The sequence below is a fragment of the Pinus tabuliformis genome, chromosome X (genome assembly GCF_031772625.1).
Source record: "Pinus tabuliformis cultivar Carrire ecotype Pingquan chromosome X, CPIR1, whole genome shotgun sequence".
Lineage (NCBI taxonomy): Eukaryota > Viridiplantae > Streptophyta > Pinopsida > Pinales > Pinaceae > Pinus > Pinus tabuliformis.
In genome coordinates, this window is record NC_142308.1 from 604,476,559 (window position 1) to 604,620,737 (window position 144,179).

The 144,179-nt window shown below is 37.9% G+C and overlaps 2 pseudogenes; one reads left to right on the top strand and one right to left on the bottom strand.

Annotated features, from left to right (window-relative positions):
* The first annotated feature begins 25,050 nt into the window (after window positions 1–25,050).
* On the top strand, window positions 25,051–106,756 carry LOC149141486 (transketolase, chloroplastic-like; annotated as a pseudogene).
* LOC149141487 (structural maintenance of chromosomes protein 1 pseudogene) lies at window positions 68,120–69,460 on the bottom strand (annotated as a pseudogene).
* Window positions 106,757–144,179: the final 37,423 nt, after the last annotated feature.

Here is a 144,179-nt window from a genome sequence, read left to right on the forward strand (position 1 = left end):
TTTTCTTGAAATACATATCAAGTGTCGTTGTTCAATGGCTCTCCAGTTATTACATCGAGGCCTCTTCTTCCTAACATCATCTGCAACTATTTTTACAAATTATTCTAAAGTAAATTGAATTATGCTTCATAAGGCCAGGGAAGTTAACGCAACATCATTGTGCTGGAAAAGTTACCAGTCAAGAAACTTGTCATGAGTTTCCCTGATCTTCCCTAAATCAACAGCCTTTTTAAGCCTTTCTAACCTTGTATCTTCTCAGGAAATTTTCCTACAAAATCCTACCTAGATTCAAATTTTGGGTTTACCAATGTGTTTTTCTCGTCAATGGATTTCTATTGACTATTGATTCATCAAATTTTGTTATCAGGGCTAAAATTTATGCCCTCAACAAGCTCAACTTATTAAGCCCAAACTTTTCCATTTTGTCATCTTTAAATTATCTTAGGGACTTCCACATAATTTTTTCCTCAAATCAAAATTCTAGGTTGGCAGTTGTGCTATGCTTGAAATTACCTTTCTTTTGACTATTCACTTGCCTGATTCTGACTTCTAGGATAAAAGGTATGGCCTTAAGAAGTTTGGATTGTTTTCCAATTTCCTCTTGTCTATTAGGGATTAAAAATTTAATTAGTTTTTCTTTTGTTTGGCTTATATAGTTCTCCACATTCTTTAAACTTCCCATGGAAGTTCATTACCCCAAATGCTTCCCCATTCTCTGACATGGCACCATACACATACTGGATTCCAAGGGCCAACATTTTTTTCCTTATTTGACCACTTATCCACCAGTGGCATTACTGGTCACATCATTGATGACATCACCTTCCATTCTGACAAGTTAGCTATCATGTGCCATAACGTGGCCCAGCCACCTTACTAGTCTGCCTACACTTGGCCACATCTCCCTACCGACATACACACATGGTGTATTATGTATAAATAATATATTCTTATTTTGTTATAACCAACCCAACCTTATATATATATATATATATATATATATATATATATATATATATATATATATAATTCTTTTGTCATATATAATGGGCCATGCCCTATTATAACGTGGGTCCTTATGCATTGTTACCTCCATCGGGGTGAGATACACACCCACATATACACACTTTTTTTGTCATTTATTTTGCAATTGGCACCTCTGGTGTGGGTCCCTTAATCCAATAGTCATGGTGGTTCAGCAAAAATCAATAGCTTAAGTTAAATGCAAACCCCCCTGGCCTTATTGACCTCACGAGGGAGTGGGTCTTCTATCATCATTCCTTGTGTGATTCCACACCCCTAGATTGAATGATTTTGGTCTTGTTGCATAATCTGACGGTGCATAAAAGTAGCGCGGGGTACCCTCATGACATCACCCATGAAAGGGGGGGTTCTACCATCAGGGTTCTGTCCCTCCTGGCATAGCTTTGCCATGCCTTCATGGTCTAATTATATCGTGCACTTTTGGCTTAAGGCCCTACAAAGGGTTCCACTCTATGGTATCTCTATGTAGACTCCAATCATAGAATTCCAAGAAACCAAAGCTATCTCTTGCATTATCTTGAACATCCACCTTGCATCATCCATGTTGTCGCAATCATTGTGTCCAGTGATCGTATTATTATAGGGTATTAACTCATAGTTTACATTCCATCAAACAAGGGTTGTGCAATGAGTTGATTTGCAAGGAACGTGTCCCACTCATTTTTGATGATTATGATATGATCATATATGCCTTCCTTCTGCCAAAAATTTCACTTGGATACACCATTGCAGAAGCCTATTGAGTCTCACATCTACATGGCCTCATATTTCTCTATAAACTAATCCATATCGCATAAGACTATGATACTCACCAACATTCCTATACAAGCTATATATTAAACATCAAAAAATAATTTTTAAACCAACCACAAAATCATTATTCCACCCAGACTATCATGAATTCATAAAGCCTAGGTTTATTAAGTACGATATGTCAATTTCAAAAAACAGTGGCAGGGGAAATTGCTTCATCAAATCTAATTTCAAAAGGCATTCAATTCTCATGATATACTAACAATTCAATGTTGAATCACTTATACTCTTGGAACTCGTAGTAAATAGTTTCAATGAATCAATTCTCACTATAGATCTTTACAATCTCTTTAACCAGATTGCACTTCACGGGATTGGTTTCCTCTCCACACTTTATTTAACTTGGTGGAATTTCGGATGAAGTCGTGGAGGTTATACAAGACCCAAATAACCTATTCAAGGCGTTAAATGCTGCCATAATTCAATCTATCACTAAAAGTTAGCAACTACTCCACTCATAACTTAATTAGGTTGCTACCACAAAGCCGTGATCTATACAGTGGATTGTCAAATTAACAAAGAACAGATTGTTTTGATAAGATAGTATCTGAGATACATTAATTCAATCATCTATCGATATTGTGGTATCCCTCAGCTTAATGAGATTATTGTAATTAAATGTGCATTGGTCTATTTTAAACTAAGTATGCTACATTGATAGACATTTAATTATCAACAACTTAGCTAACAATAATTGTTTGTAAAGTCGTAATTATGTTTTTATTTTGTAAATAAAAAACTAGGAAATTAATGGGTAAGTAATGATGGTTGAAAGAGGAAAAAGGTTGCAATTTATTTTCGAAATAATTATTCTATCCGTCAACATGTCCTAGGCATATAATTTGGGTGATTAGATTTAATTAAGAAATGATGACATTGGCCAATTAAATGTCTCCTAGAAGACAAGGAGTTGTCCTCATAAGTGGGAGACAAGAGCTCATTAATGAGCAGATAACTACCCTCTGCCTGTTGGTGAGGTGGAGGCAGTTAGTAACCACCCAAAGTGTGGTAGATGGATATTGTCTAAGAATTCTCTTGCTTTTTTCTCAATTATTTGGAGAATGGAATTGGAGAGACTAAAAAGAAGTAAGGAAGAATAGACAGAAAGTAATTGCAGACCTGCTTTGCTTGAGGGGACAGGCATTGTTTGTCATGTCAAGGCTAGGAGGAGCCAAGTAATTAACCATATATTTCATAAAATTGTTATCAAGTCGGTGTTTTCTAACTTTGTTCTCATTTTATATTAGACACGAGAATCTATCTCTAATTTGTTGTAGTTTTATAGTTTATTCTATGCTTTTTAAAATATTATTTTGACTATAACATTATATGAAAGAATAAAAATATATATCTTTTACAGAAGACGTAGATACAAGATTGACAACAAAATTTTGTTGAGTATTGTCATTTAGTGAATAATAGATAAGGAAATAGTAATAAATTATAGCATGCAGAAGAATATATGTTTTTGATAGATTTTTCGGCGAAAATCACATGAGAAAACATGATTTTCGCCGAAAAATCTATCATAAACTTGTTATGGATCACAGAAGCCTCAACTCTACAATATATGTTTTTGTTAGACTTAGACATAGAATGTTTCTTTTGTGTTTTACTTTTGCATGTGAATAATATCAAGCGAAAGGTAAACTAAGGAACGAAGATTTGTTATTTCCTACAAATGCACAATTTGTTTTCAAAACAAATTATTAGTACTAGTAGCTACAAAGTAGACCATATTTTTGTTTTCTTTATTTTGGATAATTTCACTTTTATGTATGGAATGAAGGGAATCTATTGCACAAAAATCTTGTAGATTCTGTGTAATATTTCAGAGATTAAGGAAAAGTATTTTTGAAGTTTTATGCTCGCAACATTAATGAACAGAAAAATAAATAAAATAAAAAATTTAAGATATTACATTGGAGTTAGAAGGAACAGTCTTTGTGTACCAGTCATGAAAAAGAAAAGAATTAACTTTTATTGAAACAATTTAACATTTTACAATAGGCATGAGGGCTTTTAATTTCATTTTCCAAAATCTAGGAATTATGAAATTCCTCTATAACAAGAAGGGAACCCTTGAGATAAAATTGAGAAGGGTCTTGGTAAGTGGTTCTCTGGGAATTAGTAAGGAAATGGATCTGTGTTACAGGAAAATTTTGTGAAACTTTTGTGTAGATTGAAGAAGACAGATTTAAGTTCAATAAACCAAAATAATTGGAAACATCGAAGGAAAATTTGCTAACTCTTAGCATCTTGAAATAATCTCCGGAGGAACAACAAAATGAAATATTTATTTTTCAATGAAAATAGATGATAATTAGGTAGATATATTGTTTAATAGTCGTAAAGGAATACAGAGGACTCTGATGAAAGAAACCTGCTACAAATGTGGGTTATATGAAGGACAAATAAGAACCAGAAAAGAATATACAAATATGTTAATATTACAGAGAGAAATTGCAGGAATACAAAGATTATAACTACAAAGGCAAGAAGCATAAGTGTGTTATGTAAAGCATAAAAAATAAGTAGATTCATTATAAATTCAAATTATTTTTATTAAAGTAACTATCGAGGGGTTGTGCAAATTAATAACAATCTGTAACTATGGATAAGGCTATGTTAGTGGTATCAATATAAATGCAAAAAGAGTGGATACTCTACAGGAACACAATAGGTAAACACAAATAAAAACTAAGTTCAAAATTTTATGAATTAACTGATAGGAGATGAGGTATATAAAAATATATAGTATATATTAGTTTTCTTTGAGAAAATAGACATAACATGCATAATCCAGGGTGATGATTTAATATTTTAGAAAGAAAGGCTCACAACCTTAAAAGTTTATTTGTACTTGTGAATAGAATAAAAAAAATTCCATGCAAGGCATTAGCAAATCTTATAAGTGGAATTTTGATCAAGCTCCCCAATAAGCATCATTGTAGCAGAATAAACTGAACCAGGAAGTTCACTAACCTGTAAGAAGGTCAATGAGTAGAATTCGAGTTTCACATAGTCGATCATGTAAGCTTTTAGACAAAGACTGTAATATTGCATGTAAAAACAAATTACAGTAATGAGTACAAAATAAAAGAGAGATAAAATGGAAAGAAAAATGAGAGTATCATATACATTTAGATAAATGATTACCTTATAAGAGTTAAGAGGAAGAAACACCAAAGAGTTCATTCATGGTGAAGAGTTCATTCCCGGTGACACAAAAGCAAAGAGTTGTGTCACACTTTGTCAAATACAATCAAAATACACTAGAACTACGTAAATGTAGATATGAAACTAATAAAAGAAATTTGTTGAGGGATAGTTGTAACCCTATAGGTTCACTCTACTCATTAGGTAAAGATCCTGATCACACTTAAGATTTTTTTTTATTTTTTTTAATTATTAAATAACCAGTATTGGTTAATTTTAAATTAAGAGATAAAAATTGCATTATTAATTTATCTATTCCAAAAAACCTAACGGGAAAATAAGGGCAACAAATTACTTTGGTCGCTCTCAATATGCAAACCGAGAAAAATATTTTCAACTAGACACTATGTAAAGCATAAATATAACATAATAGAACCATTTTATAAATACAAAAAAATACAAGACCAAATATTATAGATAAAATAAGGGGACATAGTGCTCAATTAAATACAAATGAGATTGATTCCAAAAATTCTGTGGAAAAATCCTTTGAAAGAGTAGAAAATTCAACTATAGGAAAGAAAACCCTAATTCATTTACGATGGTCAAAATGACAAACCAGAATAAAACTAGAAGATAAATCTCAAAACTGGGTTCTCGACTTATTTCCAATAACTGAAAGGTAAATCCAAATACATTCATAAAAAGGGTCCGACTGTAAATGAAACAATGAAGAACGAAATCCCCTTAACAAGTAAGGAAGAAACCCTATGGTATGTAAAGAATGAAAACCCTCTAAAGAAATTCTAATAAAACTCATTTAAAAGATTCAGGTAACGACATAGAAATTTTTTTCAGGTATTGTATAGACAATTGATTTAAATAAATGGTTACCTATTGATAAACATGTAATTTCATAATGGAAGTAAATGCATCTCCTCCAGAAACCATGAAGAGGAAAGGGTTTCCCGTTCTGATGTTAAGGAAGGCTTCCTCCAACTGGTAACAACAAAATAAAACCCTAATATTAACAATAAATTTACTTATAACAAGAAAACAAGAAAGTAGTACTTTGCAACTACAAAAATTGAAAGTCATAAACTCTATAATAAATCATTTAAATAACTCACCCCATGTAAGAGTGTTTCCATACTTCTAGCTTAAACCATTTTAACTCAACAAGAAATAGGGTCGATAGCTCTTGAATGACACATGGTATGGATCATACTAACAAACGGTGTATGTCAAACACCTGTTAGAAATATACTATGTGAACTTTAACTGTGTTGTGGAGAATTGCTAGTGAAACCCTAGCCGCAGAGCGGAATAATCGGGTAAAATCATATGGAAAATGATTATGACATTATCGAAAAAAAAACAAGGTCATTAAACTATGGGAAAAACCGTAAAACCATATCGACAATTAATTCAACAGCATATGATCTCCATCGTTGATTGAAGTTAGGTGATAGGTGTAATACATGGCATAGGGATAGGAGTTCCTGCTCTGTAATAGAATACTCCAGAAGTGGTGACATTTATATATACATGTAATACGAATGTACAATGTTATAAAGTACCCAATTAATACCACATGTGAAGCGTTAAGATAAAATACATTACACAGTTCTAATTTCTCATGAATTCAAAGTAATAAACCGAGGAACTCCTCAAAGGAGACCATGAACTGATGATAAGTAAGTCACATATTTACTAGGTATGCTATAATATGGTTGTATGCAATAAATAATTACAAATAAGTAATGGTTCCCACGATATATTTAAACAAAGGTGTAGGATGGATTAAGTTCCATACCTTTTGGTGTTGAACTATGAAATATGTTATGTCGATGTCACACTAATGTCCCACATGTAATAAATAAATATGACCTTGTGATATTATGTATGTACCAAGGTGTAAAAGTTCATAAGATGTGTGAGATCAACACCAATCGTGGGAATTAGTACATGTAGGTAAATGTAAAATGGTTGAAAATAAAAAACAGTGGAGATATTCTTTTTCAGCACGAAAAAAGCTCTATAGTTATATTATGATTGTCCAAAAAACATCATGAAAAATACAGCAATGAGAATCATGGGGGATTTTGATTTGGAAAGAAAGCATAAGACCTCCAGGACATAGGATATGTGCCTTCCAGGTAGATCAGCTACATGGCAGCCATAAGGAAAAATATGTATATTGGGGATATCTTGATATAGAAAAAACTGATAAACAGTCCCATGAGCCTGAGAATGAGTGATCATAAGCCAATAAAAGAGACAAAGGATGGGGAGAAAAATTCCTATCAGTGAAGTACTCATAAAATAGTGAAAGAAGAACCCTGCATAGAAAAGTCTTGGATCTGGTGGGAGGAGTTGTCAACTGAAATCAACAGCCTCCATATTCCTTGCGGCGCTGACAGTCCCTGTTTTGACAATGCATCAGCTCTCTGATTTTTTCCTCTGTCGATGTGGGAGATTGTGTAGTCCTTCCTGTTAAGCCACAAAGCCTCAAGCCTGTCCAACCAGCCAGCTAGGTGAATATTTTTAATGCGATTTTTGGACAAAACATGGTCAATGGTGACTTTGGAATCTCCAAAAATGTGAAGGTTTTTGAGACCCAGGAAATCAGAGAAAATGATGAGACCAGCCAGAGCCATGATTTCCGCTTTGTTATTGGTTCCAGGTCCACCATTCCAATGAATATCAAAAGCTTGACCTTCCATTGGAATAATAAAAAAGCCACAGGCGCAAATGTCCAGCTGAGCGGCGCCGTCAAAAAAAGCATAAGGATATTCGAATTTATCTATGGGCCGCTGATTCACTCCATGTTTGATTTTGGGGAGGCGGGGCTGATCAAGCGCTTCATAAAGTTGAAGGATAGATTCGAAGACCAGTTTAATCAGGCTCCTTTTGGAATCAAAGATTAACTGATTGCGCCATTTCCAGATGGTCCATATGGTGATCAATGGGATCGGCCGCTTCTTGTTACACATGTTGCTCCATATATAGAATGCCTCGATGATAGTAGGCGGGTTGGCATAAGTGAATCCAAAATGTGCAGATACTTGTTGCCAAATCAGTAGGGATTGGGGACATTGTAGAAATATGTGGACATTGTTTTCAGAATTCGATCTACAGAGGGGGAAAATAGCAGGTCCAAACCACTGACGCCTCTGGAGATTCTCCCAAGTGAGATTTCGGTTATGAAAAACCAGCCATGCAAAAATGTTGATTTTAATAGGGCAACTAGATTTCCAGAAAATAGGCGGAAAGATATGTTCAGAGGTATCAGCTTCTGTAAGTAAAATTTGGGAATATATGTGTCTACCAGATACAACCGAAGATCCGTTGAGTCCTTTCCAAGTGATGCCATCCCTATTCCTGGAATGATAGATACCACGCATTTGTAATGAAAGGGTGATGTCTTTCCATTGGGCCGCAAGAACACCGTTCAGCTGTAACTCATTTGCAGTTTTCCATATTGGGATGGCGCCGTCCCATTTTTTGATAACACTGGCCCAGAAATAATACCCCCTGCAGTGCAGATATCTTAGGAGATGTTGGGAGAAGTAGATCGGTTCCCCTAAACCTGCAAAATCATCATGACCCATAATGATGTTGGATCCCGTTTGGAAATTCCATATCAAATTTTTTCTGAAGAATTGCTCAAGTTTTTTAAACCCTCTCCAAATGATTGAGCCATTGGCGGACCCAATGGAGCGCTGCCTGAACCAATAAGTTATGTCGCGGTCATCCATGTATTTTGCCCTGATAGATTTGCTCCAGCTGGACTCCCCCATTACCGCCTTCCACATAGTTTTGCATAGAAGCGCTCTTCTGAAGGAGTGTAAATCTAAAATGCCCCAACCTCCCATGAATCTTGGTTGGGTCAGCATCGACAGCTTGCAGAGATGGAATTTATTCTTCTCTTTCTGACCACCCCATATGAAAATGGCGATCATCCTGTTTAGTTTGTTAATAATGGCGGGGGGGATATAGAAGAGAAGGGCCCAGTAAACCATGATTTGAACCAGAACCGATTGGGTGAGGACGGCACGACCCCCAATTGATAAACATCTAAACTCCCAAGAGGAAATTTTGTTGTAGAAACGATCCAGTAACCATGTCCAATCAGCCACTCTGTAGCATGCAGGTTTCAAATAGAAGCCAAGGTATTTGAAACCCTTCATAATAGGAAAAGCCTTAATATGGAAAAGTTCTAAAATATAAGTGATGGTATCAGCATTTTCATCAGCGACATGGAAAGAAGATTTCAGATCGTTGATCAGCATTCCGGTGGCACTTTGAAACCTCTCCAGAATATCAAAAATACACAGCCACGTAGATCTGCACAAAATCGCTGATAGAAGAATATCATCGACAAAAAGAGAGTGAGACATGTAATTATGCTTACTAATGGGGAGAGGCTTAATTCTCGCTTGTTGAACCGCTATCTTGATGTGTAAGCTCAGGGATTCCATGACAAGTATGAAGATCAGTGGAGACAGGGAGCAGCCCTGGCGTAAGCCCCTTGCAGCTCTGAAATAAGGAGTAGGAACCCCGTTTATGAGGACCGCGAAATTTATATCCACCACACAAGCCATTATCCATCGAGAACACCTGTCATCTAGGCCGATCCTAGTCAGAAGGCATCTGATAAAGCTCCAGCTCACACAGTCGTAAGCCTTTTTCAAGTCGATTTTCAGAAGTGCCGCATTAATTTTCCTGCTGTGCATAGAATGTATACATTCCTGGGTGAGGGCCACCGCTTCAGTAATGCTTCTGTCTTTGAGGAACCCGTGTTGTTCTGAAGATAAGTGGAGAGAGAGAGTGTTCCTGATTCGAGTGGCTATAATCTTAGATATAATCTTATATAGCACGTTGCATAAGGATATGGGACGATAATCTAGGAATGTAGATGAGAGCTTTTTCTTAGGAATAAGGGCGATATAAGTAGAGGAAATCTTCTGACTGATGAATCCTTGTGTTTTGGAGACCTCGACCATCTTGAGGATATCTTCCTTGAATAATTCGAAGAAATGGATAAAGATATCAATGGTCCACCCATCCGGCCCGGGGCACTTATCTTTCTGGAAAGTTTTCATCGTAGCCAATAATTCCTCTTCTGAAACTTCAGCAATGAGCGCATTGTTTAGGCCTTCATCAAACATAGTGGGGTAAGGGTCAATACCCCAAAAAATATCCTCAAAGCTGCAAACGGAGCCCTCGTTGTATGCCCTTTTGAAATATTTTACAGCCTCCCTAGAGATGTCCTCCTGTGTGGTATGAGAATTTCCATACTCATCCTTAATTTCCCAAATGGCATTTGATTCCCTTCTCTTATTTGCAAATCTGTGAAAGAACTTGGTGTTCTTATCACCTTCCCTGAGCCATAATGCGCAGCTTTTGAGCCTCCACGATGCTTCTTCTTCTTTCAGGATTTTTTGTTTTCTCTTTTCTAAATTCCAAATGCGGTTCCTTGTGGAGGATGGCATGTGAGAATTTTTAAGAAGAGCAGATAACTTTTCCAGTTCCTTGCAAATGGTTTTTAACTCCTTTTTGTTGGCGGCCGCCTTCTCCTTTTGCCATTTATTGACCTCCCTTCGAAGGGTATGCAGGCGCTCAATGAAAAGCCAAGTGGGAACACTATCCAGCTTGGGGAATTGCTTCCAGGTTTCCTTAATAAAAATATTGAAAGATTCATCAGCAAGCCAAGTTTGATTGAACTTGAAGGGATAGCCGAATCTGCGTCCAGAATTTTTCCATTGGATTGTAATGGGCCGATGATTGGAAATAAAGGTTGGAATGATGTTCATAGAAGGAGGCCCGAATTTATCAATTAGGTGCTCATGAAATATGAATCTGTCTATTATTTGCACTAGATAGGAGCTATTCGATCTTCCATTGTCCCAGGTTGGGCCCATAACAGCAGGTAAGGCGTCAATGAAATCATACTGGATAATGGATTCTCGGATGTGATTACCTATAGGATCATATTTCCTGCCATTGCCCCAAATTTCGTCATTACAAAAAGTGCAGTTGAAGTCGCCACCAATAATCAAAGAGTCAATATCAAGAAGTTCTGAAGATAGAAGGTCGTTCCAGAATGGGAAACGATTTTTATAAGGAGCATAAAGATTTAAAATGTGGAAAGGGTCGGTGGAGCCCCAGAAATGAGCCAAAATAAGAATGCCTGCAAAGCAATGAAAAGCAGCAGCAGTGATCCATTTGGGGTCCCACAAAACCGCAAGTCCACCAGACATGCCATCAGCATTTGTAGCGACCATGTGCCATGACGGGAGCATCTTCCTGAAGTATGAAATGGTTTGAGAGCATTCGTGCATGGTTTCCTGAATGAGAACCATCCTAGATTTTGAGGAGACAAAAAGGTGTTTAAGGGCCATAAATTTATGTTCAGCACCAAGGCCCCAGATGTTCATGGATAGGATGTCAATCATTTGGGAGCTTCATGAGGCCGGCAAGCTCTAAGAGGCCTATTATCAGAAAAAACATCATCAATGATTTCAGTAACAGGAATGTCGATAAGGGAAAGATCCTTGATAGGCGAGGCCCTTCTACCCTTTCTACCCCGAAAATGTCGGTTGCCTCGTTTCTCTTTTCGGCGAACAGTTATGTTTCCAACAGATGTAGGGCTGATGTGGGGAGAAGGGGAACGAGAAGGGCGATGAACAATTAAAGGTTGAAGACCAAGAGACGCTCTTTGGAGGAGAAGATCGATGTCCTGGTCAAGTGAGTTGTGAGGAGAGATGTGGGGAGATGTAGGCGGGGAGATGGGGGTAATAGGCGACTTACCTTTATAACAAAATTGGGATTAGTATTAAATGGTATAATCTTCCTTTGTGGACGAAGGTTTTATAAACAGTTAAATATATACATAGTAATTAGATGATAACTCCAAATATTAGTAATAATTTCGCTTTAATCATAATACAAATTGTTAAGCCTATTATAGTAGAGACAAGGGGAAAAGGGTTTTGATACCAATGATAATCATTAAACTTTAATATTAAAATATATAGTGGGTTTTGATACCAATGATAATCATTAAACTTTTATATTAAAATATATAGTAACAATTAAGGAACATATATTTTATGCTATATATATAGTTATTAAAAAAAATTGGGTTATATGAGGGTCTTTTCAAGTGGTATCAGAGTTGTAGTTATAACATTGGGCCTATCTTGGGTCCTAAAACTAAAATCGTTGTAGTTGTCATGAATAGACTGCATTAAATAATTAAATAGTTGAAAGATGGCGGAAGAAAATTCAATGGAAAAATTTTTGTGGGGTCTCTAAGGGGTTATGCAGAACATGATATTGAATTGGGAATAGTTGGAGGCAGAACCAATAATGCAGAAAGACAAGATTCTTAACTCATGCAAGTAATACAGAATATAAAAAATGATCTAGATGATATTAAGGAAAATCAGGAAAGGTTGGTCAAAGCTAGAGAGGATCAAGAAGAAATCAATGGATACCTATTAAGGGAATTCAAGAATGATAAAGTCGATCAAATGACTCATAGAAAAATATCTAGGAGTAAAATTGTTAGCACGACAAGCTAAAGTAACTCAAAAACTTCTATTGATAGTAAAACCAGTGAGTCTAGTGATCAAGAAGAACAGAAATCAAGTAGAAGTATTTCTTCATCCAGAAAAAGGAGATCATATTCTCAATTGCAAGGAGAGTTTAAGAAAATCATACATCGCAATTTCGATGGTGAATCTGAAGAAGGAGCACAAGAATGGCTTCTCAATATGTCAAAATATTTTGAAGTTTACAATTATCCAAGTAATGTTAAAGAAAAGTTGGTCACCTATTACTTGACGAGTAAGGAATTTTTATGGTGGGAGTGAAATAAAGTTGTTAAGAGAATCAAAAACAAGAATTTAAATTGGAAATTGTTCAAGAAAGAATTCAAAAAGAAATACTTTACAGGGAGATATTTTGATGAGAAGGCTAGGGAGTTTCATGGGTTGAAGCTGGGAAAACTTACCATGGATGAGTTTGTTAACAAAATCATGAGTTTATTAAGGTATGTTCCTGACTTGAAGGAGGAGAAAACAAAAATTAAGAGATTTGTTAGTTGTCTACCTTTCTCTTATAGAGAAAGAATTGAATTTGATCAGCCAAAAACAATGGATGAAACCATTAGAAAGTCAAGTTGTGTTTTAATCAAAGTAAGGAAGAACATGACCAACATTTGAAGATGGTCCTTCAAACTCTAAGAGACAATGAATTGTATGCCAAGTTTAGCAAATGTTCATTTTACCAGCAACAAATTCATTATCTAGGAAATGTAATATTAGAAGAATGAATTCTTGTAGATCGAGAGAAAATAAAAGAAATTATGGAGTGGTCAACACCCAAGAATGTGGAAGAGGTCAAATACTTTATGGGAATCATATGCTATTACAGAATATTTATAGAAGGTTCTCTAAACTTTCTTACCCAATCACTAATCTACAGGAGAAGGGAATCAAATTTGAGTGGAGTCAAAAGTGTCAAGCTAGTTTTGATAAACTAAAACAACTTTTGACTGTAGCTCCAATTTTAAAATTAGTTGATCCCAATATGGAATTTATGGTATGTACAGATGCGAGTAAGGAAGGTTTAGGAAGACTTTGGATGCAAGATGAACATGTTATTTGCTATGAATCCAAAAAACTGAAAGAACATGAAAAAAATTATGCTACACATGATCTAGAATTAGCAGCAATCATTTATGCATTTAAAATGTGGAGCCATTATTTAATAGGGATAATATTTCAACTAAGGACAGATAATGTTAGTCTTAAGTATCTATTTGATCAACCTAATTTAAATTCTAAACAAGAAAGATGGTTAGTATTTATTAGTGATTATGATTTTGGGATTTTGACATATTAAAGGGGAGGAAAATAAAATAGTTGACTCCTTGAATAGAAAATTGAATCATATTTGTGCTACATCAGTAAATGGTTGGTCAACATATTTGATAGAAAGAGTCAAAACAATTGAAAAATATGATTTAAAATTTCTGAAAATTAAAGAAAAAGTGCAAAAAACCAATAAACTAGAAGAAGAGGAAGTTGATTTTTCAGTTAACAACCAAGATTTATTGTTGTTTAAAGGTAGAATTTACATACCTAATGACATAAATCTGAAAAATTTTGTTTTAGATGAACTACATAAAAGACCAACAATTGGTCATCCTGGTTATAAAAAGTTGATCACTGTATTAAGAAAAGAATTTTATTGGCCAAATATGAAAAATGAGACAGTTGAATATGTAGCAAGATGTCTTGAATGCCAGCAAGTTAAGGCATCTCATCAACACCCTGTTAGTTTGTTGCAACCACTACCCATTCCAGAGTGGAAATGGGAGACCATTTTAATGGATTTCATTATTGGGTTTCCAAAAATAAGGAAACAACATGATTCCATTATGGTTGTGGTTGACAAGCTTAGCAAAGAAACACATTTTATTCTAGTCAAATATACTTTTAAGGCCATAAATATTGCAGAAATATTTATGAGAGAAATGTGTAGACTTCACGGGATACTTAAGGTGGTGATTTCAGATAGGGATGCAAAGTTCACCTCCAAGTTTTAGAAAGGGTTATTTGAAAATATGGGAACTAAGTTAAGATTTAGTACATCTTATCATCCTCAATATGATGGTAAAAAATAAAGGACCAATAAAGTTTTAGAGGACATGCCAAGAATATATGTAAATGACAAACAAACTAAATTGGAGAACTATTTTCATTTAGCAAAAATTTCCTATAACAATGGGTATCATACCTCTTTAAAAATAAGTCCTTTTGAAGTCATATATGGAAGAAGATGCAAAGTACCATTAAGTTGGGATCATCCTAAAGACAGATTGATATTAGGGTCATACATGTTAAAGAAATGGAAGAAAGATTCAAGCAAGTCAAACAAAATTTGAAAACAACTCAAGATCGCCAGAAAATCTATGTAAACCTGAAAATAACTTAGAAGGAATTCAATGTGGAAGACCATATGTACTTGAAGGTCATACCTAAGAAGAGTACACTCAGACTTGGATTTGTGCTAAGTTATCTCCTAAATATTATGGACCTTTTGAAGTGTTAGCCAGAGTTGGACCTGTTTCTTATCAACTAGGCCTACCAGCCAATATTAAAATTCATAATTTATTTCATGTTTCATTATTGAAATAGTACGGACATGATCCTTCTCATGTGATTGATTGGAATGTTGTACAAGTGAAACCAAAGGGAGCGTTCTAGCAGAACCACTGCACATTCTAGACCGGAGGGTGCTTACACTTTGGAATAGATATGTGGTGCAATTGAAGGTTCAATAAATAATTTCACTCCAGAGGAAGCAACCTAGGAGTTAGAGGATGCTTTCAAAGAAGATTATCCTTCTATGTTATAAAATTATAAAATGATTTCCAAGAAGAAAGTATTGATTGGGACACTGGGACGGTGTCAAATTTAAGCGGGGGAGGATGTGATATCCCTCAGCTTAATGTCTTTATTGTAATTTAATGTGAATAGGTATATTTTAAACTAAGTATGTTGAATTGATAGACATTTAAATATAAACAACCTAGTTGATAATAATTGTTTGTAAAGTTGTAATTATGTTTTTATTTTGTAAATAAAAATAAAAACAAAAGATAGGAAATTAATGGTTAAGTACAAATCGTTGAAAGAGGAAAAAGGTTGAAATTTATATTGGAAATAATTATTCTATCCATAAAAAATTCTTAGGCATCCAATCTAGGTGATTAGAATTAATTCAGAAAATGATGATATTGGTCGATTAAATGTCTCTTAGAAGATAGGGAGTTATCCTCTGAAATGAGAGACAAGAGCTCATTAATGAGCAGATAACTACCTACTACCTGTTGGTGAGGTGGAGGTAGTTAGTAAGCACCCAAAGAGTGGTAGATGGATATTATCTAAGAATTCTCTTGCTTTTGTCTCAATTATTCTGAGAGTAGAATTAGAGATACTTAAGAGAAGCAATGAAGAATAGGCAGAAAGTAATTGCAAGCCTGGTTTTCTCGGGGGGACAAGCATTGTTTTTCATGTCAAGGCTAAAAGGAGCCAAGTAATTAGCCATATATTTCCCAGAATTGTTGTCAAATCGGTGTTTTCTAACTCTAGTCTCATTTTATGTTAGAAACAAGAATATGTCTCTAATTTGTTGTAGTTTAATAGTTTATTCTATGATTTTGAAAAGATTATTTTGACTATAACAATGTATGAATGAATAAAAATGTATGTCTTTTACAGAAGATGTAGAGACAAGATTGACAACGAAATTTTGTTTAGTATTATCATTTAGCAAATAATAGATAAGTAAATAGAAATAAATTATAGCATGCAAAAGAATGTATTTTGTTGTTAGACTTAGACATAGAATGTTACTTTTGTGTTTTACTTTTGCATGTGAATAAAATCAGGCGAAAGAGAAACTAAGGAACAAAGAAATATTATTTCCTACAAATGCACAATTTGCTTTCAGAACATAGTATTAATACCAAGCTACAAAGTAGACTATATTTTTCTTTTCTTCATTTTGGATAATTTTATTTTTATGTATGGAATGAAGGGAATCTATTGCAGAAAAATCTTGTAGTTTTTGTGCAATATTTCAGAGATTAAAGAAAATGATTTTTGAAGTCTTATGCTCACAATATTAATGAATAGAAAAACAAATAAATGGAAGAATTTAAGATATTACATTGGAGTTAGAAGGAACAGTCTTTGTGTATCAGTCATGAAAAATAAAATAATTAACTTTTATTGAAACAATTTAACATTTTACAGTGGGCATGTGGGCCTATAAGTTCACTTTTTCCAAAATCTAGGAATTATGAAATTCCTCTATTACAACTAGAGAATCCTTGGGATAGAATCAAGAAGGGTCTCAGTAATGGGTTCTCCAGGAATCGGTCAAGAAATGGGTGTGTACTCTGGCGAAATATTGCAAAAATTCTATGTAGATTGAAGAAGACATTGAGTTAGATAAACCAAAAAAATTGGAAACATTGAATGAAAAACTTCCAACTCTTAACATCTAGAAGTAATCTCGTGAGGAACACCAAAACGAAATATTTACTTTTCAATGAAAAATAGATAATAATTATGGTAGAGATATTGTTTAATAGTGGTAAAGGAATACAAAGGACTCTTACGAAAGAAGCATGTTACAAATGTGGGTTACATAAAAGAAAAATAAGAACCATAAAAGAATATACATATATGTTAATATTACAGAGAGAAATTGCAGGATTACAAAGATTATAACTACAAAGGCAAGACGCATGTGTGTTATATGTAAAGCATAAAAAATAAGTGGATTCATTATAAATTCGAATTATTTTAATTAAAGTAACTATCAACTGGTTGTGCAAGTGAATAACAATTTGTAACTATGGATAGGGATACGTTAGTGGTATCAATATAAATGAAAAAATAGTGGATACTCTGCAGGAACACGATAGGTAAACAAAAATAAAAACTAAGTTCATAATTTTATGAATTAACAGATATGAGATGAGGTATATAAAAATATATAAAATGTATTAGTTTTCTTTGAACAAGTAAACATAACATGCATAATCCCCAAGGGTAATAATTTAACATTTTAGAAAGAAAGGCTCACAGCCTTAAAAGTTTCTTTGTACTTCGGAATAGAATTAAAAAATTGCCATGCAAGGCATTAAGAAAACTTATAAAAATGATTTTGGTAAAGCTCCCCAATAAGCATCTTGTCTCAGAATAAATCGAAAGAGGAAGTTCTCGTACTTGTAAGAAGGTCAATGAGTAGAAGTCGAGCTTCACATAGTCAAGCCTATAAGCTTTTAGACAAAGATTGTAATATTACCTGTAAAAACAAATTACAATAATGAGTACAAAAAAAAGAGAGATAAAATGGATAGAAAAATGAAAGTATGGTGTACATTTAGATAAATGATTGCTTGATAAGAGTTAAGAGTAAGAAACACTAGAGAGTTCATTCCTTATGACACAAAAGCAAATAGTTGTGTCATATTGTGTCAAATACAATCAAAATACACCAAAACTATGTAAATCTACATACAAAACTAATAAAAGAAATTTGCTGAGGGATAGTTGTAACTCTACAAGTTCTATCTACTCATTAAGTAAAGAACATGATCACACTTAAGAAATTATTTTTTTGAAGATTATTAAATAACCGGTATTGGTCATTTGTAAATTAAGAGATAAAAATTGAATCATTACTTTATCTATTCCAAAACCCTAACTGGAAAATAAGGGCAACAAAGTATTATGGTCACTCTCAGTATGTCGGCCAAGGAAAAGACTTTCAACTATATAATGTGTAAAGCATAAATATAACATAATAGAACCATCCTGTAAATACAAATAAATACAAGACCGAGCATGCCAAATAAAATAAGGAGACATAGCTCTCAATTAAATAAAAATGAGACCAATTCTAGAAGTTATGTGGAAAAACCCTTTTGAAGAGTAACAAATTCGACTACGAGAAAGAAAACCCTGATTTCATTTACAATGGTCTGAATGACAAACCAGAGTAAAAATTAGAAAAGAAATCTCATAACTGGGTTCTCAGCTTATTTCCAATAACTGAAAGGTAAATCTGAATACATTCATAAAAAGGGTTTGAATGTAAACTAACAATGAAGAACGAAATCCCCTTAACAAGTAAGGAAGAAAACATAGGGTTTATAAAGAATGAAAACCCTCCAAAGAAATTCTAATAAAACTCATTTAAAATATTTGGGTAACAATAGAGAAAAAATTTCAGGGATCCTATGGACAATCGATTTAATTAAATGTTTACCTCATTAGGGGAATTTTGAGGTCTAAAATGGGTCTCCTAAGAAAAATGTACAACCAAAATAAACTTTATAAGAACCAATAGGATTCAAGATGATGATGTCAACCATGGGGGGTGATTCACCATTTTTGGAGTAAAAAAGTAAAAAGAATAAAAAATAATAAAACTAGTTTTTCAACTTGTATTTTAAACTTATCTCCCTAAGGTTTTACTCAAATTTCGAGCAGGAGTACTCGTTGGATGAAAGAATTAATTCCTCATCCAAGGAGTACCCATGTTGCATACTTTCAATGGACCATGCTACAAGAAAAATGAGAAATACATGAAAAAACGTGATTGTAATGTAACAAATTCGACTATGAGAAAGAAAACCCTAATTTCATTTACGATGGTCTGAATGACAAACCAGAGTAAAAATTAGAAAAGAAATCTCATAACTGGGTTCTTAGCTTATTTCCAATAACTGAAAGGTAAATCTGAATACATTCATAAAAAGGCTTTGAATGTAAACAAACAATGAAGAACAAAATCCCCTTAACAAGTAAGGAAGAAAACCTAGGGTTTATAAAGAACAAAAACCCTCCAAAGAAATTCTAATAAAACTCATTTAAAATATTTGGGTAACAACAGAGAAAAAATTTCAGGAATCCTATGGACAATCGATTTAACTAAATGTTTACCTCATTAGGGGAATTTTGAGGTCTAAAATGGGCCTCCTAAGAAAAATGTACAACCAAAATAAACTTTATAAGAACCAATAGGATTCAAGATGATGATGTCAACCATGGGGGGTGATTCACCATTTTTGGAGTAAAAAAATAAAAAGAATAAAAAATAATAAAACTACTTTTTCAACTTGTATTTTAAACTTATCTCCCTAAGGTTTTACTCAAATTTTGAGCAGGAGTACTCATTGGATGAAAAAATTAATTCCTCATCCAAGGAGTACCCATGTTGCATACTTTTAATGGACCCTGCTACACGAAAAATGAGAAATACATGAAAAAACGTGATTGTAATCACGTTTTTCATGTATTTCTCATTTTTTGTGTAGCAGGGTCCATCGAAAGTATGAAACATGAGTACTCTTTGGATGAGGAATCAAATTATTCATCCAATGAGTGTTTATGCTCGAAATTTGAGTAAACTCATAGGGAGATAAGTTGAAAATACGAGTTGAAAAAAATAGTTTTTTTCTTTTTTCCTTCTAAAATTTGATGATGTAATCTAATATTATTTTATTATTTCCACTATTATTTTATAATTTCCTTAGGAAGCTCATTTTAGACCTCAAAACTCCTCTAATATTGATAAACATGTAATTTCATAATGGAAGTAAATGCATCTCCTCGAGAAATCGTGAATGGGAAAGGGTTTTCGCTTTCGATGTTAAGGAAGGCTTCTTGTAACCTGTATAAATAAAAGAAAACCTTGATATTAACAAGAATGTTACTCATAACAAGCACGTAGTACTTTGCAACTACAAAAATTGAAAGGCAAAAACTCTGTAATAAATCATTTAAATAGCTCACCTCCTATAAGAGCACTGACATACTACTAGCAGAAACCATTTTAACTCGACAAGAAATAGGGTTGATAGCTCTTGAATGACACATGGTATGGAGCATACTGATAGATGGTGTATGTCAAACACTTGTTAGAAATATACTTTGTGAATTGTAACTGTGTCGTAGAGAATTTCTAGTGGAACCCTAGCCGCATAGTGGCATAATTGAGTAAAATCATATGCAAAATTATTATGACATTATCAAAAAACAACAAGGTCATTAAACTATGGGCAAACCCATAAAACCATATTGACCGTTAATTCAACATCATACGATCTCCACCGTTGATTAAAGTTAAGTGATATGTGTAATACGTGACATATGGATAGGAGTTCCCGATCTACAATAGAATACTCTAGAAGTGGTGACATTTATATATACATGTACTACGAATGTACAGTGTTATAAAATACCCAATTAATACCACATGTGATGCATTAAGATAAACTACATTACACATAGTTCTAATTTCTCACGAATTCAAAGTAATAAGCCGAGGAACTTCTCAAAGGAAACCATGAACTGGTGATATGTAAGTCATATGTTTACTAGGTGCGTTATAACATGGTTGTATGCAATGGATAATTACAAATAAGTAATGGTGCCCATGATATATGTAAACAAAAGTGTAGGATGGATTAATTTCCATACCTTTTGGTACTGAACTATGAAATATGTTATAATTATGTCAAACTAATGTCCCACATGAAATAAATAAATATGACCTTATGATATTATGTATGTACCAAGTATTAAAACCTCATAAGATGTGTGAGATCAACATCAGTCGTGGGAATTAGTACATATAGGTAAATGTAAAATGATTGAGAATGAAACAAATATGTTATACTTATGTCAAACTAATGTCCCACATGTAATAAATAAATATGACCTTATGATATTATGTATGTACCAAGTTTTAAAACCTCATAAGATGTGTGAGATCAACATCAGTCGTGGGAATTAGTACATATAGGTAAATGTAAAATGGTTGAGAATGAAACAATGGAGATATTCTTATATATAACGAAATTGGGATTAGTATTAAATGGTATAATATTCCTTCATGGACAAAGGTTGTATAAATAGTTAAAGATATACATAGTCATGAGATGAGAAATCCAAACATCAGTAATAATTTCACTTTAATCATAATAAAAATTGTTAAGCCTAATAAATTCTGGAAATAAGTTTTGTAGACTCATAAATGCTCCTTATCCTCTACTTTGTCTTATTTTACAATATTTGGACGCTTCCATGGTCGCATCCATCTTCCAATTTCCTTTGTACAATTGTTCCAAGGTGAAGCTCCAAAAATACTAGTTAGCAATTCTGAGCCAACATGCAGTTGAGCAACGACTTCTACTAAAGAAATTTTGCTAGACTATTGCATTATTTTTGTTGATCTGACTAATCCATCAAGATTGGATTGTATAGAATTTGAAGATTTAGAGACTTGTCAGGAGAAAGAGGCACTTCATCCCTCATTGATGGTTCTGTTATTACCTCGTGATCATGACAAGATCCCCGAATTGGATCGTGTTAGGGTTTCCTCACAAGATTCTTTTCCTAGCACTGTTTCACTAAATGAATGCTCATCCTTGAAGGATTTTCGAGGTTTTCGAGTTACTCATTTTGAATATTGAAATAGAATTGTTGATTGGTTGGAAGAGTCCTTTTCTGATAAACTCTTCCACCAGTAAGCATCCTCTCATCTCTCTTGTGCTTGATACAATGGTAAATATGAATTAATGCACATATTTGAGAGGCCTTCGGGGTTTTCAAGCTTATCATTTTGTATATCAAGATATAATTGCAGTCTAGTTAGAGAAATCTTTTCTGGAAAACTTGTATGCCAACAGGAAGAACCTTCTTATTTGTGTGCATGTTATAAAGGTAAGTATCTTTGCTTTTGCGCAATGCTTCATACTAGTTCTAATCACTAATATATGTGTTTTCAGTTTGGGAGCAACTTGAATGGCTCTACTAGAATTTTGATTTCACATGAGCCCAATCTCTTCTCTTAAATTAGATTAGGGTTAGGTTTAGTTTCAGTTTTTGTTGGCTAGAGTAGTTATGCATGTTAATATACTTTCATAGCTATTCTAATTTCTTGCATTTATTTTCTTTTGCATCTTGTTAGTTATATTGCATTTATTTTCTTCTACATCTTGTTAGTTATCTTGCATTGCTCTTTTATCCTTTAGTTAGTTTCATTACTTTGAACATTATTTGTCTGCATTGCATGGTCCACTCACCCTTTTCATTTAGCTTTGTTTATTTGCATTGGTTCATGTTGTTCCAAGCTTGTACATAAATAAAAACCCTAAATAGCTTCTTTAACCACCTTTCCCTGATGTTGGAACCCCAACCAATGGTTGTGATGATCACTCCAATAGGCAACCACTTGTAGAACACAACATTGAACTACGTCCTGAATATATTTTTCATGAGCCTAACTTTTCAATGAGGAAAATACGAATAGGTACTCATGGGAACCTTAATCAGTTCATATGAATTACATCTATAACCTAAACTCTATTTTTGGTTTGGTCTTAAATATTTGATTTTGTGCTTTTACCGTCCATCTGTCAGTTGGAGATGTGGTGTGGAGACATGATGAGAGGGAAAACTAAAGTAAAAAAAATCTTTAGTTTATGTTAAAAAAGAAACAACCTTTCTTACTTTTAAAATAAGTCAGGATCCCTCATCCACCATGGCACAATGAACGCCCTAATAAATAATGTCAAGTGTATGTAAAGAAAAAATCAAATAAAAGGGTAGAGGCATGAGAAAAGACTTCTTGCACAAAGAGGTGACATAAGGAACTTCGTCAAGGCTATGGCACTTGCTGGCAACGAAGCAATGTTTGTGATTTTTTTAGTGACTCGGATGGGGCTATGGATACACACTGGAAGTAGAGCAACACCAGAAACTCACTCTAAGTTATGAATATAATAAAATCTTTGTCATGTTATCTACATCATTATCAAAGAATTGAGGAACTATTAGTTTGGTGTCTAAGGATTAACATGATGTAGATATGAGATAAATAGATGGCACATTTATAAATGGTCAAGCATCTCAAAGTGGTACCCACAATATATATTCAATACTTCCTCGTACCACTTTTAAGACTATATATTCTAAAGGAATGAAGACAAAGATGTTGGATTCTACCATTGGTTCACCAATTGTTGTAGCTACTACAAAACCCCCCAAATTTTTTGTCCTATACACTCAAAATTTTGGGTCCCCTTGCCTTCTGATGCAAGAGCATCCAGACTTAGCCAGCAATGTGAAAGTTTGTTCACATGTTGTGGCTAAACAAGTTGAAATTCATTGACCTGATTGGTAAAAAGCCAGTTTTTACTGAGAGGGTTGGATATCTCAAGAAATTAGTTATAATTCATTATTGTAATAAGTTAGAGACTGTCTTATTTTAGATTCAGAGATAGAGATTGTTAACATAGAGCTAGGAGTTAGAGATTTGTTGTTAGATCTATTAAAAATAGAGATTTTGTTGTTAGATATGGTTAGAGTGTTTATCGATGGATAAAAAGAGGATGATGAGTAGAGCGAGGAGGAGATAGTGAGTGAATTGTATTTTTGAGACAGAGGTCTTTTTCTGTGTAATCAGGGCCAAGGCCGAGACTCTGTAACACTGTTTAATTGATGAAATATTTATGATGTCTGTGTAAATTCTTTATCAGACCCGCGACAATCATATTGTGCACGCTTTTGCATCTGTTTGTTTGTATTTCGATGGAGAATCTATGAATACCTGTTTCCTTTGAATCAATAAATGCATTTCCATTTGTTTTATCATTGAAAACCCAGCGACGAAGGAAAAATTAGTGTTGTTTAATTCCGTAAGCGGAAAATCCATTTACACTAAGTTTTCATGAAAAAACACTAAGTGGATCCATATATTGGACTTGAAAATTCATAGCAGGAGTTTTGGGTCTTATCGGGTCTGACATATATATCGCATCACATAGTTGGATCGGCATATATCAAAGGCCTGATCCCCAAACCTTGCGACTTCTGATTGCGACATATCGCATCGGGGTTTTGAAGTGGAGGCGGTATATTGTAAAGTGGGCATATTGCAATCGCCGATAGCGATTAGCGATATCGCATCGGACCTCTGCCGAGGGATAGCACCAATAGTTGTGGACCTTTGGGAACCCGATCGCCAATATTGCAATTCAACTTGATCCGTCCGATTGGCCAGATCTGGATTTGCGGCATAAATATAGAATTTCTTCAAAAAGGGGAAAAAGCTTTGTTTTGACATTTTGGAGAGTATTTTTGTCCCGAAAGGGAAAAACATTGTTTTAAGCTTTTTCAAAGGCTTTTGGGTTCCGAAAGGAAAAGGCATAGTTTTCAAAGTAAAGGGGTGTTCGGCGAGGTGATTGTTGGGTCATATTGATCCATTTGTGGGTTTATTATTTCACCATTGTTTCCGCCTGCGTCATTTTTGGTATCTGAGCCGAAGAAAGGGTTGTTTGCAGCGAAGATGCCACCAAGGAGAGGCATTGGTTGAGGAAGAATTGAGTCAAATGTAATTTTACTGGAAGAGGTACGGAATCTGCGTACGAGAATGGAGACAATTGAGATTGCCCAGAGAAGAGCACCTGATGAAGGAACTGAGAGTTCTTCAGAAGAATCTCCTGCAGAGGAGGTAGTAGACGAAGACAATGAAACTGCCAAAATCATTAAGATGTTGGCGAAAGTGGGAGGAAAACCTAAGGTGGAAATCCCTATGTATGACGGGAGTCTAAACGCAGAAGAGCTAATGGATTGGGTCAGATCCTTAGACCAATACTTTGACTATGAAGAGGTTGATGAGAGGAAGAAGGTGAAGTTTGCAGTTACCAGATTGAGGGGTCATGCAGCCATCTAGTGGGATGAGTTACAGACATCAAGAACGAAGAAAGGGAAGTCCAAGATCAAGCTATGGGACAAAATGGTAAGTAAAATGAAAGCCAAGTTTTTGCCTAAAGACTATCATTTGAATCTTTTTAAGCAATTGCAAAATTTAAGGCAAAAAGGAATGTCTGTTAAAGAATACACATAAGAGTTTTATAGATTGAGTATTAGAGCAGGGCATGTAGAGGATGATGTGGAAATATAGCTAGATATATCAATGGCTTAAGGTATGATATACAAGATGAGATAAGCTTGTTAAATCTGAAAACTGTTGAAGATGCCTATCAAGCAAGTTTGAAGGCAGAAGAGAAGATATTGAGGAAACAGAGTCAAAGGAATAGAGGAAAAATCTCAGCAAGAGGTAGGGGAACTACCAGACCAAGGGGACCATAGCATCAGCATGAAGTAGGAAGCTCAAGTAGCAGACCACCACAGAGGGGAGAATCTAGTAGAGGAAGATTTGTGCCTAGAGGAAGAGGGCGAGGAAGAGATGTTCGGTATTATACATGTGGAGAATGGGGACATATGTCATGGGACCATCCTCATAATAAATCAGCAAGTCATAAGAGTGCAAATGTGGCTGAGGCAAAGCTAGAACCACCTCAACTTATGGAAAAAGAAGAACCCCCTAAAGAATTTAAATCATTGTTATTGAGAAGGACTTTGCTTAGGGCAGAGCCAAAGATTGGAGAACCAACACAAAGGAAGAATTTGTTTAGAACTACCTGCAAATCCAAAGGTAAGTGTTGCAAAGTAATAATTGATAGTGGAAGCACTGACAATCTTGTTTCTACAGAAATGGTGGACAAGCTCGGACTAGCAAAGACCATGCACCCTACTCCTTACAAAGTATCCTAGTTATAGAAGGGACATCAGATTATTGTGACTGAGCAATGCAAGGTGGAGATACAAATTGGTACGTATAAGGATGTGATAATGTAATGCCCATGGATGTATGCCATGTATTGCTGGGAAGATCGTGGCAATTTGATCGAAAAGCTATTCATGATGGAAGGAGAAACACTTATACTCTGGAGAAAGATGGAACTAAACACACATTGCTGCCATTGAAGGACGATGCTGACAAAGGAACACCTGGAAGTAGTGTTATGTTGATAAGTGGAAAAGAGTTGTTGTAGGAAGTAGTGAAGAATGAGGAGTTGCATTTTGCTATTGTGGGAAGACCAAAGGTAATTTTGACTTCCACAAACTTGAATGATTTGCCTGAAGAAGTTAAAATGCTGTTAGATGATTTTGCTGATATTATTGTGGATGAGTTTCTGAATGCATTACCACCGATTAGGAGTATTAGTCATCACATTGACTTAATACCAGGAGAAAGCTTGCCAAATAAAGTAGCATATAGACTAACTCCTCAAGAGAATGCAGAAGTTGGAAGGAAAGTGCAGGAGCTGATGGATAAGGGGCTGATCAGAGAAAGTCTTAGTCCATGTGCTGTACCAACAGTACTCAGTCCAAAGAAAGGAGGAGAATGGCGTATGTGCACAGATTCCAGAGCTATCAACAAGATCACAATCAGGTACAGATTTCCTTTGCCACGCATGGATGATTTAATGGACTGTCTAAGTGGATCAAAATACTTTACTAAAATAGATTTGAAAAGTGGATATCATCAAATAAGAATCTGAGAAGGTGATGAATGGAAAACTGCATTCAAGACAAATAGTGGGTTGTATGAGTGGTTAGTGATGCCTTTTGGACTCACTAATGCACCTAGCACATTCATGAGGTTAATGAATGAAGTCTTGAAGGAGTATGTAGGTAAATTTGTTATTGTTTATCTTGATGATATTCTGGTTTTTAGTAAAAGTAAAGAGGAGCATTTAGAGCATCTTAAGTTGGTCCTAAGAACTCTGCAGAAAGAGAAACTACTAATAAATTTGAAGAAATGTAGTTTCATGAAGGAAGAGCTAGTTTACTTGGGATTTGTAGTTTCCAAAGAAGGCTTGAAGATGGATCCAGAGAAAGTCCAAGCAATTTGGAACTGGCCTACTCCCAGAAGCATATTTGAGGTAAGAAGCTTCCATGGACTTGCAAGTTTTTACAGGAAGTTTATCAAAGGTTTTAGTCAAATTTGTGCACCAATCCTTGAGACAATCAAGGAGATCAATCAGCCATTTCAGTGGATAGAAGTAGCAGACAGAAACTTTAATTTGCTGAAGAAGAAAATCATAGAGGAGCCAATTTTAGCTTTGCCTAATTTTGAGAAAGTCTTTCAAGTAGAAACAGATGCTAGTGGAGTTGCAGTTGGCGCAGTTCTGAGTCAAGAGCAAAGGCCGATAGCATATTTCAGTGAGAAATTGAATGATGTGAAGAAGAAATATTCATCTTATGATAAAGAGTTTTATGCTATTGTGCAGGCTTTGAAAAAGTGGAGACATTATTTGCTGCCAAAAGAATTCATATTATATTCAAACAATCATGCCTTACAGTTTATCAATAACCAGCCGAAGTTGAAGCAGAAACATGCAAGTGGGTAGAATTTCTGCAAAGTTTTACTTTTGTAATAAAGCACAAGAGTGGTAAGTCAAATAAAGTAGCAGATGCATTGAGCAGGGTAAGTTTTATTATGAAAGAATTCAAAGTGGGTGTTGTAGGATTTGAGGAAATGATTGAAATGTACAAGGATGATGAAGATTTCAGAGATATCTACACAACGGTTCAGAATCCAATGGGTCATAACAGAAGTCAGTGGTTGGACTACCTCATTCAAGGAGGCCTATAATTTAAAAGAAATGAGTTGTGTATTCCCAAATGTTCCATGAGGGAAAACATAATAAAGGAGAAACATAGTGGAGGATTATCTAGTCATTTTGGACAAGATAAAACCTTCACTTAGGTGAATTCTTTTTGTTATTGGCCAAAAATGCAAACTGATGTTAAGAAGTTTGTTGAGAAATGCAGGATATGTCAGCATGCCAAAGGAAGGAGTCAGAATACAGGACTGTATCAGCCATTGCCAATACCAGACCGACCGTGGGATGCAGTTAGCATGGATTTTGTTATGGGATTACCAAAAACCCAGAGAGGAAATGATTCCATTTATGTTGTAATAGATAGATTTTCTAAAATGGCACATTTCATTGCATGTAGGAAAACTAGTGATGCAACACACATAGCTAATTTATTCTTTTCAGAGATTGTAAGATTGCATGGGTTACCTGTAAGTATTGTATCTAATCGAGATACCAAGTTTGTAGGGCATTTCTGGAGGACTCTTTGGAAGAAACTGGGAGCTAACCTCAGTTTTAGTTCAGCATACCATCCTCAAACAGATGGACAGACTGAAGTAGTGAACAGGAGCTTGGGAAATATATTGAGAAGTTTAGTATATCAGAATCTGAAACAGTGGGATTTAGCACTAGCTCAAGCTGAGTTTGCTTACAATGATACTCCAAACCGAAGCACTGGAATGAGTCCATTTTAGATTGTCTTTGGAATGCATCCAAGAGGTGTGTATGAGCTCAAGAATTTGGGAAAACAGGAAACCAGGAGTGCAAAAGCTAAAGAATTTGCAGAATAGATGTAGAGATTACAGGAAGAAGTCAAAGGCAAATTGCAGGAAAGCAACAACAAATACAAACAGAGGGTAGATCTGAAAAGAAGAGAGAAAGAATTCCAAGTGGGAGACTTAGTGATGGTGCATTTGAGGAAAGAGAGATTTCCTACTAAAACTTACAACAAACTGAAAATGAAAAAGATAGGACCTTGTAAAATTGTAAGAAAATTTTCAGCTAATGCATATGAGATTGAGTTGCCAGAAGGGATTGGAATATCCCCCATTTTTAATGTTGCAGATTTGTATCCATACAAAGAGGCAGAGACAGAGTTGTAGGAGGAAGCTACAGGGGATGAAGTTCAAACTGTGAATTGGGAAGAACAAATTCCAAAGACAACAAAGAAGGAAGTGGAAGCTATTTTGGAGAAGAGAGTATCCAAAAGAACCAGAGGACAGACTTATTTCCAGTATCTAGTCAAATGGAAAGGACAGCCAGTGGAGGATGCTAGCTGGTTGACAGCAGCAGAACTACAGAAGTATGGAGTAAGTCCTGAAAGTTTGAAGGAGGATTCTTTTCTTCCCCGGGAGTCTGATGCAGGAGCATCTAGACTTAGCCAGCAATGTGAAATTTTGTTCACATGTTGTGGCTAAACAAGTTGAAATTCATTGACCTGATTGGTAAAAAGCCAGTTTTTACTGAGAGGGTTGGATCTCTCAAGAAATTAGTTATAATTCATTATTGTAATAAGTTAGAGACTGTCTTATTTTAGATTCAGAGATAGAGATTGTTAGCATAGAGCTAGGAGTTAGAGATTTGTTGTTAGATCTATTAAAAATAGAGATTTTGTTGTTAGATATGGTTAGAGTGTTTATCAATGGATAAAAAGAGGATGATGAGTAGAGCGAGGAGGAGATAGTGAGTGGATTGTATTTTTGAGACAGAGGTCTTTTTCTGTGTAATCGGGCCCAAGGCCAAGACTCTTTAACACTGTTTAATTGATGAAATATTTATGATGTCTGTGTAAATTCTTTATCAGACACACGACAATCATATTGTGCATGCTTTCACATCTGTTTGTTTGTATTTCTATGGAGAATCTATGAATACCTGTTTCCTTTGAATCAATAAATGCATTTCCATTTGTTTTATCATTGAAAACCCAACGACAAAGGCAAAATTAGTGTTGTTTAATTCCGCAAGTGGAAAATCCATTTACACTAAGTTTTCATGAAAAAACACTAAGCGGATCCATATAGCGGACTTGAAAATTCATACGCAGGAGTTTTGGGTCTTATCGGGTCCGACATATATATCGCATCGCATAGTTGGATCGGCGCATATCAAAGGCATGATCCCCAAACCTTGCGACTTCCGATTGCGACATATCGCATCGGGGTTTTGAAGTGGAGGCGGTATATTGTAAAGTGGGCATATTGCAATCGCCGATAGCGATTAGCGATATCGCATCGGACCTCCGTCGAGGGATAGCACCGATAGTTGTGGACCATTGGGACCCCGATCGCCGATATTGCGATTCAATCTGAGCCGTCCGATCGGCCAGATCTGGATTTTCGGCATAATATATAGAATTGCTTTAAAAAGGGGAAAAAGCTTTGTTTTGAAATTTCGGAGAGTATTTTGGTCCCGAAAGGGAAAAAGCATTGTTTTAAGCTTTTTCAAAGGCTTTTGGGTTTCAAAAGGAAAAGGCATAGTTTTCAAAGTAAAGGGGTGTTCGGCGGGGTTATTGTTGGGTAATATTAATCCATTTGAGGGTTTATTATTGCACCATTGTTTCCACCTACATCACCTTCTCAAGTTTCATGTGTGTTTTTTTGCATTATTTAGATGTGATCCTTAGAACAGTTTAATCATATTGAATCCTAGAACAAATCATTGTCATGGCCTCTTCAAGCAATAACCCCACCATTATAGCCAAATTGATGTAAGAAGGACATTATTAAATATGTCAATTATGGATCTTTTCAAAACATGCATGTTCAAGCTCCTATTTAACTAATGGTGTTCTAGTTACTTGGCTGGAAGATTACTTAAATGGAATATTTAATCGTTGTGCTCCCAACAAACTGGATGGAATTGATGCCAAATAATGGCCCTGTAGCAAATTTTCATAAAGCTAACTTGAATAAAAACTCATTCACCAAATCCACATCTACATGATAAAGATTATACTGAAGATGACAACCACAGTATAATTGATGGAGTTACTAGTCTTGCAAATTTTGAAGATATTTCTGGTCCTTTCAAGGTTGGGATATAGTTACAATGGATAACATACATGGAAGCATGGAATCCTTTCATAGAGCACTTGTTTCTACTTTCAAAGAAATTGAGATGCATACAAGGAAAGAACAACCAAAGCTTGTCATGGAATATTTGATGATCAAGATGTGGAGCAAATGAAGAGGAAATTGAAATGGGAAGACAAAGAAGCATTCCATATTATTTAAATGGCCTACCAAGAACTGCAAAAAGAAAAATATGGAGAAAGAGTAGAAGAAAAATATAAACAGAAATCCTTAAAGAATGAAGTATAAGTAGAGAGCCTTAATTAATTACACATCTCCCTCTTATTACTATTATAAGGAAGGAATTGAATCTTTGTACTTTCAATTACTTCTTCTCTTTGCACATTGAAATGTTTTATTGTGGTTCATATATATATATACATATGTGTTTATGTTGTTTCTAAAGTTGATATTAAACTAAATTAGTTGACATGGATATTAAAATGGTTTATTTATGTACCCAATTCAAATATGAAAATATAAATAATATCAAGTTTATTTGTATATTTTTGTAATCACTTCAAAAGAATTTTAAAATTTGATATAAAATTATCTCATTTCATATGGACATGGAAATATTTTAGTTAACTAAGATTGAGAGTGAAATATTTTTACCATATCTCCTTTGTATTGGGTTGTAATATCAACAACTAATATGGCAAGCACAATTAGAGTGGGGCTACATGTTGGCATTGTTGTCATTGATGGAAAATAAACAACAGGAGCAGCAAAGGAGTGGTGACAGGTAATATGGAATTTTGATTTGTAAATTGTGTGTACATGGAATTTTGTTGGAGATTGATTTACATATGATTGATTGTTTTATTTTATGGCTTGGTCACATTTGATGAGGAGTTGTTATGTTTGTAAGAAATAAGGCATATGCTTATGTTATTTTTGAAATGATAATATATGCACAAATGAATAAGACCAACAAAGGTATGCAAAGGAGAAAACATAATACTTGGTTGCATAAGCTCATGTTATGATATTCATGAGAAATGTATTGTACTTGTTGAGAAATGTTAATGCATTATACTTGCAAGACATTGTTGTCGTGGATGGTAAAGGAACAGCAGGAGTAGCATGGCATGTCTATTATGCTTTGATGCCTTGGGTATGTTTGTTGAAGAGGTGCATGGCAAGGAAATGTGATGCATTGAGTTAGGCTATGTTGATTATTATTAAACTACTTGCATATGCTTATATTGTTATTCAACTATTGACAGTAGAACAAAGGAGCAGAAAATATCATGGCACAGTTGGTGCATGTATAGTTGTGTAAAGAGGAACATTGAGTTATGCTCGCATATATGTTGTGTTGATGATTGATTCCTACATATGTTTTGTGTAAGGCTGATTTGAAGACTGGTTTGTTTTAGGAGATTGTTGTGATGCTAGGAAAAGGCAAAGGCATGAGCACTCTTGTGATGCAAGGCAAAGGCAAGACTCCATGACAACAAAGGAAATACTCAAGGTTGTTGAGTAAATGGCATGAAGTAGTGATACAAGATGTTTCATAACAGATATATGGCTTTGGAGAGTGACACATTTCTTTCATATGTTGTGTTCATATTGCTTTCATTGGAGAGTGAATGTTTTACATGTGGTATGATGCTATAATGTGTTACTTGCTTGCATATGTTGGCATTATGTTGGTGTATATAGTCATTACACGTGGCTGAAAATAATATTGGGTGGAGCATTTATCTTCGTTTTTAATATTCCAGATATGAAGAGGTATGAAACGATTTGGTGGAATGCAAAGAGGTGAAAGTGTTCATTTCATATTCAATTTTGGAATGCTAAAATCCATCAAATCTTGATTATAAAAATTATGTGAGGTTGGAGAGAAAAAATAAGTTAGAGAGTTGATTGAGGTGTTCTTCATTAATTACTTGGCACATATATAGAGTTGATGTGAAATAGATTTAAAGAGTAGAAGAAACAAAGACAGAGATGGAGGTATGTTGTTTTATAGACCAGGTAACCAACACATTGTTGTTTCTTGTTTGTATCGAGGGATTGTAGTTTCCTTTCAAGTTGTATATTGATAAATAATAGGTTGGAGCATATTGAGGTAGGAGCCTCCTATGGGTTGTAGCCTGCAGAAAACTTATGGGAGTTGGAACTTCCTTGCATGTTGTAGCTTGCAGAAAATTTGAGGTAGAAACCTCCTGTAGGTTAGAGCCTCAGAAAATCAGATGTAATAAGGGAGTAGGATCTTGCCTTTACAACACAACAATCACAAAGTTGTGGTTTTTTCCCTTTATGGTTTTCTACTTATATCTGGTGTCCATATGTGTTGCTATTATGTTATGATGTGATGTTTTAGTTTACTTATTACCTGTTTTTCGCATATTAAATTTTTTCGTCATTATGTGTTAATTTGTTCATTAAAAAGTTCAGTTAATGAGTATAAAGAAAATAATTTTAATGTCCATGAATGTACTAAATTGATTCACCCCCCTCCCCTATAAGTGTGGTAAAGTTTTCATCAATTGGTATCAGAGCCAACTTCCTTCTATGTAAGTCTAATAGCTTGAAGGTGGACTTGGTTAAGTCATGGACTAGCAAAGTATTTATGTGCTAAGTGCAACAGACTTTAATAAATGGAGAGATAAGGTAAAATATGAACTGGCAGCTTATGGACCTAGTGTATGGAAGTGTTGACGGTGTTGGACCCACCAACATGTCAAGGGGATCTCTCTGGTAAGAAGTCCCAATTATACCTCAGACCTTCGTTTGGTGAAAGAGTCCCAGCAATGGGTCGTAAGGTAATGCCTTGACCGTGTTGTCGCACAGAGGCAAGTAAGATAACTCTATCAGTAGCAAGGGTGTGACTGATGCATTGATTCAAAGAAGGTGTATGAGAGGTTCTAACACATAAAGGGGAGATGAGGATGAAGGTGAGTTCCAGGTTGAGAGGGATCAGTCCCAACTCGGCTAGGAACACACAACATAAAAGGACATGCACAACTTCTGGCAGAGCAGTCCACTCAGATGCGGCAGTTACAACATACATGGTAAGCTAACATGTACAGCACTCACGGATCAGTCCGAGACGAGTGCAACGGTTGTTACAGCAAGGTTCATGTGGAAGATTTGTTTGGTGTCCGGTAGAGTAGTCGACACAGACGGGACAGCATTAACAACATATACAACACATTAACAACAAGATTCATATAATTGCATACAAATTAGTTCATACACAAATACGTAAGTTAAACAACATATATCATTAAGGCAACCGGAGCAGTCCAACTACAATAACAACATATGCATGAAAATGTGATGGCTCTTATTATATAAAGAAGTGTAAGTCACAATCATACAATACATCCATGTAAACCTGCTAGCCCCAACAGTGGAACATTATAACCACATCCGCCTACTCCTCCAAAGAGATGAACTAGCTTTGTGTAGTGGAGAAGCCAAGGCGCGTTACAATATTATCCAAGCTTTATCCAAGATAGTCTTATCAGAAGCTTGGCTGACCAAAAGCCTCTACAATGAGTTATGAGGGACTATTTATAGAAAAGGGTGGGGTGACCCTTGACATTCCCCTCTGTGACAATTCAACTACCCTCATGACTCTTCACCTACTTTATGACTCTTAAATCCAACCATTGACACTTGACTTACACTTGACATGACTCAACATTACAATGCACATCTACTCATCTGAGACAACATGGCTTCAGCAAGCCTTACAAGACATCACTGACACTCGGTCTGCTGTGATGATACCAACTCTTTGACATGATTGTGATGGTGAAGGTGGTGAGCTGATGCCAAGCTTGGTCATTGTTGGGTGCAAGAATTGCGTTTGAGCAAACACCTCAACACTTAATTGTCAACCCGAGGGTTTCGTAAACTTAGAGACAAAGCACAGGAAATGCCAGAAATGGTATGAACTTTTCCTATCTCTAATCCTACTTCTTAAAGGAAATTCTTTGCAGAATCAGACAGAGAACAATCGGAAAGGCAATTGACACCAAAGCAACTCTAGTGTTGGAATGTAAAGGAAAATTTGCAAGTAAATCAAGTAAAGAAATTCCACACAACGGAAACAATCTTAAAATGATGGAAATAAATGCTATGTTCATATTCAGATGGATGGCTAATAGTCTAACAAGTGGGCCCTTGTAGAATTTTGTCCTCCTTCTGATCTTCCTTCCACACGAACAACTTGTCCTCGCACCATTGCAATCTGCTTGCACTAGTGCAGGTACAGTATCTATGTGCAAAAGTATATGTGACCTTCCTTACTGAAGAAGTATGTATTAATGAAGGTGCTCTAAGCCTCAGGGCTTAGAGCACTCTGTTTCTATGACAAGAGACTAGCTTTTGCACTGAGGCAGAGCTTCCTTCACCCAGTTTCCAAATTACTTTCGAAAAGACTGAAAGATGTGCTGAAAGAGAATTGCAACTGTAATTGGAATCTTGAAGTAAATTATCTGTGAAAAATGAAATGCTTCAATTCATTAAACCATGCAAAGGAAATAAACTTCATGAAACAAAAGCACTTCAAAAGAATCAAACAGTAGTCTAAGTGTTTTGCATGTGTTAACTAACTTTAATAATCCATTCAAAATTCTTATGTTCTTTGCAAGTATAATATGTTTATGGTAATTTTATGCAACTACTTCCAGATCCTCTAAATATGTACTTTTAATACTGAAGACAGTTACTAAGTTAATGATTCATTCACTTGCGAAATAACTGGAAATAATATGCAGGTAAGTGATTCATTGTTCGTTGCAAACGAATGATTAAACCAAAGTGCAGGCAACTGCATGCACTGGTGCAAGAAAGAGTTCCTTGCACGATCCGATCGAAAACGAGTTAAAACAAAGATTGAGAGTAAAGGAAATGCAAGAAAGATATTTCATAAACAAAGTAAACACAACTAACTCTCAAACCACGGATCCGTTTCACACGTTAGCTACAAAAGATATTTTAAATCAGAACTTGAAAAATAATGATTAAAACTATAACATCACACAGTTGCAAAAGAAATATCCACACCGTCTTTCTGAATAACGAAAGCAAGAGGGGTAAACGAGCTGGGTTGGCTGGGCCCTAGCCAACCAGCTCGTTCCCCTTCTAAGGAATGAAAAATCTCAGCACTTCAAATATACATCAAAGATAAATTAGACATTGTGTATGCAAATCATGGCAGTTCTCTTGTATTACTCGATTCGGAAAATATACATAACAGAGCAGTCCAGCCCCAGAGCTGAGGCAATAACCAGATTACATAAAACAAAATTACAATCGATGGTTCACTAGCTTCCTCCTACCTATGATCTATATCTTATATATCCTTTCGGCTCTAGCTGTTTTCACTAATTACAGACATTTCTTGTTCAGGCCTTTCGGCCGAACAGACTTAGAAACCGAAATTACAAACTTGGCCAGCAGTTATAATACACATGAATTTCGCTTGGCCGTAACCTAACTTTGGAAAATATTCCCTAATTGCGCGCCACCTGTTATCCTGCTTCAATTCATCAATAGCTAGACTCAGAGTCAAGGATCGAGACCCGTCCTCGTGGAAGATTTGGCTTCTTGGAAATCTCGGACAGTCTTCGTGGCGGTGCAAGAATCTACCTGCACTAGTCACACTCATTCATAATTAATACTAAGTTCCATGATTACTCTAGGAAATTAATATGAGTTACAAGAGGTATGTAAATAGGCATGAAATCCATATAAAATGATTAATAAAGTGTTGTAATAAATCTTAATATAAAATATGAGCATGTGCAGGAATGGGTAACTATCTTGTACTAGTGCAGGAAAGAAGGGTCTTTTATTGAGATAAAACAGAGGTTGATTTTGATGGAAATGGGGTAGAAAATAGGGAAATTTAGGATACCAACATCCTCCCATCCCTAAGTTGTTGTGTGTCCTCACACAACGTTTTACCTCTGCAAAAAACCTTCAAAAATGAATGGCCATCTCCTTAGTCCTAAACTTCAATGTTTATTCTTGCCTTTACTATCTTTGGCTTCTTGTCTCGGGCTTTTTGTAGCTGCTTAGTCACCTTCTTGAGGCGTCTATAGCATTTGGAAGCCCGATACTTCCATACCTTTACTTGTTGCTTCTGCCTCTTTACTTCTGCAAGTAACTCCACCTCGCTCTGTTTCTGCCAACTCTGCTCTTTCATGACCTAGTTCAAAGCTTCCAGGTCATGGACTTGTTGCTCCAGATCTACTATTCTACTATTGAGGAAGAGAGTGGAGGGTGTTGTGCTAAGATCTTCGGGTGTGAACGTCTTTTCTTCCACAGACTCGAAACAAGTCCCATCATCATCAAGGTCAAGGTTGTCGAAAGTCTGCCTTATGATGTCGCCGAGGGTTTCTATACTCAGGGTTTTCTCGTCACTGAGGGTTTTGATGCCCTCACCAATCTCCATGCCAAGGGTTTCAGTGCCTTGTGCACTCAATTCTTTAGGGCTCTTAACACCTTGTTCTTCCAGTTTCTCAGGGGGTTCAGCACCCTGTCTTTCCAAATCAGTAGGGGTTTCGGTTCCCCGTTCTTCTACAACTGCAGGGGTTTCAGTACCCTATCCTTCCAGCACTGCAGGGTCTTCAATACCCTGAACTTCTAACACCGCAGGGTCTTCAATACCTTGACCTTCTAAAACGCGGGGTCTTCAATACCCTGTCCTTCTAAAACCGTAGGGTCTTCAATACCCCGCTCCTCGAAATCATTAAGGGTCTCTACGTCTGGTTCGCTGAAATTATCAAGACCCTCTGCATGTTGTTCCTCTTCGTCCTCCTCTGCTTGGACTTCACCAGTATGTGGTATCGACATCGTCTTTCTGCTCCTTAGCCTGCTGACAAATGTTGACAACAGGACGTCGTCTTCTGCATTCTCCTCATCTTCCATAGTGTGTGCCACTGCGTCTGCAAGCACCGAGAGATTATGAACTGTGGGGGAAACTTGGGGTGATTCATCAATTACGATTGGAGAACTCGACTGGTTCATCCCTTGGGTGACAGTCTTCCTCCTCACCGAGGTTCTGGTCTTCCTCTTCTTTGCCGCGGGTGGAGTGTTCTCAACGGCCCTCTTCTCTACTTGCACTGGTGAACTTTTACCTTGTCGCTTGGTAGGAGACAATGTCTTCGCCTTTCTCTTCTTACTTGAACTCATGCTAGCAGACTCTTCTGCACCCCTCACTCAGAATTCTTTCATAAACGCTCCCCACGTTATCCCCTTTTCTTCTAACTTCTTCTTGACCAGAATCGTAATAAGCCCATGATGGCAGAGCTTGTTTGCAACTTGGCTTGCACTTCCACTCTACACGTTGTTCACCATATTTTCAAGGCTCCTGAGCAAGAAGTAATCGAAGGTGATATACAAACGCCAAGGTATAGCGTCCTTCCCCAGTTACAAACTTCTGCAATATAAACAGTAGGTCTTGCCACTTCCTGACCATGGCAGTCTGTGGAAGTCCCTTTCTCCAATCGACCTTAATTTTCTTGTCAACCACGAACCGGTGCCAACGCTTCTTTGCGAGCCACTCCTTTTTAAACCAGTGCTCCCCTGTAAGTGGCAAGCCTGTGGCTTGTGCAATGAACTCCTCTGTAATTTTGAATTTTAAGGACCCGACCCTGACTTAGCCTTCTTTGAATGTCCTTGCGAACTCTAATACCACTGCCATGTTGAACCCGTCAAACTTCTGTAGGAATGGCAGGAACCCAGATTCTTGCAACAGTGCAAGATTGTTCCTGTACTTGGCGGTTTGCTCAATTTCCTGCAAATACAGCGGTTCAATCCTCATAGGTGCCATTTTGAACCACCTTCCACTCTCTGATCACACCCTCGAAGAAATTTCTAAGTGATTCCAACATTCGCCGAGAGTTTTATGCCGGAGGTTCATCGCCCTCCGTCTTTTTAGACCCCATCACCTAGATATGATGGAACAGCCCCCCCATATCAGGTTTTGATTCGTGTCAGCCCACTATGGGTGAATCGTAATGATTAAATGCAATGGCGGTATAGGCGGCGGTGGCACAACGACTACAATTATCGGACTACGGGTAAGCTAATAATGTCAGGCAATGTGGAATTATTTCAAGGAGGGTGAATGCAAGTTATCGGACAGTAGTACCATCCCACAATTAGCATCATAATTCAATCAGACATACTTAAGCACTTATTAAAAATATTAGATTACAAACCTTACACATCTTGCACTTTAAAGATTTGTTCCTAGATTAGTAAATAATGAAACAAAGCATCAATTAAAACATGGAATGAGATAACATATTAACACATGTGCAGGAAAGTACAGGCCCATAAATATCCCTGATAAACCACTCCAGGACTGTGTAAATTGCTTTCACAGTCAACTGTGTTTCTGCACCAAACCTACTTGCACTGCGTTGTGCTTGCACCAGAGACTTTTACCAAACAGAGAATCTGATAGGACATACTTCTGTAGCTGGACTTAAAAAAATTTGCCTCATTATACAAGAAAAAATTATTCACCATCCTTTGGTGTTTCTCGAACATGCCTTCTGGATTGACTGCATCAAATTCTGCAATCAATTTATGAGGAAATAAAGAAGTGGGAAAGGGGTAAAAATTTTAGAATGGGAAGGAATATTACAACAGGGATTTCAGAAACAATATCACCAAGAGGGATAAACGAAACGGGATGTGGGAAAAAATTCAAGGGAAAAGAGGGATTTTACGAAATCGGGTAAGGGTAGTTTCTCGGAAGAAAGAGGAAGGTAATTCATTGGGGAATTTAGAAAAGAAACTAGTGGGAAATTTCGAAATGGGAAATAGAAGAAAGACAACATTTTTACCTTGAAATATGCCTGCACTGGTGCAGGAAAAAAATAACTGCAGCGGGAAGTAAGCGTTTACTTGGATAAAAATGTCCATGCTAGTTACCCCAAACTTGGGTAAGTGCTCGGTTTCGTGAACCTGCTTCTTCTTGGTGGCAGCCAGCATATCTAAAAATCAAGTAACATTCCCTTTTTATTAAAATTTTGATCTTCCTTCCAGCATGCTGGTTTTCAGGTTGATCCTTCTGCAATCATGTCAGTCAACTGATTTTCATAATTATAGGAAATTTTTTCTTTTTATACTTTTTATTTTTGTCATTTTTTTTCTTTTTATTTTTCTTTCATTTTTCTTTTTTAATAAGGACAAGAAGGAATCAATTCTTCAACAGGTTGGTGTTACCACCTACCAACTCCTTTTCAAATGGTTGTTGGACTTGCTGCATAAAATCTCCTTTAGTAAGGGGTTGAAAATATACCTTCAATCTATGCCCGTTTACCAGGAACACAGAATTCCATCCATCAATAGTTTTGATTTCTACCGCTCCATTTTTGAACACTTTGACCACCTAATAGGGTCCCATCCAGCGTGTATTGAATTTTCCTTTAAAATGTTTGAATCTCGAATCGTAAAGGAGTACTTAATCACCTTGTTGGAGCTGCTTCTTCTTAATGGACTTTTCATGCTTCTCCTTGCGTTGTTGTTGAACTAAGATGTTTTTTTGAACAGCATCCCTTCGGATTTCATCTAACTCATTTAATTGTAGAAGGCATTGCTGCTGTGCTTCAGAGAGATCTAGTCCCAATTGGACTACAGTCATGAAAGTCTTGATATGAAATTTTATCGGCAAGAGGACTTGTTTCCCGTACACCAGCTCATATGGTGTGTGTCCTGTGTTGTTTCTCCAAGTGGTTCGATAGGCCCATAATTCTTCCAGTAATTTGTTAGCCCAATCCTTTCTGTGCATGTTTACCGTCTTTGTGAGGATGGACTCAATCACCTTATTCGTGGACTCCACCTGACCATTTTCTTGCAGGTGATACGGTGTAGATTTCCTATGTCGTATTTTGTACTGCTCCATCACACCCTGTACCAAATTAGAAATAAACTGTGATCCATTGTCAGAAACAATTTCTCTAGGAACACCAAATCTAGTAAAGATTTCAGTAAAAAGAAAATCAACAACAACTCTTTCAGTAGCAAAAGAAACAGCTTTAGCTTCTACCCATTTTGTAACAAAATTTGTACAAACCAAAATATGCTTTTTATTTGATGATGCAGGATTTATTGGTCCTACGAAATCAATGGCCCATTTTTCAAAAGGCTCAATCATAACCTGAGGACATAAAGGAATTTCATTGGTTTGATTAGGCTGGCCAAGTCGCTGACAGCTATCACACTGCTTGACATATCGTTTGGCATCCTTAAACAAGGGAGGCCAAAAATATCCAACTAGTAACACTTTGTATGCAGTCCGCTTATCGGCGAAGTGACCCCCAAAAGGTTCATGATGGGAATATTTTAAGATATCAAACACCTCTTCTTATCTTACACATCTACGGATAATGAGATCTGCTCCGGTGTAAAAGAGGTCTCCTTGGATCCAGGAATATGTAGCACTTTTCTGAATGATATTCCACTTTTCACGAGCGGATAAGTGAGGTGGTAATTTTCCGGTGACTAAATAGTTAGCTATGTCAACAAACCATGGAGATTTTGTTGACACAGCAAAAAGATGTTCGTCAGGAAAATCATCATCAACAGGAATTGCTTCACCAGGATTATTTAATCTTGAAAGATAATCTGCTACTACATTTGATTTTCCTAGTCTATCAACAATAGTAATATTAAATTCCTGTAATAATAGCAACCACCTAGTCACTCTACCGCTAGTTAATGGTTTATTCATCAAATATCTTATAGCGAAATGGTCAATATGTACAAAAACTTCATATCCTGTAATATAATGTCTGAATTTATTAATGGAAAAAATTACAGCTAAAAACTCTTTCTTAGTAACCGTATAATTGAGTTCAGCGAGTGACAAGTTTTTACTAATGAAATAAATAGCATAAGATTGTTTGTCTTCTTCTTGTCCTAAAGCTATGCATATAGCAGTATCTGAGGCATCAGAGGAAATATGAAATGGCAGGGACCAGTTTGGTCCTCTCAATACTGGTGCCTAAACTAATTTTTCCTTCAATGTCTCAAAAGACTGTTGGCAAGCTTTGGACCAAGAAAACTCACTATCTTTAGCCAAAAGTCGGAAAGGGGGGTAGCTATCCTTGATAAATTCTCAACGAATCTCCTATAGTAGCCCGCATGTCCTAGAAAACCTCTCACTTCCCTTTGAGTTTTGGGTATAGAAAGACTCCAAATGACTTCTATTTTTTCAGGGTCAACCTAGATACCTTTGTCGGAAAAAAGATGGCCAAGAACCACTCCCACCTTGCACATTAATCTGCATTTCTTGTCACTCAAGGTGAGATGATCTTCTTGGCAGCAAAGAAGCACTTTTTCTAGATTCTTGAGGGCTTCCTGAAATGAATCACCAAACACAAAGAAATCATCCATATAGATTTCTACGCATTCAAGGTCAGCAAAAATAGCCAAGACTTCCCTTTGAAAGGTAGTCGGGGCATTACATAGCCCAAAGGGAAGCACTCGATAAGAAAATGTACCCCATGGACATGTAAAAGTGGTTTTGTCTTGATCCTCAGGTGCTATCTGTATCTGGTTATATCCGCTAAAGTTGTCTAGAAAAGAAAAGTACTTCTTACCAGCAAGGGTATCGAGTACCTAATCGATGAAAGGGAGGAGAAAGTAATCTTTGAGAGTCGCTTTATTCAATTCTCTATATTGAATACAAATGCGCCATCTCCCATATTTCTTTGGGAATAATACTAATGGAGAGACCCACTCGCTGTCAGAAATGGGATAGATAAAACTAACATCTAAGAGTTTTTGTAATTCTTCTTTTACAATGTCTCTTAAAGCTGGGTTCATTTGCCTTTGGGGTTGTCAAACAGGTCGGGCTCCATCTTGAATATAGATATGGTGTGTACAAGTTTCAGGAGGGATGCCTTTCATATCTTCATAACCCCATGCAAAGGCATCAAGATGGTTTTGCAACAAATTCACAAGCTGCTCTCGCTGAGAAGGATCCAAGTCCGAACTGATATACAAGGATTTACCTGGACTAATCTCAACAAGAGTAGTATCAGGCTCAAGAGTACACAAGGGTGTCACTAGAGATGGTGATGATGGAGGTAGAGAGTCATATCCTTCCTGAAAATCTAGACTAAAAATCTGACTTAATGACTCGAAATTAGGCATGGTGTCTAGATTGTTTAGGAATTCTTGAATCTCACCCTCCTGTGAGGACTCAACATTCTGATGTATCAAGGAAACAGGATGAGTCTCCTCATCACTACTGTAGTCTAACCATAAAGTGTCTCAGAGCTCCTGAATGGATCTAGCAGGTGGATATAAGGTGAATTTCTTTCTGGAATCTCCATGGGAAATATACATATCACCATAACGACATCCGATATAAGCATCGGTTGTAGCAAGCCATGGTCGCCCCAAGATCAGGGGATGCCCTCCCACGGGATTCTTTGGCTAAATAACAATGAAATTTGAGGGATATTCCCAAGAATCTAGGGAAACGACCACATCATCCAATACTCCTTCCGGCTTGATTTTAGTTCTATCTGTCAATTCAAGCACAGTGGGAGTAGGACGAATATGGACCAATCCAATTTTATCCATAGTTTGCTTGGTCATAACATTAATGGCTACCCCTAGATCTATAAGTACATTGGAGACAAGGACATCACCTATTTGAATAGAGACAACAGGGTTTCCGAGGTCGGTATACTTTTCCATGTGCATACATCCTGTCATTAACTCTACTGCTCTACCAACAAATTGAATGGTTTGAGGTTCCAATCTTCTCCTTCCTGGATTCTTGAGACAGAGTTCCCTAATGATTTTTGTACAAATGAGGATCTCTTTGATAGCTTGGAGCAAAGGTACCCTTATGAAAAGGTTCCTAAGCTCAGAGGCCAGGCTAGACTCAGGAATGGGGTCTTTCTTCTCCACAACTAACCTCTCTGGATAGGGAGGTCGATTGGAGGAAGATGACAAGGGCTCAGAATGTACAGGGATAGGCTGAATGGTGTCATCTTTTTCAGAATGGTTAGGAGTTTCCTCCTCTCCTTTCTCATTGATAATAACCATGGGCTGCTTTTGATTTTCTGAGGTTACTACCTTCCCTAATCTCAATTGGAGATCATTGACTCCAACTAGCATAGTCTAAAATCTGGATGAAGAAAGTGGGGTCATAGAATGGATCATTTGTACCGCTTTATTATTGGGGTTGGGTAAAGGTTGAGCAGGCAGCTGAGAAGGTCGAAACGGTGGAGGTAACAGTAATGGTGGCATAGGTTGACTCAGCTGAGGTAATGATGGTTGAGGCATTGGGTAAGGTGCATATGTAGGAGGGTATGATTGCATAGGTGCATGATAGGAATTATGTGAATGATGTGAATGGTTTGGCCCTCTCCATCCTTGTTGCCAAGATTGGGATGGTTGTCCATATTGATATTGATTCCCATGTTGCCAATGCTGAGAGTGACCAGTGTTAGGATAGGAATATGAGTGTGCATTATAACCAAAAAAATGTGGTGGAGATTCAGGAACCATACCTGCACTTACCTGAGGCCAATTTCTTCATTCTCCCATAGCATGCAATGATTTAGCTTCAGGTTGTCCCCCTTCAAGTACAACTTTCATCCCAGGTATGGAGGGACATTTATCTGTAGCATGGTTATCTGCACAAATTGCACATTTATTAGTTTCTTTAATATCTAGAGGACATTCTCTTAAAGGATGCTTTCTTCTACATTTAGGACAGAAAATAGACAATATATCTTGCTCTTCTACAAGTTTCTGCTAAAAATTCAAAGAGTCTATTTGTTTACTAACATTATTCATTATTTCAATTTTCATATTGTCCATTTTGTTTTCTAATCCAATAATCATAGCATCAATAGATTCAGTTTTTTTGTTTTTATTCTGAATTCCTTTACTGGATCTATATTGGTTCCTCGAGAATTTCTTGCACAAGTCACAGATCTGATCAAAAGTCTTTTGAGCAATATCCCCTTGTCCTAATAGATTTAAATTATTTCTAGCATCATTAATGAGCCCACGTAAGAACAAGGTTCTAATGGTACTTGGATCAAATTTGTGCTTTGACCTTTGAAGGATATACAGGAATCTCTCCAAGTAGTCCTCTAAAGTCTCATCATCATTTTGCACAATAGTAAAGATTTCATCTTGAATATCTCTAGTTTTACAATATTCCTGATATTTTGACAAGAACACTCTCTTCATTTGCTCCCAAGAAGATATAGTGTTTCCTCCTAGTCCCATGAACCAACGAAGTGCTGCGTCCTTGAGAGTTGCAAGAAACAACTTTAACTTCTGGGCATCAGATGAATAATCATAACTTCTTGATCTGAAAATCACTTATGTATGATCTCAGTTAATTAATGTAGGTATTACAAACTTATGTGCTGGTGTGCTATGTTATTTTAAGCAACGTATCGATAAGATTGAGAAATACACAGGCATTGGAAAATAGTAAGAGAAACACAGCAAGCAATTGCAAAAACAAAACAAATTAATAAGGAGTTCACCCAATCCTCATGGGCTACGTCTCCTGGTCCAACTTTCAGTGGTGGCCTTTTTTATTGTGTCTTTAAGCAGAGTTTTTACAATGAGGAGCTCATTTTGAGTCTCCTATAACAGATGATGCTTAGTAGGGTGGCACTTGGATTCCCCAAGCCACTAGAGTACACAGACTCCCCCTTACCAAGTCTCGACCTCAACTGGTCTTAATGGGATGAGTTCAATTTGGTACTTAGTTCCCGATAGATATCCTCACAGGGATTGCTTGAACCCCTCAAGCCTTCTCGATTCTGTCTGCTCGATGCTGCCTTAGCTCTGCCGGTCAGCTCGACTTCTCTATTCTCTACTTCTTGCTCTTCTATCTCACTGTATCCTCTCCATTCTCTGTCTATTCATGGCTTAAAGCCAATCCGTCCCTTGATTGTTCGCTTCCTCTTCCGGCTCTTCGGATCGCCTGCCTCTGTCCGCTTGGAATTCCTTGCTTTTATGTCATTGCCACTGTGTAACGTTTCACAGGAGGTGGCCACTTGTCTCCTTACGAATTGAGCGCCAACTCTTCCTCGAATGGCTGTTATTTCGGTTACTCTGCGAAATGATTCATCCGCCAGCTCAGCAGTCATGTCGGACCCCAAATTTCATATGCCTCAGCCTATTCTTCTGCCAAATCCGGTCTCCCATCGGGTGCAATCTCTGTCGTTTGATCTGGGGCCTCCAGATCCTACGGTCATCGCTTTTATCGCACGGTTGACTTGCTCGACCGTTAGCCCGCGATGAGAGCGGTTTTCTCTCTCATCCGCTGGACACGCGTCATTCAATGTATGGCATCGCTCAGTCCTCTAACAAACCCGCTTACCGCCCGAAATGCCTCTGATATTCCGCTGGTTTTGGAGTGCGGGACCCACCTGTCGATTTTAGCGCTTTTCCCACGGTTTTACCTGTTTTTCACATGACCAGGTGCTGGGGCTTTTCCTTCTCTGAGGTTTTTATCCTGCGATTAAGAAACGGCCTCTGTTTTCTGATCTGGACTCCCCAATTGCTAGTTTGTGCCACTACGCGGTCTCCATGGGCCAACGGTCAGCGCGCTTTGACCGAGGGTCCTCGTTGTTCCGTGCTGGCTACAACTGCCATTGTCCAGAGGTCCTTCCTGATAGCTCATTATTCACAAGATTTTGGAGTCTGACATAGTTTGAAACAATCATAGAAACTCTGATAATTTTCAAGGATCCAATTCGGATCACGGCCTTCCCACTGAAAAAGCTTTTGGACCACCAAAAGTTGGTTTTCAAGCATTGACTAAGTGAGGATACAACTTTCTCACCTGTCCAATCTCTATCCATTTTGCACTGCTTGGCTTTGAACCCCTGAGCCCAATTCTGAGGTACTCAACATCTCCCCTGCACGTCGTTCTCACCTTCCTGTCCAGAACTGTGTCTTCCTGCAATTCATTAAGATATTCAGGTAGCAGGTCATCAATAGAAGGCAATTGACTCTGCTCTTCAGGATCCTCAATTAGTGAAGGTTCAAACAATCTCAAGCTATCTGCATTTACGACTGAGTAGATGTGCATGTAAGCTAGTAGATCAAGGCGAAAATAATTCTCACCAATTTTCTCAAGTATCTTGAAAGGTCCATACCTGATAGGCTTTAGATTTTTACCTTCACCTTGCATCCTGTCCTTGCTGATATACAGCCAGACTTGATCACCAACTTGGAAACTATGCTCCATCTGATGCTTGTCATGCCTTGCCTTGTATTTGGCCTGGCTCTTTTCCAGCTGTTCCTGTACTGCTTGGTGGATCTCTTGGATTTGTTCAATGAACCTAGTTGCCCTATCCACATCGCTGTGTCCCTCAACTGTTGTGTCCTTACCAAAGACAAAATCCAAGGGTGACCTGGGTGTAAAACCAAAACAGGTCTCAAAAGGAGATCTCTGTGTAGAAGAATGTTTGGCTCGGTTGTAAGCATGTTGCACATAACACAAATGTTCATCCCAAAGCTTAGGATGTTTGCTGCAATATCCTCTGAGTAACTGGATTACTGTCCTGTTGACTACTTCTGTCTGGCCATCCTTTTGTGGATGGAAAGCTGTGCTTTTCTTCAGTTTGGTGTCCATCAGTTCCCACAGACTTGACCAAAACTTTCCCACAAATCAGGTGTCTCGATCAGATATAATGGAAGTGGGTAATCCAAAATGAACCCATACATGTTGAAAGAACAGTTTTGCAGTTTGTTCAGTTGTAATCTATTTATTACAAGGTATCTGAACCTATCCACAACAACATACAGATAATCATGACCTTTCCTAGATTTGGGTAGTCCTCCAACAAAGTCCATGGAAACACTTTCCCAAGGATGAGAAGGAACTGGTAATGGAGTGTACAAGCCTAGTTTTCTATTGTTGGGCTTGCTTTTAGCACACATAGTACACCCTCTTACATATCTAGAGACTGTCTCCTTCATTTTTTGCCAATAACAAAACCTTTGCAGCTGTGCAACTGTTTTACTTACCCCAAAGTGACCTGATATTAGATAAGTGTGTGCTTCTCGAATTATCTTTACTCTTTCAGTTTGTGGAATGCATAGCTTCCCATAATGATATAAGAGTCGGTCCTTAATATGATAATCCAATTCTTCTACTCGTTTGCCTTGAATTAAAGTTGCATATACATCTTTAAAGTCTATATCTTGAGCATATTATTCAATGTAGCTCTCATGTAACACAGAATTATGCTTAAGTATAGTAGATGCATTTATAATGGGTCTAGATAACATATCTGCAACTTTATTGTGTATGCCCTTTTTATATCTGATGACTAAATGAAACTGTTGTATAAAACCCATCCATCTATAGTGTCTTGATTGCTGCAACTTAGTTTGGGAGTGTAGATATTGAAGTGGTTGATGATTAGTGTGTATTACTGTCTATTTGCCCATTAAGTAATGTTTCCACTTTTTCACACTCTGTACTAATGCATAAAATTGTTTATCATATGTAGGATAGTTAACTACTGCAGAATTAAATGTCTCAGAATGATAACATATGGGTTTACCGTGCTGTATCAACACTGCTCCCATGGCATAGTCACTGGCATCCATTTGGATCTCAAAGGGTCTTTGAAGATCAGGCAGTGCTAGTACTGGTGTTGTACTAATCTTTTCTTTCAAGGTGTCAAAGGCTTTCTGCTGTTTGCCTCCCCACTGAAACACCTTTTTCAATCCTGTTAAAGCATGTAAGGGAGCTGCAATTAAGGAAAAGTTAGAAATGAACTTTCTCCAATATTGTGCTGCTCCTAAGAAGCTCCTAACTTCTGTAGCAGATTTGGGTTTAGGCCAGTTTACAATGACTGCCACCTTAGAGGGATCTATCTTCAATTCACCACCCCCTACTATATGTCCCAAATAATTCAAAGATGTTTTGCCAAATTCACATTTTGAGAGTTTAACATAAAGTTTTTCTCTTTTCAAAACATCTAGTGTCTACTTAACATGCTTTAAATGTTCTTCCCATGTTTTGCTAAATATCAGAATGTCATCCAGATATACAATAACAAAATCATCAAGAAAAGGTCTGAGTACATCATTCATTATTCTCATGAAAGTAGCAGGAGCATTAGTTAAGCCAAAAGGCATAACCAGCCACTCATACAATCCCTGCTTTGTTTTGAAAGCAGTCTTCCATGCATCTTGTTCTGCAACTCCGGCCTGATGCTATCCAATATGCAAGTCTAACTTGGAAAAATAAACAACTTCTTTCAATTGATCTAATAGATCATCTATGCGAGGAAGGGGATAACGATTTTTTATTGTTATCTTATTCAGTGCTCGGTAATCAATGCACATTCTCCACGAGCCATCTTTCTTTCTCACCAAAACGATTGGTGACCCACATGGTGATGTGCTAGGTCTGATGAACCCCTTCTCGAGCAACTCCTACACCTGCTTCTTGATTTCTGCATTCTCTAAAGCGGACAACCTGTACATTCCAATGTTAGGCAATGGAGCATCTTGCTGCAAATTAATTTCATGCACTATTTCCTTTTTGGGTGGCAGACCTTTAGGTTCTTGAAACAAGATATCATACTCTGAAACAACTTTTTCTAAATCAGCTTGTTGTTTAGCATCACAGCCCTCAAATACATTGGTTTTATCAAGTTTCTTTTCCTTTACAACCATCAGTAAAAATTGTTTGCATGAATTTATCATTCGTTTCATCTGCCCTAAGTTTATGAGAGTGTAATTATTCTTGAGCTTATGAGCTCTTACAAAGTATTTGATTCCATCTTTAACGAGTAGATACTTGTTCTCAGCTCTATAGAAAATAGTTTTTTTGTCATACAAGTAAGGACTTCCTAAAACAATTCCACATATATCCAAAGGAATTATGTCTAACTCAACCTCATCTACAAATGCTGACCCAAAAGAAAACTTGAGTTTGCATTGTCTAGTCACTTGTAGTTGTGCTTTATCATTTAACCATCCTAATGGGTATGGTTTCTTGTGAGGTGTAGTCAGTAATCCCAACTTCTTTACAATTGCTTCAGAAATTAAATTTACTTGTGAGCCACTATCAAACAAAGTATCAATCTTTTGATGTTTGGAAATAACTCGAATATGGAAAAGCTCATGTCTTTTTCTCTCATTTTCTTCATCAATAGTAGATTGTGCATAATTACTAGTAGATGCTTCAGAATTCTTACCTTTTATACCTATGGCTGCAATGGTTGTTTCATCTCCTGAGTCCGACCCCAAATCTTTCTGAATAGCTGCAGCAGTCTTCTTCTTCTTGCCCTTGAACTTCTTAGGTCTCAGCTCCGGATGCAGAATCCAACAGTGCTCATCATCATGCCCATCCTTCTTATAGTGAGTGCATGAAGACTTGCTTTTCTGTGCAGTATTGGCCTTCCTTGCTTTCCATTTCTATTTTCTTTTCTCCTTATTCTTGCTTGCAGTGGGTTGGGATGATCCCCCAACTTCTGGGTTTCCATTCTTTCCTCTAGCTTCTAGATGCGTAGCTTGAACAGATACCTCATCTATACTAGTGGGATTAAACATGAGGATAGTGTGCCTCATGTAGCTATGTAGACCATTGATGTACTTCAACAGAGTCTCAGGTGAGTCTAATGAGATTCCTAGAATCAAAGCTCTCTTCCTAAATTCTTGGGTGTAACCTTGTACACTTTTCCCTTTCAACTGATGAAGAGTTTGCCAGCTCATCATGGCTTGCTGCATGTAGGCCAGTGGATAGAACTGCTTTTTGATTGCAGAAACAAATTCACTCCAGACAGAAAGAGTCTTACCATGTCTCTTCATGTCAGCTTGGGTCCTGCCTTCCCACCAAACCAAGGCAGTGCCTCCAAGGCGTAGGCTGGCCAGCTGAATCTTGCTCTTATCTGAATCGATACTCTGCACTCTGCAATAAACATCAATTTGTCTGATCCAATTGTCCAACTTTTCTGCATTCAACTCTCCATCATATATTGGTAAATCAAATTTAACATCTAGTTTAATCAAAGATGTCTTCTTTTTATGTTCAGGGCTATTAGGAGGTGTGAGAAAGCTTTCTTCTTTCCCCTTGCCTTTTGAGTGGTCATGGAGGAGAGACTCTTCTTCTCCTTTATCTTGTTTGGAGCCTGATGAATCTTCATCTTTATGTTTTCTAAAATCCTTATACATTTCCTCTACCATGGACCTTATGGCCAGGAAACTATCTATAAATTGAGGGTCTGGCCCCACAGAACCTTCCTCTGACATTGTCTTCTGAGGATAGACTCTTCCAATCTCAGGATTAGTTTCGACCAACTCTCCTTCTCCTAATTTGAGCTTTGATCTAGTTAGCATTCAACAGCTAAATCTAGCACAAGCTTGTCTAACCTTAACAACCTATAGCTCTGATACCACTTGATCTGAAAATCACTTATGTATGATCTCAATTAATTAATGTAGGTATTACAGACTCATGTGCTGGTGTGCCTATGTTATTTTAAGCAACAGATCGATAAGATTGTGAAATACACAGGCATTGGAAAACAGTAAGAGAAACACAGCAAGCAAATGCAAAAACACAAAAAATTAATAAGGAGTTCACCCAATCCTCCTGGGCTATGTCTCCTGGTCCAACTTTCAGTGGTGGCCTTTTTTATTGTGTCTTTAAGCAGAGTTTTTATAATGAGGAGCTCAATTTGAGTCTCCTATAACAGATGATGCTTAGTAGGGTGGCACTTGGATTCCCCAAGCCACTAGAGTACACAGACTCCCCCTTACCAAGTCTCAACCTCAACTGGTCTTAATGGGATGAGTCCAATTTGGTACTCAGTTCCCGACAGATATCCTCACAGGGATTGCTTGAACCTCTCAAGCCTTCTCGGTTCTATCTGCTCGATGTTGCCTTAGTTCTACCGATCAGCTCGACTTCTCTGTTCTCTGCTTCTTGCTCTTCTATCTCACTGTCTCCTCTCTGTTCTCTGTCTGTTCATGGCTTAAAGCCAATCTGTCCCTTGATTGTTCGCTTCCTCTTCTGGCTCTTCAGATCGCCTGCCTCTGTCCGCTTGGAATTCCCTGCTTCTGTGTCATCGCCACTGTGTAATGTTTCACAGGAGGTGGCCACTTGTCTCCTTACGAACTGAGCACCAGCTCTTCCTCGAACGACTATTATTTTGGTTACTCTGCGAAATGATTCATCCGCCAGCTCAGCGGTCATGTCAGACCCCAAATTTCATATGCCTCAGCCTATTCTTCCGCCAAATCCAGTCTCCCATCAGGTGCAATCTCCGCCATTTGATCTGGGGCCTCTAGATCCTACGGTCATCACTTTTATCGCGCGGTTGACTTGCTCGACTGTTAGCCCGTGATGAGAGCAGTTTTCTCTCTCATCCGCTGGACACACGTCATTCAATGTATGGCATCGCTCGATCCTCTGACAAACTCACTTACCGCCCGAAATGCCTCCGATATTCTGCCGGTTTTGGAGTGCGGGACTTGCCTATCGGTTTTAGCGCTTTTCCCATGGTTTTACCTATTTTTCACATGACCAGGTGCCAGGGCTTTTCCTTCTCTGAGGTTTTTATTTCTGATCTGGACTCCCCAATTGCTAGTTTGTGCCACTGTGCGGTCTCCATGGGCCAACGGTCAGCGCGCTTTGACCGAGGGTCCTCATTGTTCCATGCTAGCTACAACTGCCATTGTCCAGAGGTCCTTCCTCATAGCTCGTTATTCACAAGATTTTGGAGTCTGACATAGTTTGAAACAATCATAGAAACTCTAATAATTTTCAAGCATCCAATTCGGATCACTTCTACAAAAAATATCAAACTCAAATAAGAAAGAGTCTGGGTCTTCATGTACCTTACCATAAAAATGAGGAAGAGTTGATGGTGAAATGTTTTTCATTTGTACTTGTGTATCAGGATCCACAATCGGGAATCCGAAAGTGGATTGTTCCTCATTTACCTAATTTTCACCACTTCCTTCTGCATGGTCTTCCATATCTGCCATTGTTGTTCTTCCACCTGAACCACTCTCAATAGGCTGAGAAGGCTGACTATGGATTCCAACAGTCCCCTTCTTCCCCTTTATGGGTTGTGTCACACCTGAACCACTGCTACCAGGGCCTAGGTGGACTGTTCCTGCGTGATGAGTCTGAGTTTGTTTGGACTTTTTGCCTGCAAAAGAAGGCCCAATATGAGTTTTGGTTTCAGATTTGTTAGTGTTTCTTTGGCCCCTAGTGGGCTTTGGACCCCTACCTCTTTTAGGCATTCATTTCAAAAAATGACAAAACGAAATTCAAATAAAAACTGCAAGTTTCAAAAAATAAATCGGCACCTATAAATTCCTTCAAACAATAGAAGCACATTGCAAGAAAAAATAATAGTAGACTTACCCCTATTGCAAAAAAATGGAAAATTATTACCAATTCAAATCGCCTCCCCGACAACGGCGCCAAAATGTTGGGTGCAGGAATTGTGCTTGAGCAAACTCCTCAACACTTAATTGTCAACCTGAGGGTTTCGTAAACTTAGAGACGAAGCACAGGCAATGCCAGAAATGGTATGAAATTTTCCTATCTCTAATCCTACTTCTTAAAGGAAATGCTTTGCAGAATCAAGAAGAGAACAATCGGAAAGGCAATTGACACCAAAGCAACTCTAGTGCTGGAATGTAAAGGACAATTTGCACGTAAATCGAGTAAAGAAATTCCACACAACGGAAACAATATTAAATGCTGGAAATAAATGCTATGTTCATCTCCAGATGGATGGCTAACAGTCTGACAAGTGGGCCCTTGTAGAATTTTGTCCTCCTTCTGATCTTCCTTCTAGACGAACAACATGTCCTTTCACTGTTGCAATCTGCTTGCACTAGTGCAGGTACAATATCTCTGTGCAAAAGTATATGTGACCTTCCTTACTAAAGACTTATGTCTTAGTGAAGGTGCTCTAAGCCTAAGGGCTTAGAGCACTCTGTTTCTGTGACAAGAGACCAGCTCTTGCACTGAGGCAGAGCTTCCTTCACCCAGTTTCCAAATTACTTTCGAAAAGAATGAAAGATGTGTTGAAAAAATGGAATCCTGAAGTAAATTATCTGTGAAAAAGGAAATGCTTCAAGTCATTAAACCCTACAAAGGAAATTAACTTCATGAAATAAAAGCACTTCAAAAGAATCAAACAGTAGTCTAAGTGTTTTGCATGTGTTAACTAACTTTAATAATCCATTCAAAATGCTTATGTTCTTTGCAAGTATAATATGTTTATGGTAATTTTATGCAACTGCTTCCAGATCCTCTAAAGATGTACTTTTAATACTGAAGACAATTACTAAGTTAATGATTCATTCACTTGCAAAATAACTGGAAATAATATGCAGGTAAGTGATTCACTGTTCGCTACAAACGAATGATTAAACCAAAGTGCAGGTGTAGAAATTCTCACTGTAGATTAACCTGATAATGCAATACAACTAAAGAAAAATACTTAATCTACTTCTACAATCAAACTTGCGGAAGCTTAATAGATTTGAGAAAGATCAAGCAGAACACATATAACCAAAAGCAGAATCAATGCACATGAAACACAAAAGAATACTCAGGGGAAAGCCTCAGCTAAAAACCCCACTATCTGTATTATCATACAAGTGGAAATATCTCAGGATTACACACAGCTTTAGCTCTCACAGCTAGCCAGCACTCAATACAATCCTCACAGATGCTCACAGGCAAAATAGACTTCTCATTAAGTCCTCCACACTACCCTCCAAGCTCCTATTTCCTAGCACAGTTTTTCCTGGGTGATCCTATTGTTACCATGTGTAACACTGATCACTCACACTGATCTTACACCCTGTAAAACTACGCAAATCTCAAGGAATGAATTCCTTCTGCATGCAAGAGTTTTCCTTATAGGAAAATTCTAGCAACTGATAGTACACTATCCCTGTCTTCAATCTCAACTGGGTCTTTCTTTGAATAGACATGCATGAGTTATTTATGAGAGAATCTTCAGTTATCTGGAGTACACTAGTTTGATGCATGCATGCATTAACTGACTGAACTCACAATTAGTTCCTCAAATAGTTTGGAACTAATCTAACTAGACTTAACTCAGTAAACTAAGCTAACTAATTACAACTCAACCTTATCTCCTTAATTAAGGGGAAATTTCCTTAATTTAAGGGATAACTGTTGCATGACTTCACAAAGACTTCTAGCTTGAATTTCTCCAACTAATTAACTCAAGATGAATTAATTAATTATTTTCCAAGCAACTGGTGAGACTAAATTCGAATTTTAATTCTCAATTTTAATTCAAGGACAAATGAAAATTGGAATATTCTTGTTGCCACATTTCAACAACAAGCAACTACATGCACTGGTGCAGGAAAGAGTTCCTTGCACAATCTGATCGAAAACAAGTTAAAACATAGATTGAGAGTAAAGGAAATGCAAGAAAGATATTTCATAAACAAAGTAAACACAGCTAACTCTCAAACCACGGATCCATTTCACATGTTAGCTACAAAAGATATTTTAAATTAGAACTTGAAAAATAATGATTAAAACTATAACATCACACAGTTGCAAAAGAAATATCCACACCGTCTTTCTGAATAACGAAAGCGAGAGGGGTAAACGAGTTGGGTTGGCTGGGCCCTAGCCAACCAGCATATTCCCCTTCTAAGGAACGAAAGAGCTCAGCACTTCAAATATACATCAAAGATAAATTAGACGTTTTGTATGCAAATCATGGCAGTTCTCTTGTATTACTCGATTCGGAAAATATACATAACAGAGCAGTCCAGCCCCAGAGCTGAGGCGATAACCAGATTACATAAAACAAAATTACAATCGATGGTTCGCTAGCTTCCTCCTACCTATGATCTATATCTTATATATCCTTTTGGCTCTAGCCGTTTTCACTAATTACAGACATTTCTTGTTCAGGCCTTTCGGCCGAACAGACTTAGAAACCGAAATTACAAACTTGGCCAGCAGTTATAATACACATGAATTTCGCTTGGCCGTAACCTAACTTTGGAAAATATTACCAAATTGCGCGCCACCTATTATCCTACTTTCGTTCATCAGCAACTACACTCGGAGTCAAGGATCAAGACCCGTCCTCGTGGAAGATTTGGCTTTTCAGAAATCTCGGACAATCTTCGTGGTGATGTAGGAATCTATCTGCACTAGTCACACTTATTCATAATTAATACTAAGTTCCATGATTACTCTAGGAAATTAATATGAGTTACAAGAGGTATGTAAATAGGCATGAAATCCATATAAAATTATTAATAAAGTGTTGTAATAAATCTTAATATAAAATATGAGCATGTGCAGGAATGGGTAACTATCGTGTACTAGTGCAGGAAAGAATGGTATTTTATTGAGGTAAAACAGAGGTTGATTTTGATGGAAACGGGGTAGAAAATAGGGCAATTTAGGATACCAACAGTCATCCGTGATGGTGTACATGCACCTCATGGTGACATCTTGACGAAGTGAACTCTTGCCTCTGTTGCAACCGGTGCATTGGTTTGGCCCCTTCATCCAACTCGTTTGCTAACATGCGCATGGTCTTCTTAGGTACGGTTGAACCGGCAACACACTAATGCATAGTGTATGTGATGATCTTCAAGTGTGTGCTGGTGGTCATGCGCATCAACTTACCGAAGTACATGTTTAGCCCCAGTTGGACTTGCTTCTTATCTTCGCCTTGGTGAGTGTGTTGAATGGGTTGGATTGCATGCGTGCACTCAACGACATGCATGTTGTTGAATCCCTTGCATGCGATCAACAACATTTCTCACCATGTCTGCTCTATGTCAGCTGCTGGGATGGATCCTTAACTTGTATGGGTGCAGTTTCATCTATGAGTGCATGTTACACCCACTGTTGTTCTTGTTCCTGTTGTAACTCATTCGTCTATCTGTGCAGCTTCATGTTCTTCCTGATTTGCTGCTTCAACACATGCGACTCCTTGTTTGTTCCATCTTCAGCCTTCACGCAATCTTCATGTCGCACCGTCACTTCATAGCCGAAGTCTCCAATGTTTCTTTCATCATTAATGGACCTGCTTGAGCTTGCAACCTTGTTCCGCCTTCGTGTTGTCAACAACCCTCCTCTTGCATTCGTTGCATTTGGTATGTTGTCTTTAGTTGTTTTTCATGATGCTACTCATTGTGATGTTGTTGTTGTCATATATTGATGTCCTTGTCTACGAACAACTTGATGTCTTCGTGGGTAGGCAAGTCCATGGACACTTGATCGACTGCATCCCCAAGTGTGCTCTGAACAGTGTCTTCGTCTCTGCTCTCCTGGAAACCATTGTACCTGTACTGCTGAGAGGCAGATGAACACCTGGGATACCTGGAGACATGGAAACACTCATGGAAATCAATCTGTCAGTCGAAAACCAAAATGAACATGAGAACTGACTTGCAACATACTTGGGTGCATGATCATGAAGGTTGCACAATTTCAGCCGGGAGGTCGGGAGACTAACTGCCAAGACTACACAAGGCACATTCTGGGTTGTTGGGAGACTGGTTGACTGTTGGAACTGCACAATACACAATCTAATCAGGATGCTGACTATTGGGATTGCGCAATGCGTAATTCCAACTGGGAAGGACTGCTGGCCTAGGGACAGATTTGCGCAATTTCTTGGGCCAAGCATCCACTATCCTCCAGAAATGCGCAGAATAGTCTTGGAGGCCAGTGTTGGGTAGGAATGCACAAATATAGAGAGGAAGGTGAGCCTTCCTTCCCTAGATTGCATAATGCAGCCTCAGTGAAGGCAGAGTCCGGGCCAATTTTGGCTCGACTCGCCGATGGGCAACTGAAAGAAACTAAGGCAGTAAATGCATGGCGACACTAAGTGATAGCATAAGCTATTGATAGTGCGTGCAAAACATCAATGAAAGATTCAACGAACAGATCAACATGCATGTGGGTGAGGCAGTTTGTCGGTTGGGCGAACGTCCATGCAAAATAGTTTCATGCATGCGACAGCAGTGAGATAGCAACGAAAACTGAAACAGAGCTAGGACAAGCTAGTATATATGTAAACGAAAACAAGCCTCCAAAGAAATCAAGGAAACAGTGCTCCCATAAGCGAAACCCAAAAAGCGACATAAATGCAGCACAAGGCATGGAATTGATATTGCCCCAAAACAGTTGAGCTGAATGTGACGACTGCTCCTAGATGTGATGTGGGATGTCATAGCTACAAGGTTGATGTGAGGAATGAGCTCTGCAGCATCCGATTGATGTGTTTTGGTAACATCAAGGTTGTGACGCGCATGCCATGAATCTAGGGGAAGTGACACTTGGTGGGAGGTTTCGAAATTGCTCCTTGCATGTAACCTCCAACTACTAAACATAGATCCCTAAAATAAGGGATGCCTTTACATGCTTCCTTGAGAGAATCAGCCCATGCATGAAATTCTGTTTTTCTCAGTCCCGGAGGGAACCGATCAACTCAGCTGCACATGCAAGACAGTGCTCAATTGCTGGAGAAAAAATGTGCATTTCTGGCTGGGAGATGGGTTGGCTTCCTAGGAGATTTGTGCAATTTCTGGGCAGAGCAACTGACTGCTACCCAGATTTGCGGAAATTTTGGGTTGAGCAGCCTTGCTGGGGAAATTTTTGCAAATCCTGCTGGGATTTTTGGCAGGCAGGATTGCGCAATCCTGGAGCCCAGCAGGCTACCAGAGAGGATTGCACAATTTCTGGAGGGAAAGCTGGTTTCCCTCTAGAAATGCGCAATTTTCAAGGGGAAGCTGCTCAGCCTGCAGCTGGACCAAGTCCAGGTGAACAACCTTTGAGGGGGATGGATCAAGTTGTGACCGACAGGTGGTCTTTTTGCAAGAAAGACACTGACACTTGTGAACTTGACGAAGCAAGGCAAGTTGCTGTGAAGCTTCGAAGGGAGGCTCCAAAACAAGGCTAAGGAAAAATTTAGGAGGGTGGTTGTAAACACTACAACACTTGGCGACACAATGGTAGAAATCCAACTCTCTGAATGGACCTTGTTCGCGAAAAGCAAGTCTAAAACTTTCAGAAGTATTGTTCATTTTTCAGTTCATCTTGGTTTCACACTAACTTGATTGTAAGATGTAGCATCTGCCAAACCCTTGGTTGATTGACACACATTCCAAGCCAAGGCAACACAGTTGTTTCGATTAGGGTTGAGGAGTATATAGGTGCACAAGTAGTATAGTCGTCAGAGTCTTAGTTTCATCTTTGGTGTTGCTCCACTGCCAACAGGCCTGGACAGTACCCCGATGGAGTCACATAGGAACAAAAGCATGGCTCCGTTGCCAGTGAGCCTGGTCAGTACCCCAGTGGAGTTACTTGCATCACCTCCCTGCACAAGAAGCCTTTCTCTTCTTTCACCTTATTCATTTTTCATTTTGAATTTTTGACTTTTCATTTTTTCATTTTCATTGTGCATAACACTTATTCATTTCAGAGGCGGAAGAGGGATCCCAACTTATTGAGAGCATAAGAGGTTGTTCCAGTAGAGAAGTATTTTATTGTATCTCTGGCGTGCTTGTTAAGGTTTTCCCCCTTACCTTACTCTACTTGACTGAGCTAACAAGGGTTAACCCAAAAACAATCGACTAGAGAGGTGACACTAGTTAGCATGCAAGTGTTGTGTTTACACTAAGTTTCACTTCAAACAATACATATTTTCCTTTGACGTATCATGGACTAAAAGTAACAACCTCATCATATAGAGGCAAGATGACAGATAACCAAGTAGTGATAGTTGTACAAGCCCTCTTGTATTTTACCCAGCTCGCTTCAAGAGTCATACATGGTTTCATGCAAAACTAAACTATGAACGAAATAAGAAAACAAACTAACAATCAAAAAAGAAAAGCAAGACCAGAAGCAACAATGAAATCGAAGCAAGTAAACAAACAAGCAAACAAATCACGTAAGAAAACAAGCATGCAAGCAAAAAACTGAAAGCAAACACTACTCCTACACCTACACTAATGGTACATGGGCCTTGTTATCACAAAATCAAGCACTGATGGCTGCTAATCAGTCAGACTCTGTGTAACTATTTCAAACCAGACTTTTGACTAAGGCTTAGCCTCCTTAGCCTGAGAGGGCTCTCTCAAAGGGTTATTGATTTTAAATATTGATGAGATGGCTAACTCTTGCAAAGTAAATTTAACATATAAATTGGCTGGACAGACATTACAAAGACTACCATTGGGCTCATGGAGTTAATCATCACTTCAGCAAACTACAAAACTACTCATTCATAGAAGTCAGGGCATGTAATGTTTAAGCACTCAAAATACCTCTCATAGAAACCTCAACTTATAAATACACACAGGAAGTCAGAGCAACAATATGAATTCTGAGTGATTGTGTATTTATACAGCTGTAAAACATAAAAGATAAAACAAAACCACATATATCTTAAGCACTTGAAACACCATGTGAATCCTGAGAAGAAAAAGCAGTCATCTGTATTACTGAAATAAGTGTTTTACACAAGCCAAGATAAACTCTGTTTTACTCAAAAACATCCAACCCCCTTGTTTATTTCTGTTTCAGCTATTTATAAAGTTCTTCTACCTGACTCCGATTCATCTGAGGGGAACTCGAAGTCTTTTTCTAATGACACCTATTCACCTTTAAACTAACTAATAAAAGCCACTTACTACTAACTGACAGCTCTAGAAACCTAAAACAAATAAGATTCTAATTCTACATCATGCTGGACATAGCATTTATTACAATCAAGATTCATTCTCTGCCAAGTGGATTACTACAGCGGTAGCTTTGATGGCTTTAATTACAATGAACTTCATTCTTTGACATCTGCTCTCTTTCTGGCGGTGGCTGTGATGAACCTTTAATGCTCCATGTTTGTCTTCAATGACATATCTTTCTGTTACCCTGAAACATAGGCCCCTGTTTGTCGGTCTTTGATGTGCTGCTCCATATTCGAATCCAACGAAGCATGCCTTTTATCTTTGATTACTCGAAATAGAACAGGCTGCCACGTCTTCGATGTGCTGGCCATTTTTCCATGTGTGAAGACAACACCTTTCAGAAAGATTCGCTGATTTGTCAATCATAATTGATTGGCTCAACTGAAACATGCAGCTACAGCAGTTTCGTAGCGCGCTACGAAACTGCTGTGTAATCACAAAACACAGCTTTAACATCAAAGTCAGACTGTCTTGAGCCTCATTTATCTTGACATGGTTTTGGCTCATCTATTTTAAACTTTGCATAAATAGACTTGTTGATCCTCGCACTGCTTGACAGATTTTTCACCTGCATAAAAGATTGCATCTACAGTTGCTGGAAGACTACACCTCTTAGTCACCTCATTTCTGAGACTTTTTATCATCACTTGGTTATAAATCTTACCAAGGACTGCAAATCGATTGCGAGCAACAAAAACAGCAGATCCTCCAAGAAATACCTCTGGAATAGCTATATCAACACTTTCAGGCTGTTGACTCATTTCCACAATTCCACCTGCATTATCAGCTATTGGCCCAAACACATCCATTGTCAAAACATATGCTGCAGTACTCCCTCACTGCTAAGAATATAACAGCAAGCTCCTGAGATTTAGGTGATAAGCCTGCACAGTCCCGTTCCTTGAAGAGCTTGTAGATCAAAATGAAAACGATCTCACATTTTACCATACTGCCGCAGCACTAGTGTCAGGCATTCATGTTAGATCTTCTGCCATGCTTGCATGACGAACAAGTAGCTAGTGAGTATGGCCAAAAACAGATGTGGAATAAGACTTGCACAGACCACCAAAGTGCCGGAAACAAACACCAGATAATAATGTAATCCGCTCTCTGTAGCAATAGCATCCACAGCAGAGAGATTCCATGCTTCCCACATTTCCCAAAAGATAGAATCGTTCCAATGCAGATAACAGACCAGCCTCAAGTAGCAAGAACTGCTTATGTTCTAAAGTAAGTACCACAAGTGTCCCAAAACTTTGCAGTTTAAATATAGCACGCCACATTGCATGAATTGAAAAAACCTCAAATACCAAAAATACTCCGATGCCGTTGCAGAAATTGTCTGTTATAAAGCGTTTTCAAAACCTTGATCAGTCTTTAATGTGCTATACCCATGGCGAGGCCCTGAAGCACCAAGTTTCTTCCTACACAAGGCATTCCACACGTTAATTGTTTTCTACATCCCTTCGATGCGCAGAAGATTCATTTTTTTTTTAAATTCTGTCTCCCACCAGGAAGCAGTGACTCTCTTCCTTGTAAAATACTCCTCGAGATCAACAATTTGCCAGAAAGACGGATCCTGGAAAGCCCTAAACCGGTTCTTGCATACTAGAGAGGCACCATTCCATCTTTCCTCCAAATCCAACCTTGAAAATATATCGTTTTGTCATTTGTGGAAGAAATAAGAACTCTGGAAGCACGATCTATCAGTTTTGGAACCATTTTGTCTGCGAATGATGATCAATTGCATGGCTATATTCAAAAGGCGCTTAAGCTCTCCTCAATGTAGCTTTGCATCATTAGCTGCTAACAAGACTTGCTCAATAGAAGCGCTCATGTTCCTTGTCCAATATGAAATGTGGCATTAGAATGCTGATGGCCTGATTCGATCAAATTTCGTCTGTTGGGTCACCCTCCAACCACGACAATCATGGGTCCTATGGAATTTCTATCCGAAGCCGAAACATAATCACCATGAATCCAAACGTTGACAAATGCATGCATTGGGGGCTTCACGGATGTTCAACGACATCCTCAGTTTAAAATGCCGCGTGTTCAATACCCTGCACTGATTTTGCAAATTCGCTGATTGCTTCACAAGATCCAGTTCTGGACAAATAGCAGGATAACCCTGGAAATTGGCTTTGTGAATTGCAAAGAATCCTTCAATCGAAAACTGCACTCGTTTGTTAATTTCTCCCTCATGAAGAATACCCCTAAATCGCTCAAAAATTCCATAGCGACCTTGAAGTGATGGGTCTTGAAACATGGACCCGCATTCCTCTACAAATCCAACAGCAACCTCAACACTATCGTCTGTAGGATTCTCCAGCAAAACAGTAAGAAGTTCCAAAGCAATGATCTCATGTGAAACTTGTTGGTTCACTAGGTGAGCTATGAATTTTGTCGCTGCTAGTAACAGAGGCTTGTCAAAAGGAGATTACCAACTTTTGGAAACTTTGTATTCACCACAGCAACCAAGGCAGCAAAAACATCAGTAAATCCAGGTGATGCCATCTGGGATTTCATACATGACCTACAAAATAGACCTCTTCCCCGGATAAGGTTCTCTGCAAAGAGCTCTGGAATAATGTTTTCAATGTTTGATGCGTTCACTTTGTTTACAACGCTGATTACCATAGAAGGCTTCTTCCAAAGAAAGAATGCTCCAGATAAACCTAATGAAACACCACCCGCTGGGATACTAAAAACCTTATAAGCTGACAACTGTTGATGCAAACCCGATGGATTTTGATAAACATGATAGCTGTGAAAGGGCCGCTATGGAATAGGACAAATCCCCAATTTCGTAGCGCGCTACGAAACCACCTAAACATGTAGCGCTGCGAAACCGCTAAAAGGATTCATGTGCTTATTTGCAGACATTTAGCATTGAAATTTTGTCAGTGATAACAGTGGCTCCACTTGGGATAGTGTGCCCTTGTGGTACACTAAGAACATGCAGATCCAGTGCCTTATCCATTTGTGACAAACAGAAATTTGCTTGACAAGCATGACTGTAGGAGAAAGAAAGCTACATCTACTGAAAAATGCTCAGTTGACCTTGAGCTTATTTGTATTTACCTACCTACCTACCCTAACAATTTCAACTTCTTTCTGCTCAATCAATATGAAATTTCCAATGTAGCCAATCCTCTGTTTTATCTGATATTTGATTTCTTTGACTGCATCGGAATTCAGAACCAATATGATAGTGTGATGACCGTTGCCACTGAAATTGTCTCTGATCTTTATAAGTAAACTGAAGCACTGGAGAGTAAAACTCTTCCATGTAATCAGCTATAGGATCCCAGAATACATGATCAGCTTGATGTTTCTTGTAACTTTCTGGTTGTGCAAACTGATCTTCAACAACAGTGTTTAGTTCCTCAATCGTGAAAGAGAAAGGAACCAGCATTGTCTCCTTGTGTTCTGCCATAGAAAAATTCTGAAAATAATGATCATGATTATGAAAACTATATGCCTGAATTTGACCTTCTACACCTTCAATTTCTTTCTCAATGTCCTCAGCAACTTCATCCAAAAATCTCATCTTATCCTCTGCCTTACAGTCAAAGGATTTTAGATATGAGGACAAGGACAAAGGAAAATTTTCATTTGTTTCTCCATTACTATGATCATTATTCCATTGTTTGAAACCTTGAACTGAAGGAGAGTTTGCCACCACCTTTGACCTATCTATCCATTCCTCCAAAAACATAAGCCATAAGTCTTGAAATGACCTAACGGATTTGATAGGAAAACTTTCAATCCATTGTTTACATTTCCCTTGAAGTGAATCATAAAATAACATAATGCAAACATCCTCATGTTTAATTCTAAGAAGCTGTGAAAATTCACAAAAATATGATATATGCTTCAAAGTTAAACTCAAATCTTCTCCGTTGAATTTTGGACCATTCCTTAGAAAATATGCATCCTTGGGAAAACGATTTGGGAAACCATGAATTCCTGAAAAATCTATGCATGCATACCTTGAAATAAGAATGGTAGCATCTGGGTCCTTCATAACTCTAGTGGAATCACCATGAATGTATGAATTTTGAATTCTTTAACAATGGAGTCGCCAAGGTAGATTTGCAGCCTCAAAAACCTTCTGAGCTCCTGCTACCTTCAGAAGTTCAGTCTCCTATTTTCGGGAATGAGTAATCTTCAGGCTCCCGGCAGACGCACCAAAATGTTATCACAAAATCAAGCACTGAAGGCTGCTAATCAGTCAGACTCTGTGTAACTATTTCAAACCAGACTTTTGACTAAGGCTTAGCCTCCTTAGCCTGAGAGGGCTCTCTCAAAGGGTTATTGATTTTAAATATTGATGAGATGGCTAACTCTTGCAAAGTAAATTTAACATATAAATTGGCTGGACAGACCTTACAAATATTTCCATTGGGCTCATGGAGTTAATCATCATTTCAGCAAACTATAAAACCACTCATTCATAGAAGTCAGGGCATGTAATGTTTAAACACTCAAGACACCTCTCAAATAAACCTCAACTTACAAATACACACAGGAAATCAGAGCAGCAGAGTGAATTCTGAGTGATTGTGTATCTATCAAGCTGTAAAACATAAAGGATAAAACAAAACCACATATATCTTGAGCATCTGAAACAATGTATGAATCCTGAGAAGAAAAAGCAGTCATTTGTATTACTGAAAACAAGTTCTTACATAAGCCAAAATAAACTCTGCTTCTCAAAAACATCCAACCCTCATTACATCAAAGTTTGATCTATATATAGAGATACACCCTTAACTAACTTGAGCTTCCTCCTCCAGCATGATGGGAGCTCGATGACTGCTACTAATTACCCCTATCTATCATTTAACTAACTTCATTAAATGCATTAAGTGTTGAGTTGTAATTACAAAGAGTCCTAACTAAACTAAAACTCTGATTTTATTCTCCTCGTAGCATGATTCTTTCTTGATCCTTGACACCTATCTCCTTTCAGTTGGGCCGAGATAGCTGAGAGAAGGATCCAATGAACAAGCTAGCTTTGGATACTGAAAGCGCTGATGGTTCATTAATCATAAGGATAAAACCCCTGTTTTTCCGGTCCTTGTCTCCCACCATTCTTCAAAAATTAAGCAGCATGTTCCCAGCTCTTTAATACCCCAAAAATGACGAGCATCACCATATTCCCAAATGTGCTGGAAGCTTTGTTGATTGAACAGGTGTATAAGCCAAAACTCTTCGTATGTATCTCCTTTCAAAACCCTAACAACCGGTAATAAAGTACCTTTATCAAAGCTTTAACTTAAGACAAAATATTTCACCTTTACAAAAAGGCACACTTGTCATTATCTGAATGGCTATGCTAGCCTCATGTGGTCTCCTTAATGTTCCTTAGGTATTTCCTTTGATAATTTTCTGATCCTACCATCAAACTGTTTGTCTTCATCATAAAACAACACCTACAGCAGTTTCGTAGCGCGCTACGAAACTGCTGTGTAATTTCAAAGACACAGCTTCAACCTAAAATCTGACTGTCTTCAAGTAACAAGGAAGAAGAGATGTATGCCAATTATTGGCAATGCAGACAAAATCCTCCCCATAAGGTCCACTAAAGCGTTCACTGCTTGAGAGATTAAGAATCCTTGGAGCTTCAATAGCTGCCTGACATAAGAGGCTAAAACGAAGTTCATTGTCTTGGGTTTTTATCCTTGAACAAGAGATAATTGCCTCAGAAGGTTTATGATCTTCTGCTTCAACACTATCACCAACAAAGTCCCTGGTTTTATCTCGGTGAAAATAACCACTCTTGTGCATATAGGATGACCCTTGCAGTATTTGATAGCAAAATTTGATAATTTCTGTTTCTGAAAAAGGAGTAGATCTCTCTTTCATTTTTTATAGCTACTATCTTATGTGTCTGCTGATTCAAAGCCTTCCATACACTTTCGTAAGTGCCATCCCCCAACTCTTTTATGACCTTGTAACGTTCCATGGCTTTGTCTAGATAATCAAATAGGAGATCAACAAGCTGGTAAAACACTGCTTGAAAATTTACAGCGAACAATCTGCAGATAATTCTTTAAACCCATGACCTGGTACCATCCACTGAGATAAAAGGAAGCACAACCACAAAAGTCCACCCTAGTAAAACAAGAATAACAACAACTCTGGAGTTCTAGGAGGAAAAAGTAGATCGGCATCATTGAGTGCAGCCTTTATAAGCTGCAGCACCTCGACAATTATCCACTAAAAACCAGTTTATCTGGCAATTCTTCCACTGCAATTTCCAATGCAGTGGCATGCAATTTAACCTGAAGAGGAGTCTGGGTTGTAATGTGATTAAATCCCCACTCCATCTAAGACAATTGATAGTGGATATTCACTGGCTTCCACTATTGCATTGACTGTATTCTGTTGTCCATTGTCAGTGTCAACACTTCTTGTTACCTGTCCATCTGCAATTATCAAAGGAACATGGTATTGCCCACCACTCTGTTTCACAATACGAATTGCTGCTTCAATAATTGGGGCAAAAGATGTTGGCCCAGCCAGTCAGAGATGTGGGACTATCTCCCGGTAGCGTTTCAACGCTTCTTCAAATCCATTGATCAATTTGAGAGGTGCCCTAAGCTGCAAAACAGTTTCTCGAATATCACCAAGTTTGCTGAAATCTCCTTTAGTTGCAAGGCTGTTCAGAGCTGTTATTTTATTGGCAACATCCTTGTTGATGTCTTGTGATAGGACATTCTCAAACACTCCAAATGGTAGAGCAACTGACATTGGAACTTTGACCCATGAAGGTACCTTTCCTCTCAAATATGCAATATTAAAAGATTTAGATCCCACCAGTTCACCATTAAATTCATCAGCTGACACTGCATATGTTCCAGCAAAATGCTTCTTCTTTAAAATGATTCTTGGGGTCTGCTCATTTGAAGATGACAATATTGCACAACCTCCCAGCACATCAGTCCCATCGATTTCAGAATAAGTCAAACCCAATGAAGAAGGCTGTATCAGCAATGCCTTCCCTTCTTTTGCTCGGAAATCATTGAGAATCTTCTGGTCAAAACGTGTAACAAAACATACCTTGCAGGTTCCTGCTCGCACTGAAACATGGGATAGAACATCTGGCATATCAGCTATCAAAACAGCAACCATACCATCTGGAATTTCTTTCTGTGTCTTGTCGTTATTCCAAATTTGAGTAATCTAAATGAAGCCTCAAACCCTTCAATCCAGCTAACCTAGCATAATTCACAGCTGCCACGAGATCACTATCCGTTGCAAGTAAAACTTTATCACCTTCATCATCCTCATACAGAATATAGGAGCTTTCCAACCAATAGTTTTATCAAGCACTAACATAGAGTTCCTTAAAGCTCAAACATCTACCAACATACTATTCTCATATGATGAAGACCACAATCTTGAACGATCACTTTCGCTATTGTAGCTTCGCTTGGAATGATGTTTCTTGTCATTTTTATTTCTTCCACTTCCAGCTCTCTTTCATTTCTCTCTATATCCTTCTCAATGTTAAAAATTTGCCACAGAAGATACTCGGTTTTCAAAGATTTCAGTTGTTCCTGCAAACGGAGATGTTTCTCTGCTTCCTTTCAGTAACTACAGTTCTTTTCCTCTGATATGTGAAAATTGATTTCTCCTCAGCTCTTTCCTTCTGATCTTCGAGATCTTCATAGTCTTTCTTAAATTCTTCAGAGCCAGATATGTGCTCAAAAAGTGCAGTAAGCTCTTTTGGATTCTTTGAAGCAATAGATTCAACATCACCCTGGAAGACAAGAAAATTGCGAGCCTTAACGAGAATTCCAAGGGACTTCATCTTGTTGTTATATTCGTCTCATGTGACCGTCTTATTATTAATTCTGTAGTCGCTGCCGCCAGAGCCGACGACTGTGCGCGTGAAATGAAGCTCCTCGCCGCTGGCGTTCAAGTAAACAAGCTTAACGAAGGCCTTCCTTCCCTTCTGCTCTTTCTCTTTGTCGTCGTAGGCGTAAATGAGATCCCTCAGCTGCGCTCCTCTGAGCTGCATGGAGCGAACCCCTAGAACGAAACTGATGGCGTCCATGAGGTTGGACTTTCCAGCCCCGTTTGGTCCAATCATGGCCGTAAAGTTCTTGAATGGCCCTATCAGCTGGTGCCCCTTACAAGACCTAAAATTCTCCAGTTCCAGCCGGTGTATTCGTCCGCTCGACACAACTGAAGGCATCTTTTTTGGCTGGGAAGTGACGGGAGAGCAAGGGTTTTTCTTCAAGCCTCGCGTTCTCTGTAAATAAGCTCCTCTATAAGATCTTCAAGGATACCTCAAATTCCTCTCATATGACCACATATGTATCTCTTGCCAGATATTTAGTCTTGATTGTAGTCCTTCTTAGGCCCTTCAAAGCAGTCTTCGTAAGATTTATTTCTGTAAAGATTGAGCTGGGCTTCACTCTTTTGGCTCTACCGTGGCTTCTCCTACAATCCTCGAAGTCTTGTTGGGAGAAAGGGCGCTGATTCCAAAGAATTCGCGGGCTCCTTACACAAGTCTCTAGGGAAAAGATCTTTACATCTAGTTGCGCCATGATGAACCAACTTTAGTGCTTCCTTCAGCAATGAACCGAGCAATCTCGTTCCTCCATTGAATAACAGCTACCATGGGACAAACAACAAGGGTGCTTTTAACCTGAGGTAGTACCTGGCAATCACTAAAACTGTCACCTTCAGATTCAGAACTGATGACAAGCATACACGCAGGAACTTGAGAGCATGCCTCCTGTAAAGTGCATCCACCCTAGAGCTATTTTGCATGACAGCTGCTGTGGATTCGAACAAATTCCCAATTTTGTAGCGCAGCCTGAAACATGTTGCGCTGCGAAACTACGAAAAGGATTTATGCGCTGCAAAAACACTTAAAAATTATTACATGAGCTACGAAATAACCTAAAGAGCTTTGTGAGCGGTTTTGAAATTTTGGCATTAGAATTTTCAGTGATAACAGGCCTAATCACGTGAAGTGATACTTCCAATGCAGCCAATGGCACATTGGTAGACCCATTGGTGAAGGCTTGGTCCATGAGAAACCCAGTTGTGTGAACCAGCAAGCAAGAAAGATATAACAATGAAGACAACCACACTTTGTGATTCAAAGTGCCCATGGGACATAAGTGAGTGCATGTGCATGACGGGTAGTCTGCGGACTTATCATGGTGTTGTGTGACACTACGTGCAACTTTGAAGCATAAGCACACTCTTGACTGTGACATGAAATCAAATGAAAGAAACAAAGATAGCTTGTGTCGTACACGAGTGCTTGCAATGTAAGACTCCTCCAATGCATGAGCAATGGGATCATGTAGTTCGAGTGGAGGAAGTAAAATCTGAGTGTTAGATTGATCTTGAGTGCATACAGATGAGTGATGAGGAGCCTTGAGTGTTTGAACAATTTCCTAATCAGAAGCGAAACCAACCTCAGGACAGTGAGGGCCTGACATAACCATCAGCTCGGGCTAAAGTGCCTTGACGGTCTGTGGGGTTTTGACTTCATTGACAGATGGATCTTCATAGACCAGTGGCTTAGATGGATTAACAACAAGTGAATCAACATTGTGATCGGATGATGAGGTGAAGAGATCATGACAACCAAGATCAGAAAATTCAAGATGTTGGTCGACATCCTCATGGTTTGATGAATCACACAAAGGGGTAGATGAGGAGGAAGGATGTTCACCCTCTGCGTTTCTGGAAAAAGCAGATGAAAGATCAAGTGGATTTCCAATGAATGATTGGTCCTCTCCATTGTTGGATGATGGGCTAACATACGGTGTGTCCTACGAAAGATCAACAATGGGTGCATCCATGGATGAAGACACACATGCGAAATCATGGATGGCAGGTTCACCAACGATGTTAGGAAAGAACAGAGGGGGCTCAAACGGAAGGGAGTCATCCTTCACCGAGTGTTGATGCTCAAGCTCCCACTCATACTCTTCATGAATGACAGCGCATGTTGGTTGTGCAACACCAACTCCGTTAGTGGGTTGTTCCTAATTCACAACAAGTGAAGAGTCTGGATGGACGAACACAAGACAACATCATCTGAAGAAACACCTGGGTGCGAAGACAGGGGTCGTAGAAAAGAATGCATATGAGGACTCAGAGGACTCACAACAAATATGCGTGAAATTTGAGTGAAGTGATGTTGGGAGGGTGTGAAGGATGAACAGGTGTGTGAACATGATCCTCAACATCACTGAGCAGTGGTGGAGCTGTTGAATAAGAGGAAGGCAGAGAGTCAGTTGAGAGAGTGCCCACTTCCACATGAGATTGCATAGCTCTATCAACGAAGAATGTTGAGCGAGGCTTGATCTCAAAAATTCTCTTGGGACACGCAGATTTATTAAGGCAGTACTCGAACCGGTCCCAAAGATAAGCAAATTTCATCTGGCTCCTCGGAGCTTGAAACTACAAGTCATAGAAGCGCTGCCAAAAATCAATAACAGATTCATGCGGAGCCCTCTATTGTTGTAACAGTTTCTGGTCAAGATGGTCTGGATCAAAATGATAGAACGTGTCTTCAATAAGATCACAAAAGTGCTCAAATGAGTGCACGGTGTCAGCCGATAGGTTGAGCACCCAACGAAATGGAGATTCGCGAAGTGTGTATGCAAGCAGCAAACCAGCCTATTCGTTAGAAAACTCATCTTCCTCATGAATCATGGAAATAAAGTTATGTAAGTGCTCAGGCTAGGCCACTTCGCCTTCACCATCATACGTGTGAGTGGACAAGAGATTGAAAAGCTTCCCCGAGATGGAGACATCTTCACGATTCGAAAAACACCTCGGGGGAAGAAGAGTGCAAGACTCCATGAAAGATATGCAAAGGTTCAAAACTAGATGAGAGGACACAGCTTGTCATCAAGCCCTCCTTCTAGCACTAAAAATGTTGACGGTGTCGGACCCGCTAACATGTCAAGGGGATCTCCCCGGTAAGAAGTCCCAATTATGCCTTAGACCGTTTGGTGTAAGAGTCCCAGTAGTGGGTCGTAAGTTAATGCCTTGACTGCGATGTCGTACAGAGGAAAGTAAGATAACTCCATCAGTAGCAAGGGTATGACCGATGCAGTGAATCAAAGAAGGTGTATGAGAGGTTCTAACACATAAAGGGGAGATGAGGGTGAAGGTGAGTTCCAAGTTGAAAGGGATCAGTCCCAACTCGACTAGGAACACACAACACAAAAGGACATGCACAACTTCCGGCGGAGCAGTCCACTCGGATGCGGCAGTCACAACATACAAGGTAAGATAACACGTACAACACTCACAGATCAATCCAAGACGAGTGCAACGATTGTTACAACAAGGTTCATGTGAAAGATCTGTCTAGTGTCTGGCAGAGCAGTTGACATGGACGGGACAACATTAACAACATATACAACACATTAACAACAAGATTCATATAATTGCATACAAATCAGTTCATACACAAATACGTAAGTTAAACAACATATATCATTAAGGCAACCGGAACAATCCAACTACAATAGCAACATATGCACGAAAATGTGTTGGCTCTTATTATATAAATAAGTGTAAGTAACAATCATATAATACATCCATGTAAACCTGCTAGCCACAACAGTAGAACATTACAACCACATCCGCCTGATCCTCCAAAGAGATGAACTAGCTCCATGCAGTGGAGAAGCCAAGGCGCGTTACAATACTATCCAAGATTTATCCAAGATAGTCTTATCAGAAACTTGGCTGACCAAAAGCCTCTACAATGAGTTATGAGGGATTATTTATAGCAAAGGGTGGGGTGACCCTTGACATCCCCCTTTGTGACAGTTCAACTACCCTCATGACTCTTCACCTACTCTATGACCGTTACATCCAACCATTGACACTTGACTTACACTTGACATGACTCAACATTACAATGCACATGTACTCGTGTGAGACAACATGGCTTGAGCAAGCCTTGCAAGACATCACTGACACTCGGTCCGTTGTGATGAGACCAACTCTTTGACATGCTTGTGATGGTGAAGGTGGTGAGTTGATGCCAATATTGATCGTTCGTGATGGTGTGCATGCACCTCATGGTGACATCTTGTTGAAGCGACCTCTTGCCTCTGTTGCAACCATGCATTGGGTCAACCCCTTCATCCAACTCGTTTGCTAACATGCCCATGGTCTTCTTGGGAATGTTTGAACCAGAAACACACTGATGCATAGTGTCCGTGATGATCTTCAAGTGTGTGCTGGTGGTCATGCACATCACCTTGCCAAAGTACATGTTCAGCCCCAGTTGGACTTGCTTCTTGTCTTCGCCTTGGTGAGTGTGTTGGATGGGTTGGATTTCATGCATGCACTCAACAACATGTATGTTGTTGAATCCATTTGATTTGAAAATGGGGCACTTAGGCTTCTTGTTTAACTTACAAGAACTTCTCCCACTTCCAAAGCTTATATATTCCCAAGTCACAAATGATTAACCAATGCGGAAGTAAAATATGCTTGAAAAATAGGTGTATGCTTATGGTTATTTTAACTGTTATGTGCTTTAAAATATGTTGTTTGTGTTGATATGTAAATACATGTAACAGTGAAAATAGTGCAGCAAATAACAAACACATAAGACAACAACTTAATATGGAGTTCACCCAAAACTCTTGGGCTACATCTCCTTGAGCTCTAGTCAACTCAACTAGGCTCTCTGGGATTATGGCAAAGTCCTTTTACAAGCTCTTGGCTCAACTCCACTGTTTTACATAGAAACAATGGGTTTAGACACCATTTTATCCCTGGCTCTTGAAGCTCTCGGATATCTGGCTCTCAGCTCTGGCTCTAGCTCTCGGCTCTTGCTCTGGCTCTTGGCTCTGGCTCTGGCTCTTCGGCTCTGGCTTCTTTGGCTCTCTGAAACCTTCAACTCTCTGGCTTTTCACTTGAACTTCAAGTGACCCCAAAGGCTCCCTCAGCTGCTCTACGCAGTAGCTTTTTGCTCTCTCTCTACTCTCTGCCTTCAGCTTGCAACTGCTCTGCTTCCCCCCTTTCTTTTTATGTCATTATGTGGCTTTTTAAGCCAATCGGCACTGTCTCTTCGTTTCCTCTTCTGGGCTCTCTGGCTCTCGACCTCTGTCAGCTCAAATCCCCCTCTGAGAGTTAGCAATCATTGCTAAACGCCTTCAGGGTTGGTGGCCACCTGTTCTACAACGGAAGGGACCATTGGGCCTTTGAAATCCCAAAAATGGTCGTTCTCTGTTTACACAGAGAATACACAGAAACCCTGTAAAAATCTGCCCAAGCGCAGCCTATCGGACTTCAAAAATCATTAATTCTTCCTTGTATCCTTTCGGATCCGTCTTTGGGCACCATCGTTGATCAACGACTATTATTGATTTCGGGTGGCTAACACGCACGGAGATTCCCCACCTGAAAAGGGTGGTTTTCTTTCTCCGGTGCCTAGCCACGTGGCAGCCAGTGTATGGGCTCGGGTGGAGCCTGGCCAAAACCACTTACCGCCTACGGCCCGCCTGAAATCCTGCTCGTTTCGTGGTTTCTCTATGTATTTAAAAATACATTAAAACACTGAAAATACCACAAAATGGCTCTATGGCAGACTTGAAATGATATATATTTTCATCTATAAGTTCCATCAGGCCCACTTCATCGCATCGGGTGCATTTCCTTTGCATTTCGTTTATTTAACAAAAATGCGAAATACAAAGGAAAATGTCGTTTTCCAGATCTCAAAATATATAAAATATCATCTATAACTCCATCGGGTCCAGCTATCGCAAGTCATATGTATATCGGCCCCGCTCTGTTGTACTACTCCGATGCGATATTGCGATGCGACTTGTCGCAATCGCATATCGTAAAGTCCCGGGGTATTTCCATATGGCATCGCCGATGCCGATTCGTCGATCCGATCATCGGCGATTGGCGTATCGCATGATCGTAATCGCCAGATCCAGGGTCCCGATATCGCATATGTGTCTGCCTCTGATCCGATACATCGGATCGGCGAATCAGAGTGTCTTCCACCTCTACTTAAGTCTGCCTCTTTGACTCTTCTCTGATGCGATTTCCCTTTATAAGGGTTTTTTTTTTGCCATTTTTAGGGGATTTTGCCTCTTTTTCCAAAGAACAAAGGGCATCTTCTTTGAGCGATAACTTCTGCATCCTAAGTCCATTTTTGCCCATTCAAGTTGCAGTAGATTCAGAATGAAAAGATCTCTACAATGGGGCTATGTCTAGGAACTTCCTTGGACTTTCATTTTCCTCTGTGAGGAACACTTAGACTTAGGAGTCTATCCAAAATCCATTTTGGATCACCATTGCATGCGATCAACAACACTGCTCAACATGTCTTCTCTATGTTAGCTACTGGGATGGATCCTTAACTTGTATGGGCATAGTTTCATTTGTGAGTGCATGTTGCACCCACTACTGTTCCTGTTCCTGTTGCAACTCATTCGTCTGTCTATGCAGCTTTATGTTCTTCCTGAGTTGTTGCTTCAGCACATGCAACTCCTTCTTTGTTCCATCTTCTGCCTTTGTACGATCTTCATGTCGCGTCATCACTTCATAGCTGGAGTCTCCAAAGTTGCTTTCATCATCAATGGACCTGCTTGAGCTTGCAACCTTGTTCCGCCTCCATGTTTTCAACAACCCTCCTCTGGCATTCGTTGCATTTGGTATGTTGTCTTCATCTATTGTTCATGATGCTTCTCATTGTGATGTTATTGTTGTCATATCTTGATGTCCTTGTCTACGAACACTTGAAGTCTTTGTGGGTAGGCAAGTCCATGGACACTTAATCGATTGCATCCCTAAGTGTGCTCTGAACGGTGTCTTTATCTCTTCTCTCCTGGAAACCATTGTACCTGTAATGTTGAGAGGCAGATGAACACCTGGGATACCTGGAGACATGGCAACACTCATGGCAAGCAATCTGTTAGTAAAAAACCAAAATGAACATGAGTATTGACTTGCAACATAATTGGGTGCATGATCATGAAGGTTGCGCAATTTCAGCCGAGAGGTCGGGAGACTAACTGCCAAGACTACACAAGGCACAGTCTGGGTTGTTGGGAGACTGGCTGACTGCTGGAACTGCGCAATGCACAATCCACTCTGGCTGCAGACTACTAGGATTGCGCAATGCACAATTCCATCTAGGAAGGATTGTTGGCCTAGGGACAGATTTGCGCAATTTCATGGGCCAAGTAGCCACTGTCCTCCAAAAATGCACAAAACAGTCATGGAGGCTAGTGCTAGGAAGGAATGCCCAAATCTGGAGAGGAAGGTGAGCCTTCCTTCCCTAGATTGTGCAATGCAGACTTGGTGAAGGCAGAGTATGGGCCAAGGTTGGTCCGACTCGCTGACAGGCAACTGAAAGCAACTAAGACAGTAAATGCATGGCGACACTAAGTGATAGCAGAAGTGATTGACAGTGCATGAAAAACATGAACGAAAGGTTCAGCAAACATATCAACATGCAAGTGGATGAGGCAGTTTGCCAGTTGGGCGAACGTCCATGCAAAACAATTTCATGCATGCGATAGTAATGAGATAGCAACGAAAATTGAAATAGATCTAGGAAAAGCTAGTATATATGTAAACGACAGCAAGCGTTCAAAGAAATCAAGAAAACAATACTCCCACAAGCGAAACACAAAAAGCGACAGAAATGCAGCACAAGGCATGGAAGCGGGCTTACCCTAAAATAGTTGAGTTGAATGTGCCGATTGCTCCTAGATGTGATGTGGGATATTAGAGCTGCAAGGTTGATGTGAGGAATGATCTCTACAGCGTCTAGTTGATGAGTTTTGATAACATCAAGGTTGTGACGTGCATGCCACGAATCTAGGGGAAGCGACACTTGATGGGAGGTTTCAGAATTGCTCCTTGCATGTAACCTCCAACTGCTAAGCATAGATCCCTAAAACAAGGGATGTCTTTGCATGCTGCCTTGGGAAAAGAAGCCCATGCATGCAAGTTTTTTTTTTCTCAGTCCCAGAGGGAACTGATCAACTCAGCTGCACATGCAAGAGACTGCTCAACTGCTGGACAAAAAATGTGCATTTCTGGTTGGGAGCTAGGGTGGCTTCCCAAGATATTTGTGCAATTTTTGGGTAGAGCAGCTGACTGCTGCCCAGATTTGTGCAAATTCTAGGCTGACCAGCCTTGCTAAGGAAATTTGCACAAATCTTGCTGGGAGTGTTGGCAGGCAAGATTGCGCAATACTGGAGCCCAGAAGGATTCCAGAGAGGATTGCGTAATTTCTGGAGGGAAGGCTGGTTTCCCTCCAGAAATGTGTAATTTTCAGTGGGAAGTTGCTCTGCCTGCAATTGGACCAAGTCCGGGTGAACAACCTGTGAGGGGAACGGATCAAGCTGTGACCGACATGCTACCTTTGTGCAAGAAAGACACTGAAGCTTGTGAACTTGACGAAGCAAGGAAAGCTGTTGTGAATGTTGGAAGGGAGGCTCCAAAACGAGGCTAAGGAAAAATTTTGGAGGGTGATTGTAGCCACTACAACATGAAGCTAGTATGTGATGGTTACTGTAAAGACTCTCCCTATATACAAGAACAACACTGGAATTCTCAAGAAAAATGTGCAATATATAACAACATTCACAATAAAGATATTGATATTGTTATATCTTTAATATTTGCAAAATAAATTTGGGATCGATTGTAGCTCATGCATGAAGGAGATACTAGTGGCCGTAGTACAGAAAAAAGAGAAGAGAAAGAGGAAGAAGAAAATTCCCATGTTTAGTTGAATGACACCTCTGCATGTGTGAATAAAACTAAAGAAAAGTTAGTTGAAAAACTAGTCAAGCATGACCTAGGCCTGAATGAAATAGAGATATTGAGTAATGAAAACAAAGATTTGAATAAATTGGTGCAGATATGTGATGAGAGAGAGCATGAGTACAAGGAAGAAATTATTAGTCTAAGGACACAATTAGAAGAAGCAAGGAAAATTGAAGAAATGATCAACAACCGGCTAAGGGAGAGAGAAGAACAGTATGAAAGATTAGAAGATGAGATTGGAAATGAACTAGATGAAAATAATAGACTATGTAAAAAGCTACAAGACGAGATTGTCTCCATGAAAAACTTAGATATGGAAACCATTAAAGAGAACAAAACAACATTAAAAGGACATGTAGGAGAAGGGACAAACAGCATGAATTACAAGGAAACAAGCAAAGCCAAGCAGCATAATCAAAATGAAAAGAATGGTTCAAAGAAAATGTTCTTTGAAAAAAGGCTATTTGCTCCTAGAGATGAATTAAGCAAATTTGAAAGATTCCAAAGAATATTATTTGATCCTTTGAAGGATATCAAATGTTTTTCTTGCCATGAACCTAGACATGTTGCAGCACAATGTAAGACAAAGAAAATCAAGTTTAACCAGCAGAATATGCACGAAACAAGAAGGCACCCTCAAGCAAACAATCAAGGAAGGGAATCATCTACCAGGTACACAAATCATTTTTATGGTGATTGTCATTTGTGAAATGAATTTGGACATAAATTTGTTGAATGAAAAATGTATATAAAGAAGAACATGAATATAAGAAGATACACATCATTTCCTATATTTTGTGGCCACACAAGTTGTTATGTGTGTGATAACCTTGGTCACAAAGCCAAGGATTGCAAGTTGCAATATACCTTAAAGAGCTCTAAACATAAGATTAAAACAACTCCAAGCAGACCAAATAGTGAAGAAAATGCAGACAAAATAAGGCAAACAACTAAGGTATGGAAGAGGAAGAAAAAGGAGCAGCTTTAGAATTCAACAGCAAAATGAAGTCATCATAGCCTCAGGGGGAGCAACTCAAGAAATCAAAAGAAGAATTCAATCATCGTTGGAGGAGTAGAAACATCTCAGGGGGAGAGAAACCCCAAAATATCTTAAAAAATATCAAATTTACAATTGAGGTGTTGAAGGGACTTGGTATTTTACTTATTGTAACTGGAGCAAACCCAAATCAAAGCACTCAAAAACTATGTAAGACTAGCAATTCAAAATGAAATCTCTTCTATGGTTGGTGTAGGTGCATATTTCATGTACATGAAGAAAAAGAGATTATTCGATTCAATGATAACAATGTCTGCAATTATTAAAAAAATGATATTGGTAGGGCTAACTACCATACTATTGACATTCCTCCAATAGTCAAAGCTTGTGTAATATGTGCTACTAATTGATCTATAAAAGAGTTTATCTTCAAATTTGGAGTACATAACAAGATTTGAAGCAAGCCACTACCCAATATGGATTGAATGAGTGAATATATGCAATATCATGTGGTTAGTAGATTATCATGTTATTGAGCAATCAGAAATAAATGTGAAAAGAAAGACAAGTCTGGGAACTTCTTTTTGAAAATAAAGACAAATTAGGGAACTTCTTTTCAAGTTTTAGTCTCTGCTTAAAAATTTGTTGAGTGAGATGATCAGTGTTGAGAATTAAGCCAAATAGAAATCAAACCTAAAATAAACACAGTGAAAGAAAGTCAAGGGAAATAAAATAGGCCTACATCAAATCCAAAAGCTCCAACTCACCTTTGAAGAATTACAAGAAAATGAAATAACCAAGTAATATTAATCAAATATCCCATGTCACTATGGGGTTTAACATGAATAAGAGGAAGACTGTGATTTTAAAGTATCATGTCAAAAGACACTTCAATTTCAAAGGAAGCATAAAGAACAACTAGTAGAGGAGGATACCATAACCTATGTAAATGAAAATAAGGCTAAACCCTTAAAAGAACATTGTGTGAATCGGTCACAAGAGAAATCTCGTAGACTAAAAAAACTCTTCAACAAGAAAATGACGGTCTAAAGAGAAATAAAGAAGAAAAAGAATGCGCATATATAATCTACAAGAAAGATGGAACGCAAAGAATGAGTGTCAGGTATCAGGTTATAGTGATAGGACAGAGGCAGAGGTAGAAGGTAACGCAGAGAACACAAGTATATTCTTTTACCATACAAAATTGATAGGGGCAGAATTGGTAGGAAACAAAGAAGCAGATGACAGGGAGACATATAATAAGTGTTGTCAATACATATATGGTGCATGTTAATTAATTAGGCAGGTGTTTTATTTTATGTTATGGATTGTGATACTCTGTTTAAATTTGATATTACTGGAATTCCTCTAAAGCAACATCACAAATTCTATTGGTATATGAAAGAATATGATAGCCATATAGTCCATAATCCTATTTTGAATGAAGTACACTACATTTATTCCAATTTAAATCACAATATGTTGTGTTACATTAAAATTAGGGTTTTGTGCCCTAATCTAAGCCATGACCATTAAGTTTACCAAAGAGAGAATTTTCATATATCTGTTGTAATGATATCTTGTTAAGCTCTATCGCCTCTGAATTTGCAGTATATTGAGGATTATTTTACAGTGCGTTGAGTGAGTTACAATCTTTACAGTAGCATTTAATGTGATTTATAGTGCCTTAAGGATAGTACAGTGCATTGAAGACAATATTTGCAGTGCTTTAATATGGTTATAATGGTTCACATGTTATAATACTAGGATAATGCTCAAGAATATGAAAAGGAATGCAATATGATTACAATGCAATGCGTTCAAGCTATGGAGAAACTTTTATTAGTCCCTTCCATAATGCAGCAGGGACTATATTAATCGGTTTGCCTCTAAATAAGAGCATGTTTATAAAAATCAAATGATTAAACCTAAAGTTTTACTTTGCACGCTATAGTTCACCTTTTTCTCAACCTGTTAAATAGCGACAAGGTTTTCCATTAGTGAATTAGAAGGGATGAGGTTTTATTTGGCCTCTTCCTGAGGCAGAGAGCAACGAATCTTAGTGTTGAAATCCATATTATTAATATTTTTATGAATAATGAAGTAATGGTAGATGCTACTCTAGCATTACTTAGTTAATATTAAATGTTTGTTGGGTATGATGTTGTTGGATTGTGATGGAGAGCCTGTTTGTGAGGTGGTTCATTTTACGATGCCAGTATCTAAGCAAGAAAAGATAGCATCAGCACGCTTGTAAATGATGTGTCTGTAACAAATGGAAGGAAGGCACAATTATACACATTTTATCCAAAGTTTCCTCACCGCCTTGTCATGCAACTGTGTCATTCCCTTGTTGCCACCTCTCTACTACTAGCTGCCACCATGTCTCAGAGTCTGGACACATGTCCTTTTCATCCCAAGGATTGTGTATGTTCCTCTTCTTTACCAATTAGTCGAGGTTGTCATTTGGGTGGGTCGTCCACTAACAGAGAGCAGGTGCAAACAACAACAAGAATGCAGGGAAGCAAGCTAGGAAAAGGAAATGTGAATGTCATATACCATGAAGAAAGGAAATGCATCGATATGCTTCAACAACTACCTACCTTCATGAGAAAAGACAAAATTATCAAGGATTTTACGAAATCTTTTAGCATGTAGGAGAAGTCGCCTACCTTTCACCACAATCACAGAACATCCAACTGGAGTGTGCTAAAGGCAATGCTTGGTTACTCCAAGTGCAAGCCTTCTTAGAATGAGATAATTCATAAGCTACAATTCATTGGAATTTTCTCCAATTTAGCAATGTTAGAGCGACTGTATGTTAATTCTCAATAATAAATATTCACATTGTAATTATGTATTTTCAAAAAAATGGTGTTTATCATTATTTTACACAAAAATTGCGATGTGTTTACTTTACTTATTATTAAAGGTATCTACAGAAACAACAACCTTAGTGGTAGTGTTCCAAAGTGGCTACCTGAACACAAAAACCTTAAAGAGTTGTAAGTTCCCCTACTCTCCCATTATTATTGTCATTGTCAATTGAAACAATTAACCAGTACCATCTCCCTGCAATGTCTTTTATATTTCTTGTATATGTTTATTTTTCATAGGTGTTGTTCAAATTAAAAGAATTAATCTCTAACATATTGCGGCAATGTTCCTTATGACAGGTTTATAGAAAATAACAATTTCAGCGGTGTGATTCCTGCACAACTTTTCAACAAACTTATCAACAATTCATTGAAAATGAAGTAATAATATACTATTACATTCTCACAAATCTCCTTTTAAGATTTTGAGGTTCAGAATTTCCTTTCATCTTTTCTATACTATAATTTCCATACATACCTAAAATTGGAATTATAAATGATCTTAATGCCCCGCAATGATGGGAAATATATTTTTTAATGTGCTACAGCTACTCTGGAAACCCTAACCTATTTAAGCCTTTGCCAATTTCTAAGAAGAGAAAATTGGGAGTTGTCTTGGGAGTAACTCTTAGCGGAATTCTAATCATCGCTCTAGCATTGATAGTAGGCACTGCTTTTTATCGCAAGAAATTCTGAAGAAAGGAGGGTGAACCGATCAGTTATGTTGAGGACAAATCTGTCGTGGACCCAAGTCAAACTTAGAAATATTATGATATGATAGACAGTCGTAACATTATAATGAAACGACCTCACTCAATTTGCAATTTCTCTATGCAGAGGAATTCAGTTGCTCAATGTTTTTGTTTCAATCATGCTTGTTTTCTTTATCTCCATTTTGCATGCCTAGACTGGTAACGATAATGTGGAGCACCTTGCTCTCTAATGCATTTACAATTGTGGTTGGACCAGATAGAGCCAACCATAAGTAGTAGCACTCCCTGTCTTTTAGTAATTATGTTGGTGCACACACAGGATTGTTCATTTTGTGATAGCATTACAATAATTCCCTTTCTTTACTAGTAAACTCTTCTAATTGTTATAAATGATGCCTTTGAATAATCCCTTATTGTGGAAAAAGTACTTAAAGATGTGATGAGGATAGGAAAACATGCAACATTCTTTCACAACACTATTGCAGAGGAGTTTTCTTATCATTTATCTTCTCATCTCAATCCCTCTGCATAGAGGCCCTTACTTAACTTGATCAGTATAAGCCCTTAACTTCTTAGCATGGGACATTGTTTATGGGTTAAGGACAAATAGCAAACTTTAGTAACTATTTAGCGCGTCGAGGAAGGAAAGTAGAGAATCTTCAATTTGGTTACTTGATTTACAGGTTCATACAAGTAAGTCACATGGTGGAACACGTACAAAAGTATAACATATAGAAATATTTACACATGTTTTTCATGCATTCCCCGCATGCCTATCTCGCACATTCTTCTATTTATCTTTTAAATTATTATTCGGAACATGTACAAACGTATAACATATAGCAATATTTATGGTGGTGGTCCTCCTAGAATAGGAAATTTGAAACACACGTGCTTTATGCATTGTCGTCCTGCCTACCTGGAACATTTCTCTATTTATCTTTAACTTATTATTATTCCGCTGGTGACCCAAAAATATAAGTGCAAATATTACATGTCAACATGGTATGCAAGCAGGGTTGGAATTTGGATTTCTTTTTACCCTTCAGACTATTTTTTTTTTGACATTTTGGGTCCTTATGCTTCCCGTCAAGAAAAGTTATGAAAAGTTATGTTTAAAATTTTGCCCTTTAAGAGTGATGTTCTCATAATAAATTAACCCTTCACCAATAAAGGCTTGATTAAAAAAATTAAATAACATAATTATGTTAAAAAAATTCACATATTTATCATAAGTAAAAAAACAAAATGACCATGACACGCAAATGACTTATTAAATCTTGAATCTTGGTTTGAAATTTCATGGAACACTAACAATAAAATCTTAGGAACCTGAAATCAAATGTCCTTGACCTGGACATGCCATAGCATTTGTATATATGAGATATGACTAAGGAGATCTTATGGGACATATAAGATGACCAACATAGTAAAACTATTGAATGTTATCAATAAAAACTCAAAAATAGATTCATTAATATGGTTTATGTTATGATTTACATAATCTAATAAATATTATTGGATTTAAAAATAAAATATACATTTCACCATATATATTTTAGCATTTCTTTGGATCATAGGATATACACTAATATTAACAAGATTGAATGCATAGTATCTGAACCTTTTAAAAATTAAAAGACTAAACTTATAATAAATGGAAATTGTGGATCTCATAACATCATGTTATAGGATTATGTTATGATAACATCACAAAAGTTTATATCTCTATACACGTGATAAAAATAGTCTCATAACACTAACTCACACCAAAAACTTGTCAATTCCATGATAGAAACACATTACTCACACCAAAAATTCATCAATTCCAAGCTAGAAACACATTAATCACACCAAAATATTTGTCAATTCCAAGCTAGATGAAGAGACTTAGACAAATAGACTTATTGCATTGATGATTTTATCTCCCTGAAAAGAATAGGTCCATAAATAACCATTGTTTTTAACAATTCTAAAACAAAAAGTCTCTTATACATAATTCACACAAAAAACTTGTCAATTCCAAGCTAGAAGAAGAGACTTATTGCGTTGATATTTTTTCTCCCCAGATGGAATAAGTCCAGAAATAACAATTATTATAAACAATTCTAAAACAAAAATAGTCTCTAACACATTTAACTCACACCAAAAACTTGTTAATTCCAAGCTAAAAACACATTACTCACACCAAAAACTTGTTAACTCCAAGTTAGAAACACATTACACATTACTCACACCAAAAAATTGTTAATTTCAAGCTAGAAGAAAAGACTTATTACAATGATATTTTCTCTCACTAGATAGAATAAGTTCAGAAATAACAATTATTATGAACAATTCTAAAATAGAAATAGTCTCTAACACATAACTCACACCACAATCTTGTCAATTCCATGTTAGAAACACATTACTCACACCAAAAACATGTCAATTCCAAGCTAGAAGAAGAAATTTCTTGCATTGATATTTTACCTATCTAGAACGAATAAGTCCATCCTTTCACTCAAAAGTTTAGGTAGCCAAATTATTGAAGGTTCTCTCTTTCCTTGTTTAAGAGCAAGCCTTCAATAATATATGTGTGAGAGACATGAAGGTTATCCCTTTCCTTGTTGAGCAACAAGCCTTCAATGATACTTATATGTGTGAAGGAAGGTTATCCCTTTCCTTCCTGAGAAAGAGGTCTTCAATGACATACATGTTTGTTTGTGACTATGTCTAAATCGTGTCTCTAATGACATGAATTTTCAAAACTAAGAATACAGCTCTTGAGGGATAACTGATTGCCTACAAACAACAACTATACATGAATTCATACTAGGAATAATAGATTTCCTCTTCGCCATTTTCAACCCACGTAGTATAAGTTGAAGCAATGAATGAGCAACAACTGTAGCTGAAACTCCCACCAAGAATCAGCCCATGTACATTAAGATCAAAACAGTCATAAAAGTACAAATAACTAAAACTATTAAAACAACAAAACGCTCTCCATGTTACTAAATATGCATACAACACTACAACAACACAAAATACCACACACCCACTTCCTCAAATTCCAAATACAAGCCCTGAAAGACTACAACAATCTTGAAGCCAAACATAGTAACAACCCCAGACTCTTGATTGTATGCCATGGGCACCAGAGCTACAATTGAGCAAGCCAAGTTTAGTACAGGGAGAGAAACATTAGCAAGATAAAACCATATCTACATTTTATAAACTGTTGGCTTCCTCTCATAATCCCCATCAAGAATTCTAGATTTAATCCCCATAAAGAATTCCAGAGTGGGAAACTAGAGGCCCACCCATGGTACTCGAATCCATCCCAAGCCCCATGCCCATTTTTCCATACTTGATCTGAATTTTTACTTGTCTTTCCACCGACATCCCATTGTTGTTGCTCGTCCTTCCTCCTCACACCAAAATACTCAACAGAAAATCCAAACCAAGCCAAAAAAAAAGTGGAGGCCAATAACATTTTTTTTTCACACTGACTTTTTCTACAAATTGTAAAGGGCGACATTGCAGAAATATGGAGTGCACTTAATGGACAACGGAGAAATACTTTAATAATTGTTGCATCAAATAACTAGGAGTCTACTTTGAAAATATTATGACATCACATGTCTGGATTTCTTTGGAACAAGTGGGCCATTCCTTATAACACTTTTATTTTCTTCAATTTCTCATATCTTAACGTTGGTGCAAAAAGGGAATGATCCAATATCGAAATTTGGACTCATAAAATAAATATGCGTTTTCCCCATACATGTGATTGCTATGTCTAGAAACTTAACAAAACTTGTAAAAGCTTCATCCAACCATCCAAATGCAAGACCACACAGTCATCCAAACCAACACAATAATATTACAAGGAACAAGTGCATAACATATTGACTTTCCACGAATAGATCCATTGGCAAATGAAATACAAATCATGGGGAAGTGGTATTCCTAAATTGTATAAACAAAAAAATAAACTCTCATTACTCAGCTATTCTCATTAATCTCGAAGGAACCATAGAAGATAGATTTGCCTGGGGACTGGAAATGAAGACAAATAATCAAGCTGAGGCATATGGATTGTTCCTCGTGCTCTCTCTGGCCCAGAAAAAGGGAATCAAGGATATGTATATCCTAGGGGACTCCCTGTTGATTATAAAGCATATGAACTACAATTCAACAACTCAAAACAATAAATTGAACCAAATCATCAAGAGAACCCAGGGAATGATACCTCTCTTTGAACAAATAAAGTTTTTCCATATCCTAAGAGGTAATAATAAGGAAGCTGACAAGCAAGCCAATTTGGCCTGCAGGATGAAATAAGAAAGCAGTGAGATGAATGGCATAGTGGGATCGGTTACCATCCCCTAATGGTTGATATGAATCTCAAAATCTTGATAGTTAAGATTGATTTTTGTAGGAAAAAGAGATATAATAGGAATGAAAGAATGGAGTTCATTTTCCCAATCTCCCCTAGCTCGACTCCCTTCCTCCTCTTGATTTGAATTGGGGTAGATTAGTTATGCTATGCTAATTACCCTCATCGATAAAATGGTGATTGAGGTTGTACTCCAAAATAGCAAGTAAAAGCATGAATTTTATGTGTTTTTTCTGAAAAATAGTTTCATGAAGAAAACTTAAACCATGAAACCAAAACACTCAATGGAAGCATGTATCAAACAATAATAAACCATCCATTGATAAAGGAGTTCACCCCTCCTAGGCTACATCTCCTTGGATCAAATATAAAGGCTTGACCCCTTCTCATTATGCTCACAATTCTTCAGATAAAGAGTACATAAATGTGCTAACAAAAAGAGTGGCTAGTTTCCCCTTCAAGGAAACATTCTTCTGCAAAGAATTCTCACTCTATACATATGATAACCTATAGTTAGTCATGAAACAACCAACAAGCTAAGGGCTCTCAAATCAAGACCCCAGACTCTAACTTCCAAGAGCATAAACAAGCACAACAATCTATTTGAAGCACTTAAACAAGCCTCTTTCTCCATACACATATAGAGAAAAGAAGAAATACAGCTACAACATTCCTGTAATGGTTGTTGCAAAAAACATATGGAGGTTGGAATAACCCTACAAGGTTATCTCCATCTTGGAACTCCTCCATAAACTGAATCAACACTCTGGTAGACTAGAGAACCCATAGGCTTAAATTTGCAAAATTCCTATCCATAAGTGCTCTTTTGACTCTAAAACCTGTTCCAATGAGTTCATAATTCCCAAAAATGGCTATCTAGCCTCTTTTTTCATCCCATTTGGTCGAAAATTGCCTTCGTTATGGCTTCTTCCATTCTCACCACAATTTCCTCCTCCAAATTTGGCTTACTGCCAGTTAAATTCATTAACTGCAGAAAAAACTAGAGGTTCTAAAGCAAACAGTAGTTCCGCCATCAATCCCTCCAATCTCGCAGTTAAGGGCTGAGTGGTCACTGTTGCAGTTAGGTCCGACAGCTACAGCGATGGTCCCACATTGTGTCGAATATCACAATCGGCGTGCCAAGGGTAATACATATTACACAGGACTTAACACATAAACATGTGATATGGTGATAAGGCGGACCCCTGGATTATAAACTATAGCATAATACAATCCCACACTCCAGTAGTCTATCGCTCATCACAATCGGTGTTATCGGCAGTGGCGCATATATATATTGGTAGGTACCAAGTGCAATGTGCGATTGTGATATATTGCATCGCAACCCAACTGCTTCGGGGGTCGATTACCATAAAATCGTGATGTGTGATTAAGATCACATTGCAACATGCTTTACGTCGGGGGCTGATTCTTCATACTGGTCCACCTTTTGCCAATATCCAATTGCGATCCATCATGATAGCAACTTCGGTCGATATCGCCTCGCAACTCCATATCTGGTCAGTGCTGGGGTCGATTCTTGTAATGTGATCCGCCTTTTGACTATGATTGCCAATATGCAAGGGCCAATGGCAGAGTGACACTTGGTGCCTCCCGATTGGCTAGGACCCTTGCCATGTCATCTAATCCTACCATGTCATCAAGTCAACCCTGAACTTTGACCGGCTCTAACTTTTGCATACGAGCTCGGATTTGAGTGTCATTCACACCATTGGATTCAGAATGACGAGCTCTTCAATCTGAAGCTGAACTTATCAAAATTCTTACACTTTGAAATTTTGACAAAATTTGAGCTCCTGATCACCTCTGTTGCCCCTTACTTCCCCTCTGCCTCTTCTCCCCCCCTTTTCTCCCTCCCTTCCACCTCACCTCAACCCCCTTCACCTTCTGCCTCGGCCACCTTGGCGGACCTTTCATCATCACCCTCTCCCCTCCTCTCCATGCCCCTGTCCCGTCGGCCTTCATATCACTTGGCCCCTATTCCTGCCTCGTGCTGCCCCTCCTTAGTGCGATGTCTAGTTTGCGATGATGTGTGCCCATTGTCCTTGGACAGGTGCTACACTTGGAATCAAACTATGTATAAGCGTGGTCAATGCTCCTCAGATCAATCTCTGCAACTAGCGAAATCAAGATGCAAACATGCAAAATTACGGTGAGTGTGAGTGGAATTTAATCCATCTAGTCTGGCGTGGTCAGTTCACGTGAGGGAAGTTGAGGTTGAATAAGCAGGAGGTTGTTTTCAAGAACAGAGGAATTATGGAAGAGCATCGGGATTTAAGAGGCACGAGTACGGTTCATCTTCTCTGCTTCAAGTTCAGGATCATAATCCTTTATATAAGAAGTAGTAATGGTATGATCCTCTATCAAAAGAATCGGTCTAACGCTATCCTCGAGGTTTCCAGCTTAAGGAACTAGTGGCAGGGTCAAGGTAGTCTGGGAAGTTTGGGTAGTGGCAAGATCTAGGTAATCTGCGTAGTGGTGGTTTCAAAGGGCAGTCGTGGGAACGAATTGGTCATTGTTGAGGGTGGCATAATTGGTGAATTAGGCAAGAAGGAGATTTCTAAAGTGGTTTCCACAGAGGGTGGTGTAATAGCATTTGTGATTGTGAATTGGTTGTTGTTGAAGGTCGTTTACTTTCTTCGATCTTGTGCAACATTCCAGGAGCTCAGTAATTCTTCGTTTGGTTCTGTAGTTCTTATTCTCTCTTGGTGCCACAGTTCTAGTCACCCCCCTGTGGTCGTTATGGAATATTTGAGTCTAACAAAGGAGGGTAGCTCAATTTCAAGTTCTTTAGGTCAACGTAGACCTCGTCTGGGAAGAACGTCGAGGCGCATTGTGAAGGATAGAGAGAGGTTCCACCATGAATGCATTCTGTGTGATAAAAAGCATGTGGAAATAAAAGAAGGGCTGGCAATAATTCAAAGATGCATTCATCAACAACAGAAGGACACTCTCGAGATGCAGGAATGGCAGTTGGGAAAAAAATGAGAGAATTCATCAATTGGAAGATGAAGTTGACGCTCTGCATCTGCAAATTGAGCACCTTCAACTCAAACTGGTTGAGAAAAGCCCGAGGTCGGATGAAGAAATCACTGGAATTGATCTCAACGGCCCTGTACCAATGGAGGAGTAGTCAGTCCCATATGTCTCTCTTTTTTTTCTTGCTTTCTGATGTCAAAATATAAATGTAAATATTTGTTGAATCAGTATTGTAGGATATATAGCAGTAGTCAAGAAGTGATGGAGAATTTTGTAATTTTGGGGATGAAAATTTTGGGCTTGGTAGAATAGAATGCAAATTATGATTCCGATAGGAGGATTTGAACTGTTTTTGTAAATCTTTTGGTTTTTGGCTGCATACGAGCATAGATTAATACAATACTCCTACCCTTTTCGGTTTAAAAAAAAATAAAAAATGTTACCATGCCTACAAATTTCTATAGAAAAATCTTTTGGATACAGAACACCTATAATTTCCCCTTAATTGTATTCGAAAGGGTAAGGGAATTGAACCTATATCTAGAGCATCATCCAAATGGTATTAACAAAGTGGGAGAGGTGTACCAAAGTCAATTTCTTTTTTCACCTCCACTTGTACTCCTCCATGGCGTTAGTTGTCCACCTATCCTCCATAGACCACAGTTTTATACACTTGTTTATTTATGAAGAGATGGGTGAAAGTTTTCAACACCTAGTTTTCTCTTGGACCAAATAAAATGACCTTTGTCTGTTGTAGTAAAATTTATCATCAAATTGAGCTAAATACCTCTCTTTTAGAGACACAAAAAACAAATATAAAAAGAAAATACTCCATTAACAAAATTGAAAAGCTTTTTCTATTTTACAATTTACCCTACCGTACCGTTATTGGTGGTGTGAGCCCTCAATTCCATGATGCATGTGATTATTCTTTAATTATGGCACATAGTTGCAGGCCAAGTGTGTCCTTTCTCTTAGATTTGTTGGGGAAGCTTCCCGCAAATATCCTCCATAAGATTTTAATCGTGCACAACAATAGTGTCAGGCTACAAACAATTATCTAGCCACTATTAGTGATAAACCTTTGCTAACTTCAAGGTTTGTGAATTCAATTTAGATTTGTTGGGGAAGCTTCCCGCAAATATCCTCCATAAGATTCTAATCATGCAGAACAATAGTGTCAGGCTGCCAACAATTATCTAGCCACTATTAGTGATAAACCTTTGTTAGCTTCAAGGTTTGTGAATTCAATTTATTTATGTTATTTGTGCAAGTTCCATAGGGTATTAATAAAAATATTGATCATCAAAAATAAGTTTTGCAAAATTCAAGACACATCACAAAATATTTCCATGCAAATTTTTTAAACATATTTAATGACCAAGATGTCGTGTGATGGCCATTTTTCCCGTGAAATTCCAACCCTACCTGTAAGCATTGATTCCAATCGTAAGGGTCCATATATGGGAGGGAAAGTGGCTGAAACATCTGGTATGTACCCACCAAAACAATACATGCTCAGAACATCATGCAAGAGATTGCTTTATATGCCCGATATGTCTTCACCAAACAAGACAGGTCCTTGACATCGCGGTGGGGCACATGCCAAGTTGATTCTCCTTTGATCATTTTCCATTGATGTTTGTTTATGAAGACGTAGTAGGCATTAAAAAATTTCCAATGTCTAATATTATTTAAAGAAAATCGCTTATTTATAGAATTATTTCCAAAGATGTGGTTAGTACAATAGCTCCTTCCTATTTAATTTAAGGTCTGGTCATATACCTGGAACAACAACAAACCTGGAGACAGTTGAGTTGAATGTGTGCCCAACGTATTTACTAGGCATTCCCTGACAGATGTGACTGCCCCTCTGTGTTTGTCGAATTATACTAAACAGGTGGCTTTCGTATTAAAACACATTGCTTATAACATGCTTGTGTATAGAATATGAAAGCTCAAGCTAACTTGGAATACAGTAAACTAAGCACACTGTAATTATGGAAACATGATTCGCTTCTACACAGTGATAATGAACACTATTGTACTGAAGCCCACCCCAGGTATAATCTTGTTATGTAACCAGCTCACAAAAAGATAGAAAAGATAGATCAACGGCTTAGAATTCAGCCTCTTCGAAGGGGCAACCTCCTTTACATTACACAAATGAATGATTCTTTGATGATTCAAATGACAAAACCTCCTTTCTATATATAGGATTCTAAGGAGTCACAATATAACCCAACCGACCTAACAATAATAATATAAAATCACAAAAATAACAATAGAGGGATTCTATGGGGCACAGTAATAATAGTATGGGGACAATAGGGGCACAACAATATTAATAAGGGATACAACTACAATAGTAATGGGGTAATCACTAGTATTATAGGGACCTAACATGCCCCTCTCCTTCAAAAAAGTGTTGTCCTCAACGCTTGAGTAGTTCTGGATTCTTCTATATAAAATTATCATCCTCCCATGTGGAATCTTCAGTGGATAAGTTCTTCCACTTGATGAGATACTCCGAAATTGATCGATTTCATAGCTGTTGAGTTCTTGTTTCTGTGACTGCTTCCGGTTCCAATATAATTTTTCCTTCCTTGTCAAGTTCTGGCAATATTGTTTGAACTGGGAGCTTGTCACCTATAACCTTCTTTAAACATGAAACATGTAAAACTGGGTGCACTCGAGAAGCTGCAGGAAGCTCCAATTTGTATGCCATAGTACCAATCTTTTGCAACACCTTTTACGGACCATAATACTTTGGTGATAATTTATTATCCTTATTAGCTTGCTTGAGGGACATTTGTTTATATGGTTGTAGCCGTAGGAATACCCAATCACCTACATCAAAACTTCTTTCGTTGTGATGTTGATCTGCCTGTTGTTTCATTCTATTCTGCGCCAACACGAGGTTATCCTTTAAGAGTTGGAGGACTTGTTGTTGATGCTCGATGTGATGTTCCACTGCTTGAACCTTAGAATTTTCTCTTAAATATGATGTGATGGATGGTGGCTGATATCCATAAAGTGCCATAAATGGGGTCATTTTTGTTGCTGTATGGAAGGACGTGTTATACCACCATCCAGCCAGAGGCAACCATTTGACCTATTGTGTCTATTTATCAGATACAAAGCAACAAAGATATCCTTCCAAACATTTATTTACTATCTCAGTTTGCCCATCAGATTGAGGATGATAAGATGAGCTATGAGCTAACTGAGTACCGAGACAAGAAAATAATTCTATCAAAAAATTTCCAGTGAAAATGGGATCTCTGTCACTTACAATAATCTTTGGGTTTCCATGTAGCTTTTGAATTGTTTCCATAAATGCAGTAGAAACTGTACCGACTTTAAATGGATGTGATAATCCACAAAAGTGTGCATACTTGGTAAGTCTATCAACTACCACCATGATGACACTCTTTCCCTCAGACTTGGGTAAACCTGTGATAAAATCCATTGAAACCTCCTCCCAACGTTGGCTTGGAATGGATAAAGGTTGTAATATACCCGGGGTCTTAATTGTTTCAACTTTATTTTGTTGGAAAACCAAACATTTCGCCACAAAATTTTGAATATCTGATTTAAGGCCATCCCAAAAAAATTCCTTCATAACCCTGTGGTAAGTTTTTAAAAATCCTGAGTGCCCTCCTAAGGGAGAAGTGTGCAATTCCATAAGAATCTTTTGTTTGAGTTGGGAATTCTTACAGAGGTATAAGCAATCTTTGTACCATAACGAATCATTTTTCCAGCTAAATGTATTAGATGTCTGGAATCTTGGTGTAACTTTCGAATAAGTGCCCACACTTATTCATCATTCTTGCATTCCTCCCTTGCTTCATTTATCTAATCTGGTTGGATAATAGAAATGGAGCACAACAATGCTTCCACATCCTCATCCTTTCTTGAGAGTGCATCTGCCACCACATTTTGCTTCCCTTTTTTGTAGATGATTTCAAAGTCATAACCCAACATCTTTGTGACCCACTTTTGTTGCTCTTCAGAGGATAATCTTTGTTATAAAAATTATTTAAGGCTATCATGATCCGTTTTTACCTTGAAGTGTCTTCCCATTAGGTAGGGTCGCCATTTCTTAAGTGCATTTAGTATTGCCAACATTTCCTTCTCATAAATAGCTTTGTGTAAAAACTTTCCCTTGATTGGATGACTTTCAAAAGAAATGGGTCTTTCATCTTGCATTAAAACAACACCAAATCCATTTCCTGAAGCATCACATTCCACAATAAAGGTTTTTGTGAAGTCTGGTGTAGCTAAGACCAGTACTTGGCACATTGCCTCTTTAAGATGTTTGAAGGCCTTTGTTGCTTCTAGAGTCCATGAAAATGCATCTTTCTTCAATAATGTTGTTAGAGGTGCTACTATTCTCCCATAATTCTTAACAAACTTGCGATAATACCCTGTCAACTCGAGAAATCCTCGTAGATGCTTTATGGATGTGGGGATTTTCCATTCCTTAATGGCTTTAATTTTGCTAGGGTCTACCTTAACTCCTTCATGAGATACAATATGACCCATATATTCCACCTCTTGTACTCCAAAGAAAAATTTGGATCTTTTTGCATATAATTGTTTCTCCTCCAATAGTTGTAGCACCTTGTCAACATGTTCAACATGATCCTTCCAAGACTTGTTGTAGATTAGTATATCATAAAAAAATACTAACACAAATTTTCTAAGGAAGGGTTTGAAAATGGAATTCATCAAACCTTGAAATGTAGAAGGTGCATTGGTAAGGCCAAAAGGCATGACCAAAAATTCATAATGACCCTCATGAGTTCTAAATGTTGTTTTTAGAATGTCTTCAGTCTTCATTCTGATTTGATGATATCTTGAACGAAGATCCAACTTGGTGAAGTAAATTGATCCATGCAATTCATCCAGTAATTCATCAATGATAGGAATGGGAAACTTATCTTTAATAGTGAGCTTGTTGAGCTCTCTATAATCCAGACACATGCACCATGATCCATCCTTCTTGTGCACCAATACTACTGGAGCAGAGAAAGAACTTTGACTAGGTTGAATTATACCAGCTCTAGCATTTCTGCAACCATACGTTCAATTTCACTCTTTTGGGCATAGGGATATCTATACGGCCTGATGTTTGGAGGAACACTTCTTAGAATCAGATGAATAGCATGATCATGATCACGAATAGGTCGGAGACCTTTGGGAGTCTCAAATACCTTGGAATGATTGTCCAAGACTTTTTGGAGATCTGGAGAAATAGATGATTTCGATGTGGAAACATCTAGCGAACATAATTGTGCAATTACGCCTCTTTGTTACTTTTTTAGAAGCTTTGTCATACCGTTAGAAATGATTATCTTTCCTAGTTTCCCTACAATACCCGTTAATTCAACTTCCTTTCCTTCCACAGAAAATTTCATGAAAAGTTCTTGAAAATTAAAAGCTATTGTACCCAAGGATTGTAGCCATTGGACTCCTAGTACAACATTAGCACCTCCCATTGGAATGGAAAGCATTGGGCTAGTCAATACATATTCTCCCATGGATAGCTTGATATTATGGCACTTCCCAGAGAAATTTATTCTTCCTCCATTTGCAACCATCACTTGACACTCTGGTGCTGGATATAGGAAGCAATTCAATTCTTTTGCTACCTTACAATGAATAAAAATGTGGGTACTTCCTGAATCAATCAACACTATTACCTTTTTCTTCTTGATTTGTCCTTCTATCTTGATGGTTTGAGGAGTGGTAATTCCAGCCAATGCATTACAAGATATGGTCAGATTCATTTCTTCTTTATCTAGGCTTTGTTCCTGGAGTATATCCTCTTCTTTTGACCTTTCTTGCTCCTTTTCTTCTTCCTCTTCACAATCTATGTAGAATAATTTCTTCTCAGCACACTTATGACCTTTAGTGTATTTTCTATCACAACTGTAACAAAGCCCTTTTGATCTTTTTTCTTCCAATTGTTGTGGTGTCAACCTTATAGGTTGTGGAAGACTAGGGGCAACAACACTTCCATCTTTATAGTTGTGAGTGGTATGCTTCCTCGTTGCCATAATTTTGCTTTCCATTTTTCTTGCTAACCTGAATGCCTTCTCTAATGAATCGGGTTCCTAAAGGCGAACATCATGTTGGATATTATCCTTTAAAGTCCCTATGAACACATCAATCCTATGCTCATTTGGAATATTTTTTACCCTTATGTTCAATTTTTGGAACTCCTCAATGTGCTCCATTATTGAACCCTTTTGTTTGAGACAGATCAATTGGCTAAAAAAAGTGTTGCTTTTTGTATCCTCATAATTTGCTGTCAATTCTTCCGTAAAAATTGCCCAAGTGATAATTTGTTTATGAGAGCAAAGCCATTGATAACATACAAACTAATTTGGTTCCAAATATAAAGTTGCGATACGTACCTTTTGTTTGTTTTGCACATTATTGAGATTGAAAAATTGCTCCATCTGTAATATCCATGTTGCGGGATCCTTGCCATCAAGCTTCCTCATATCGATTTTTGGAATATGGTGGGTCTTCGATCCAACATTAGAGTCTATGAAATCATGATTAACGTTTCTTTTGTTCGCATCATGAGTTTCCTTTACTACCCTTTCACCATTAGTAAGTATTTCTTGTAGAAAATTTGTCAAATCTGCCTTCAAATCTATCTTCAAATCGTCAATCTTAGCTTCCACGCCCTTTATCTTAGATTCCACGCCATTTATCTTAGCTTCTATTAGTTTTTGTGAGAGTGAAATTTGTTGCACTTGGTCTTGTAATTTTGATATATCATGTAGCATTTCTTCCTCTTCTTCATGAGTCATGCTAGAGCTTTCAGGTTGCTTACTAGGTGTTTGAATTTTCTTTCCTTGGGGCATCAGTTATCGATAATAATGCTCTACTATGCCCTTTGAATTCCTTCAAAATAATTTTTCAAACCAAGCTTAAGCAAAAATTTAATAAAATCTACACACCTTTTTTCACTTTGTAGGAGCTCGATATTGCCTCTGATGTATCTCTATAATTTCAGATCATCTAGTTCTAAAATTGTGACTTGACGTAGCCCTCTATGTCCTCTTTCCAATGCCACCAGTCTGATCCCCATTGGATTCTCCAAGGAAGAGTTATGCCAAATCTCCCACAGTGACCTGATTATAGACTAGTTCAGAAGAGTGAACTTGTATGACGTGCCACGAGCCCCTATTTCGACCTTTGGCTCTGAAAAATATTTACAAGAAACTAAAGTCCGTCCTCTTTCTGTACCTTCTTAAGAAATTTCAATCCGATGCTCAGAGAGAAAGTTATGACGATTTTCCCCAGGTCACCTGTTTGGAATGTAATTCAGGAGTCTGCAAAAAAGACCAACTTCCTCAGATCATATCTCCGCAAATATAGCGTGAAAAGATCTGAAATTCGGACCCAAGGTTCAGTGGGATTTTGTGTCAAATGGGTTTTGTTTTCACTTCTGAAACGTCGCAGAAAAAAAGTTATAGCGAAAATGCCACAATTACCTATTTGGAGCAGCGAAACCCTAAAATCCAAAGCTCTGATACCAAATGTTATGTAACCAGCTCACAAAAAGATAGAAAAGATAGAACAACGCCTTAGAATTCAACCTCTTCGAGGGGGAAACCTCCTTTACATTACACAAATGAATGGTTCTTTGATGATTCAAATGACAAAACCTCCTTTCTATATATAGGAGTCTGAGGAGTCATAATATAACCTAGCCGACCTAACAATAATAATATAAAGGGACAAAAATAACAATAGAGGGATTCTATGGGGCATAGTAATAACAATATGGGGACAATAAGGGCACAACAATATTAATAAGGGATACAACTACAATAGTAATGGGGTAATCACTAGTATTATAGGGACCTAACAAATCTTGCTCCTCTTTTTGTAGGATTATTCTCCCTTTCTTTGCTATGGTTCCCAAAATTATGTTTGTTTTACTCGATGAGCTCTAATAGTTTATCCCACCCGTGGAATAGAGAAATTTACCATGTTTCGAAATCTTTCATCTACCTCTGTGTATCTTTGAAAAATTGGCTTATTGAGAAATAGATGTTGGACTTCATTCTGAATGTAGTGGCCATGTTGTAGCCCTTCCAGGAAAGCTTCTCCAGTTATTGTTCCTATGACTTTGGTGAATTTGGAAGTATCTGTAGCTATGTTGCATAACTAGTCTTGATAGTTCTCTAATGGAATCAATTTTCCATTAGAGGCTTTCAGAGTTGGAAGTCTTTTTTCCTGTAATACATTAAATTTTCTGTTAAATCTTTTCACCTGTAACTCCAACTCTTTGCATTTATTCTCCAGTTGTATCATGAGGTTCTTCTTTGTCAAACTCTCTTTACTTCCATAATTGTGCCTATTCTGTCTTGAATCTAGACTTCTTCTAACTCATCTCTAGTCTTGGAGTTCAGCATCTTAATAATTATGTGTGCTTCTGTTGGTTTGTGCTCAATTTCAGCTTTTGTTTTCTCAACTGCTGCTTTGACCCTTTGTACTAGCTCCTCCTGCTCAAAAATAATTTGAAATGATGGCCACAATTATGTAATATTGGCATTGATGTTATGCCATATACTTTTCTTGGCCTCTACCAACATTTGAGTTGTCAAAGACTGATTCTCATATTTTTCAATTTGTTGAGTCAATTTGAAATTCCTCTGTACCTCTACTAGATATGCATTATCAGCTTTGATTTTTTTTCCTCCATCTTTGTCAATGTTGCCATTAACTTCTCTTTCTCCTTGTTTGTTATTGATAGTTCTCCCAAAGCTTTGACTAGCTTTTCAAAAGAATCTATAGTGGATGTCTGTTTGTTATACTTCCAACGGTGTTGATGTACCTGTAGCTGCTAATTGTTCCTTTTCTTTTTAACAATGCCTCCATGTCTGTCTCCATTTTCTGAATTTGAATGTTCTGTTCAACTATTAATTTGAACAACTTTTCCTTTTCTATCTCCAGATTAGTTATTTCTTTGGCCTGAGGGTGTTCTGTGGTTGGAAGCTTGAGTTGTTTCCTCAGAGCTTGAATATATGCATATTTATTTTTAATCATCTCCTCAACTGCTTTGATGTTACTAGGATCATATCCTAGTTTAATCACTAAATCTTCTAAAGCTTTGGTTCTAGTGTCTTTGGCCAAAGATGACATTCGCTCTATCTTTAGCTATGAATGCATATTATTCAAAGAGGCCTACAGTTTTGAGGAAGCCATGGTTGAACTTGTCAGTGTTGAATAGATCATTTCACTTGCCTGTTTATGCAAATCAATTTGATCAATTGCATGGATATTTTTGGTATCAAAAGAAAATACTAAAGCTTTGTAGTCTTCTACACTTTTGGGGACTGGAACTGTGGGTTCCAAGAAGGCCAATTGGAATTGTCCCTTCTCAGTGTCAAGTGAAGACAATAACCTGTGTTGAGTAGTAGCAGTTTTCTTCCAGAACTCTGAATATGTTGTAGCCTTTAATGCTTCATTCTTCTTCTTGATCTCCATGTATCTAGCAAAAATGTTCTGTTGTGTTGCAATCTGAGATGTAGAAGACATAGGTGACTTAGTTGTCTCCTCAACATATGGGAATGAAGTAGTGGGAATACCTATCAAAACCACTATGGTTTGCTCCTGTGAGCCCTTTTCTTCTGAGGATTCCTCTTGAATATTTATTATCTAAGCATCACCTTTAGTATCAGTCTTAGTATTGGTCTTTGGATCTTTCTTTCTCCTCTTGAAAACACGAAAGTCTGCAACTTGAGATTCTGAATCTGTAGGGGACATACTTTCCATTGGTATCTTGATTTCTTTGTCCTTTTTAATAGGATTTTGTAGAGATGAGTGACTAACAATTTTATCTTCAGCGTCATGTAGTGTGTTCTCTATCTAACTGCTTATGATTAGCATAATGCTCTATCTCTGGCCTAGGTGTATGTGCATATGGTGTGGTCTTCTACTCAACTCTTAGTCTTGAAATTATCCCTAATGGATCATAAGACCATGTGAATCTTAGCTTAAATTTCATTTTCTTTAATATTTCATCCACTTCCTTTGTTGTTGCTCTGGTATTTACAATATAAGGCCCAACATGTGCCTTCAATTTAAATTTTTCCTTCTTTTTACTTGACACAAAAGGTAGCTCATCTATGTTTAACATTTTTCCAATGTATTCCAAAGCAAAAATTATCACTTGTACAACTATTGTCAATCTGTAGGGAGGAAGCTCACACCCATAGATTCGAATCTCTGTATAATTCTGGTAAAGATACCAATCTCCAACTTTAGCTTGTTTTGTAAGATGTAAAACCTTTTTGATCTCTGGTGAAATTATTGGTATAATATCTCTACTAAGAAGACATAAGGATGTATGTAAAAACTGATCCACAAAATTGCTAAATGAATAATCCTTTGAATTCTTTCTGACTAAAGAAGTCCAGTGAATGACTGATAGTGGACTTCCTTGTTCATCCACCTTTTGTAAATGGAACTTGAACCTGTCTACTTGATAGAATAGCATCAAATATACTAGGACTGACTGGTGTTTGAATGCACCTTTAGCTTTAAATTTCAAAAATTGCTCATGAATAACATCTGCTAAGTATTGACTATAATTGAAAATGATTGATGGCTTCTGACCAATTGAAAATACTGAAAAAAACCTTAACATTACTTCATCTACCCATTAGTCTGTGGGATAATATAATAGGAAGGTAACCATGGAAATAACTTGCCTTGACATCTCAGGGAAAATAGAAGCAGAGTATGGAGGATTATTTCTAGACAATTTGGAATTCTCAAGAAGAAAACGTTCAACAATATGGGCTCGATGGGGGAAGGTAAGATTTTTGTATATTTCCATGAGTGCATCAATGGAAAATGGGTGTAAAGAAGTTTGAAAATTAATCTGAAGGGCTTGACATATAGCTTCTGGGGTAATTGAGACTAGGATTTCATTGTTTTGAGAAATTACCATTTTCTGGCTGGGGAGGTAGCTAAGATGGCACCATGTAACGAACTCTGGGAAAACATGAGTCTAGGGAAAGGTAAATAGAGGTACAAATTATTCCCAGATGCTTAGATCATCACCATTATCTAAAAACTTTTGATTCGCCCAATTTTGCAGCTCATATAAAACCAATTCACAATGATTTTCTTCTATCTTATACTATGTGTAAACTAAAGGCATCACCATTAAATCGAGAATAGAGGGTAAGACTGGACTGATGACATTTCATATTGTAAAGAGTCCTAAGTGAAATTACCCTATTTGTACTTGATTGATACTGGAAGAGAATGGTTATTGCAGAGGGCACTGGAGCACTAAACAATCTTTGAGCGTGAACATGCACTGATAAAATGAAATGGAAAAGGGAAAGAAAATTGGGCAATGTGGTATTTTTAAAGCGAAAAGGGGAAAGAATCAATGGTACAATTACTGTTTTTGGAGTGTCGCATTTAATGGTTTTAAACATTGGCAGGAGTTAATGACCAACGTTTACATGACTATTGGCGGGAAATTTGGCCAATGATCATGTGACGTAAGGGGGTGAGGTGACATGGAGGATGTGGTGGCGTGGCATGGATGGGTGTGATGGCATGGCGTGATGTGGTGGCATGGTATGAGTGCAGCGGGATCTAGCGAGAGTGGGGGAAAGTGGAGGCGGGAAAGGTTTTCGAGGGGTTGGGCGGTAAGAGGTAAGGGAGGAGAGGCCCCCTAAATGTCTGTGGGGCCACCACATGGTCGATAGTGGTTTCAAGCACACCACTTTTCATACCACCCCCCCCCCCAACATTAACCTTCGGGAGGTCGAGGGGCCTGAACATCGTTCCCTGTCGTTGGTTTTGGTGGAGACGAACTCATTCATTCAGAAGTGCTTGTTCTTTATTACAAAACGATAAAACATCATGTCGTGCTTTATTCACCCTTTAAAACATAATTTTTCTAATTTAATCAAGTTTAAGGATAATAAATAAAATAAATTAGGCGGCATTTTGGCTAGTGCACCTTTTTGAGGATTTTATTTCATTTATTTTTCTTTAAATATTTTTCTTTTATTCCTCTTTTCATTTTTCTCCATTTTTCTTTCTTTTCTTTTTCTCCCTTTTCTATTTTTTTTTTTTATTTTCTTCTATTTTTCTTTTTCCTTTCTTCTATTTTTCTTTTAATAACTAAACAACTTAAAATGAAAAATAATTTACAGCATCCCACCGGGATAAATGGCTAGATAATCATATCATGATTTCTATATTTATAGAACCCTAACATAATCCTCTCAGAATGTAGGGTTGAAAAACAGAAAGGTCGATCAATAGACATCAAGTCTTTTCAGTCCTTAATCTTTAACCCCCTTGTCATTGATGTCAAAGGGGGAGGTAACCAAAGGTTAGGAGCAACGGAAAAATATTTCACAAGACAAAAGGGGGAGGATGAATGTGTTGCCATCAATGCCAAAGGGGGGGGGGGGATTTTTGGCATTGTTGTCATTGATGGCAAAGAAACAACAGGACCAGCAAGGTATGCAGGAGCAGCAAAGGAGAAGTAACATGTGATATGGCATGTTTATTTGTACATTTGATGAGGAATTGTTATGTTTGTAAGCAGCAAGGCATATGCTTATGTTATTATTCAAATGATAATATATGCACAAATGAATAGGATCAACAAAGGCATTCAAAGGAGAAAATTTAATACTTGTCAGTTGCATAAGCTCATGTTATTATATTAATGAGAAATGTATTGTACTTGTTGAGAAATGTTAATGCATTATACTTGCAATACATTGTTTTCATGGATGGCAAAGGAACAACGAGAGAGGAAAGGTATGCAAGGACTAGTAACAGGTGATATGGCATGTTGATTTGTACATTTGATGAGGAGTTGTTATGTTTGTAAGTAGCAAGGCATATGCTTATGTTATCGTTGAAATGATAATCTATGCACAAATGAACAGGATCAACAAAGGTATGCAAAGGAGTAGATGTAATACTTCTTGGTTGCATAAGTTCATGTTATGATATTCATGAGAAATGTATTGTACTTGTTGAGAAATGTTAATGCATTATACTTGCAAGACATTGTTTTCATGGATGGAAGAGGAACAACAGGAGCAATGAGGCATGTCTATTATGTTTTGATGGCTTGGGTAGTTTGTTGAAAAGGTGCAAGGAAAGGCACTGTAATGCATTGAGTTAGGGTATGTTGATTATTATTGAATTGCTTGCATATTCTTGTATTGTTATTGAACTATTGACAGTAGAACAAAGGGACAACAAATATCATGGCATAGTTGGTGCATGCACAATTATGTAAAGAGGAGCATTGAGTTATGCTTGCATATATGTTTTGTTGATGATTGATTCCTACATACGTTTTGTGTAGGGTTGATTTGAAGGCTAGTTTGTTTGAGGAGATTGTTGTGATGTTAGGTAAAGGCAAAGGCATGAGCACTCTTGTGATGCAAGGCAAAGGCAATACTCCATGACAACAAAGGAAAGACTCAAGGTTGTTGAGGCAATGGCATGAACAAGTAGTGATATAAATTGTTGCAAAACAGATATATGGATTTGGAGAGTGATGCAATGCTTTCATTTGAATCCTTTACATGTATTATGATGTTATAATGTGTTACTTGCTTGTATATGTTGGCATTATGTTGGTGTATTTAATCATTACATGTGCCTTAAAATAAGATTTGGTGGAGCATTTATTTTCATTTTTAATATTCAAAATCTAAAGAGGTGTGAAACAATTTGGTGGAATGCAAAGAGGTGAAATTGTTCATTTCATATTCAATTTTGGAATACCAACAGCCATCAAAGCTTTCTTATAAAAATTCTGTGAGGTTGGAAAGCAAAAATAAGTTAAAGAGATAGAGAATGTGAGAGTTTATTGAGGTGTTCTTCATTAATTACCTGGCACATGTATGGAGCTTGTGTGAACCATATTTGAAGAGGAGAATAAACAAAGACAGAGATAGAGGTATGCATATTTATAGACCATGTAACCAGCACATTATTGTTTCTTGTTTGTATCAAGAGATTGCAGTCTCCTTTCAAGTTGTAGCTTGATAAATAACAGGTTGGAGCCTGTTGAGGTAGGAGCCTCCTGTGGGTTATAGCCTACAAAAAACTTATGGGAGTTGGAGCTGTCTGCATGTTGTAGCTTGCAAAAAAAATTGAGGTAGTAGCCTCCTATAGGTTGGAGCCTACAGAAAATCAGATGTAATAAGGGAGTAGGAGCTTTCCTTTTCATCGTAACAGTAACGAAGTTGTGGTTTTCTCCCTTTATGGAATTTCACTTATATCTGGTTTCCATATGTGTCGCTATTATGTGTTGATGTCATGTTTTCGTTTACTTATTACCTGTTCTTTGCATAATAAATTTGTCAGCCATTATGTGTTAAGTTGTTCATTTAAAAGTTCCATGAATGTACTAAATTGATTCACCACAACCCCCCCCCCCCCCCCCCCCCCAAGTTTGGTCAAGTTTTCATCACTACATTTTATAATTCTTTAAAATAAAATTGACCAAATATCTATATTTGTTTTTTATTTTGATTATAGCTGACATTATTTTTTAATTTAAAGAAAATTTTGCTTTTATTTTAAAAGGGATACATGTCAACCCCACATTGAGCATGGACATAATTACACATCGCCCTCATACTGGGTTGTAGAATGAGCCTCTCGACCTAGATCCATCTAACTTCAGAGTGGAAACCCTCTTTTTGGAGTGTAGAACTTGATTAGAATTAATCCATATCACTTTTATACCTCTTTGAGGATTTAATATCTGTGTCGAGAGGGATCAAATCCCTAGAAGTGCAAACCTTATTTTTGGAGTGTAGAACTTGAGGAAAGGTTAGCACCTCAAGGGATTTGATTCCTCTTGGCACATGATAGCTCTGGAGTTAGATGGAACTAGGATGGTTCCAATTGATGGCAGTAATGTCACATTTTCATATTATTATTATTATTATGTATATGTTTGAGATAAACTTCATACTTTGAAATTTACATGTTTCTTATTATCTATATGTTTGAGGATTTAAAGCAATGACTTGTCAATACAGCCTTCATTGGACTTTGATTGACACTGTGAGTTCATAAATTTGAGTCTGGCTATTAAAGCTTGTAAGATCTTTTTATGCATTAGTTCATTGTTAAAAAGTTTTATATGGCTTTAAATCATGTTTTGATTTCTTCTGAATTTGGTCGGTATTAGAAAGCTCCACTATGGATTTACATCATGTTTTGTTCTTCTGCATTTGACCCTTATTAAAAATCTCACTTGTGGCTTTACTTTATGTTTTCTTTGCCTAATCCATCTAACCTCAAATTGGAAATTCAACCTAGATCCATCTAACTCCAAAGTGGAAACCCTCTTTTTGGAGTGTAGAAATTGATTAAAATTAATTCATATCACTTTTGTATTTATTTGAGGATTTAATATTTGCACCGAGAGTGATCAAATCCTTAGAAGTGCAAACCTTATTTTGTAGTGTAGAACTTGAGAAAAGGTTTTCTTTTGGCGACTATATATATATCTATATATATATATATATATATATATATATATATATATATATATATATATATATATATATATATATATATATATCAGCAGTTATTTGAGGCAGTGAACCCCCTACTTCGTGGTTTAATATTTACATTAAATAATAGCATTCCACGGTGGTTTTTGTTGAATATAATTTCATGTTAAATGACCTTCGCAGCTCATAGCCTTCATGGCTCGTTTGTGACATCAAGGTACACCACCCGATTGGAAATATTTGTGGGCACAATGTTCCTTTTGACTGGTCAATGGTTTGGGAAACATTTTGTATCAATTAGCATCTTTGTTGTGGCTCTTGGCTAGGTTGATTTGTTCAATGGTTTGTTGATACAAATTTATATAAAAAAAGTTGTTAATGGTTGATTACAATAACTACTCAACTCAACATATAGAGTTTTAACTTCAATTTTCCCGAACTGATTTAAGACATACCAACCCTCATCAAATGATGTTTAAAAAATAAAATAGCCAAATGGATGGGTCGACCTCAACTTGTGTTCACTTCATAATGTTCTCGACATTATCTGCAACACCAAATAATTGACAAGTTGAAGGCTCTCTACTTATCCTCTTGAGGCAAAAGAATTCATAACTTTTCTTCACGGTGGACTTCTTTCTGACTGGGAATTTGGTTTGCCAATATTCTCATAATCGGACAATGTAGATGCAACACATGGGTATTTTGAAAAGTGCTTGAATCGAATTGCAAAAGTCATACCTGGTATAATGGGAGGAAGTGCTGACCTTGCAAGCTCAAACAAAGTCTACCTAAAAGAATTTAAAGATTTAAATCAACCGAAAAGGCCATGGGATTGAAATATCCATTATGGTGTGCGAGAACATGCCATGGCTGGGATCTCCAATGGAATTGCCTTGCATGGTAGTGGGTTAATCCCATTTGCAGCAACTTTCCTTGTGTTTTCAGACTACATGAAGAATTCAATGAAGTTTTTCGCTCTCAATTGTGCTAGAGTGGTGTGCACGCCAACCCATGACTCAACAGGTCAAAGGGAAGGAGGCCCAACGCTCTAGCCAATCGAGAATCCTATAGGTTTGTGAGCAGTGTTGAATTTCCTGGTCTTGAGACTTGGTGATGGGAACGAGACAGCAGGTGTATACAAAGTAGAAATTGGACACAGAAAAGGGCCATTTGTGATTGAATTGTCAAGGAAAAAGTTAGATACAAACCTGGAGGGAATAAGAATTGAGGACGTTGAGAAAGATAGGTATGTGATAAGTGATAATTCTGATAAAGATGAACCAAATTTCATCTTAATTAGAACTGGATCATAGCTTAGCCTCTGCAAGGTAGTGCACTGCCTAGAAACTCAAAAATGGAGGAAGGAAGATATTGACACTCCATATTGGAAGATATATAACTCAAGATCTCTTGGGCTTAGAAGTTCAATGATTACGAGGCCAACGTGGTTTATTTAAAAAAAAAAAGTGAAAAGGAATACCTACCTATCTTGTTGGTGATTGTGTGAGGGACCTCCTTTTATAGAAAACACCTAAAGACTTTGATGTTAACGCGAAGGCTAAGCCTCAGTGGATTAGGATTGCATGACGAGGGACTTCACTATTAATGGTTTAATCTATGACCCATTTGAAAATCGTGTTTATGACTATATTGGTGAAATGGAAGATTTAAAAATGGTCAAGGTGCAAATAATTACTCCTACTCATGCTTCATTTGAGGAAAATTGTGCTTGAATTTTATGGACATTTGGAGTTGCGGGTCATCTTCGCTTTCAATTTACTAGAGATATAGCTTGTATTTATCATTTAATAGTGACACTTGATGATGGAGACAAACTACATACTTGCATATGGAGTTGCAGAAGCCTCTATTTTTTTGTTGATAAGATACAAAGTTCTAGATATTTTACTCTCGTTTCAAGTAGTATATTTTTCTCCTCAAGGTTCAAAATTACATGATAAAAGATGTGGTAAATAGACAAATATTCTTTTATCTTTATTTGAAAACCTTGATAAATAGCTTTCTTTTGATTGACCATGCCATAGTAGCTTATGGGTTGGTATACTAGAATTTCGTTTGATTTTAGTGAATAAGCATCAAGATGTTCTTCTTGTTACTGCTTTTTATTTTATCTTGTACTGTAGGGAGTTCTTATCAAAAGAAATAAGAAACGCAAGGAAGATATTCCAAAATGCAAATTTATTTTTTCTAGTTTCACCCTATAGGAATATATGGTGTAGTTTGTCTCATCGCTGAAGGGTCTTGCGGTAAAGGAGGGATTTTGTGTAACTTTGAAGGTGAGATATTTATAGAGAGATATGCTCCAACTACAAAGGATTTGGTTTCTAGATATTTTTTGTATAGGTCCATGACTATGGAGATCCATGAAGGTTGTGGTGTTGGACCCATCAAAGACCACATATATCTCCATCACTTACCGCAAATTCTTAAAAGAGAGACCCAATCGCAAATTTGCATGTTTAACTCTGATTCAGTCACAAGCATAAATCTCACTCAAATCACAAAATTTGGAGTAAAATTGCGATGAGCAGAGGTAGTGTGTGATGAAATAAGGTGAGGAGTCACCAGCAGTGGTAATTGCAGTATGAGGTGGATATGCTCACTGTAAAAATTTATGTTGTCGCTAATCTCAACTTTTACATGCCCAATGGAAAAGTAAGAAGGTAGATTGTGATTCAATCACAAAAAAGGGATGTTGATTGTGAGTCAATCATAGAAAAGAGATGTCGGCTACACTCAATCGCAAAATAAGAGAAATTGAATGAGCGAAATCACAAACTAGGAGGGTTTATTATGTCAGTTTATCGCAAGATATTTACATTTGGCAATTTTCCTTCCATGTTGTAAGATTGGGAAAACATTTGAAAATATGATCAGTCAGGGGAAGCAACATCTACCACCAAGAACTAGAAGAAGGAAGCCAAATTATTGGGCTACATTATAACTTCACAAACTTATTCAAAGGTTGTGCACTACTAGCCTATAAATCATTTCAGTAAGCATTCACATCATTTTGAATGTTGTTGCTAAAACACATTATCCCATCTTACCTTCATTAGTATCAGGTCGAGGTTATGCCATTGATTCTACCAATGATCACTAGCATCGGTCCTTTACAAGGTTGTGGAGCCAGAAACTATCTTGACCAATGAATGGGCTAACATAACCTCAAACTAAAATATTTTAATCTTGTGCCTTGGAGTCAAAGATGAAAATGTAGAGAGAAATGAATTTCTACTTCTAGACTCAGATTTTAATGTAAAAGGAAGCTAAAAAATGTGATAGTCTGACTATGATTTTTTGGTGCCAATCACAACAGTAGGCGATGATTAGTTCATCCTAAGGGAAACTTGTAGCTTTTACAAAAGTTTTCAACATGTTATGGATGGTTAATATGGAAAATACTCATAGTTGGTCGGATGGTACATTACAGTAAACAATTGATCTTGGTAATGAAGAACTCTTGCCATTGGAGGTAACATTTCTTCATGACCCATCAAAATATACAGTTGATGTAGGAGTTTTTGGTGATATAGGCTTCAAAAGGTGAGTGTGGAATTGGATTTAAGCCGCTTTTGAAGCATCATGGCTACCATGTAAAGAAATATGCATAGTTTCTTTCAATATCATCTCTCCATGATACTAACATTAAGAAACAAGCCCCAAATTGTGTATGGTTGATGGGAATGGTCCTTGCATCTTTTGAAGCTTTAAATAGGATGGAATTAATACCTCCAAGAGATCCTCAAGGTCCTTTTGGGATGCCATCAATATATAAATTTGAATATATAGGAATTATAGTTATGGGAAAATAGGTCAGTCACTCAAGACCAGGAGGCAACAGAACTTAGGAGAGGAAATAATTTCTTTCCAAAATATAGTTGAACAAAATAGGAATTGCATTTTTAAATAAAGGGATAGAAGGGTCTTTCTTTCACAAGTCCCCATAGATGCAATTTTGATTTGAATGTTCAAATCTGAGTGTTGCGGAAAGTATTGTCAAAACTGCAATTCCTCTTGTACCTAGAAATCAAGTCCCTTCCATACATGGCAAACTTCAGTCACAAGTACAAGCATGGTGAGTAAGGCATAGTCAATGGAAAGATCCCCAAATACCAAGATAAATGTAGGGGTATAATCCAAGAATTGCACCAAGGTACAGTTAGGGAATTATCCAATATTTGGGCATCCAATTTAACTAGGAATTTTGCATCATCTTAATCTCAAATTGTCTGGCATGGGAGCTCACAATCTCATTTAATAAAATGGATACATATGGGTAACTTGTTGTCTAATCTTAAGAGGTTATTTGAATGAGCCTATTGGTCTCTGGTTGTAGTATATATCCCTTCTAGTGAAGACCGAACTGTAGCATCAAAACTTGTTACATTTCTTTCCTTGTATTTTAAACTTATTTTGTCATAATTATTGAGAAATGTTAAAATCATGAAAAATTCAACATGAATCGTAAAGGTAACTAGGGATTGAAGATTCATGGGTAGTTGAAAGGTCATGGGGGAGGTGAAGGTTCACCTAACCCATTTGTATAAATATGTCCTCATGCCTCAAAAAATGGAGGGGGTTTTTGGCACTTGAGTATTTTAGCATAGTTGTTAGTACTTGGGTAGTTGTGAGAACTCTTTCTCTTAGTGATTGTAGACTGAGTTGTTGTGACACAAGGAGCTTGTCTTGGAGATGATATGAGTAGCTCTCATTCCACTATTAGATTTTGATGGGCTTGTGGCGCATATACTTTGAGTTGCAACATTATCAATGAGAAGTGTTTCACTCTTTGGCATCTATTCCTTTGCACTTTCATGATGGTTGTAATGATTATCTCATACTTCTATTGTGTGTGCATGTGTACTTACATATTGGGTATATGTTGATGAAATAATTTGTAGCTTATGGCTAATATGTTTTCTTTGAATCTTTGTTCTCTCATTTCATGCTACACTAGTAACCTATTGTGAACTCATTTGCAATTAACTTCTAGTACTTTCTTACTCATGTATGCTTGAGATGGTTTTACCTCGCTAACCCCTCTTGAGGCATACACCTTCTTATTATTTTTTTGTTATATTATTTTATATTGCCCTGCAAGTTATAAAATGTGGGTTGATTCTATCCTTACACTCTGGGTATTCCATACTTTCTCTCACGTTAACTTGCCTTCACTTGATAGCCAAAAGGAAAACCACTATGGTGGCAGTCGGGCCCACATACCGAATGGAGCTCCTATCCCAAACCATGTGAGGTCTAATTGGGACTTCACACTGGGGATACCCCCTTGCATTTGGCAGTACATTTTTCCTTGTTAACATAAACTAGCACATATTTTTCTTCCCAAATGATTAAGCGTCAAGTTTATCAATTGTAAAAACCTACACACTCAAAATCATTTATCTGATCTTTGCTTAGTTCGTTAATTGGAGGCCTTATTGTGAAAACATTTTTTCTTTTTCTTTTTGGCCTTTTCTCGTGTTTTTTCCTATTTCCAAATTTTGAATGATACGAAAATCAAATTTTAATATATCACACAAAAAAAATTGATTAATATTTTACATTAGCAAATAGATAATAAAAAAATAGTTATTTAATATATCTTATTATTATTTTCTTTTTTATAAAGTAGGTTATATTATATCACAAATGAAAAATAATTACATAATCCATACTTTTGGTTTTCCACTAGGGAAACTAAACCAAAAGCATAATAACATGTTTGAAGTTTTAGAAATTGGTCCCGAAATAGAGTAATACTTAACCACATAAGCAAATCTAAAAATTACAATAGCTTCGGGAAACAAAACCCTCTAGCGACTATGTGTAGTTCTGTAAAGACTACACCCATTATCTAAAATTAAAGTTATAAAAACCAAAAATAGTATTAATTGTTGGGGGGGTCGACTTGGATGGGATTCGGGGCCTAGTCATTCCCTTCACTACTATGAAAAATCAAATTTTCCAGTTCTTTGAAAAATATTGTGATCTTGTTCTCCATTTTATTGGCTTGCTGCTGCAAGGCATCATTGCAATGAAGGGTATCTCTATGGGCTTCATTCCTCTTGACTAGCATAATTCCCATGATTATTCTTAATTTCCAATATATGTCCATTGTTTACGTATACTAGGTTTTCCTAGTGTGGGTGTTGCCTATGTTGGGGGCCCATTGCCCTACATTTTCCTTAAATTATATATTTGACAAAAATCTTCTTTCTATTGAATCATGTTTCATGTTATGTTTCTATTATTCCTACACCGAGCAAGGTGTGGGTTCCCTGTACCTATGAGTTGTAGCCTCATCTCTTGTATGGGTGTGAATTTGAGAAAGGGTCTTTTATCTACCGGAACTGGGTTCAAATATAATAGAACCTTTGCAAGACATGCCTACTTGGGTGATGAAGGGTTGGGATAGGGGAGTGGATCAGCAAGGATAGGAGAAAGGTTGAGTTGAAGAATAGGGAAGGGAGGTGTATAGCAAAGGAGAAAGCGTTGAAATTAAAGAAAAGGCAAAGGAACCACGGCAGATACAAAATACAAAGCAAGAGAATAGATCCATCCTGTTAGCTTCGCTGACAAAAGGCCCAAAATTGGGTCCATACATGTCCTAAAAATCTTCAAAGTTGCTTAAAAGTCATCCCAAGGGATCCATATATACTCCAAGGCACTCCCTTAGTCTTCAAAAATGCTCAAAAATCATCCATCGATCGAAATGAGCAAGGGAGGAAAGCCCTTGGAAGGGCTGAAAATCACTATCGGGAGGCGAAAAACCAAAGGAAAATAGTGAAAAACCCGCAAACGCAAGCTTAAACAGAGAAGGAACAGCCACCGTTAGATCTGGCTGATCAATGGCCCAGATCTAGGCAGCTAATCGCAATCAACCAAGCAGAGGGGACAGACATAAGGTGGGCGCACAACATCGCTGATCAGCGATCACCGATGATCGGATCGGCGGGTCGCATCAGCAGGAAGCATATGTTATATATATAAAAGGCCCAAGTGTTAAGCGATCAACGATTGCGATCGGATCGCAACATTGTATCACATCGACAATATAACATGGGTGGGGCTTATGCACATACGTATTTGCGATGCGATAACCAGACCCGACGGTTATGTGTTACAATGTTAGATAATATTTGAAGTCTGCACCCATGCCATTTTAATGTATTTCCCATGTATTTTGTTATGTAATAAAATACAAAGGGAAACAGGGACAGCGCCGATGCGATAAAACCTGGACCCGAAAGGGTTTCGGGAAGCAAAATGGATATATTTTCAAGTCCGCAGAAGGCCCATTTTTAATGTTTTTGTGTGTTTTCATTGTTTAAATGAAATATGATGGAACCTTTGGCCAGTGCTGATAGCGATAAAGCCCAGACCCGAAAGGGTCCGAGAAGTGGAATATATGAAATTTGAAGTCCGCCCAAAGCATTTTTTATGCATTTTGCAGTGTTTTCGCATATCTCGTTATATAAAGGAAATACACAGGCCAGGCTGAATGCGACTTGCGATGGCGACAAGGCGGACCTGATGGATAACTAAACCATATTTTAGGACTTTTTGAAGTCCAAAATACACAGTGATGGGCGGGAATTAGCAGTGTTGCAGCGTTTCACTGTTTATAACCAAAACAGTCACGGTTTGTAGTTTAAAGGGAAAAGAGAAGGGCCACAGCACGCTGCAGCCCGAAACAGAAAGTTCAGGGAGCTCCAACAGCGCAACAGCCACACTAACAAACATCATGGAGCCTCTCTGGCACAGGAGATGTTAGGCCCCTATACTACTAGTGTAACCCCTTATTATTATTAGTATAACCCACTTATTATATTGTTGTACCCATGTAGTGCCCATATTGTTACTATTGTACCCCATAGAAGCCCACTATTGTTATTATTGTGCCCTTACATTATTATTGTTATGTCGGTTCTGATTATGTTATCACCCCTTAGACTCCTATATATAGAAAGGAGGTCTTTTCATTTGTATCATCCAAGAATTGTTCATTTATGTAATGTAAAGGAGGTTGCCCCCTCGAAGAGGCTGAATTCTAAGGCGTGGATCTCTCTTTTCTATATTTTTGTGAGCTGGTTTCATAACAGGAGAACTCCCAGACAGCGCAACAAGTAGCCAAAATATCTGAAAGTCGTTATTCCTCTGTTAGAAGGAGGAAAAACCTCCAAGCCATGCTTGTCTTTAGGGCATCAAATCAGTTAACAATGCATATCAGGCAGATTAAGACTCTGAGCCTCTTAGAGCTCAGGAGCATTGTAAACAGGTTATAAATAGTTTAAAGTAAGATGTAATAAGGGTTCAACTTTTGGAGATTATTCCTCCATTGTTCCTTCAAGCTTCTCATCTTCATTCTAAAAATACAAGCTTCTTTTGCCATAATTGTTATAGACATTTTTGTGCCTTACAGCGTTGAGCATGAAATGTCAATAATTCAAGGGATCCAAAGTCCCTAAATGAGTTGTTCCTACCCCTAAAGGAACAAGGTCAACCAATGACAGCTTCTCCCAGAAGTTCTCCACCAAAAACCACTCAGAAACAGTCAATTCAGGATCAATTCAGAGGCTCCACTAGCTGTCTGCGCTGAAATGCAGAGATTACACTGGCTAGGTGCACTGCAACGCAGGTAGAAGCACTACCAGGGTGCGCTGAGCGGGAAATGACAAATGGCAAGCTCATTCAACGAGGTGTCCAAGCACTGGAAGCTTCCAGAATATTCCTCAATGACACTTGCCTCAATGAATTCGACTAATGATGAGTAAGAGGCTCTCAGCCTCCAAGTGGAAGCAAGGACTGACAGAGAGAAGCCACAAGTCAAAACATAAGCTGACTCATCCTCTCTGCTTACATCTATATATGGATCTCTCACCCAGAGGTTCAGGAGGCTGGAATTTTGTATTTTGCAGAGAATTGTTGTTGGTTTGAGATTGAGATTAGTACATTGGGTGATTTATGCTTTGTTGGAGGAGAGGAAGGGATTCCTTTACCGGGAGGTAGATGCTGGATCGGAACTCACTTGGTTGTATCTCCTCTTGGACTTTCTTATTCTATCAATAAACTATTTGAGTTTCTCCTACATGTTGTGTATCAATGATGTTTTGTTATGCTTACATGTTTAGCTTAATCTGATCTTGAGCTTTTTATGAATGTATATCTGTATCTTTGTGTAGTTTCTATCTCTTGTGATCTTGCAGGAATTCAGTGAAGCTGGGCCGGTGAAGGAGCAAGAAGCTGGGAGTTACTGAAGAGAGGAGTGATTGGATCGACAAACTAGCGGAAGACACATGTTAGTTACATCCTTGCTCCTCATTTACATTCCATAAAGAAGAATACTCATTTAGTTTACCTTGTTTGTTGCTAAGGCACTATCCCCTCTTAGAGTGGGATAGGGGCATTCCGAATTGGATACTTTTCCCAACAACAAATTGGCGACTCCGCTGGGGAGAGTATCTTGTTAGTTTATTTGTGTTTCTATTGCTATTCATTTCATAAACTCAAGAGTGCCGAATCGAACTGCATTTGCTATTTACAAATGCAAAGTAGAGATCAGCTACTCTAGTCCTCTCACTGGGCCTGTTTATGATCTGAACAGCTGATCCACAAGTTATCTAACAGCCCTTTGTGATAGATCTTAGTCCTCCTATAAATCATCCTCCTAATTGTACCTAATTGATAGCTTTTATCTGGCCAAAAGCTGTAGATCAAACTGCAAACCATAACCCAGAACCCAGAAACAACTCTCGTTTCTGCTTCAGCGCAGACTCTGTGAAGAGGTTCTGCATTTCAACGCAGGTCCCGTGAAGGATACCTGTGCTGAATGTCAAATCCTCTGTGTTGGGAGTGCGCTGATCAGTCTTTGCCTTGTGCAACTGTGGTTCCCTGCTTCCTTTTGCTCAGTTTTATCTCTGTTTTTTGCAGCCTGTTATTAGTCAGTGTACCTATCTGAAACCCCTTTTCTTTGCCTCAATTCTGCCTCGGTTGTATAAAGAAACTATATTTTTTCTTTGTGTATTTGTTACATCATTTGCAGTTTCCCATTACAAAAGTAAACTAGTCATACTGTCGCCCCTAGATCTAGACCTGTCGTAGGTGTCGTTTTGATCTTAGGAGTGAGTTTGTTTGCTGTTCATAGTTGATTTAGCTTCTACTTTTGTCTTTTGGTTTTAATTTATGCATTTCAAGTGTCGAAACAAGTAAATCATAAGGTGTCGTAATCGTCTTTTGATTTTGAAAAAGGAACTTGTTTGTGTTTTTCACTTGAAATCGAATTCAAATTTGTACAACAACTTTCTTTTTAGGCATCAATATTAAGAAAGAGAAAACAAATACATGCATATGTGCATTTGCATTTTGATAGTTTGCATGCTTTAGGAAAAGTGCATTACAGTGTGCTCTATGCTCTTTGAGAAAAGATTGTGTCTTTCTTTTCCCCTTGTAGCTAGGATTTTCATTGTTGAAAAGATATAAAAGCTTGCTTATCATCTTTAGACTGCATTTAGGAGTTGTATCATACATCTCGTGGTGATCCAAAAAGGAAAACTTCTAAGAAAGATCAACCTAAAATAAATTGAATGAACTTAACAACGCTTTGTAACTTAACGCACAACATAGAGGTCTAGGCTAGAGACGTGTTTCGACGTCGTAAAACCTGGTCACTGGTCGCCTCACTGATGGTTGGGTGATTCCTCCTGAGAGACGATAAGTGCCAGTACGGATTGTGCTCCCACGTACCGTCGCGTATATATTGGGAGACCCCTATAGGAATAAAACCTTTATCCATAGGAAGCCATGTCGGCCGCCCTACTGATCGCAATGCACTGAACACAACATTCGGGAAGATTGACTGCCCGTACCTTAAAAAGTATTATGCGGTTTTGCGAAAAGTTTGGCACACCCTCTACCTAGAACTCCAGAGCAGTTCCTTTTGGCCTTTTTCAGACTCTATAACGGAAAAAGTCCATCCGAGAATTTGTCACTTCGGGCTCGTTAAAACATCGAAGGAGACTAGAGTCATCTTTAGCTTTTTCTCGACTCTTTAAAATTGAAAACGCAAGTTGTGTCTAAGCATCGTTAAAATTTATTTTAAACGGAACAATCACCCCTTTTTCCTGCGTTGATCTTTAGGTTGAGAAAATGGAGCCTACCAACCAAGGAATTCCCCTTGGTGGAAATCCTAGTCCCTTCTCCTCTTGGGGAGATGTTGTGCGCCCCATATGGCCACATTGTCGCTTCCAGGACTGACAATTGGCTTGTCGGTCTGGCTCTTCTCAACCAATGTCGTTCAGAACACCACTATTCCTGAATAGTCAAATCAACAGTTAGACCAGTCCAGAGTTACCCACTAGCCTTCTACTTCCTCTAATTCTTCCTCTCCTCCTTCCTCTTCGCTTGACGGAACTGGTAAAACAAAAAACCAAGTTCCTAAGGAGAAGAAGGAAAAGAAGAAGAAAGAGAAGAAGAAGAAGGAGCCAAAAGCGACTGGGGGCAAACAAGTGTCGTCTGACAAAAATCCACACACAACACTGACTAGGCCTAAATCGCCATGTGTCATATGCAAGGGAGACCATTTCCACAGAGATTTTCCCTGCATCCCTCAGATACTAAGGGACTGGTCTCCCCGATTGCACAGTCCGGTGGCATCAACCTCTGATAGCCATGTTGAATGCACACCGTCAACTAGCGAAAGTGAAGTCCTTGGGCAAAAAGGGAGAGCTAGATCCCCCTGTAGACTGTGCGAAGGCAACCATGCCATCCACCGTTGTCCCTTCTTAGACGAAGCGAAAAGAGTTTTGGATGATCGTCCGGTTTCACCATTACGACTTCCTCCTAGATATAAAAAACTCTTGCCGAGTCCTTCATTAGTTGAAAATCCAGCTGGCCCGCTCAAGTGGTCAGCTAAAGCGCCGGTCATTGAAGATGAACCAGCTGAATCCATACCCGATGAAAGTCAAAAGGTCGAGGCGGCAGTTGACCCGGTCTTGCCTTCAGAAGTTTTATCTTCGAATGATACAGTCACCAAAGAGGATAAGGATGACACCGTCCAAATTCTCTTCATCAGCACAGACTCCGACAAACACGGGGGCAATACACCCATTCCTTTATCGCAGGAAGGAAGTTTGTCAGAGCGATACCCGGCTGTCTACTCGGTCCCACCACCAAGCAACCTAGTTGTCTCCTTCGACTGGAACCAACTAGGCAGACCCCGTTTGCCAACAAGCATACCATTCAGAATTATCGTCCAAATATACAGAATGGTCATGGCTGGCACCATCATTGATGAGGGGGCATCTGTGAGTATCCTTTCCTCTATTGCTTGGAAAGCGCTTGGTTCGCCAGCGCTTTTGCCTGAAATGAGAAATCTGACAGGCTTCGATAAAGGAACCAGTCAACCTTTAGGGATCCTCCCCAATGTGCCTATCACATTGAAAGGGAAGACCGTTCAAATGAACGTGATGGTCATTCAAGGACCCTTGGATTATAACCTACTCCTTGGACGAGACTATATATATTGCATGGGAGCCATCGTCTCCTCACTCTTTAGAGTAATGTGTTTTCCGCACGAAGGAAGAGTGGTCAAGCTCGTGGACCAACTTTCATTTCCCGGATCACGCATCGCAAATAGTCATATACCATCCCTAAATGGTCTCTTCATGCAAGAAATGTCTCAACCCATGGTCCATCCTCCTGATGAGCGCGAGTAATTCGGAAAGATATGACTGGAACCCAGGGGGCATGCATCCTGGTCTGCTTCGGTAGGAAAACTTTGGGTATAGAGTAGGTTTCTGCGGGAGAATATGACTAGTCCGTACCCCGTCCGTGATTGGAAGAGGAGTTGTTCTAGAATAAGATTCTTTTGTCAAAGTTATGTGTTTGGCGCTCGTTGTCACTCACCTTTTTTTATCTCGGTAAGCATCGCCGAAGAAGTGTTTTGTTCGCTGCATTGATAAAACAATCTTTGGGTAACCTGAAAGAGGTAGGCCTCTCCCGGTTAAACAAATGTTTTTCCTGCAAATTGAGGGGTAACCTTGAAACTCTATTTTATACCTGGGGGCATGCAAACCTTTTGGAATGCAAGCAAGGAGCGGCTATTTATTTTTTAAATTTTTAGGTCCTCCCTTTAAACCTGTAGGTCTAACCCTTTAAACTCGTAGGATTAGTCGTTTCCGAACTCGCATAAAGAAAGGATTCCAGGAGCAAAGCTTTGTAAGGCGCAAGCTCCGTAAAAAATGGAATCTTACATGAGACATTCTTATCATATGACTGGATTGATCGAGCAGTTTTAGCGCATAGTTCATGCTCGTTAAAAAATAAACATAAGATCGAGCAGTGTTTTTCCGCGTTTAAGCTCGTTAAAAAATGAACTATCCTTCGGTAAATAACTACCATGAATGTAACATTTATCAGCCATTAAAGCCTTGGTCGTGTTTGCACCATCACCTCCACTTTTCCATTGGCCGATCATTCACTTCCATATTGATTGTTTACCCTTTTTGAGGAACAGCTGCGAAGAGTGATTTCACCAACCATCCTTGTGACACTGCCGTGATTGGAAAATTCCAACCCGTACCTGGAATCAGCTGCTACCCGTTTTATCACTCGTTCCTCAAAAGGCGAGTCTTCTTTAAGCTCTTTTCATCTGACTCGTAAAATATGAAAAGATTGTCGAGTTTTTGGCCTTCCAACTCGTTAAAGCGACCAGAAGCGCTATCCCTCCTCTAGATTTTAATCTTTTTGGACCCGAGGGATTATTGCACAAAACGATCGAGCACTTGTTTTGTTCGGCTCGTTAAAACTATCAAAAATTCATCCCTTCTGTATTGTTTTATACTTTTTCGGACTTAAGGGATTAGATGACGAAAAAGGAACTTTGGAGTTATCTTTACGTACCTTTTCAGACTCTCTAAAATTGAAAAGGACTGAGTTATCTTTGTCGTTAGACTCGTTAAAAAGCATTAATAGCGACAAACTTGTCTTTAGACGAGAACGCGTTTCACTATCGCTAGGCTCGTTAAAACATAGCGATGGGTTTGCCCGAAGGGCAAATTATAGAACAAGCATATGTTAACCTCCTCAAGCTTGACAAAAATAAAGAGGTACTGGTCAGAAATGACTGGGGAAAATTGGGAAGAAACTCAAAGAACTTTATTGGTAACAAGTCGCTCTTGAACATGACACTTCCACTCAGTGCCTGAGTCGGGTTGGGTTGTTTCATTCACCGGTCACATCGCCATGGTCTTGCCAATACCATCCATCTTTGGGGTAAATGCTACCAATCCATCACATAAGTGTCGCCGATATGTTCAAGAGAAGTCATACAGAGAAGTCAACCGTGTCCCATCCACTACCATACATTATCCTTTATCCTTTCATGACCGCCACCCTGAACCATATATCATCAGATCGTTTTCACCTCCATCAAAATCATTTGCTCCGTTCCGTGTCACTGATGTGGGATACATTAAGGCCCTCCTCTGACAGATCGCTTCTTGTCGACATCAGCTCATTATCCAAGAAGTTGATCTAGGAACACCCCCTTCAGTACTTTGAAGCTTGCATGCCTCAATGGCAAGTTTCTCACTTCCGGCGACAGGTATACATCAATGACCTTCGACCGAAATATTTTGCATGGTGTTCGACGCCAAGTCCTTTATTCACACCACGTGAATTGTACTGCAGTACCTTGAGGGTCATTATCATTATCGGTGATTCCTCTCGCGCTTGTTAACAGTTTACATCATTGACTGGTAATCAAGCGATGTCTTTCCATGTTCGACTTCAGAACATTTCTCACATGGATTGACTTGTACTTAGAGTGAAGATCGGACGAGATTGAAGACCCCAGATCTAGTTTCATCCATCCGGGCTGCGATATATATTCAGGAAAAATAAATACATTGACATGTACAGCATTGCAGCAAATAATCATCCTACCAAAAGGATGATGATTTCATCAAAATCATCAGTCTACCATCAGACGATTGTATGTTCTATGTACAGAAAAATGAATTTATAAATCTGAGCATGGGAATGCCCGCCTCAGCTAGATCATGAAAGCAGTATGAAAAATAATGTATTGTATTGTATCTTATTACAGGTCTCCTCCCAGCATTGGAAGAACTTCGGATCCTCCTAATAAAGCATTTCACCCGATAAACGGCCTCATACTTTAGGGGGCAACTGTTATAGACATTTTTGTGCCTTACAGTGTTGAGCATGAAATTTCAATAATTCAAGGGATCCAAAGTCCCTAAATGAGTTGTTCCTACCCCTAAAGGAACAAGGTCAACCAATGACAGCTTCTCCCAGAAGTTCTCCACCAAAAACCACTCAGAAACAGTCAATTCAGGATCAATTCAGAGGCTCCACTACATGGAAAATTTTAGGGGCTAATGTTCGCCCAGTGGGCTAATTTTCCATGATTTTTCCACAAAAAAGATTCGCTAATTTCCAATTTTATAAAAGACGATTCGCCCAAATTTTAGAATATAAAATTATTTTACCTTAAAAATCGCCAACATTATATAGAGACTATATATAAAATAATTATAAATTTGAATAATTTTACAAATATATCAATAAACATATATAATTTGCATATTAGGGATTAGTGAGATTCGCCAATGTTTTAAACTTCAAGAAAATTTTCCATCCTTAAAATTTTCCTTGCTCCACTAGCTGTTTGCGCTGAAATGCAGATATTACACTGGCTAGGTGCACTGCAACGCAGGTAGAAGCACTACCAGGGTGCGCTAAGCGGGAAATGACAAATGGCAAGCTCATTCAACGAGGTGTCCAAGCACTGGAAGCTTCCAGAATCTTCCTCAATGACACTTGCCTCAATGAATTTGACTAATGATGAGTAAGAGGCTCTCAGCCTCCAAGTGGAAGCAAGGACTGACAGAGAGAAGCCACAAGTCAAAACATAAGCTGACTCATCCTCTCTGCTTACATCTATATATGGATCTCTCACCCAGAGGTTCAGGAGGCTGGAATTTTGTATTTTGCAGAGAATTGCTGTTGGTTTGAGATTGAGATTAGTACATTGGTTGATTTATTCTTTGTTGGAGGAGAGGAAGGGATTCCTTTACCGAGAGGTAGATGCTGGATCGGAACTCACTTGGTTGTATCTCCTCTTGGACTTTCTTATTCTATCAATAAACTATTTGAGTTTCTCCTACATGTTGTGTATCAATGATGTTTTGTTATGCTTACATGTTTAGCTTAATCTGATCTTGAGCTTTTTATGAATGTATATCTGTATCTTTGTGTAGTTTCTATCTCTTGTGATCTTGCAGGAATTCAGTGAAGCTGGGCCGGTGAAGGAGCAAGAAGCTGGGAGTTACTGAAGAGAGGAGTGATTGGATCGACAAACTAGCGGAAGACACAGGTTAGTTACATCCTTGCTCCTCATTTACATTCCATAAAGAAGAATACTCATTTAGTTTACCTTGTTTGTTGCTAAGGCACTATCACCTCTTAGAGTGGGATAGGGGCATTCCGAATTGGATACTTTTCCCAACAACAATAATATGTTCAACACCCATTCTCTTTGTTGTTCTATGCTTGCACTTGAACAGTTTGTTCATGTTTCCTTTGTGTTTAAGGCCAGATAATTGTCATCTTATCTCTGCTTTAATAACTTAGAATTGCAAGCTTCTTTGCTGCTTGTAGCTAACCATTCATATGTGGTCATATATGCATATGCCAGTATAGTCATTATTCTCTTTTGCTGCCTATAGCTAGTCATTCATTTATGTTTATATATGCAATCTGCTAATACAGTTAATATTCTCCATCTACCCATTAAATCTATAAAATATTGAGCATTAGTGGTTTAAAGCCTTGTGTTGTTGAGGGTGTTCATGCATGTCTTGAGTGGGAATAGAGCTAAAATGGTCATCTGACAAACCATCATCCATTCCAATAGTTCTGAGAACAATATTGAAGATTATATGTTAACAAGCATCTCCGAGCTGCAACCTAGGAGAGTTTCCTGGAGTGCTAACACATCCAACAAAAGAGACAACAAGAAAAGCTTGGAGGAAGAAAATATTCTGACATTGCTATCTATGCAATGCCAAACTACAGGGAGGAGAGATATGGAATGGTTTCCTAGTGCCAAGGGAAATTCATGTAGGTTTTAACCATGTATAGTTAATTTTTTTGAATAGATTCTTAATAAAACAAAAAAGACACAATTATAAACACACACATTAATGCAAATATTTTACCTTTGAAACCTAAATCGAGAAAACCAGAATGATTTTTTAGTATATTCATCTTTACAATATAACAATATTTGTATGTCTTTATATATACATACATATATATACATGCCCCACATCATCCATAAATTGTTAATCCATTTACCCTTGATTAGTATACAATTGTAGTTCCTTATCTAAAATTACAAAACCATGGGTTAAACCACCGTGCACCACAAAACCACTAAAAGTGGGAACTATGTGCAAAAACAGACACAAAAATATGCCCTTTTTTTGTGCATTACCCACAAATCCTTGTGCAAAGGGGCTTTCACACCCCCATGACCCACTTGCTATGAATAGTGCAACATATAGTGTGTGTGGATAGCCTTGCAAAGAATATAACACATATCTAAAATTATCCCATTTGTTGTTTTCTTTGGACAGAGGGGGTCACAAGAGTACATGATTAATAATCCATGGAAATGATGCCCATTGTTTCTCTAAATAAAGAGAGCATTTTAGTCCTTGCATATTTTTTTAAAGAATATGCAACATTCTTCTTTCCACCTTCACCAGCAACACCTTATTTTCTTCAATGTCTCCCATAAAGTGATATTGAACATCAATGTGCTTTGTCTTAGAATGATATGTTGAGTTCTTCATTAGGAATATTGCGTTATGAATGTCACAATATATCCTCATAGTTTGTTGTACAAACCCAATACCCAAACACAATCTCTGTAACCACACTACTTCCTTTTTTACATGAGGGGATGCCATGTACTTAGCTTTTGTAGTTGACAGTGCCACTAATGATTGTCTCTTGCTCATCAAACTAATTGTTCCTCCAAATAGGTTATACACATACCCACTTGTAGGTCTTTTTTGGTCTAGATCTCCATTCTAGTCTACATCACCAAAACCATGTATGTCCAACATTGTGTCCAGTCTCGTTGTTCCTTGGTACCACAATCCATAACTAGTAATTCCATGCAAATACTCGAAAACCTTCTTAAATGTTGTCCAATGTTCATTACCTGGTTTTGACATATACATGTTCAATACTGCCATTACATATGTGATGTTCGATTCTAGTACATATCATTACATATATCAAACTTCTAACCGCACTGACATATGGAACACGGGACATGTCCTTTTCCTCTTCCTATGTCTTCGGACATTGTTTTATGGATAACTTTACACCTACAAGAATAAGGACTTTTACAAGTTCACAATATTGCATATTAAACCTTTGCAATATTGTCTCAACATGTTTCTTCTAATTTAACCAAAGTTTTTTGTTTGTTTGATCTCTTTTAAATTCTATTCCCAAAATGAAATTTGCAGCACCAAGATCCTTCATGGCAAATTTAGAGGACAACTAAGTTTTCACTTCTTGGATGATTTCCCTATGATTTTCAATCAACAACATATCATCCACGTACAAGACCTAATGAAGAAGATAATCACCAAATAATATGAAATGCACTTTGATTCACTTTTCTCCTTTTGAAGCCAAGTTTAAATAACTAAGTATCAAAATTTTCATACCACATCCTAAGTGATTGATTTAACCCATATAGGGACTTTTTTAGCTTGCATATCATCTCTTTCTTTCCCTTCACCATAAAGCCATATAGTTGTTTCATGTAGATTTCTTCTTCCAATTCCCAACTTCACATCCATCTGTTCTACTTCAAAATCAAAAGTAGAAGCAAAATATAAAATCAATTTAATAGAAGTTAACCTATAAAAATGAGAAAATATATCACCAAATTTAATTCCCTCCACCTACGAAATAACCTTTTTCCTACTAATCAAGCTTTATATTTCTCCACTTTTCCTTTTGCATTAAACTTGTTCTTAAACACACATTTGTTACTAGTAGTATATCTTCCATCTCGCGAATCCACTAGATCCCAAGCCTCTTTTTTGTTTATGGCTGCCATTTCTTCAACCATGGTTTTTTTTCCAGATTTATCGATTCTTTGAATTCACTACCTCCCTAATAGTCCTAGAATCATAATTAGTAATAAACAAAGTAGAAATTGTATGGAAATAATGTGGAGTATACCTTTTCACTACCTTCTTTCTCAAACTATTCTCCTTAATACCAAAGTATGTGGTTCTTCTTCTTTTGATTTTTTTTCTTCTATAGATTATGATTCGCCATCCTTTAATTCAAACTCTATCTTCTTTGTTTTTTTCTCCCTTAGTAAGACTTCTTGTTTAAAAACATCTTTTATTTCTCTAAATACTACTTGATACACAACCTTATTAGTTTCTAGGTTCCAAATCTTATAACCTTTAACACCAACTTTATATCTAATAAAGATTCATTTTTCAACTCTCTTATCTAGCTTACCCATGTTTTGATTTAGAACATGTACATAAGCATCAGAACTAAATACCCTAAGATGTTTAAGAGAAGGTTCTTTTCCAATCCATATCTTATGTGGATCCTTATCATCCAACGCTAATGAAGGTGATCTATTTACCAGGTAACATGTAGTATCCACTAACTCTACCAAGAATTCTTGTCCTAACCTTGCACCACTAAGGATGCTCCTTGTTTTCTCCATTAGTGTCATGTTCATTCTTTCTGCAACTCCATTATGCTAAAGTGTGTATGGAATAGTCTTCTACTTTTCTATACTACACTTCTTAAAGAATTCTTCAAATTCATTCCTCTTAATTCTCAACCATTATCTACCTCAACACCTTAATTTTCTTCTTTGTCTGACTTTACAAAAAAGCCTCAAGCTCTTTGAATTTGTCAAAGACTTAAGTTTTCTTCCCAAGGAATTAAATCCATGTGTTCCTCGAGAAATTCATCTATAAATGAGGCATGGTACAAAAATTTTCCCAATGATGCAACTCACACAAGTCCAAACACATCATTATGCACCAATTGTAATATTTCTTCTACCCTTGCAATAATAGAGGAGAATCTTACTTGATTCTACAACCCATATATATAATGTTCATGGAAATCAAAATGTAGAGATCAATTAGAAATACCTATTGTTATAGCACCATTTACCACCCTTGGTATTTGTGATGCTTGGTTTATGGCCTAGGGCAACCCCTCCTCCCAGACTTGGTCCAAATATTTTAAAAACAATGTTTTATTCCCTGTACACTACTTTGCCCTGAGTTAAAAGCGTGTACAAATGGGTTAGTCAATACCCGACCCGCGTATATGTGTTAAAACACTTAAAAAAAAAAAAATTCCTTAATTATGGGCAGAGTTCATGGGTTTTACCTGTTGGTTACCTCCTAGTGCACGTGGCCCAACTGTTTCCCAACTAAAAAACTAATTAGGAGAAGTATAAATAGACTTCTATGGGAAGGCCTTAAGGAGGAGAAGAGATAGAGCTATTATACTGAGATTATCCCTGACTAAGTCTGAAGTATCCTTGTGCTTCAAGCACTTCCCCAAGTTCAGGAAACCCTTGTTTCCTTGAGTGTTGATATTCTCCCACTTGCTTGAGATATCATGGTATTGGTTATGGAAGGAGGCTGTTGAAGACTAGGACTAGACGGATCTGGAGGACAGTTCCACTTGGAGCTAGAAGAAGAAGACTCAGGTGAATTCTCTCCGTGTTGGTTATAGCTTTCTACAATAAAAAGAAGCGTTGTCTTGTTCCTCAGATTAACTTTGTTTATGCATCAGATACTGTTGTAATTCATGTATGAATGTTATTATGATGTATAACTAATAATTTTCTTATATGATATAAAGTTAGTTTCATTAAAATGATTTATCTATATGCTGTTATGTATGTCCGAATTGGTTGATTAGCAGATTCGAAGATCATCAGGAGTTGCAAAGGGTCTAAACCCTGCTGGAACTACCCAAACGAAGGACATTTGGGTACGATCGCTATCGCGTAGTTTGCTTATATAAGCATGTTGCCTGAGTTGTATGAGTGTTTCTTACTATAGTTTGCTCTTGCTCTGTTGGGGTTCCAACCCAAAGCCCTAGGGTACTTATTCCCGTAACAGAATTGGCGACTCCGATGGGGATAACAATCTTGTTATTCCTAGTTTGGATTGTTCAGTGTCAATCAAGGCTTAATTCTTGGTTTGCTTGCTGTGACAGTATTATTTGGTCTAGTAGAATCTCAGACCTTAAGTCTGATCTTTTTTATATGGCTTTGTTTTTTATTTTTCTTGCAAAGCTTAGTATACACACTTTTGTATGTTTACAGTAGCGTACACATGCATGTTTCTATGAAGTGAACCCGCGTATACGCGAGTTTCCTTTATCAGAAGCATGTGTACATGCCTCTGTGCTTGAACACAGTCGCGTATACCATTTTTTGCATTGTTTTTTCAAATCTCTCTGCCCAGAAAGATTTGTTTCTTGGTCTGTTTGGTTTCTGAGTGGTCAATTTCTGTCTATAGAATTTTGTTATTCTGCGAGCTTACTGTTTTGAAATCTCTTCCGCTTTGAAAAGTTTTGGCCTAGGTTTGCTTTTCAGTGAGTTTTATGATTTGTGTTTTGGCACACAAGACTGCTTACAAAGGTTCTTGATTGTTCTGGTCCTCCAAAACAGCAGATTGTTTTCAATCTTGGTGTTAAGCTCGGCTATTGGTCTACTTGCTTTGCTTTCCGTCATTTTGTGGCCTTACATCTTTTCTTGCTTTTTGAAAGTTTCTTTTTGACAAATTTGAAAGTGTTTCTTTCCTGACTTCTTGGTTAGTTTGTCAAAGATCTTTGTTGTTGTTTGGGTCGTTTAGTACAAGTTGAAGCCCTTTTGTTCAAGTTTTCATTCATTGTCGAATTTGTAACTTGCAAAGTTTCCTTGTGCTCTTATTTTGATCTTTGAGTCTTTAGTAGCATTTAGAGTGCTTTAGAAAGGTTGTTTTCATTGCTTCTTGAAAAAGAAAAGATCTTAAAAAACATTGTTTTTGTCTTCTTTTTCCAAGTTTGATATTGGTTTCCTTTGATTTTTTGAAAGTGAATTGTGATCTTTTTGGATTTGTCCTTCTTGTTTGGAGAAGACTTTTTATTCAAAATTTGTATCTTTTTCAAACACTTAAGTTGACTTATTAATAGTTATAAACAACTGCTTTCGTTCTCTTTAGAGTAATCTAGGATCTTGCATCTTCATTTACACCTTGCATTGGGGTAGTTTTGCATTATTAAAGCATCAATAGTCTTTTTAGTTTTTGTGAGTGTGAAGTGTGTTTTAAGAAAAGAAAAGAAATTATTTTTTTCTTTATAGAAGTTTCATAGAACCCAAGTAGAAATTTCTTTTCATCGAAGAACAAATGATTGCATTCATATAAGTTAGTTTTTCATTGATTTCTTTTGCGCCATACAAACACCATTGGTTTCATTTCCATTTATACCTTTGACTTGAAAGAACAACCATTTAAAATCAAGTGCTTAATAAAATAAACTAGAACTTTTATATTGTCATCAAAATACACCAACAAGTTTAGGTTTATTTACGGCCTTGGATTAGGCGAGAGGAGAGTTAACTCTCCAAGGCCGCTCTAAATTGTAAAACATAGAAGTCTGATTAAAGAGTGAAATCCAATAGCGTTAGGGAGACCGGGAAAGCTCCGTGACTGGGAGTTAAGCACGAGGGTTAGTGAAGATAAGGATGAGAGATACCCCCTCTCTTACTTGTCGGATCCCACCTCACGACTGTTCTGCCTGGCTTCTGATACGAGTTGGTGACCATAGTTGCCTATCCTATGGATCCACACAGGTGGCTGCAGAGGGGAATCCCGTGGCACCTAAGGTTGACATTGTATCACGTTCAGCAGTACTTCTGGAGGGCACCCTTGCAAAGCTTGGGGGCTTGCACTGGCAAAGGTTGTTGTCTGGAGGTCAGCGTAACTACCTCTGATACCTTCGCTAGTAGGCCTGGGGCGTAATTACCCCAGTCTATTTTTGGAATGCCCTTATTATTAACATTCTTGTATTTTGGTGTCCAGTCTAATCACCTAGAGCGGAAATACGTGGAAGTTGTCTAATTGTTGATATCTTTAGGGACATTTTAGTGAGTGTTTTATGCTCCTAGTTGGCCTAGATTTTAATTTTCTTGAGTCTTTAAGTAGATTTTATAAAAATAATTCAAAGTGGCTGACCAACCATCTCGATGGTCTTGGAGACTTCATGGGCTTTCACCTACGAGTCCAGAGCCTTCTCCTAGAAGGCGTAGGAGCGATTCTGCCAGTGGTTTCCAACCAGTGGTAACAGGCACATCGGAGATTGATCCTCCGCTTGGGGGCATTAGTTCACAAGATAGACCCGGTACTACTACAGAGTTAGAGAGGAACACACCAGTTCTTTCTCGAGTACTCTTCTAGTCGAAAGATAGTATTGAAGTAGAAGAGCTTTTAGAGTCAGTTGCGGCTCTGAATTCTCCTCTCCCTCCTGATCATCCAGACGTTTTGTTATACGTTGGAACTCCAACTCATAGGCCTTCGAGCCCAGGTATACATACATCTATCCCTTCGATGACCACCACTGGAAGCATGGCATCCACGACGAGTGTTGCGAGCATGCAAACTCCCATATCTGTGCAAGGGGGAGAAACTATTTCCATCCCTTCTAACACTCCCACCAACACATCTTTATTTCGGTCTACTTCCATTCCGTCGACGTGGAAGTTCTCAAGCTAATGCATCCAGTTTTGGATTTTTCCCTTTTGGAATGCCCTCTCAAGGTATTCGTTCAGTTCCTTTGAATATACAATCAACCGCCTCTACATCCATGATGGGTGGATTGGCTTCTTTTCAGGGTTTCCCATTTGGAAGTGGTCATATACCACATTCCAATCCGATAGTAGGGTCAATGCCTTTTCCTTTTACAAGTCAATGTAGTAACCCCTTTCAGAGTTGGACAAACCCTGCAGGTAGTGGGATAGGAGCTGGGAATCAATTTTTCGGCCAACAAGGGAATGTTCCGTATTCCTCGATTAATTCATTTCAAAGTTTTTCACCCTTTTCTAATGCATGGAACCCTTATCAGGGGCTATCAACTCCTTTCAATACTTCATTAGGGAGTAACTTCACCGGTTACAGAGGATTTTCGGCAGGAGTTGGTCAAACTCCAAATTTTGTTGGACCACAAGGATCACCCTTTGGTTCAGTAGGTTCTATGAGTTACTTCGGGCAACCTGGTGCCTTTCAAAATCCAGGTCATTCTTTTCAGACCTACGGGAACCCTGCCCATTCTAGATGGAATTCCCAAGGTCCTCCACGACTTCCTTTTCTGGCCACGCTTAATTTGCCAGACTTGACTAAATTGATGAATGATCCAATTAGGTACAATCTAGCTTGGCCTTTGGTCCCAACTAAACTTCCATCAGATATTCCAAAATTTGAAGGGAAGAATGGTGAAGACCCGAGAGACCATGTGACCACATTCCACTTATGGTGCTCATCCAACTCCCTGATAGATGATTCGATTAGGTTGAGGTTATTTCAGTGCACCCTAATAGGGAATGCGGCCAAATGGTATATAGAGTTTCCAGGGGGGCGCCTTTAATTCTTTCGCCGATTTGGCTAATATTTTCTGAACCATTTTCAATTGCTTGTCCGCTATGAAGCCGGAACTGAGCTTCTGGCCAATTTTCATCAAGACACGACAACTCACATTTAGGATCATATCCAGGAATGAAGATGGAGAAAGAGGCTTATCAAAGCCAAAATTCCACCAGAGTTTTGTCTCGAATGGTTTCTCAAATCTCTACAACCTGAGATCTCAAAGGATGTTTCTCTTTATGGTGTTTATTGGGAAGAGCAGGCTATTTTTCGACCCCATCAATTAGAACTGATATATTCTTAGTTTGGGACTCTTCAGAAAATCCTACCTGATGCTCCTAGATCCAAGGTTGATTTAGCCAAAACGAAGCCAAGCCCTCACACTGATGGTATAGTTGGATCAATTGATGCAAATATGGTGAACCTTTTGAACCAATTACAGCAGTTGTCTTTACAAATTGCTTTTTCTAACCAGGCAGCACCGTCTACACCTTTGCCTTCCCAACCTACCTCCATAAACGCCATTCAGACTTCTAACCCCAAAGGAAATAAACAATCCGATGGGAAGAAGAAGGGACGAGGTAAGAAGAAGAATTAGGAAGGGAAGGGTAATGTGAACAAGCCCAGCAACGGTGCCTGTGAGGGTAGAAAAGAGTTTAGGAAAAAGGTTAAATTTCCATGCAAGTTATGAAATGGAGATCATTTGACTCACCTCTGCCCTCAGATTCAAGATGCTCAGCGCTTGTTAGTGCAACAAGGGTCCTCTAGCTCCCAAGCCATCCTGACTAACCCTTTTTCCCAAGGGCAGCAATTACTTGCTTGCGTGAACTCGAACCCTAGTACCTCCGCAGGGGGCAATCAGGAAGGGGAAAATATGTCAAATGTTTATATGATGAACTCTCATGTCGACGTTGCCACATGAGCATGCAATTATGGTGAAACAGAAACATCTAAGGCAAAATCTGTTCCCGAAACCACAGACCCACTTCATATTGAGCGACCCTCTGTTGAGTCTATACCTCGGATACCAAAAGGTTCCACAAAGCACTCGACTATTAACCCTAATGCTAGGGCAGCCCAGAACTACTCGATTGTAGAAGATCTGGCTCAAAGTCCTTGTGTTATGTCTGCATTGGAGGTACTCCAGTCGTGTCCTGCTCAAAGAAGTGCTTTGCTTTCAGCAATTGGGGCAGTGGATCCAAAAAATTATTTAGTGCTCACTTTTGATATGCTGAATGTCAAAAAGAGACTTCCTCACCATATGGATTTCCAGATAAAGTCTACTTACCAAAAAACCAATATTTTTCGGACAGTTATAGATGAGGGAGCTTCCACATGCGTAATGTCTATGTCATGTTGGAAGGCCATTGGATCACCTTCAGTTGTTCCTTCACCAACTCTCTTAACAGCATTTGATGGTCATTCTCATAGGCCACATGGAATTATCCCGGCTTTTCCTATATGTGTTGGAGGAAAGGTTGTTAATATTGAGGTAGAAATCGTTGATGCCAACCTAGATTACAACCTCCTCTTAGGAAGGAATTGGATTTATGAGATGGATGCCATAGTTTCATCTCTATTCTGCATCCTTTGTTTTCCTCATGAGGGGAGAATTGTTAAAATTGATCAGTTAGATTATTCTCCGGGTGACTCTCGAGCAACTTCGAATTCTACCGTTCCATTGGTGGATAATCCCTATCAACCTATAGAGAATTTAGGAGTTGGGATGTACTATTCCTTGATGGGTGTATTTGATCTTCCCCCTCCTACAGCTAGAATCGATGCAATTTCATCCTCCAAGGGGCCTTTAGACCCTTGGACCTTACCTTCATCTACGACCACATTAGATGGAGGGCAGGTTGGTGGAATGGCATTTCCCATGTCTGTAGAAGAACTTAGCTATCAATCTATCATTGACTCTACAGACAACCATCCCACTCCTTTTTCAAAGGAGGAGTTAGATGGTGATGTGGCTCTAGCTTGGACCCTTGACTCTACTTCTGCTCTGGATTGCTTAGATATAGTTTTACCATCTGAGGAAGCAATTTTAGAAGCAATGATGGTTGTAGATCGACCATGGGAAGATTTACATCATCATTCATATTTTCTTCCTCCATTGCATGAAGTTGAATCTAGGTTCTCCAATCTGCTTACTAGCGATGTTTGTACAGTTTCAAACCCTTTGGCTCCAACACAATTATCTGCCAAAGGTAATATGTCGATTAGCTCAAGAACTGTACCTATAAACATCTCTAGGAACAAGCTGGCGGAGCCCCCAGATGGGCTCTACCTTAAGAAGTATTTTGCTTAGGTTCTGGCCAAGCAATTGCTTGTTTGTATATATTGTATTTTTGTACATATTTTGTCGGGAATTTTGTGATATCGACATTTTTTGATCTGCTTTGGCAGGTGTTGATGGATGACTTGATATATTTCAGATTTGTCGATGGTGCTAGTCAGCACACTCGGAATCTTGCTTCCGCAACTTGGGTGATTTATTATCCATCTGGCCAGTTGATGGTGTCGAGGGGAGTATGTATTGGTCCTGCTTCAAATAACATTGCCGAATATACTTCCATTATTAATTTACTATCCAAAGAAATTTCTTATGGAATTGATTCATTGGTAGTTTATCTTGACTCACAACTGGTAGTGTCACAATTAAATAACATTTATCGGGTTCGGGATCCTTATTTATATTGCCAATTTTTTAGAGTGAGAGTGTTGCAACGATCATTTGTTTATATTACATATGTGCACATTCCACGATCTGAGAATTCATTAGCGGACTCTATCGCTAATCAAGCATTAGATTGGCATATCAATCATTCATCAAATTAAACAAACATCAAAAATTTGGATCTGTATATATATCATAAAATTGCCTATGTATAGATAAAGTGTTCAAAAAATAATATACAAAATTGGGACGAAATGCCCATAATCATGTCCAGTCTGTCTATTGACCCAGCTCAGGATGAGTGGCTAAAAAGTTAACTACTACATTGGCTACATGCCAAAGTATGCGGACCCAGTCCCATGGTACTCCTACCACGCGGCGCTGCATCTCCTCAGGTAGGTCCTCTATGGCTATCATCAGTACCTAGTGAGTCAATCTCACCAAGTTTCTTTGGACTGCATATAGGACCCTCTCTGTCTCAGTTGCTGCCCCTACGGCACCTCTTCCGCGATGCCTGTGCCTCGGTAATCCATCTGGTCTCATTGGAACCACATCTAGAACATGGTCATTTTGTCAGTATTTTGTCCCATAAAAATATTTATAAGTTCATTTCATATTTAAAAAAGAAAAAAATCTTAAAAATTGACAAAAACTTAAAAAATTGTTACCTATGTCTCCCCATGCTGCGTTTGGCAGCAGCACCAAGTCTAGATCTCCTCGAAATCCATACCAGCATGCGAGTAGTCGTCGACTGCGATGATCTGTTGGTCCCACCAGGCGAAAAACTCATCATCAAAAGTTGTCCTAGGCACGTCCCCGCCTCCAAGGCGTTTCATCAAGTCAGCCCATCTACCCATCCGAGGATCTCGTGGGCTGCTGATGGAGACAGATACCTTGGGATGTAGCCCAGGTACCTTCTCGAAGAAGAAGGAGCATAAAATAGTCCCATATCCAAAGTTCTTTGTCTAACCTTTCTGAATGGAGGTCAGTTGGCTCTTCATGTTAGTCAAAAGAGGTGTGCACCAGTCGAAAACCATGGTTAGGCATTCCACTGCCAGGCTCATGGACACTCATGAAGCCTGATGCAGTGAAGCTGATCCATTTACCCTCGCAATGGTAAACAACAGAATCCTCAGAGATAAACTATCCACGTGTTTGATTGGAATCTAACTTCCAATCTTTTCCAGATGCCCAGGACAGTATATATGTACATAGTCTTCTACTGATAGACTACTCCTTGTCCTGTCGGTCGAATGCACAACCTCCCCTCTTCGGGAGAGACCTGTGATAAAGTAGATGTATTCCACCTCTATCCGTAGGGGCATCTGATCTATCATGAAGGCATCATCCTCTACACTCCAGTAGTGGATCAGTAATTCGAGCAGGCATGTGTTGGCTTTCATGTTCGGCATTTTGAATAATTTCAACAAGCCGCACCCTCTCAATGCATCTAGTGCATTTTGGTCGTTCATTACCTCATTGTCAATTGTGGTATGCTCTCTCTCTCTCCATGTGATGGTCATCCTGAAAAAAAATGAGTTTCAACTATTAGATTTTATGTTTGAACTTCAACTCGCGTACACGTGGGTTCCCTTTACACACAGTCACATGTAGGGCCATCGTATACGCGGATTGATCATAGCCAACCCGCGTGTATGCAGAGTTGGATATTTTGGAATGAATTCCCATGGTCAAATATTAATAAAACTTCTAAAAACTATCACAAAACATTGCAAGCATTTGAGGGTTACCTGGTAACTTTGGTGCGATTTGAATAGTCCAATTCTTCATAGTCAAGTTTTCTCCTTTTTGATCCACAGCTCTTTTCCAAACATAAATGAAAAATTTGTGAGTCCAAAAGTCAATATATAGCTTTGAAATTTCAAAAAAAATTCTCAAAACTTGATTTTTCGTCTCATGAATTTTTTGACTTGTGGGCTTGGATTGTCGAGAATGGATTATTGTTTCAGGATATTTTGGAGACTTCTTCGAGATCTTATTTCGGTCCCATGACCACTGACCCATCATGGCAGGTATCGTTCACTCACTAGCATATAGGTTAGGGAAAACCATTTTTTCCATTGCATCTTGCATACTAGCCTCCATTCAACGATACATTTGCCATAGGGTCGACCCCATCGTGTCTTGGTTAGAAAACCATGTTCACTCACCGATTTTTAAATCATGATGCGATGGTAGAGCCATCCTTTACATGGGCATCTTAGTTAGAACCTCACTGACATTGGTTTCCCATGCTGTTATATTGAGTAGGCTCAGGAGTCCTCTTTAGTCCCGCCATGACTTGTGCGTTGAAGACACATTCTCCTTACTTCTACGCTTATTTCTGGCTTTATACCCTAGAGGCTCCTTTGTGTTGAGTTGTACTGCTGCATTGAATTTTGACTATTTGCACTTTTTGGCCTTGAGTCGACTTCACTTGGACTCGTGTTTAAGCCACTTATTTGACCATGTCTTCTGCAAAATCAACCATGCAATCACTTAGCTTCTGCGACTTGACATATCCTTTGACCCGTGGAAGGAACATCCCTTTGAGTGTCCTTGACCAATTTCGCCTCCCTGCATTGAGCATAGGATTGTTCCCATCCTAGGAACTAGATCATCTGTTTCTCTGACACTCATTCTTTCCACTGTACTATAGCATTCTTTTATTCTTTTTCCAGCTTAAAGAAAAAGAAAAAAAAAATTATATATTCCAAAAAGAGTAGGAACGGGACAACATTTCCATATATTGTTGGCAGCTAGAGTCAGTCGTGTCGCCCTTGAACAAAGCACTCAAAAGAAAGTCTCTCCTCCATTTTGGGCATGATTTAGTTTGACTTAGGTATGCCTTAACCTTGTTATCGAGTCAATTCTCCTTCGATTGGTTACATCTTCCAATCATATGGAGAGTTCGCTCGTGCCTCCTGCATGGCGAACTTATACAAAGTTACCATATGTTGCCATATATTCATCATTAAGTCGTGCTTTTGTTCAAGGGAAGTAAGCCTTAGTCGACCTCTCTGCGTTGTCTCTTGACCTATTTTTCAGTCGGCCATCCCTGGTTGTCAGTGTCATGTTTGTCATCACATCAGTTATATTGGTCATTTGCTCATGCCAGTTTGAGAAGGTCTACATTGACTTCTTGCTGGCGGGTCTTGTCCTTATCGATGATGACATATTGCTCTGAGGGCAGGCCTAGAGCCACTCCCTAGCTCTATTTTCATTATTGATAGGTCACCTTGTGCTCAACATCGATCAATATCATGGGTATTTGACTGAGTGGTTTCCCTTGTGTTCAACGTCAGCTTTCATTATCACACATTGGGATTCGTGTAGTGCCTTGGTTTCCATTTGACCCTATTGGTGGATTCCTCGCCTCTGTGTTAGCTTTCGTTATTGGTTGGTTCAGAGGGTTTCTATCGTGCGCTAGCTACATCTTATTACGCCGGAAACGTGCTTCGATTGGGTTACTACATCTTTTTCGTCCGATTCCTTCCACATTATTGGCCTATGGGTTACACTCGCACTAGACTGATGAAGGATGCCTTAATGCCTTCCTTCTAGTGGATCTTTTCCTATTGAATATGACTCATTGCTCTGGGACAAAGATCTAGAGTCCATTTGGCAGTACCTTGGGGTTTGTAGTCATCACTGGCAGATTCCTTCGCTATCGACAGTGGGAAACCATCATTGTCCCCTGATTGATGGATTCTTCAAGGTGTTCGACTTCAGCTCATTCATTCACACTTGTTAGATTGCACTAGGTACCTTGACTCCATTATCATTATCGGTGAGTAGTCTCACGTTTGTTAACAGTATATATCAATGACCGGTAATCAAACGATTTCTCACGTGGTCGACTTCAGATCATTTATTCCCATTGTGTAGAAATGTACCACAGCAGTTGGTGAAGACCTCGGGTTGCATCAACATGTTTTGGTTCACTTGTCAGTTGCTCCTGTTATTGCTAGTTGACACCATCCACTGTATATGTTGCAGTTTTTCACAGCGAAATCTTATATGCTGGCATCCGAGTTGTGATGTAGTATCGTTTTATTCCATCATGTTCATTTGGTACTATTGGGATCAGTTTTTGATATCAGTGATCAGCTTCATCTTTCAGCTTCATTGATTATCTTCTTATATGTGATATTCAGACAAGTACTTTTTCGATCACGATTAGATGATCCATTATGTACTTTCAGTTCTTTACACTTGTATACATAGTGGATCCACTTGTACTTGATATGCGAACATGCTTTACTTTCTCTGAGCATGGGTATGCCCACCTCAAACAACAATTTCTTTCTGATCCCTTTTTGATGGTTTAGCAGGCTGAATTCTGGTGAAGTCCTTCTCAGTCTTGACAGGATTCCTCTCCATATACTTAATACATTTTGGCCATCATGTACCCCTTCTGACCTCATATATTAGGGGGCATATGTTATAGCACCATTTACCACCCTTGGTATTTGTGATGCTTGGTTTATGGCCTAGGGCAACCCCTCCTTCCAGACTTGGTCCAAATATTTTAAAATAGTGTTTTATTCCCTGTACGCTACTTTGCCCTGAGATAAAAGTGTGTACATGCAGGTTAGTCAATACCCAACCCGCGTATATGTGTTAAAACACTTAAAAAAAAATAAATTTCCTTAATTATGGGCGGAGTTCACGGGTTTTACCTGTTGATTACCTCCTAGTGCTCGTGGCCCAACTGTTTCCCAACTATTTCCAAACTAAAAAACTAATTGGGAGAAGTATAAATAGACTTCTATGGGAAGGCCTTAAGGAGGAGAAGAGATAGAGTTATTATACTGAGGTTATTCCTGACTGAGTTTGAAGTATCCCTATGCTTCAAGCACTTCCCCAAGTTTCAGGAAACCCTTGTTTCCTTGAGTGTTGATATTCTCCCACTTGCTTGAGATATCATGGTATTGGTTATGGAAGGAGGCTGTTGAAGACTGGGACTGGACGGATCTGGAGGACGGTTCCGCTTGGAGACGGAAGAAGAAGACTCAGGTGAATTCTCTCCGTGTTGGTCATAGCTTTATACAATAAAAAGAAGCGTTGTCTTGTTCATGATATTAACTTTGTTTATGCATCAGATACTGTTGTAATTCATGTATGAATGTTATTTTGATGTATAACTAATCATTTGCTTATATGATATAAAGTTAGTTTCATTAAAATGCTTTATCTATATGCTGCTATGTATGTTCAAATTGGTTGATTTGCAGATTCGAAGATCATCAGGAGTTGCAGAGGGTCTGAACCCTGCTGGAACTACCCAAACAAAGCACATCCGGGTATGATCGCTATCGCATAGTTTTCTTATATAAGCATGTTGCCTGAGTTGTATGAGTGTTTCTTACTGTAGTTTGCTCTTGCTCTGTTGGGGTTCCAACCCAAAGCCCTAGGATACTTATTCTCATAACACCTTCTACCACACCATTACCATGCAGTACTTGAATTCCTTTCTCTCTAATATGTCTTAGCCTTTGATTCCACAACATAGCCTCTTTTCTAGAGATTGTAGGGGTTTTTCCTTTTTCATCTCCACTCTTACGAACAATGGAATCGTTGCACCCCACTAGTAGTTGTTTTCATCATCTTATACAGAGTTCCAATATGAATTCCCCTAAACAATATCATTACTCCTTGAACCATCTTGCAAGTAGCCTTTTTCAAACATTGTTTTTACACCTACATTGCTTATCTTCCTTACAAAAGTTAGAGTTCTGGCCAATCTTGGGATGTGTAGAACAGGGAGTGTTTGAATCATTCTTCTCATGAGCCTTAAATTCAATTTTCCCTGTCATATGATTTTGGTCATCGAGCAATCTTTTAGGAAAACATCACCACCATCATAACTTCCATACTCACAAAACCACTCCCTATGAGGATTCATATGAAAAGATGCCCCTGAGTCAACCATCCATGCCTCATGATCTACATGTGTACACTAAGAAGTAAAGTACACATCCCCTCCTTCAACTGAGGAGGTTTTTACTTCTATAGAAGGAGCGTCATCAGATCCATTCCCTTTCACTACAATTTTGAATCTATAGTCTTTCTTGTAATTCCCTTCTTTTCCACATCTTCAACATACCTTTATAATTTTTTCTAGGGATTCAAATCTTCCTCTAGATTTAAATATCCTACTTTAGGACTTATTATTATTACTATTTTTGGAGCATCCTCTTACAAACAATACATTTTGGTTATGACTTTCCATGATTTTTTGTCTCATCTCCTTCGATAACAAGGATGAGATTATATTGTCGAAACTTAAAGTAGTTGCATTACTACCTATGGAAACAACTAAAATATTTCATGAGTCTTGTAAAGAACACGAAAAATTGATAGACTCGTCTTTCCCTTAAATCTTAATATCAATAGATAATAACTAACTTATTATAGAATTGAATGTGTTTATATGCTATGCCACCAAGTCTCCATTCGTCATCCTTGGGTTATACAATTTTTTCCATAAGAAAAAAATTTTCACCGGGGACTTAGACTGATACAAATTCCCTAACTTGTTGCACAATGCCCTCATTTTAGCTTCTTCCGAAACATTCATTATTATTGAATTTGAGAGACACTACCATAATGTGTTCTCCTTTTGACCTAACATAGTCCAGTCTTTTGTTGACATCCCCGTTGGTGCAATACCCAGATCCATAGTCACCCACTGATCTTTGTCCACCAACTAATCTTCCATTTTGAACTTCCATAGCTCAAAACTCTGCCCATTGAATTTATTAATCTTTATATTTGAAATAGTTGGCATTTCTTTTCACCACAAGAATTAATTCCATAGATCTCCCACTGTAACAGAGTCTGCCACAGGCTCGAGCAAAACTATTAAGCCAAAAAACAACACCATGAAGCCAAAATTTCCCTCACGTTGTAACACACCCCCTGCAACACACACCCTAACCTCGGGAGGTGGTTATTATGCACACCCGACTCTCAATGTGTAGTTATAAGAATGGGGTATAAAAAAAAAATCTCTTGCTCAAACTCCTTGATGCCAGAAATGGGTTTCACCATTGCGATTGTCTCATCAAGACGATTTCCGTGATATAAAATTTTACCCTATTTGGGTTCTAGAATAAAATGTTATGTAGGTTTAAATTTTCCCCTATGTCATTTCCCATGGTGCCACGTGGCATATCACCTCAATGCCACATCATTTTAGGACATGTTAAGTGGTGTGTGCCAAAATTCCCTTGTTCCATGTAACTAGGTTACACAGTCAATGATATATGGGTCATATATTCATTATAGGAGTTTAATCCTCCATAACCTATATTTGATATGAGGATTATTTATGGATGTAACATGATGACTTAATTGCAAAAGGTCATGTTGTATACTAATGGGGCTCCATACAGACTTTACTTATGAACACCAAGGAATGCCACAGGAAAAAGAATGTATATAGTTTAGATTCTTATATTGGACTATGCCAACAACCTTCCTACACAGATGGTGAAACCTTAGGGAAATGCTAAACAATAGGGCTCAGCTTCAATATTGCATCAATAAGATGGAAAATTACTTTCCCACAATGTTTACTCACATTGTTTACTCACATTAGTTGATTAGTGACTATTTACATCAAGAAAAAGTTTTTGGGGAAAATCCCATTGAGATTATTGCTAAAATAGTCCAAACATATGTGAAAAGTTGAAAGGTTTTATAAAGAGTGACAGCAAGTAAGGGCTTAGGCTTAACTGGCCAAAAGAAAATTTTCATAGTAGCATAAATAGAAAACCCCCCTTGCTGATATTAGTTATCTCCACCATGAGGCTGACCATGGATCTATCTTATTTCAACGTTGCAGAGTTATACTTGCATGTAATACATTTAACTAGCTTTGAAGAAATAATAGGGCAATATTGAATTAGACTTTCCTAAGATTCAACGCCATTAGAATCATTAGGTGATAGTTATAAATTTCTTCATCTATGGATAATCATGTTGGTTAGAACAAGTAAGCCTATGTGCACCAATGAACATGAACATTGAGCATAACTTATGCAACAAAAACAAGAATCACCTTCCAAAGAAGCATGCAACTGTCCATAAGGAATTTAAGTTTAGGTTCTGACACATAAGCTCATGAAATGAGGTTTTCTTGTTCAATCTCATCTCTCGTAGGCTTATGTCCACGTACAACATTCTAGGAAAAGATGTGGAGTAATAGAGGATAACCCATAAATATCTTTCATCACACAATTGCCAAGATGTAGACCATTCCCTCACTTAAATTTCATCCAATTGGTATGATTCTACTTACAAATAGATGCTTGATGAAGAATAGGTATTCACGATCATAAGAGGTGTTTATACCATAAATTCTACATGCTTTTATTTCACATTCAAGCTCTCTGAAGAACATCATAGGTCGTGATACAAGGAGACTACACACACACACACACACACACACAGAAATATATATATATATATATATATATATATATATATATATATATATATATATATATATATATGAATATATGAATGGATTTTTAACAGTAACAAAATAGTAATTGTAGACTTGAATTTTATTTTGAGAGATAAATCCCTAATTGTGATGCAAGCTTGCAAAATGTCAAGTAGGAGTCATGGGGTCTATCCATAGTCTAGAGCATAGGCCTCTAAATGATAACCATGTTTTATGGAAATCTCACTTTTTGGAATCTACATTATTAAGGCATAATTTTTATAAACACAAGTTAGTTGAAGCTATAGGTGTGTTATGAGGACAAATCACAAGTGCGGACATAAGAGCAATCTCCCTAGATCCTAAAGGAAACTAGTAACAATCAAACATTCAAGCTATTTCCTTCCCTGAATCTATATTTTCTTGAATCATAAGCTAACAAGGTAAGAAATGAAAATTCATACCATATTATGACATGCTTGATGAAGATCCCCCTTTGTGCTTCAGTGCAGCTCCTCCATGCTTGAATTTAGAACTACACACATGGAAACAACAAAATATCAAAGGTATATGCAGCATAAATGATTCAATAATTCAAACTAGTGATAAAGGAGACTAGTAACAATCATCATTCCAATGGAAAAATATAAATAACATCATTCCAATGGACAAATATAAATAACCTAAACCATCCATGAAATTCATCAATTAATCCATTAAACAATGCAATGAGAAGAAACACTTATTTGTATTAATTTCATAAACCTAAAAGATCTAAAAAACCTATGGCTTGATGTTGTGAAGATCCTCCCATTGATCTCAATCCTCTCCAATAATGATAAGCTCTCCAACTTGATTCCCCCAACATAAACTTACTCTCAGCAGCCTCCCTCAACTCCCCCACCTATGGCTTGATTAATAGTCCAAAAAGAAGTAGTTTGAGATCCTTAGTCCAAGGATGAGATCCACTAAAAGAGGGATGAGGGCTCCTTGAAGAATGGGAATTAGTTCCATCAAAAATGAGGTTAGGCTCAAATAAACATGAGTTCGAGGCTTTCTGTTGGGAATGATTCGCCCAACAATGCTTCTAGATCTCACTTTTTATTTTTAATTTTTATTGATTTACTTGTGCAGTTTACAGTGGAAGACAAAGCGCAGATCTGCGTAGTTTATAGTGGAAGAAACTACACATGTGTAGATTCTATTCAGAAAAACTGCGCAGATGCTCAAAAACAGGGTTTTGTACCATGAGATCCATAAATTCCACTTTATTCAAGGTATATAAGTTGTTGACTTGAAAGGAAGTGCTTCATGACACTTGGATGGATGGTGAGAGATCCAATTTTGATGATTATTTGTCATGGTGACAAAATGGAGTGTAAGATATTTCCCCCTAAAGTGTCAAATCATAAAAGTTTGAGGATTGAAGTACTTTATCATATCAAGGATTGGATCAGATATCATGGTTGGAAACTTGCAACAATCAATCAAGGATTACAATGCAATATATTAATCATCATTGAGGTAGGAATTCCCATACTCAGAACATAAAATTCTTAAAGCACAGTACGAAAATACATCATGTCAAAGTAGATATAGGATGGACGCAGCCATCAAACATAAAACTCTTTGTATAGTCATGAATACAAAACTCCTCGCAACCTGGATGGATGAAACTAGATCCAGGGTCTTGATCTCCATCTCTTGATCCATAGGACGAATCTAATCATGCAAGTAAATGTCTTGAAGTTGAACATGGCAGAAACCACTTGATTACCAGTCAATGATGTAAATAGTTAACAAGTGCGAGAGAAACCACCAATAATGCCAATGGCTCTCAAGGTACTTCCAGTATAATCTATGAAGTGTGAATAAATGATTGGATGTCAAACACCCATAGAATCATTCGATCGAAGGCCAATGATGAGAACCTATTGTCGAAGGTGAGAAACTTGCTATTAAGGCATGTATGCCTCAAGGTACTAAAATTTTTTAGATCAACTTCCTAGATAATGAGTTGAAGTCGATAAGAAGTGACCTGTCGTAGGAAAGCCTGTGACACGAAACATAATGTCAAGTTTTCAAAAATAGTTTACAAAGACTGACTCAGAGATGGTCGACGTGATTGAAGGCTAGAAATTGAAAGCTAATTTGAACTGAGGTTTAGAATTATCTTGAACATATTGGTGATGTAACAAAATGTCTTGGAAGCATTTGACTCAGCAATAATAATGAAAACCAACTGAATACTTTTAATAAGGTCCGATTAACTATGAGACAAATGGATTCCCCAACCCGAACAAATATGTGATGGAGTGTCATATTCAAGAGTGACATACTACCTGAAATACAAGAAACGAACTTTTCTTCTCAATTTCCCCCCACCATTACTCACAAGTACCTCTTTATTTTTTACAAGCTTGAGGAGGATAACATATGCTTGTCCTGTAAGTTCATTGGAGTGGTTCGGCCTCGTCTTGCTTAATAAGTCCTGTACTGTTTAATTTTTACAAGTCCAGTAAAGGAGTAAATTGATGTCATTTTCTTTTAAGAGTTTTAAAAAGACACAAAAAGGAAACCCACTCAGTTCTTTTACCGTAAAATTTTAACGAGCCAACAAAAAGTAAAGCTCGATGTTTTTCAGTTTTAGAGAGTCAGAAGAAAAACATAAGAAAACTCTCTCATGTTCCTTTTCATAAGTTTAGTCTCTCAAGTTTGAAAAAGGATAAAATAATACAAGAGAGAACTATATTGACCATAATTAGTCAACGTTTACCATTTTCATTAATAGTCTAGTTCAGTCCGTAAAAGGGGTAAAATTATATTGAGTGGACGATTGTTAATTTATTTTTACGACTTAGAACAATCAAGTGCTCGACAATATTTTCATGTTTTAAGAGTCTGAAAATGGCTTAAAAGAGGACTCTTTGGTTTCGCTTTTCATAAGTTTTAACGAGTTTGAAAAAGTGATAAAAATATATTCATCTACC